This window comes from Jaculus jaculus, chromosome 3, assembly GCF_020740685.1.
Source record: "Jaculus jaculus isolate mJacJac1 chromosome 3, mJacJac1.mat.Y.cur, whole genome shotgun sequence".
NCBI lineage: Eukaryota > Metazoa > Chordata > Mammalia > Rodentia > Dipodidae > Jaculus > Jaculus jaculus.
Window position 1 is genome coordinate 21760559 of NC_059104.1, and position 144179 is coordinate 21904737.

The 144179-nt window shown below is 36.6% G+C and overlaps 1 pseudogene; it reads left to right on the plus strand.

The window, feature by feature from the left end:
- The first annotated feature begins 116138 nt into the window (after positions 1-116138).
- LOC123459980 lies at positions 116139-116247 on the plus strand (annotated as a pseudogene).
- Positions 116248-144179: the final 27932 nt, after the last annotated feature.

Here is a 144179-nt window from a genome sequence, read left to right on the forward strand (position 1 = left end):
ATGCTGGACACTCACAGAAAAGTGGACACGTGAGTGTGCAAACACACACACACAATCACAAGTGAATAATACAAGATAAAAAAGAAATATAAAGCTAAGCAATTGATAATTCTTATATTTTAACCTAACATCTGAAATATAATTGTCAAAATCTTTACAAGTAATGCAATGAGATTTTAAAATATTTATTTATTTATAAGCAAGTGAGAGGAAGAAACATACACAGAGAGAGAGAGAGAGAGACAGAGAGAGAGAGAGAGAGAGAGAGAGATTGGGAGAGAAAGAGAGAATGGACATGTCAGGGCCTCTAGCCACTGCAAAGGAACTACAGATGCCTCTGGCTTACATGGGCAGTGGGGAACAGAACCTGGGTCTTTAGGCTATGTAGGCAAGCACCTTAACTGCTAATCCACCTCTCTAGCTCGGGCATTTTAAAACTAGTCAAGGAAAGAAAAAGGAAAATAAAGTGGCCATTAAAAAAAAAAATAAATTATTCTTTGGCCACAGCTAATTGTTAGAGACTCAAGTGGGACAAGGCAGATGTAATGAAAAGAATGTTCATTTGACTGGGAAGAAATCTTGGTAAAGTGTTCACCCAGCAAGCATGAGGACTTGAGTTTGTGATCCAAAACAGATCTGAAAATCCTGGATGAGATCAAGAGTACTTGTAATCTCAGCACTGGGGATGCAGGGACAGCAGCCTTCCTGGGGCCCAGGGTACAGCTAGTTTACCCTAAGTAGGGAATTCCAGGCCAAGAAAGACCTTTTCACAGAAAAAAAAAATGGATGTCTTTCCTAAGGACTGACACTTTACAGTATTCTCTGGCTTCTGCATGTCAGTGCACACACATTTATGTGAATACACATCCACAACACGTTTGCACACATGAATGAAAACAGAAAATAATTAAAATAAAATCAATTAAAACTTGTAAGAACACTTAGGTTTTATGTTACAGCTAAATTATTTCTTTACTGTGTTATAGAAACTAAAGAGTATTAGCCATAAGACTCCTGTAAGCATTCATGTTTAAGACAAATGTTTCATTTATTAAATGGATAAGAAGAGATATATTTGACCTTAGCCAAAAAAAGAAGTGATAAATGTTTTATTTATTGATGAGAATAATTAAATATTTTAGCTGTGTGAAAATTGATAATATCTGGTATATAAATGAAAAAGTAAACATAAAGATATTTTGATTTAATTGTGCTTTCAAAAACATTATATAAAATAATTAAAAAAAAACATATCTAAGAGCTGGGTTCTTTGGCTCAGTGGTTAATGCACTTGCCTGCAAATTCAAAGGACCTAGGTTTGATTCCCCAGGACCCACATATGTCTCATGTACAAGGTGGTGCATGTGTTTAGAGTTCGTTTGCAGTAGCTGGGTGCCTGAGTGTATTTGCCCATTTTCTCTCCACCCCCACTTCTGCCTCTTTCTCTCAAATAAGTAAATAAAACTAAACTACTAAAAATGTGTTATAAAAGACAGGTGTGGTGACACATTCTTTTAATCCCAGTACTTGAGAGGCAGAAGTAAGAGGATCACTATGAGTTTTAAACCAGCCTGAGACTACACAGGGAATTCCAGGTCAGCCTTGGCTAGAGCAAGACACTATCTCAGAAACTCAAAAACAAAAAGTGACATAACATCATTAATTGTTACTTTTTTTTCTTCTTTCTATGACTAAATATCTAATGTTATTAACTCAGAAGAGTAAAGATATATTTGTCTTAGGATTCCTGTTGAGAGTCCACTCTGGTGAAAAGGGAATGAAGGGACAGGTCAGTTCACATCATGGGGTACAGGAAGCACAGAGAAGGGCTTACTGGTACTAATGTTGCTTTTTCTTTTAGCTTACATATTCAGTCTAGAACCTCAGATCACAGTGAGGTACTTGCCACATTTAGGATGTATCTCCATCTTTCATTTAATCATCTTAACAAGCACAATTTCCGAGGCCCTCTCAAGTATGCCCCATACACTTCTTACTTGATTCTAAATCTACTACATTTAGTAATGATTAAATATCACCACACCTTTATAATTAACTATTAGTGTATAATAAATTCTCATAACTAATAATAAAGAGCATGGAAAATAAATGAGCCCTTACTGGAAAATTTGATTTCTTGGAAAATCTGTGAGCACTATATTAGTGAAACTTCAAATCTTAAAAGATGAGAAAAATATTTTGAAAATGAATACTGACTTGTCTCTGTATTTTTTGAAGTCTATTCAAGAAGTATTCCTTTTAATTTTAACTTTTTATATTTATTTATTTATTTATTTGAGTGCAAGAAAGAAGCAAAGGAAGAGAGAAAGATAGAGAGTATGGGTGCATCATGTCTCCAGCTTTTGCAAACAAACTCCAGATACATGCACCACCTTGCACATCTAGCTTACATGGGTCTTGGGGAATTAAATATGGGTCCTTGGGCTTCTCAGGCTAGTGTCTTAATCACTCAGCCATCTCTCCAGCCCAAGAATTATTCTTTTGTGTGTGTGTGTGTGTGTGTGTTCATGTGAGTGGTTGGCATTCACACGTCAGTGCACTGTGTAGAGGTCAGAAGACTACATTGAGTGTCAATCCTCATCTTCCACCTTGTTGGAGGCAGGGTTTCTTGTTCATGACTGTGATTGTCAGGCAGTTTGGCAAATGAGCTTCCAGGATTCTCTTGTCTCTGCCTTCACTTTGCCATAGGAGGAATGGCATTACAGCTGCTTGCAACTGAGTCTGACTTTACATGACTTTTAGGGTTCCACACACAGGTCATCATGCTTGTTCAGTAATTCCTTTATGCACTGAACCATCTCCCCCAGATATTGAATGCAATTTTCTAAGGCACCAGTGTTGCATGCATCAAGGAATTACCCTCTAATTTATCATCAAGGTAAAACAATGGATTTGTGTAAGAGTGGATTTGTGGAGAGTGAAAGTGGGCATGCCAGGGCCTCTAGCCACTGCAAACAAACTCCATATGCATGCACCACCATATGCATCTGGCTTATGTGGAACATGGAAAATCAAACCTGGGTCCTTAAGCTTGGTAGACCTATGCCTTGCTAAGCCATCTCTCCAGCCCTCTGCAGCTATTTTTCATAATGTGTATGCATGATCTGTGAGTGGGCATGTTTGTGTGGGTATGGCTGGGTGTGTTTCACAATTGGTGTATGGGGGTCAGAAGATTGTAATGGTTCTCACCTTCAATCTTGTTTGAGGCTGAGTTTCTCATTGTATACTGATGCATTGGATAGCCTTGCTGGCCCAAGTCTTCTGCGAGAATCTGCTGCCTCAGCCTCCCATCCTGTTGCTGGGATTACACACTTGCTCTTATACACTTTTCGTAGATTAAGGGGGTCTTAATCCAACTACTCACAAGCATAGGCACTGCTTTATAGATTATTCCACCCTTTCAGCCCCCATAAACTTAAAAAAAAATCACTTATTTATGAGAGAGAGAGAGAGAGAGAGAGAGAGAGAGAGAGGGAGAGAAAATGGGTGCATCAGGGCCTCTGGCCACTGCAAAAGGGCTTCAGATGCATGTGCTACCTTGTGCATCTGGCTCATGTGGGTCCTGGGGAATCAAACCTGCATCCTTTAGGCTTTGTGGGCAAGTGGGTTAACCTCAAAGCCATCTCTTTGTTCAATTGTTGGCATGATTTCCTTATTGACTATAGGCTTATGCAGAAAATCATTGCCTATGCTGATTTCATGCAATGCTTCACTACCTTCCTCTAGCAGGATCACTTTTAGGTTTTTAAGGTCTTTGATTGATTTGGAGTTTTTTAAGATGTAGAAATCTATTCATTCTTCTACATATGGGCATCCAATTTTCCTACAACAATTTGTTGTATGGGCTGTCTTTTTGTCAGTGTATATTTTTGGTTTCTAAGTAAAAATTAGGTGGCAGTAGCTTCATGGGTATACATCTGGGTCTCTTATTTCATTCACATTTTTCTACTTGTATCCTTTCTCCTTTCTTTCCCTCCCTCCTTTCCTTCTCTCTCCTTTCTACTACTCTCCATTGCCTCCCTCCTTACTCTCCCTCCTTCCCTTCCCGCCCCCTTACCTCCATTTCCTTCCTTCCTTTCTTCCTTGTTCCATTAGCATAATTTTTGGTCCTCTATGGCTCTATAGTGTATCTTCATATCAGGTATGGGGGTAACTTCAGCATCGTGTTTTTGCTCACAGTGGCTTTTGATATCAAAGATCTTTTGTTATTCCATATGAATTTATATTTTTCACTTTCTATAAAGAATGTCATTGGAATTTTGATAAGTATTTTACAATGTTCATTTTAAAAAAACATTCTTGTCTTGTTTCTGATTTTAGAGGAATTGCTTTCAGTTTTTCCCCATTTAGTATGATATTTGCTATAGTTTTTTCATATATAGGTTTTGATTTTGCTTTGATATATTCATATTCCTTTTTTTGTGAATTTTTATTCTGAAGTGATGTTAGATGTTTACAAAAACCTGGTGAGCATATTTTGAGATACCTGTTATTTTTGTACTTTACTTCGTAAGAACATAGGCTTATCCTTAAGATTGTGTCTATTACTCTGTGTTCATAAGACATGTTTAACAACATATGGTTGTACATTTCCAAATTATTTCTATGGCTATAATTTAGATTTTGGTAAGTAAATTTTTGCATATTATAATCTAGATTTTTCCATATAACTTCACAATACATGGTCATAGGAGCTTCTCTGTATTATATTTGAAAAAAAAATCATGAATGAAGACAAAAGAATACAAGTACTTACAAGTTTACAGACATACAAGAATCTTCTATACTACTATTAGGAATTTAAGTTGATACAGTCATTATGTAAAATAATATACAATTTCCAAGAACAATTAAATAGAATTGTATTGTACAACAATTTTATTCCTGGATATATAAGAGAAAATAATGATTTCAAAATCTGTATGCAGTCCTCTGTTTAATGTAATAATAAACATATGAAAGTCACCTCAATGTTCATCAACAGATGAGGAAAAGGTAGAGTACATATCTGCTAGAATATCATTTAATCTTTAAAAACCTGGAGATATTAATAACTTTTAGAACACAGATGGACTTGTGTTCTTCTCTGACTTCAATCACAGAAGAGCAATCTGTGAATGATTCCTCTAATAGAATATATCTAAGATGATTAAACTAAAAAACAGAAAAGTAGGATAGTGATTTCCTAGAATTGGACAGTGAGAAAATAGAGAGTGATCATTCCTTGTGTACAAGGTTATGGTTAAGAACATGGTATGGTACATACATCAATGTGTTAAGAGGGTCGATTTCAGGTGAAGTGTTCTCCTCCCATTCACACATAGGCACAGGGATAAGGGACAAGTTCTGGAGATGATGGATATTTTACCAGATGTGGTAATGATGTCAGAAGTATATGCCTAGCCCAAATTCATCAAGGTATATATGTAAAGTATATGCAGATGTAATTATAACTATTTTTTATAAAGTCTTATATATGTAGATGGTATAATCTATGCCCAGTGGTCTAAAGCCAGCTATATGGGAGACTAAGACAAGATTGCAAGTTTGACATCAGTCTGTCCAATTTGGCAAAATCTTGTCTATAAATAATTCAAAGTGAAATAAAGTGATTATAGTGGGTTTAAATGAATGATGAAATGTTTAAAACTGCTTCAACTGATTTATTTTTGTTATCTTAAATTCTACCATTTGTTAATATAAAATTTATATTTGTTAATTAGTATGGTGGGTTGCAGATATATTTTCCAGCAACAACTGGTGTTTCCTTGACAGAGTTTTACATTTATTAACTTTTATTATTCCTAATTGTGTCAACATAACTAGTAAAGAAAAGACAGATAAAGAGATAGGTGAAAGAAACCCGAACTACAAATGATTGGAAGTATCAAAATATTATGTATAGATGAAAATTTAGTTATATAGACAGATGGATTTTGAATACTGCTTTCATTATTTTTGGTTAAAATAATAATTTGATTTGCAAAAGCGATTCAACCAAACTGTGTGGCCTACTTCAAAGATTTTTTGAAAAAGTTCTTTGTTTTATTCCTATAATATTTGCTTGTGTAAATCAATCCATTCCAATGATGCTGTTTACTTCCCAGGGATTACTGCTGTCAACTGTTTCTTTTTTTTTTGTTTGTTTTGATTTTTGAGACAAAGTTTGATATTTAAAACATAGTGGCATTGAATATTCAATTCCCCTGCCTCAGCCTCTCAAGCTCTGTGTTATAGCCATGCATCACCAAAACAAGCATTTTTTCTAAATTTGTATTAATTATTTTATTAATATATATAAACAGTTGAGGGCTGGAGAGATGTCTTAGCAGTTGAGGTGCTTGCCTGCAAAGCCAAAGGACCCAGGTTCAATTCCCCAGGACCCACATAAGCCAGATGCACAAGGGGGCACATGCATCTAGGGCTCGTTTGCAGTGGCTGGAAGACCTGGAGCACCCATTATCTCTCTCTTTCTCAAATAAATAAATAAAAATAAAATATTTTTTAAAAACATACATAATTGAGGCACACAGCTATTGAATAATCCCTAAACACTTGATCTCTGAAGATAGTTTTACAGGATAATAAAGTTAGGATGGTATTATAGTGTAAAGGGAGAGAAACTAGACAAATATAAGTATAACTTAAAAGGTAAGTGACAGTTTCTAAGAATATTTTTATCTTCTAAGAATAGTAGTTTCAGGGAATACCAATTATCACTTTGAAAATTTTAAGAAGTTAAAATTCATATTGAGAAAATGATAGTTTGCTAATCATATTTAAACTTAAATTCTCATAAATAAAATTTATACAGTTTCCTATATTAAAGCTCCATAGAAGTATTCTGCACACTTGTCTCCACATGAGCAATTTTATTTTATCCAACCTGGTAAATATTCTACGGAGATGGGTTCCTCATTCCCCCACGTTTTATCTTCTCTCTGTTATATTTCTCATTACAATACTAATGGTAACCTCAATATTAGTACATATAACAAATTTGCTGGAACTATTCATTATTCATGGAAAAGCATAACAATTTAAGGCAGATCATACTTTAAATATGGATAATGAAACATTTCTAATTGAAGATTATCATGGGGATTTTATAACATACAATAAAAATATGATATGCTTATTTGAGCGCTTTTCCTTAAACATTTGAAATTTTATGACTGAAATATAAGCCAGGAGTGTTGGCACATGCCTGTAACTCCAGAAGTTTGCAGATAAGCTAAGAAACATCAGGACTTTGAAGGCCTTCTAAGCCACAAAACAAGCTCCAGCCAAGCCTTGGCTCCATGGTATATTATTGTAAATACCCAACCCCATGAAATAAACTAGAGAAGAAAGATTCCTCATCTTTAGAAGTTTATCATGATGGAAAATTATGATGGAAAAAAATGCATGATAAGTTTAGATTTTCAATAAAATTTGTGTTTAGATGACAAAGTTACTATTTGAGTGACCCAGAATAATAACCACTGGTGTAGTAAGACACAAAAACTAAAATAAATGTATAGAAAGACAGAGATGAAATCTTGTGTAAGGGACAAAGAGGATTTGCCACAATTTCCAATAGAAAGTGAATTTGACCATACAAAACTTCATTTGTTGCCACCTTATCCTTGTCAAATCACAGTCACCAACAGTCATCACTCACATGGGGTTTTTCTCTATTTGATATTAAAACTGCTTCTATCAATCTATTCTTGGAAAGAATTCTCATTTAACCCCTCTTTGCTGGCTAACGGCTTCTTTCTTCCACAATTACTCTTTACTCAGAACATTTCCAAAGGAAAATGAACTGTTTCTAAAAATAAAATGTCATATTCTTGCCACATATCTCCAGTACATTTGGAGAGGATTACTCAAAAACAACATATGCAGAGATCCATTTTTCTTTATTGTTGATGACTTTTTTTTTCTATTGTAAATATTAGTGCTTACAAATTAGTGAGTACCTGAAATATTTTAGGGTATACTTACATACATCTTATTTTAAAATGGCTTTGTCTAATATCATCCTGGTAGAGCAATTGCACTGAAGACAGAGAGGGAATGGGCACACCAGGGCCTCCAGCCACTACAAACAAACTCCAGATGAATGGGCCATCTTGGGCATCTCACTTACCTGGGTACTGTGGGATCAATCCAGCACTGTAGCTTCTCTTTCAACCAATGACATAGGAAATTCTCGTCAGAGTCCATGATCTTGGACTCCATAGGATTCCAACTTGATTCACTGTGGGTTCCTTTTCCACTGAGGTGATCTCTTCTTGACCAATCATAGAGCTATTGGTTACCCACCTACGCTGGAAAGCACCGTTGCCCACGTGAGTACATCTGGCTGGTTGCTTTCATATAGTACAAAATGTTGTTGGCCATTTTCTCTCATCGGCTCATAAAACACTTCCCAGCACTATACCAGCAGACCATCTAGGCTCTGGCTTCCTTCCAGATTCCAGACAGATCTCTCATTGTTCGGTGTCAGCAGCATGAGTGATAAGGTCTTACCTTTTACATCAGGCAGGTAATCAAGTGTTCTCACAGAAGCCTGTATTGTTTTGGGACCCTCATAGTTCTTTCTGATCAATAGCTCAATGTGGTTTGTAACCAATTTTAGGTACTAGGAGCCAAATGAGCCAGAACTAAATGTTTAAGGGTTAGATTTCATCCCACCCTCTCCAGGAATTTATTTTATCAGATGATTCCCACATACTTCTATTGAGGATTATATCTTTTAGTCTGCTATCCCAGAGGAAGTTTCCTAAGGTAGAAATGCCTTTTGGCTTTAGATTTATGTGTGTGTGTGTGTGTGTGTGTGTGTGTGTGTATCTCCCCCATCATACCTTTTGCATCCCCATAAATACTTCCATCTCTACTATCTGTACCTCGAGTTCTCTGTTAGGTATGCTTAAAGTTATTCCAGTTTAGGAACCACAAATGTGGGAGAACATGTGGTCTTTGTCTTTCTGTGCTTGTGTGGGTTTGCTTAGTATGATCTGTTCTAATCTATACATTTTTTTACAGATTTCTTCATTGCATTTTTCCTTACTGCTGAGAAATCCATTGTTTATATGTACCACGTCTTCATTATCCAATAATCAAATGATGGATATTGCAGTCATGTTCACATTGCTGGTAGAAATCACCCAACCAACAGCAGCTTCTGGGAAAAAGAGCTTTATTTTGGCTCACAGGCTCAAAGGGAAGCTCCATTAATGGCAGGGAAAAATGATGGCATAAACAGAGGGTGGACATTACCCCCTGGCCAACATAAGCTGGACAATGGCAACAGGAAAGTGTGCCAAACACTGGCATGGGTAAAACTGGCTATAACACCCATAAGCCTGACCCCAAGAATACACTCCCTCCAGGCAGCATTAATTCCCACATTTCCATCGGTTGGAAACCTAGCATTCAGAACACCTAAGTTGATGGGGGACACCTGAATCAAACCACCACAATGGGTATCTGTGTTGAATCCAGTTCATGGCTATTGTGAATTGAGCAGCTATATACAGGGTAGAGCTAATATCTGCAGTGAAGAGTGTAGTCTTTATGGCAGATGCTCAGTAGAGGAATAGCTGGGTCAGCTGGGTTTTAATCTTTTGTGGGAATCTCCATAATGATATCCATAGTGGATTTTCAAGTGTGAACTCCCATCAGCACTGAATGAAGTTTCCTCCTTTCCTCACATCCCTGCCAAAACTGATGCATTTTATGGAAGCTTTTTTTTCTGCATCTGCTGAAATGATCAGTTGGTCATTGTGTTCAAGTTTATTCATGTGGTGCATTATGTTAATCAACTTCCATATGTTAAACCATCCCTGTATCCTTGGAATGAAGCCTGATTCATTGAAGTGGATAATTTTTTATGTGTGCTGAATTCTGTTTGCCAGAACTTTGTTCAGGATCTTTGCATTTAAGCTCATCAGGGATACAAGTCTGTAGGTTTCTTCTAACTCTGTTCGGTTTTAATATTAGGGTGATGCTGGCTCCCTAGAAGGAGTCAGCAAAGATTCCCTGTTCTCTGATTGTGTGAAATCGTTTGAGAAAACGTGGTTTCGGGTTCTTGAGTGAAGGTTTGGTGGAATTTGCTTGAGAATCTATCAGTATATGAACTTTTCCTTTGAGGAGGTTTTTATAGTTTTCTTGTCTGTTTTTATTTATTTATTTGAGTGAGACAGACAGAGAAAGAGAGAGAGAGAGAGAGAGAGAGAGAGAGAGAGAGAGAGAGAGAATGGTTGTGTCAGCGCCTCCAACCACTGCAAGCAAATTCCCGATGCATGCGCCGCCTTGTGCATCTGGCTTACATGGATCCTGGCGAATCAAGCCTCAAACTGGGGTCCTTAGGCTTCCCAGGCAAGCACTTAACTGCAAAGCCATCTCTCCAGCCTGATAAAAGCTTTCTTAAGGACATGTATCTGCTCTGAACTTAGTTTGGGTATGTTGAGAGGAGGCAACCATTGGGCCTTACATCCTATCTTGTGGTTCTTATAGTCTTTCTACCCCTCTTCCACAAAATTCTCTGGGCCTTTGTGGGTATGTTTAAAGTCTACTTCAGTAAAGATGAACTCTTAGGAGCCTCTGGATTTCTGTTTTTATAGGTGTTGTGTGTCCTCAGGGTCTGTCTCTTTCACCCTGACACTGATTGCCAGGCTCACCATGGAAGAAGCACTCTTGCTTATCTCCTCACTTCCTCTGTGGTTTCACCTGGGTCTGGACTGAGGTGTGAGGTGTGGCTTATTTCCTCAGGTCTAACTCCATTCTGATAAAGAAAAACAGATTCTCAAATAAAGAGTAAAGTCAGCATAGGTTAAACTGGATACGTGTTATTAATTTAGGGAGAATTTCATGCATGTAGCCACTCTTTAGCCAAAGACTAGTGTGAATTTGACTTTGGGGAAGATAATTTTTGTCTCCCTAGGATTCTCACCTGGTTTCCAGTTCCAGATATGTGTTCCTTTCCACTGACCAGATCTCTGAGCCAATCAGAAAGCCATGGGTTACCCACAAAGTCAGTATGCTACCATGGCACCTGTGTGTACACCTTAAATTTTTTTTTGTTTATTTTTATTTATTTATTCGAGAGCGACAGACAGAGAGAAAGAGGCAGATGGAGAAAGAGAGAGAGAGAGAATGGGTGCGTCAGGCCTCCAGCCACTGCAAATGAACGCCAGACACACGTGCCCCCTTGTGCATCTGGCTAACATGGGTCCTGGGAAATTGAGTCTTGAACCGGGGTCCTTAGGCTTCACAGGCAAGCGCTTAACCACTAAGCCATCTCTCCAGCCCTTGTGTGCACTTCTTGTTAGGCTGGCTGCTTCTGAGTAGCCTAGACCCCTGCTTGCTCACACCATCATTGCCCACGTTACCCTAGTAGCTTATGTAGTGCCTTCCAGCACTAGATGGGCTAATTGTCTGGGGGCTGTCTTTCTTCTGGATTCCAGCCAGGTCTCTCTGTGTTCTGTGTTGCAGCATATGGTGTCTTCAGCAATAGCGTCTTACCTTTGACCTCAGGTTTGTAATCCATCATTATTTATTTTATTTTATTTATTTGAAGAGATATAGAGAGAAATAGGCAGATAGAGTGAGAGAGTGGGCATGTAAGGGCCTCCAGCCACTGCAAACAACCTAAAGACACATGACTACCATGTGCATCTGGCTTACATGGGTACTGGGAAACTGAACCTAGGTCCTTAGGGTTTTCAGATCAATACCTTACTGACTAAGCCGTCCTCCATTCCCAGATTAAAAAAAAAAAGTGTTATTCTTCTATTTTTCTATTATAGTTATTGTTATTGTTGTTATTATTATTATTATTTTGGTTTTTCAAGTTAGGGTTTCACTCTAGCCCATGGAATTCACTATGTATTCTCAGGGTGGCTTTGAACTCATGGTGATTTTCCTACCTATGCCTCCCAAATGCTGGGATTAAAGGTATGTGCCACTGTACCTGGCCTCATCCTTTAAATAAACATGCTTCTAATATATTTCTAATATTTATTTTTAGAATATATAAGAAAATATTACTTCAAAGTTAATGTGATTACACATGTATATCCCTTTATTACCTCAATATCTGAATGTTGGGGTTTGTTATCCACAGACTCTATTCCTGCATTACTCATTCTACACATATATATTCCTCGAACTCCCATTATATGCCTAGAAACACAGTCCCAGCACTTTTTAAATTTATTTATTATCTATCTATCTATCTATCTATCTATCTATCTATCTATTATCTATCTATGTGTGTGTGAGTCTGTAGAATGTATGGTATATGTTTGTGTGTATAAATGTGTTGGATCAATGTGTGAGTAAAGATACATCCACCTCATGTGAGTTCAAATGGAGATAACAAAAGGACTTCAGGTATCATCTTCAATCAGTTTTCAGTGTATTCCCTGGACACAGAGTCTTCCACTCTACCTTGAGCTTGTTGCATGTCTGTTAGATTTGTTCACCAGTGAGCCCTGACAATTGACCTTCCCATCCTCCCTGTCAGTCACTGGGGTTATAGGCCTTTTGTGTGGGTGCTGTCGATCCAACTCAGGTTTGGGTAGCCATTGAGCATTTTAACCTTCCATCTGTTTATTTTATTCTTATTTTTATTTTTTAAGGTAGGGTCATTCTAGCCTAGGCTGACCTGAATTTCATTTTGTAGTATCAGGGTGGCCATGAAATCATGGTGAACCTCCTACATCTACCTCCCGATTTCTGGGTTTAAAGGCATGTACCACCATGCTTAGCCCTGTCTTTATTTTATAAATGATGGAACCTTAATTCATAGGCTTCTGGTTCAGAAATATTCTAGAATGTTTAGTGACTTCCTATGGAGACAGGGGCAAAATTTCCTAATGCATTTGTTCATTTTCTCTATCTTTTCTTTCTTCCTCTCTCATTCTCTAATGTTTATCAAGATTTCCAAAGCTATCTCTTAGTCAATTCTCACACTACATTCTCTGAAATTAATTTTACAACACCATTTCATTTTGCTTCTATATTTATTATAAATTCCAGTTTAGTATTTTGTTAACAATTGGATCCAGGTGTCATCTAACGGTTTAATTTCTAATTACAATAGTTCCACTTGCATGATATCTTCAGGATTTTTAGCCTTTCAGTAATCAACTATTACTGAAACTTAAGGGGTAAGTTATGCTTTTAATTTTGAATATTTTGGAGGTAACTTGAAAGCTTAAATTTATATCATTATACTTTAACTCTTAACTGATAGCAATCAGTGTATACTGTCTGAAACTGAACATCTGATTAATATGGGCAATCATATACATTATGATAATATTTAAAGTGAATTTACTATAATTACATATTTCACTGGGGATAAGAGCTCATTCATCTATGTATATTGATACCATACTATACAATGAAAATTCTCTTTCATATCAAGTTTCCATTATTTTTTGTGACAGGTGAAATGTAAGTCATAAACAAAAAAAAAAAGCTGATAAAGTCAAACATCTGTATGGTGTTCTCAGTTGAAAACAATTCAGTGTCACAAAATGCTGACAAACAAAAAGAGCTTTGAATAAAATGTAGAAGAATGATTAAAGAGTGAAAAAGTTGGCCTTAAAATGAAAGATTAAGAAAATGAAATATGCATACTTCAGTTGGATTGTGAAAAAGCAAAATGAGAAAAGTTATCTCTGTTGAAAAATCTGTACATTATAAATACCCAGAAGTTTCACCATTATTTTGTATACACAGATGTATTTCTGTAACAATGGCCTCATTTTTTTGGTAAGCTTTTCCCTAAATAAGCTTGGAAACATAAATTATTAAAAATCAATGTCTATGCAATTATTCAGATATTTAATTATAATTTAAAATATTGATTTAAGAACTCTAAAAAGTACCAACACATTGTTGTCAGTGTTTCTATAGTAAACTTCTATGATTCTACTTGCTATATACTGATGAAGGGCAAGTCTTTATCAAATGCCTAGTTCTTTAATTTTATATCACCCATTAATGAAAAAACAATTCTTTGCTCTCTCTTAGATTTATCTTCCTTATTCAACATGGTGAGGATCTTGCAGTGGAAATCTTTTCAAATCTTTTCTGGAATGATATTTATAATTTTATTAATGTAAAATATGCACTATTGATTGTGAGTAATATTGCTTTCTGAGGTGATGATTGAATGTAGTGTTTTCTCCCATTGTCCTACCAAAGTATTAATCAACCTTGTTATTTTCAGTAGCAGAATGTGAGGTTATTAAAATGAGTTTTCACAAATTTAAAATAACATTTTTCTAGCAAGTAACTTATATATGAAACATTAAAAACCTTGAATGAAAGTTGATTTCAGTGGAATAATCCCTCCACTAGTGAATTTCTAACACTTTCGATTGCTCTAGTTCTGACAGACTTGGTCACCCCCTCATTGTCAGGTGCATTTTCAATTTGTTCTTAATGTACTTCAATAGAACCTCAACGAGTGTGAAGTTCTAAAGGCTTAATCAGTAGCTAACAAGTCAAATACTTATAATGGAAGATAGAAGTTGCAAATTAAAATAATTTGGCTTTTATAAAGACACTTCTAAAAGCACAAAGATAGAACATTTGACTTCTATCAGCTAATGCATGAGAATTTATTCAATGACAGTGTCTTTTGAAAGTTAAGTTCTTTATCACTAGGCAACAGAATCCTTTGTGCAAAGAATGGAAAGATGAGCTCTTAATATTATAGATATTTAAGTTACAAAAGTTAAATATTTGAATATTTTATCTTTACTAATTTAAATTATGGATTTAAAACTTGTGGAGTTAACTGCACTAACGTACCTAGGCTATAACATAGAAAATATAAACAATATTTTTCTACTTTTAGCACATTTTAGTAAAAACACATTTTTTTATAGCATGCTGTGGTCATCTTCCCTGGTGAAGGCATTCACTTACACGTGGATACTTTGGGGTCTTTTTAAGTATAAATACACACAGAATGATAAACAATGCGACCCTTATACCTTAACAAGGAGGGGCCAACAGGGAGGGGTAGGTCACGAATGAGCCTGATAATGGTACCAAACTGCCTGCATTTGCTGAACAGAAAACTAAAAAAAAAAAAAAAAAAAAAAGTTCTTCAAGCACCAATAAAAAAAAGAAAGAAAAACAAATGCTGCATGTTCTCCCATATCTGTGGTTCCTAACCTGGAACTGCTTGAGTCTCAGGCATACCTGACAGGCAATTCAAGGGACAAATAAAAGGTATGAAAGGGTTTCGAGGGAGGGAAATGGGAGAATGGGAGAAGATACAAAACTAAATCCAAAATGAAATGGTACTAAAGAATCCTTACTCATGGATACCAGATTAAAATATGTAACCCTCACTAGCAATATGAGAAAATCATCTGGTAAGAAGGGTCCTGGAGAGGGTGGGATGAAGCCTAACCCTAAAATATTTGCCTGTGGTTTATAACTTCCAGTACCAGAAATTGATTACAACCCACATTAAGCTGTTGACCAGAGAGACCTATGAGGTCCCCAAAACAAAACAGACTTCTGTCAAAGCACTTGATTACGTGCCTGAGGTAAATGGTTAAACCCTATTGCTGAAGATACCATATGTTATTGATCTACCTGGAATCTGGACGGAATCCGGTTCCCAGATAGTTAGGCTGTATAGCGGTGGGAAGCGCTACATGAGCTGCTGGGAGAAAATGGCCCACAGCCTTGTGGTCTGTAAAAACAACCCTCCTGCCAAGGCGTACTCACCTGTGCAATGGTGGTACCCAGCCCTGATGGGTAACCAATGGCTTTCTGATTGGCTAAGTGTCAGGTCAGTGGAAAAAAACAAAACAAAACAAACAAGAACAACAACAACAACAAAAACATAGCTGCTACTGGTAACCAAGTCAGCATCTCATGGAAACAAAGACTGTGGACTCCAGTGATTCAATGAGAAGCTCCTACTAGCTTTTTGTATTTCTAAATTAAGAGTGCTTCATCCCCTTTTACCTACTGTTCTCACTTTCCATTGGAAAACCTGTTTTTTTGTTTTTTTTGTTTTTTTTTTCTTTGTCAGAAGGCAGTAAGAATCAAGGACAACCAAAAATTTATCAATGACACCAGAAAAGATATGTGACTCCCTGTCAAGAGATGAGCCAGCCCCCTCACACATCAGGGCACAGGTGAAACCACAGAAGATTGGTAGGATGAGCAAGAGTGCTGATCCCATGGCAAGTCTGTCAACCTGTCAGTGGTGATGGAGAAAGACATTGAGGATGTTCAAAATATACCAAAAGAAAAATCCAGAAATTGTTGAGGGCTCAACACTAAAGTAGACTTAAAACACACCCACCATTGCTCAAGGAATTTCGCTGAAGAGGAGGAAGAAGGATTGTAAGAGACATAGTGTGGGAGGGAATATCTAGAGATATTGCTCTCCTGCCCCCACCAATAAAAAGATTGACTGCTGTTCTCACAACTCACAAGCTGTGGACTTGGTGAATACAAACAATCCTAGAAAGGAGGACCCCCAGTGGAATGGTGGCGGGGAGAAGGGAAATGAAGGTACCAACTCATGATGCGTCCATACAAAGTTCCTAATAAAATAAAGTAAAAACCATCTCAACTTTTTACTAATAAAACAGGAATATAAAGCTAAGCAATATTCTGATTTTTTTTTTTAAATTAAAAGGCCAAAGATTATGTTTGACACCTGTGCACAAAGAGCAAAGTAGACTCAGCTACACCATGAAGTGTGACTCATATTGAGATAAAAATACATAAAATAGAATGATAAATTATATATGTGCATATATGTGTATATACACATATCTAAAATGATTGTTCCATTTATGGAATTATGAACACTGGGCTAGAGAGATGGCTTAGCGGCTAAGCACTTCCCTGTGAAGCCTGAGGACCCCGATTCGAGGCTCCATTTCCCAGGACCCACATTAGCCAGATGCATAAGGGGGCGCATGTGTCTGGAATTCGTTTGCAGTTGCTGGAGGCCCTGGTGCACCCATTCTCTCTCTGTGTGTACCTCTTTTGTCACTCTCAAACAAATGAATACAAATAAACAAAAAACTTGAATTATGAGCTTAAGATAAAAACAGAAAAAATGGATTTCCAGACTTCCTGTGGTCCTGTCCGTGGGAAATATTGTGGAAATATTGAAGACCATCTACTATGTATCTAGGAAAATCAGTCACTATATTTGTCTGTGCCAACCTCTGAAAGATTCAAACATCCCAAAGCTTTAAAAGACCATGTAAGAAGAAGTGGGATAAAGAAAAGGAAAAGGACAAAATGTCAGATCTTACCTGAAACTGAAATAGAGAATGTGGGAGATATGTGGGGAGAGATGAAAGAGGAAAGAAACAAAAACTGTATAAAAAAAAATAACATAATGAAACCAAATTATCAGTATGACTCTAAGTTCAAATATAAAATTTAAAGTGCCCAGACAGCCCACCATACCCTTGTTTTACATGGTGCCAATGTGTTAGGGAGAGGGGCAATGGGACACGGAATGAAGAGTTTCATGTCTGACATCCCTGCTCAGTCTGAGAGACAGTGAGAGGAACTGCAAGAAGGCAGTCACGGGGGCTGGAGAGATGGCTTAGCGGTTAAGCGCTTGCCTGTGAAGCCTAAGGACCCCGGTTCGAGGCTCGGTTCCCCAGGTCCCAGTTAGCCAGATGCACAAGGGGGCGCACGTCTGGAGCTCGTTTGCAGAGGCTGGAAGCCCTGGCGCGCCCATTCTCTCACCCTCTATCTGTCTTTCTCTCTGTGTCTGTCTCTCTTAAATAAATAAATAAATAAATAAATAAATAAATAAATAAATAAATAAATAAATAAATAAATAAAAGAATGCAGTCATGGGGCTAAATCCACCATACAAAAGCAGTGGTTCTCTTTAAATTTTTAAAATAGCTTCAAGATTGAAGTTTAGCACTGGCACTGTGGGACTCTTATTTTTCTCACTGATCTGAACAAATATAATATCAAAAACAATTTATGGAAGGAACGGTTTTATTTTAGCCTATGGATCCAGAGGGTAGAGTCAGTCCATCATGGCCAGCAAATCATGGCACACACAGGAAACTGACATCACATTGTCCCATTAGCAAAAAGGGAGTAGATAGCAAGAAACTGGGTTAGACTTTAAAACCGCAAGCCCTGCCCCTTGTGGACTCCTTTTTCCTAAAGGAGTCATGACCTTCTCTCTCTCTCTCTCTCTTTTTTTTTCTGTTTGTAAACACTTTTTGTGAACATCAATAGAAGTGTAGTAGTATCTTTTATTTATTTATTTTTTAATTTTTTTATTAGTTTTCTATTGTGCAAGTACCTTCTTAAACTAACTCTGGGCCATGTGTTCAAACACAGATGCCTATGAGGGAAATTTGGCAGTCACACATACAGAAAACTGAGAAAACTCAGGTGGGTAAGAGAATAGAGCACAGAGAAACGATCACTGCTAAGTGAGAAGTCAGTAAAAACATGAATAAGGATAGCCTATTAGAGAACTGATAACTAAGATGGAAATCTATGACTATATCATAGGAGCCTCTTCAGTTACAGAAGGGCCAAATACAATATTATTTTTCAAAGCTCTCAGAGAATTTGTTTAAAAGAAAGAAGGCAATGACTGCGAAGCGTGCCACCTGGGGGCAGGTTGAAGCAGAGCAGGTGCTCACTGGAGGCTGGTAGATGCTAGGGAAGAGCTCTCTGGGAGCAGGTAGGCACAGATGAACACGAGGTCCAGCCTCAGCCCCTCTGCGGATTGGCTCCAAGCCATGCCTTGGGCCACTTCCACACTGCTTGTTTCTGCCCCAGGCACCTCCTTCCTTATTCAGGAAGACTTTTTCCCAATCCAATATCATGGGGAATTCCCCTATTTTTTCCTATATAAGTCCTATAAGTGTTTCAAGTCTTATGTTGAGGTCTATAATCAATTTGGAGTTGATTTTTTGTGCAAAGTGAGGAGAGATTGTCTACTTTCAATTTTCAACATTTTGGAAGGGCCCTGGAGAGGTTGGGTGAAGTCTAACCTTGAAACTTTTGTCTTTGACTTGTAACTCCCATTACCAGAAATTGGTTATGACCTATACTGAGCTGTGGATTGCGGAGGACTACAAGGTTCTCAAAACAGCATCGGTTTCAAATTACTTGATTACCTGCATGAGATAAAAGGTAAGACCTTATTGCTAAAGACGCCACATGCTGTGGACACAGAACACTGAGTGATCCCACTGGAATCTGAAGGAAAGCAATTCCCACATGGTTAGCCTGTATGGTGCTGGGAAGCAGAACATGACCTGCTGGGGTATATGGCCAAAAATGTTGTAGACAAGCAGGAGGCCATGTGATATGAAGGCAAACAGCCTGAGAAGATGTACACACCTGGGCAATAGGGGCACTCAGGCTAGGTGGATAACTTACGGCTTTCTGAATGGCTAAGAAGTCTGCTCCTTGGAAAGGAACCCATAACTGGGACTGGGAACTGAGTCTTTTCAAGGGCCTATGAAGACCAAGATTATGGGCACCAGTAAGAAACTCCCAGTAGTTTTGGGCCAAAACACAGGCTAAATCCATCACATATCAAAATCTCTCAAAATTAACAATGCTTATCCCCTTCAACTTATGTTGATCTCATTTTACAATTGAAAAAAGGAAAAAAAAAAAAAAACAAAAACCTGTAAGTGTGCCATAGCTACATTATACACTTATCAGTCAGTGGGCATCTAGGATGATTCCAGTTCCTACCTATTGTGAGATGAGCAGAAATAAACATGGCTAAACCAGTGTATGTGCAATAGAATAAAATTTTTAGCAGATAAGCCCAGGAGAGATACATCCTGCTTCTCTCCAAACCTGCACCTAGCTGTATAAGTTCATTTACAAATCTTATCTCTGAAGAAAAACAGCATATCCTTTATTATTTTATCATTTGTTTCCACTGGTTTCATTGAGGAGGCTTTTAATCAGCCATTTTAACAGAAACACTCATCAGTTTTGCTAGCACAGCTGGTAGGCCCAGTAAGTCACCTTCTTTAAAGGGGGTATAATTAATGAACGTTTAGTATCCTTCCTTGGAAAAAAATCATGCACACATGTGTACACACTTGTAAGGTATTGGCAATATGAGAAATATCAGTAAGTGCTCTGAAGTTAGCCTGCAGACATCAACTATTCAATTCACTTCAAAACCATAGTTGGTATTAGTTTCCCCTGTACCATATCTGTCCCAGCTCTCAGTTTGCTCAGTGCATCTACTTTTCTGAGGAGAAAAAAAAAATCACTTATGATCTTATGTGAAATCTGTCACAATAGTTGCATGATATACCTTACTCTTGCCCTTAGATATTTTAATAAATGCTAGCTATTGCAAATTTTGTGAATTTGTAGAAATTAAGAAAGAAAAATCATACAGGAATAGAGAAAGCAAAATGATAATTATTTTCTAATTATCTGATTATATTACATGTAGGCATATGGTATTATGTACAGATTTGACTTTGTTGTTCCTAAAGAGAAGACCTATGAATCCAAGATAACTTATCCTACTTGCTATCATGAAAACTTCATTGGTTCTCTACAGAGTATAATTTATGTATTCTTATGCTTTTCTTTTCTCATCATCCATTAATTTTTCTAGTTCTATGAAAATAATTTTGTATTATTTAAATTTATTTTGTATTTATTATTTGTCAATTTGCATTTTAAATGAATAGAATTTTAAAGTATAAATCTTGTCATAAAATTTAATATAAGTACAAATTTCTCATCCAGACTCTGATCTCAGCTCAATTAATTAAAATTTAACATGTATGTGAATTTTTTTTGCCACTGAATATGATGTGACTTCATGTGCATATGTGTGTGGGTGTATTGTGTGTCTGCACACATGTCCGTTGTCCTCTTTAATCATGCTCTATCTTATTTAGGGATACAGAGTTGCTCACTGGACATAAATCTTGCCAACTTTGGCTAATGTAGTTATCCAGTCTGGGCAAGAATCCTTGTCTCTACATCCTGAGTGCTGGGATTGTAACCAGGCTGCCATGCCCACCTGCTATTTCATCTATACACACACACACACACACACACACACACACACACACACACACACACACACATTAGATATCAGGATTATGACAGCATTTGGATTTTTCTGCTTTGATTGTATGTATAATACTGTCTTCTTTGCTTGCAATGGTAAATAAATAATACAAATATTCCCCATGTAAATGTTTATTATATGTTGTCACTGCAGTGAATCAGTATATTCATTTTCATAGCATGAACATTATTACAAAGTACTTATTATATTCCTTTATATTCAAGTTTTACAGTTTAGTACAAATCCATTTTATTTTTTAAAGTCTCAATTGATGGGCAAACTGTCTTCTCCAGTTATTTTTAAATTTTAATTATGAATCTTGGTAAATGCTCAAACATAGTGTGAGAATGCAATATTATTCACCAAAAATCATAATATAAAGATATGATGGTATAATTAATTTCAAGTATTAAAAATAAAATATATCATAATTTATCGATAGAATTAAAATAAAATAAACATTAGATGCTAATTCGAGTAAAATATGCTATTTATTTCTGTCTTCATATTCTAATGAGGTCATTTTTGAAGTTGTCTTGCAAATATATTAACATACTGACTTGTTATAAAGGTCAAATTTAAATTATCTAGTAATTATAAGAGAGAGTTCATAAATATGCCTTCATAATTTCTGGAAGAACAGTCATTTTTAATTTGGAGGTATAATCATTATATTACAAAAATAACAAATCCTAGAATGAGGCAAATTATAAAATGTGATATATAGAATAAAGTCATAGAACTAAGTGTTATCTGTGAGTTGGTCAAAACAACAGAAAAATGCATTTACAGAAATATTAAAAGCATACATGACAGTTTCCTTTCATGTACCTCCACCCAACATACAAGTCAGTGAAGGGCCCCTCCCCTAAAATTGTTAAATGAAATGGAATTCATTTTAGATTGAAAGGGTAACGTAATTTACTTCTGTCTCTACCTTCTGAGCCACTGACAATCATTCTCCTGTTACTGGTCATTCCTTCAAATGACCTCCGCCATTGCAGTTTGCATTGGTTAAGTGCGACCAAAATTACTAGCTTGCTAAGCCTCAGGTCCATTCTTGCCTGTGCAGGGTGCTACCTGTGTCCTTAGTTTTGTGATGATCGCATTTTTGTAGTGCTTGTCCCCCGAGTTACAAGGACACAAGAACTAGCACAGCTAGCTGCTTTGGGCGAAGTCTGTTGGAGCAAGGACTTGAGTTCTGTTGCCATTACTTCTGGCCACGAGATGAGTTTGTGATTTTCACTGGCTGACTTCAATTCCATTTTGTTTTTGCAACCATGAAGCCAAAAGGGTGGACCAAATTGGTGCAGCTTCTGAACTCAAGTGCATCACAAAGAAAGTAGTTGGCAGGAAAAAAAAAAAAAAAAAAAGAGTAGGATTTGTATTCTTTCCAATCCATTTGTAGGTGTTAGGTATCTCTGTCCTTTGTAACTCTTTGTCTCCTATTTAACACCTTAGTCATAGGGCTCATATTATTAAAAAAAAAACACTAATTAATTAATAATCAATGTCTACTAATCCACTCTATAGTAATAGCCTTTAATAGTATTAGGAGCACTGGGAAGATAGCTCAGTGATTAAAGGCACTGTTTGCAAAAAAAAATGCCAGTGACCAAAGAAATCCAGGTACACAATGTGGTGCCTGCATCTGGAGTAACTCTACAGTGGCAAGTCCCTCTCTCTCTCTCCTTCTGTGTGTGTGTGTGTGTGTGTGTGTGTGTCTTCCTATAATAAATAAATATATAAAAATATTTTAAAAGAGAATTCTGACAGGGTGAGGTGCACATGCAGGTGAGCACAGGAGATGCCTACCACATTCCTTCTACCCTCCACACACTATGCTTCCCCATTCTATCTAACCCCCAGGCAGAGTCTACTCCTCTCTGAAATAGAATTTGTTTTAACATACATTAAAGCTCTACTGTGGTATCTGTAAGAAGTCACCCGAGGAAATGTTATCTTCCGCAACCACTTGGTGCAGCGACTAAGGGAAAGGCTACAGTATGGACTGAAGATAAGCACATTAGAAACTAAGACCCTTCAATAAGTGTGGTGATATTTAGTGTACCCTTTGATTTTAGTCACATTCTTCGGGAATGATAAATGATTCTTTGAAGAACACAGCCAACTATTCTCCCTACAGTTCTAGGAATTTAGTTTTCGTATAACTCAAACCTCATTTGCATCATAGCTTGGGTTGTTAAGATCAGGTAAGTTTAACTGGTTTAAGTGATATCCATTAATTAAAAAAAAAAAAAAGTTCTGTAGTCTCATAAAAGCTATTAGATTATTTTACAGTATAGAAATTATTTGTCAATTATTTTCACTGACGAGGATTGGATAATTTTTCAGGGGTCTGACCATATTCACTAATGACATTGAATCAGAATAAAATGCCATTTCATATAAATAAAACATAATTAGAAATAGTGTGAATTCATATAACTGGTAAACTTTCATTATTGTCATTCAAATTAAATTCTGGCTGTGAGTTCTGGTAATGTTTGAACAAACCTGATTTCATTGATTGATATTTTCTTTCAACAAAAAGTCCTTCACCCATCACCGATCCATATTTTCAAGATAACTCTCCTTTGTAAACAGTAAAGAACACAAGACCCACGTATTGGGAATTGTGAATATAGAATTCAGTGTTAGTCAACAAACTCTCATTCTTCATTCTTTCTCCCAGCGTGCAAAATAAGTCTGCCTGGCTGTTCATGTTTATTTTTGAATTCAAAGGTGCTACGACAAGTGCATTGTTAATTTTTTTCCTGGATCTTTAATGGGTAAAATTGAAGACTAAGGGAGAAGCAGCATCCATGTTACCAAGGTTCCAGAATGCTAGGAGAGTGGCCCATCATATTAGGTCTTAGGCTCCTGTGAGATGCTGGGTTCCAGAATGCTAGGAGTGAGGTCCATCATGTTAACCCTTAGGCTCCTGTGAGATGCTGGGTTCCAGAATGCTAGGAGTGAGGTCCACCATATTAAGTCTTAGGCTCTTGTGAGATGCTGGGTTCCAGAGTGCTAGGAGTGAGGTCCATCATGTTAACCCTTAGGCTCCTGTGAGATGCTGGGTTCCAGAATACTAGGAGTGAGGTCCACCATATTAAGTCTTAGGCTCCTGTGAGATGCTGGGTTCCAGAATGCTAGGAGTGAGGTCCACCATATTAAGTCTTAGGCTCCTGTGAGATGCTGGGTTCCAGAATGCTAGGAGTGAGGTCCACCATATTAAGTCTTAGGCTCTTGTGAGATGCTGTGTTCCAGAATGCTAGGAGTGAGGTCCACCATATTAAGTCTTAGGCTCTTGTGAGATGCTGTGTTCCAGAATGCTAGGAGTGAGGTCCACCATATTAAGTCTTAGGCTCTTGTGAGATGCTGGGTTCCAGAATGGTAGGAGTGAGGTCCACCATATTAAGTCTTAGGCTCTTGTGAGATGCTGGGTTCCAGAATGCTAGGAGTGAGGTCCATCATATTAAGCCTTAGGCTCCTGTGAGATGCTGGGTTCCAGAATACTAGGAGTGAGGTCCACCATATTAAGTCTTAGGCTCTTGTGAGATGCTGGGTTCCAGAATGCTAGGAGTGAGGTCCACCATATTAAGTCTTAGGCTCTTGTGAGATGCTGGGTTCCAGAATGCTAGGAGTGAGGTCCATCATGTTAAGCCTTAGGCTCCTGTGAGATGCTGGGTTCCAGAATACTAGGAGTGAGGTCCACCATATTAAGTCTTAGGCTCCTGTGAGATGCTGGGTTCCAGAGTGCTAGAAGTGTGTCCATCATATTAAGCCTTTGTGTGGCTGTGAAGGACTTGCCTGTGAGCTTTTTATAACTATGGCTTACGTCACCTCACTTGGATCAGTGATGTCTCACCTTGGGATGGTCAGGGCAACGGGTTTAAAATTCAGAATAAGATGTGAGATGGAATAGAATTTTAGAGATTTTGAGAGTTGATTGGTGAAATATCATTCCTTGTAGAAGCCTTTCTAAAAGGTGTTTATAAATATGAAAGCTGGTATCAGATACCATGCTTCCACTCTGATTATTACATATACCTGTAGGAAGAAAATAATTTGAACTCACCTCAGTCATTGAATTACAAGAGGATATTTTTTTTCTTACGAAACTCTCTCTTGGGTTGGAGAGTTGGCTTAGTGGTTAAGGTACTTGCCTGTGAAGCCCAGGGACTCAGATTCCATGCCCCAGAACCCATGTAAGCAAGATACATGGACTCAGATTCCATGCCCCAGGACCCATGTAAGCGAGATACATAAGGTGGCACATGCATCTGGAGTTCATTTGCCGTGGCTACAGGCCCTCATTTCTCTCATTTTCTCTCTTTCAGATGAATAAATAAAACATACTTTTAAAAAAAAGTTTTCTCTTTGTAAGTCTACTGAACATGCACATGTGTGAGAGATAAGAACATCTGTTTATTCACCCAATGGAGAATGGACTTTCAAAGGGGAAAATGGGGGGAGGGAGGGTCTTACCATGTTTATTTTTTTATAATCATGGAAAATGTTAATAAAAATTGAGAAAAGAAAAACATTCATGAGAGAATGAAGGAAAAATTTCAACAAACTCCAAATTGTTGAACCACTCTGTTTGTTGGGGTCATCTATCTACAGGAGTTCAGATTAACCAAAGGCAGCAGCAGACTGGGTGACAACTCACCAAAGGCGAGTGCCTGGGCCTCGCTGCCCTGGCAGGCTAGACAGCCTCTTCTCCCTAGCAATCATTTATTGTTTGTACAACCTTGAGGAAGGGACCAGTGAGTGTTAAGTTTTGAGAGTTTCTTGACAAAAAAGTTTTTTGTTTTTTTACTGCCTGAGCATTTTTAGCTTTAGTCTCTCTATCCCGCTCTGGTGTTCAATGCAGAGGAAATCAGGACAAAATGAGACACACACACACACACACACACACACACACACACACACACACTTGGAAACAAATAGTTCAAGCAAACAGCCAAATATTTACTGATACCCAAGTGAAGATGCTCCCTTGTAGTCCCAAAACTCAGAAGGCTGCAGTAGCAGGATCAGGAGATTGTGGTCAAGCTGGGCTACATAGTGAAAATGTTATCTCTAAGAAACAACAGCCCTAGCAATAATAGTCAGTATTAACTGAATTAATTCATTCAGGTCTTAATGAGTTCTTTTTCAAAGGTGAGATTTTTTTTTAATTCAAAGATGTTTCTTAAAGACGTATGCCTTGTTTTTTTTTATTTATTTGTTTTTTATTAATAGAAACTTTGTATGGGCACATCAAATGTTACCATCATTTCCCTCCTCCCTACCCCCATTCCACTGAGGGCCCCCCTCAGCCGACTTGCTGGTGTTCACCATGGGGTTATGAATTGTGAGAGCACAGCATTGTGTGTGCAGGGGTCAATGACTCGAGATATTACCTCGCTGGTAGTTTGATTCAGGTGTCTCCCATAAAGTTAGGTGTTCAGAAAGCTAGGTTCCCAGCTGGAAGAGATTTGGGAATTACCAACTCCAGGATCCAGTGTATTGTTTGGGACGGACTTGGGGGTGTTATAGCCAGCACCCCTTGCCAGTGTTTGGCACATTCTCCCATTGCTATTGTCCACCTTATGTTGGCCAGGGGGTGATGTCCACCCTCTGCTCATGCTATCTTTTCCCCTGCCATCATGGAGCAACCCAAGCCTGTAAACCAAAATAAACCATTGTTTGTTTGTTTGTTTTTTTCTCACAAGCTGCTCTTGATTGGGTGATTTCTACCAGCAACTCAAACCTGACTGCAACAGTAATATTGGTACTGAGAGTGGTGTTGCTGCTAATCACTTGACTGTGTGGCTTTGTACTTTTGGAGGGAGCTGATTTTCAAGAGGAACGTGGAAGGATTTGGAACCTTGGCCTAAGAGATAACTTTCAGTGCTGCAAATACAGCTTGATGGAGCCTTCTGGTCAGACTGGAAAGACTTGGAGGAATGCAGTAAGAACTATGGACTGTGAGGTTTGACTTATGAGGGCAAGAAACAGCTTTGCTTGGACTGTTGAGGCACTTTATATGAGAAGCTTACTGTTATGCACATGTCCTGAGAACTTGTGCAGTGTTGTTTTGCATAGAAATGAACTAGTGTGAGCAGAGGGATATGGCACAGAAAAAAAAAAAAAAAAGAAAGAAAGAAAAGAAAAAGAAAAAATAAAACTTTGGGTGAATTGCTGCCCATTCAGCTGCAATTGAGAAAGTGCAACCTTTGAGATTGGGCCAGCTGACCTGCACTGGGGCAACAGGAAGAATGTTGACTCTCTTGAAGGGGGCTGGGTGCTCAAGGAGTGTCCTGTTCTTCAAAGTCTGCTTTATTCCTCTCTGGATTAACAAATTGGCACCCTACCTCCTATTGTGGAGTATAAGAAATGGAGGAAAGAGAGGGTCATTGAGTTTGCAACATGGCCTTGTGTTTTATAAATGGCCATGGGCAGTGTGAATCAGGTTTGCTGGATGCCTGCATGGAGACTCCATGGGGTCATGAGGATGAACTGTGGAATGCAGTGGAGACTTGGTGAATACACCGGGACCATGAGATGGCTGCTATGGACAGCTGCTTGTCTCATAAGTTTTCCAGAACTATGAATAGCCTAGCTGGAGGGGCAGAATTGGAATACCAGAGATATGTTACTGGTTAAAATTATTAGTCTTGGAGATTTTGTCACTGACTACAGTAGATGGAACTGAAGCTACAGAGTTTAATGTTTTCCCTGGTTGTTTTAATTTTTTTTAAATTTATTTATTTGAGAGCGACAGACACAGAGAGAAAGACAGATAGAGGAAGAGAGAGAATGGGCGCACCAGGGCCTTCCAGCCTCTGCAAACAAACTCCAGACGTGTGCACCCCCTTGTGCATCTGGCTAATGTGGGACCTGGGGAACTGATCCTTGAACCGGGGTCCTTAGGCTTCACAGGCAAGCGCTTAACCGCTAAGCCATCTCTCCAGCCCTCCCTGGTTGTTTTAAATCTTTCATTGATTGAATATTTCTTTGCTATGCCCAATGCCATCTTTTGCAGCGTGAATGTTTGTTCCATACCATTATGGGTATTTGGGGCATTTTTGTTTTTTGGTATTATGGCTCAGTTAAAAGACCAGTGTTTGGCACACTCCTCTGTTGGTATTGTCCACCTTTTGGTGGCCAGGGGGTGATGTCCACCCTTTGCTTATGTGATCATGTTTTCCTACCATCATGGAGCCACCCTCTCGAGCCTTTAAGCTAAAATAAATCTCTTTTTTTTTTTTTTTTTTTTTTTACCCCAAGTTGCTCTTGGTCGGTGATTTCTACCAGCAATGTGAACCTGACCCTCCTACCTTATGGCTCTTTCAATAATTCTGTCACATCTTCTACAAAATTCTGTGAGCCTTGGTTGAATGTCTTAGTATTTAACTCTCAGCAACTTCTGCATTTTTGCTTTGGTATTATTTTGAGTATCTTCAGTGTCTATTACCATTATTGTGGTGAAGTTTGTCAGGTTTACATTAGAAGCAGCACTCTTACTCATTTCGCCAATTCCTCTGTGATTTTACCTGGACCCTAGCTAAAGTGTGATCTCCTCATACACTGATTAAGGTTTATATCTTTTAGTCTGCTATCCAGGAGGAAAATTTCTTTTTTTAATATTATATTTTGTTTGTTTAAAAGAGAGAGAGAAAGAAGCAGATAGATAAATGATGGATGGAGTGAGAGAGAGATGATAGATAGATAGATAGATAGATAGATAGATAGATAGATAGAAAGAAAGAAAGAAAGAAAGAAAGAAAGAAAGAAAGAAAGAAAGAAAGAAAGAAAGAAAGATTGGGCATGCCAGGGACTCTAGCCCTAAAAATGAAGTCCAAATGCATGTTCCACCCTGTATATCTGGCTTATGTGTTTTATGAGGAATCAAATCTGGATACTGTGGCTCTTTGCAGGCAAGAATTTTAACTGCTAATCCACGTCTCCAGCCGCAGCAGGAAGATTTCTATGGTATGGATTCATTTTGGCTACAGTGTTTTTGTAAATCTCGCCTGACCCTTCCATTCTTCTTCCCCCACCCCTCCAAAAAAAAAAAAAAAAAATCTTTCCATCTCTATCCTCTGTTCCTCCAGTTGCCTGTACTGAAGTAGTTCCAGGTTAGGAACCATATATGAGGAAGAACATGTGGTGTTGGTTTTTCTGTGGTTGTTTGAGCTCATTTAGTTTGAGTTCACTGTTTGAAGTCTATCCATTTGTGTGTATGTGTCACATCTTCATTATCCATTGATTTCAATCCTGTCTATTGTGAGTAGAGCAGCTATACACATGGTTGAGTAAATATTTCTGCAGGGAAGATTGAATTCTTTAGGGTAGATGCCTAGTATAGGAATAGCTGGATCAGTTGGTAGCTTCATCAGTTTTAAGATAAACTATCATTTGTAGTTTCACTTGACAGTTTACTTTCAGTGTACAATCAAAATAAAATATTCTGAGAAGGCTGAGAAGATGGCTAAGTGGTAAAAGATGCTCCAATTCCCAAGTCACCCATGTAAGCCAAATGCAAAAAAGTGCTCTGAGTGTGCTGTTTCTAGCAGCAGCAGTCTCTAGATTCCCACACATGAACATTTATGCACATCCACATACATATCCACACACAAATGCAGATAACTGAACTTTAAACATTTGAATATATGTGATATCAGTATCTTGAGTTGCATGGGGACTCATTGTCACAAAATAATATTACTCAGTCATCATAGATAGTGGTGGTCAGTTGTGTGAAAAGTTTCCTCATATGATTGATCAAAGTAGTTTATTCAAAACCAATAAATTCTAAATATATTAATTTATTCTTTCAAACTCTTAAATTTGTGAAGTAACTTTTCACATATTTTTCAGAATCCCAATCATACTGCATACTTCCTAAAAATACCAGAGTAAGGGAGGCTCTGCAGTCATTGTAGTGTCGACTATTTTAACTTATTTAAGGTCATTAAGTTTTATAAATATTGGAAATCAAACATATACCTATGCAGGCTTCATCAGTTCTTAACACAATCTGCTAATCTGCTATTTACTCCCAGAGAAGATAATCATGCCCCATTTTGAGTATGAAATCATGTTTTGCTTCTTTCCACGTACACAAACTGAAACAAATGAGTGTAAATCTCTACAATTACTTTTTAAATGAATGGCCGATTTAATATTCCTAGCTATTGATACTCACATTCTCAATAACTTAATTTTTCTTTTAATACCTTACAAAAAGGTCTATTTAATTTTAACCAAGTTGTCAGTTGTTATGTGAATTTTCTCACTTGCAAAGCAGGAATTACTCCCTCAAGAAGAGTGACCTTTTAAAATATTGAACATATTTAAGTAATCACCTATGAAATGTTTGAGTGATTACAAAGTGAAGGCAGAAACTTTTACTTATATTTTCTATCTATCTATCTATCTATCTATCTATCTATCTATCTATCTATCTATCTAATCTATCTATCTATCTATCTATCTATCTATCTATCTATCTATCTATCTATCTATCTATCTATCTATCTATCTATCTATGTGTATCTCATTCCTCTCTAAAGATTTCACATTTTAAACTTTTATCTACTTATTTCCAAGGAGAGAGCAGGGTGGTGGGTAGGATGGGTTACCTAGGACCTCTTGTCACTTCAAACTCCTAATTCATGTGCTACTTCATTTATCTGGCTTTATGTGGGTACTGGGGAAACAAACCCACGGTAGCAGACTCTGAGAGCAAGTGCCTTTAACTGTGGAGGCATGGCTTCAGTTCTTCTGAACGAAAAGGAAGATTAAATTCTGTATCATTACTCCATCCTTAAATACCTGTCTTTGTTATCTCTTGAAAACTTTCCAGCCCCTCAATTAAATTTGATTTTACTTAAGACTATTCTAAATGTGTTGGGCTGGAGAGATGGCTTAGTGGTTAGGCACTTGCCTGTGAAGCCTAAGGACCCCGGTTCGAGGTTCGATTCTCCAGGACCCATGTAAGCCAGGTGCACTAGATTTCACATCCACCTGGACTTCGTTTGCAGTGGCTAGAGGCCCTGGCATGCCAAGTCTCTATCTATCTGCCTCTTTTTCTCTCTGTCTGTCTGGCACTCTCAAATAAATAAATAAACAATAAAAAAAAGCATATTCTAAATGTTTTCATGAAAATCACTTCAAACACTGAAGAATATACTGGGAACTTGAGGGAATCAAGATACCAGTATTGCCCTTGTGAATTAGTGTGTAGGTGTGAATAATAATAATAATAATAAAACTGATCATAAGCAAATGAAGAGGAACCTGCTACATTCAAGGTGAAGTGTGAGAGAAACAGCAGAAGCAATTGATTAAAAATTGACTATGTCTCCAAGCATTGAGACACATATCACAAATGAGCCAATTCAATCTGTCATAGGTTATATTATTTTAACCAGTGATCTATTAAAATTATAAATTGAATAATATAACAATACTAATAAACTGTAAAATCTTTGCAATCATAAGTGAGGAGCATTGCATATATTATGAACGTCAGGATAGCTAGTAAATTTTCATATTGTCTAACACTAGAAATATAACAACTAAGCGCAACTAGTTCAACCTATGCTGGATATTTGTCTGTACATGCTATCATTGCAGTGATATTGTAGAATAACTAATATAGACTTTTTTCTTCTTATAGTACCTAATGTATACACTTTCTAAGTGCATATTCTTTTCAACATATGTTTGGGTGGAGTGATGGCTCAGCAGTTAAAGCACTTGTTTGGAAAACCTAAAACCTGGGCTTGATTCCCTCATATCTACCTAAAATCAGATGCACATGGTTGCACATGCATATGGAGTTTGTTTGCAGTGGCTAGAGATACTGACATACTCCCTCTCTCGCCCTCTCTCTCTCTCTCTCTCTCTCTCTCTGAAAATAAATAAATGCAAACGATTAAAATATTTTTTATTCATTTACTTGTGAAATGAACCAGTGTGCACTTTGTGGATACAACTTTCAATGGGTACTGGGGAATAGAACATGGACTGGCAAGCTTTGTAAGCAAGTGTGTCTAGGCACTGATCTGTCTGTTCAGCCACAAGAATATATTATTAATAAGTCATTGGACATACAAGAATAACTGTGAATAATTATAAAAAATGTCTATAAATATGTCAAAAGCAACATGTGAATAGTATACACATGGTTTTGTTGGGATTTACATTTTAATAATGCCATTTTTAAATATGGATTTTTAAATATAGGGATATTTGAACAGTGTAAAAATATTTTTGTAACCTAAAAGTAATTATATTGTTATGATGTTAAATTATACAAGCACTTTGGCTTAGTAAGCTTGGCTTAACTCATGATTATGTAATTAAATAATATAATATTGAACAACTGTGGAGACATAAACCAACTTAATAACTAAGTTACTGTGAGTTATCATAAAAAATCCCATATGAACATCATGTATCTTCATTATTTTTCAGTCCCTGAGTGACAAAATAATGTGAAGTGTCCTTTATCCAGACATTTTCTACATTAAACACATACACATTAAGGCTCATAATTTTGCCAATATGATGGTTGTAGGGTTGAATAATTTGTTTCACTATTGCTTTACAATCTCTAAAATTTCAAGTCCTTAGGGTTAAATCAACATAATCTTAAACTTACTGCCAACATCACTCTAAATTTTATATGCTGCAATACTTCAAGGATGCAGAAAACATTCCATTCCAATTTTATCTAATTTTGTAATAGAGTTTCAAGGTGACTATTTTTGTGAAAATTTCAGATGAGCCAATTGACTACCATGCATATTCATTTGTGTCCTTAACTTTGAATTATCATTGCTCCCATCACCAGGAACAGTGCACAACCATAAAACTATAATCATTCCTATGTTTTCCTATTTGTGTTTTTCTTTTGCTTTTGTCTTACTAATAAAAATGCACTGGGATCTATAAAATTTACATTTTTACAATATTACACAAAACACATGGGAACTCCATCATCACAGAATGTTAGAAACCTATTAGTATGAGAACAAATTCTCATTTAAAAGAAATGGAAGTCCATAGAGACTCAAAATCAGGTGGTGACAGTTGCTTGACAAAAATATTCTTTCATTATTTATGGGGATTGAGACATAGCTTAGCTATTAAGATACAGGCTAAAGAACCATGTTTAAGTCTCCAGATTCCACGTAAGCCAGATGTACAAGAAGATGCACATGAGCAAGGTTGTACTTATACCCAAGGTGATACACGTGTCTGGAGTTCAATTGGAGTGGCTATAGGATCAGGTCACCAATTCTCATGTTCACTCTCTCTCTCACTCTCTCTCTTTCTGTGTCTCTCTCTCTCTTGCTTTCTGTCATAAAAATACAAAAAAAAATCATTATTTAGACATTTTAAGGATCAAATAATTTGTAGAACATATTTAATGCCAATCACATTAACCCCTAATCCACCCTATTCTAGGATCCCTGATAGTGGTGTTGTGTTGGCATTTGTTCTGTGACCTTTCATGGGCAATTCCTCCTGTAATTTCTGCTTTCCAGTGCTGTGGCAGCTTCTGAGGACCATATTTTTAGATTCCTGGTTAGTGTCTTTGTGAAGCATTAGGAAATTAAATTTTAAGAAAGTAGAAGAAATTACTTTAGTTTTCTTATTTCTAGATCTGTCAACATTTTCCCCCATCCCTCAAGTTTCTTACTTTTTATTTTGTAAGCCTTGTAATTGAATCATTAATTCTGAAAGACTTCATTATTAGCTAGTATCCCTCCATGGTAGGCCTCTCCCATACAGCATGTGTCCATGAGGTCTTTTCAATATCTTCCAACATTTTTTTTGCTTTAGTGTTCTCTCTCTGGTCCCTCAATGTTATAGTCAACTCTTCATATTTATATATAAGAGATATGATGTGGATTGGCCAATAGAAATACAATACTTTATGGATTCTTGTGTGTGTTTGTGTGTGTGTCGGTGTCTGGTATAGCTGCATTGCGTATGCGTGTTCATATGTCTGGTCTCCTGTGTGTCTGGGGGGGAGGGTTCATGTGCACATGTATACACACATATACAGATGAAAACTATAGGGCCACACTAAGGTTCTTTCCCAATCGCTCTCCACTTCATTTATTGATACAGTGTCTTTCACTAAACCCAGGACTGGCTTGCTCTGAGCATCTTCCCATCTCTCTACATGCTGAGCATGGGGATTGGGGGAAAGCATCATGACTCTTGGCTTCTATGTGGGTTCCAGGGATCCGAGGTCCTCAGGTCCTCAAGCTTAAGCAGTAGCTCTTCACCTACTAGGCTATCCTCTGCAGACCTCAAGAGAGTTTTTAACATGCAACTTAATATCCTGTTTCTTCAAGAAGGTGCTTACAAATGATAGATATTTACATTTCATGGATCACGTTTCTCCAGTGCAAAGAAGCATTTAGATGTTTTCTTTATTTAAATATGTTAAAAAACCAAATTATAGTATTGTGTATCAGTACTTATAAACCTCACACCAAGCAGTGCATCGCAATAAGCTAGATATTTCTGCTAATATGTTTACCACTCTTCATACCCAGTAAGGAGCTGGGAGAGTACACTTCCTTCTTTGCCGCTGCTGTTCATGCAGTTGTCTCCCAGGGGCAAAGAATTTCCCCCTTAATCCTCTTGTTCTCTTTGACCCTTCTCAAGATCAAAAGAAGTTTGCCTCAGGCCTGAACATAAGACTTTACTTTTGATATTATATTTTTTTAGGCACAAAGTTTTTTCGTTAGTCTTTTCTGCAGAATGTCTGGTTTCTTTTAACTGTATATATTCTAGTGTTTATGATAATTATGATGGGTATACTACATAAATGAAGATAAAAGGACCCTTTTATTTATATATTCAACCACCACTGAAATTAAAATTTCATTTACTATTTTATTGATCCACTTGAGTATTTTAAATGTAAAACTAAAGAATTGCTGTTGAGAGGAACATGGCTTGTTTTATACTGCCAACAATAGTCACATCCAAATCAAAACTATATTTTCTACCAGAAGGAGAGTAAAGAGATAAACAAAAGAATAATAATAACTAAGGTTTTTAATGAAACCTTCAAACTTATTTACCCTCCTAAAATGCAATAAGAAGTTGAGTTTATTACAAGATACATAGCTAAATTAAAATCTTGCACATCTCTTTTTAAGATTAATTTTAGTAGAACACTGATATAATCAAAAGCAATATGTTATAAGACTGTAAGTCCTAAAAAAGTATCTTAAGAAAGCAGGGTGATTTTCATCACTAACACTGGTTTAAATCCCTTCTTTTTAAGACTCAGAATTTTAGCTGACACTACATTCCCTTTTAGACTATTGAACTTTGTAATTACAAAAATAACTTTTTGCTACACACCTCTAATCTATTCCATGATATTTAAAAATGTTTTACATTGTACAAAATTAGGAAAATCTTTATTTTGCCTCTCACACAAAGATGAAATGTCTTACAAGAATGTGAGCTACTATGATGTAGTTAGCTTGCTATTTGTTTTCTTTTGCTAGATATCCATACTTCTCCCCAGTTCTTGCCTTTGGAAAAAAGCTTATCAAGTGCCTGGAGACACATTTGTCTGCAGGACAGGTATTGGTTCTTACTTGTCAGGCACAACCTGGGAAGCAATAGTACAGTGGTAATTACAGAGATCCTGCCCTTAAAATTTGCTTGCACAGTTTGGGTAGGTAGATGCTAAACAAAAGGATAAGCAGTTACACATGTAGTTTTAATTGTTGTAAAGTGCAAGCAAGGCTAGAGTCCTGATGCTGGAGACTCGCTGATTTCCCCTGTGCCACATCTCGGGTATCAGGAACAGCGCTTACCACAGCAAAGACAGTCTATAAATATTTTAAAACAAATGATTTTAAGAAAGGCAAGGTGCTGTTTGGTTTCTAGATGAATACAAAAGTAAATCTCTTCCACTACAAAACACATCATCCTGCTATGAAAACTACACAAATACAGAAAATCAAAGAACATTCTTCGAGAAACCTTAACACCCAAACAACAGCAATATATGAACCTATGATTATTTTCCCAGGGTTGGTTTCCTGTGAATTAATCTGAAAGGAACTCCTCTGGGACTTAACAGGATGAAGAATTCTGTCCATGTTCAAAGGCTGGAGAACTTCTCAGTCCAAATTTTAAGGAACTTAAATTGGAAACAAATGAAAGAAAACACATCTGGGTGCAAAGTAAGTAAATGTGGAAGGGTGTTTTAATGTGTGAAGTACAAGATTAAGAGCAGCTAAGTGCTCTTCCTATGCAGGCAACAGTTCTGAGGGAGGGGGAGTCTAAGACCCCAGGGTTTGAATTTCCAGATCTACATGGTCATGAGAACCTGAAATTCTAGTCCTACAGGGGAGGGAGCAGAGAATCAAATCTTAACCATCTCTGCAAATGGCAAGGTGTCTCCAGCTCACAAGACCAGGCTGAAGACTGATGGGACAGGACATCTGACATTTGGCTTAAGCTACCTTAGGTGTATGTTAGTGATCATTCTCTCCCACACCATACATCCACACACATACACAATGCACACACACATACATGCGCACATACACAGGAAAATTTAAAAATAAAGAAAAGAAAATGTGTTTACAAAATAGATTTAAACAATAAACCGTAGAAGTAGCAAAAGGGTAATTTTCACTCCTCTGCTATCAGAAAGAGAATCCCTAATAAACTTGAAGTATCCGTGGAATAAGTAACTTGTGTACTTTTTAAAACATAGAAATTAGCATAGAAATAAAACAAATAGCATAGAAAGCTCGTCAGAAAAATATCATCCAGAGGAAAACTAAAGTAAATGTTGAAAGCAGTGAATGCAATTGATTTAAGAAGAATCACATTTCTTCATTTGTAAATATGAGAAAGTAACAAAGAGCAAAATACATGCACAGTCCTGTGAAAATAAAATTCACTGAAAAGTCTCAGGAGATGGCAATGAAGACCTAACAACAGCATATCAACTCTAATGTAGAACTAGGAGCACCAGAGAAGACAAAAGATTAAGCAGACTGGACAGGTAAGAACATAGTAGAAAAGTTTTTCAGTAATCATGACAGTTTATAACTACCTTTTCAAGATTACATATGGGCAGAGGTCACCTGACTTGTTCAATGATGTTCCAACTTCAAAATCCTGTCTCCCCTGAACACACAAATCACAACTCCATCTCAAAAGAAATATAGACTCTTTTTGCTTTTTCCCTTCCTATAAGTTTTTCAAATAACAACCAGTCCTATTGAGGAGACAGACTTGGGCATTCAGCTCCTGACCTTCTCGATGGTCAGGAAAACATTTTCTCATTGTAAAAGCCAAGTGCTATTGTAGTGTCTCATCACTAAGCTCAAGCCAGACAATGCAATACATATCTAAGGTAGATTTGTACTCATATACATGCTTGTTTCTAATGGTTTGATGCATTTCAGCTAGTAATCAGTAAATCTATTTAGAAAAAATAAAAAAGAGAAAATTTCCAGAGGATGAATAGCTTATAGAATAGTTATAAATTGTTTGGCAGTGTTACTTCTTGGCTATGTAAAATATTTGTATTTGAGTCTTTCTTAATTCCATATACTTTAACATAGAGATATATCATATTCTCAATGAAAAAATATATTTTCATAAATTTATGAAGAGTAAAGATGACATGTTAAAAAGAAATACATTTAAATAGGTGAGTCATGTAAATACTCTTAAATAATATTCTTAGCTATATATTAAATCCAGTAACACAATGGTTAAGTCTCTTAAGGGAAATTTACCTAGAACAGAAATGAACTCTAATTTGGTTTAGAGACACACATGCCTATCCTACAACTTTAACTGTTGAGTCTCAATATGATCAAAATAGGAATATTTAAAGTTAATATCTCATATCTGATCATTTCATTGAAGGATTATATTCAACAATGCATTTCAATTTGGCACATGATACATTGTGATATTTAAGGATGTTATTGGGAACAGAAAGCATTCACAAGGGTCAAAAGCCAACAGTGAATTACCAGAACAGTGTGAGAGGGGGAAAAGAATAAGGATCAGAGAGAGCACCTGAAGGCCAGGCCCAGCAATCCCGCCCTAACATAGGTGAGGGTTTCTTCCTTACTACATGAAGAGGTCCTATGGGTGTCGACCAGAGTAGTGCAACCATGCTGTACAGGAAGAAGTGATGGAGGAAGCTCACAACCAAGGTGCAGGAGAGCAAAGTAGACCGGTGGAACGGAATATGTATCAAGTTTATAGACCACTGATTGCACAGGAGTCCTTCACTAAAGGCAGCCCAGAGACCACGGCAATGAAGAGGACAAGGAAAATCAAGGAGTTGACACCCAAGGTCAGCAGCCACTTTGACACTGGTCTCCCCGCAACTTCAGTTACCAACACAGACACCCAGAGAACCCTCAACCACAATAAGGCAAAGAGGCAAAAGCACCAGATCCACCAGGTGAGAATTTGTCCACTCTGAGGCTAAGTAGGGCGGCGCTGAATAAGTGTCCGCCTACCATTTTTACCTTCATCTGGTTTGGTTACCCAACAGGAAGAAATGAATATGAAATTCCAGCAATAAGAAATGAACAAAAGAGGTCTGGCTAAGTGGTTAAGAAACTTGCTTGTGAAACCTAAGGACCCATGTTCCACACTCTAGATCAACATGTAAGTAAGCCAAATGCACAAAGGCGAGGCAAGTGCAAGGTTGCACATGCTCAGTAGGTGGCACAAGCTTCTGGAGTTTGATTTCAATGGCTGATTCTCTGGTGTGCCAATTCTCACTCTGTCCCTCTGACTCTCTAAAAAAAAAAGAAAAGAAAAGAAAAGGAAAGAAAAAAAAAAGGAAAGAAAAAGAGAGAGAGACAGAGAGAGAGAGAAATTAACAAAAGATTGGAACTGAAGACTTTAAGTGCTTTCTTTTCCTTTTTTTTCCCCCTTTGGCCAGATCATCTGAGCAGCATGGGCTTTTACTTTTTGGTAATGACAAATGTGTTTTTTAAAAAAGCCTGTTTTTTTTTTTTTTTTTCTTTCTCAATACACCTCTAAGGACACTTGAATTGTTTCTCAAGTTGAGATTTTCAAGAACTTCACTTTTAATTTTTAATTTAAAAAGTTTACAACTTAATTTTTCCAAAAAATATTCAGCACACTGCAAGTATATGATAGCTTGATTCAGGACCCCCCCCCCCCATAAACTTAGATGTGCTCAATGCTAGGATCCCAGTTGATGGAGAATTGGGAATTAACAACTTCAGGAGACAGTGTATTGTTGGGGGTGTGGTTATAGGTGTTATAGCCAGTTTCCCCTTGCTAGTGTTTGGCAAACTCTCTTGTAGCTATTGACCACTTGATGTAGGCCAGGTGGTGATGTCCAGAATCTGCTCATGCCATTGTTTTCTTTGTAAACATGGAGCTATCTCCTCGATCCTGTAAACCGAAATAAACCACTTTTTTTCCTCCCCAAGGGCTGTTCTTGGTGGGCTGATTTCTACTAGCAATCAAAACCTGACTGCAATAGTAATATTGGTAGCAAGAGTGTTGTTGCTAGTAGACGCCTCACTGTGTGTCTTTGGAATTTTGGAGCTGTTTTTCAAGAGGAATATGGAAGGATGTGAAACCTTGGCCTAAGAGATGCTTTGCAGTGCTCAAATTACAGCTTGATGGACTATTCTGGTCAGAGTTGAGAGACCTGAATGCAGTAAGAACTATGGATTGTGAGGTTTGGCTTATGAGGGTGAGAAACAGCTTTTCCTAGACTGGGGTTGTGCCCATGTCCTCTTAAATTGTGCAGGGTTGCATTGCATAGAAATGGACTGGTGTGAGTAGAGGGATGTGGCACAAAAAAAAAAGTGAAATTTTTGGGCTGAATTTCTGTATGAAAGATTACAACCTTTGAGATTGAGTCAGTTTACTGGCATTGAGACAACAGGAAACATGTAGACTTTTTTGAAGCAGCCTGAGTGCTCAAGGAGTGTCCTGTTCTTCGATGTCTGCTTTATTTCCCCCTGGATTAACAAATTGGCACACTACCTAGTATCAAGGAGTATAAGAAATGCAGGAAATAAAGAGTCATTCAGTTCGCAATGTGGTCTTGTGCTTTGGGAACGGCCATGGGCAGTGTGAAGCAGACATGGAGACTTGTCATTGACCAGAGTTGTTGGACTTGCAGCTATAGACTTTGATGTTCGTCCTGTTTAAATCTTGTATTGCTTAGATATTTCTTTGCTATGTCCAATGTCATCTTTGATAGTGTGAATGTTTATTCTGTGCCATTGTGGGTTTTGTGGGTTTTTTTCATATTATGGCTCAGTTAAAAGAACATGGACTATGAGGATGTATGAATATCACTGGGATTGATAAGAACTATGGGGACTTTTAAAGTTAGATGAATGCATTGCGTTTTACATCATGTATGGTTATCGGTTTATGGGGGCCAGAGATGGAATGTGGTGGTTGGATTCAGGTGTCCCCATAAAGTCAGGTATTGTGAATGCTACCTTCCTAGCTGATGGAGATTTGGGAATTAACACCTCCAGGAGGCAGTACATTGTGGGAGGCAGGCTTATGGGTGTTATAGTCAGCTCCCTCTTGTTAGTGTTTGGTACATTTTCCTGTTCCCGTTGTCCACTTGATGTTGGTCAGGGTGTGATGCCCCCCCCACACACCCTGCCTATGCAATCATTTTTTCTGCCATCATGGAGCCTCCCCCTTGAGCCTATAAGACAAAATAAACCTGTTTTTAATCTACCAACTGCTCTTGGTCAGGTAATTTCTACCAGCAGTGTGAACCTGACTGCAACAAAGCACCTGTTAATAAATGTATTATATAATGATAGAAACTACAACAAAAAACTAGTGTATAGAAGATAAAATCTACTCTACTGAGTTTTTAGTTTACTTGACTGCAAAATTAACACTGTTTGAAAAGTAGATCAGTGATTGTGACTTTTAGCATTCAAAGCAATTGCCTTGTTGAACCAATGTTTATTTTGACACATTCACTTACACAATTGTAGAACACTTCAATCAATAATTAATTAAAAGTGAATTTTAGGTTTCTTTCAAGACCTAAGGCAAAACCCACATGTTCTTATATAATAGGCAAGCATTCCCTCTCCTAATCCAGCACTAGTGATTCATGCTTTTTATTAAATGATATATTTAGAATATGTTAAAATATAATAATCTCAAATTTGAGTAAAAATGATATTATTATTTGAAGGGTCTCAGGGAGAAAAAATGTACCATTTCTTTGGAATGTTTAAATTTCCAAAACATCTTTTTAATATTTTATTTTTATTTATTCATTTGAGAGCGATAAAGACAGAGAGAGAAAGAGGGAGGGAGGGAGAGAGAGAATAAGCATACCGGGGCCTTCAGCAGCAGGTACATACTCCAGACACATCTGCCACCTTATGTATCTGCCTTATGCAAGACCTGGGGAATTGGAACCTGGTGCCTTTGGCTATTTAGGCATGTGCCTCAACTGATAAGCCATCTCTCTAGCCTTCTAAAACTTATTTTTAACACAAATTATGTAGTTACTGGTGTTGTCTAGGTGTTTCCAGGTTGTTGGATTCTTACTCAAAGAACTGAAGAAATGAGCACACAGGTTATTTATGAAGAAAAGCACTTTATTAAGATTGGAACGGTACAAGAGTATAGCAAAGTTTGAATACACTATCAAGCGGGCAGTGGGCCTACCAAGTAGACAGGACTTATCAGTACCAGAAAATGATCTAGGGCTTCTCTCGGTTTTTATTGTATCATTTTTAATTAGAATACAAAGAATAATGCATCATTATAGTATTTTCAAGACAGAAAAAAAATCTTTTTTTTTTCCTTTCCTTCAGTTTCTTCTTTCCCTCCCTGTTTTCCTCCTTCCCATATGTGTACATAATGCCAGTAAAGATTCCCATCCTTGTAAGAAAAGAGCTCTTTACACAACACATTTAACCTTGACAGTGATGTGAAGGGGTCTGAGATTTAAGAATATTCTGAGTAGTTGATCCCCAGAGGGGCAAACAGGAACTTGATGAGTTGGGTTATTTTGGTAAGCTGTGAGAAACAGGTCAATTATATTCTGAAAAGTATTTATCCTAATAGTCACAAGAATAGATCACATAGAGGTGATAATAAATAGCTATTTAGAGGACCAAAGTTAACTCAAGATAAGTTTTGGCTCCCAACTTCATATAGTTTAACTCTCCATAATCACAGAAGTTCCAATCAGTCAATAAGTCTTGCATAAAATCTAACCTGGGCAGGGATTTTTCAGGGGACATTAGTTTACAGTTCCACTAGTTGGCCAAGCATCCTATTGTATGCTCATAGAGTCCAAGTATTCTCTCACAGTGCTAGAAAGGCTCGTTCCCAGGAAATAATGAGACTCAGTAGGCAGGAGGCAATATTTATAAGAAAAATAATAATGTAACTTAGAAATATTTGGATCACATCAAACCTACTAGCTTTAATCATCTAGTTCTGATATATTTTCTGTTCTCAATATCTAAGACCACATTTATATACAACATATATAGAAGAGCTATAATTAATGTGAAAATCATCAATAACACATCATGCCTAAAGGATATGAGATACAGGAAAAAGATCTCTTGATCAACCAAAAGTTCTCTGCATGTGTCATCATGTTCCTTAACCAGATTAACACCAAGTTTATCCTGTGCCTACAGAATCTCTTTAAACATAAAGACTTGGTTCAAGTAAAGGGGCAACAGTCACTAATGTAAAGACTCAACATCATCCTCAGCTGAAGTTTTACTAAAACCCAGATTGGAACTGCTTTATCATTTTGAAATATACTGAAGACAATTTCAAATGTCTTGTACATTTTTAGAGCATCTAAATAGAAAAGGATATAAGAAATATAAAAAGTGACAGCCAGAACTGGTGTTGGAAGAACTTTGAGTTTAGTTAGTTGGGGTATCCAGTAGTTACTGCAGTTGAAGATAGGGGCCACTCATCCTTCTTGCAGCGTGGGGGGAATGGGTTCTTAGGAGAAGCTGCTGCCAGTCTGACATGAGAAGTATTAATCAAAGAGTTTACTTCCCCAAGTCTTTGAGCACAAGAGGTGCTTAGAAGGACCTGACAGAATCCAAATCCTTTCCCTCCATGCTGAATGGGGTTCCATGATGTTGTTTTTTTATTTATTTTTTTTTTCAAATTGATTACTTTACATCTCGAAAAAAGAATTTACTCTTGTAGATTTATTTACTCAATAGCTTGTTGTGCACATAACCAATTCTGAAGTTTAAGTTTTCATGCTTAAAAGTTCCTTATAATAGTGTATGAAGTTTTGTAGCAGTGATTACTCATATAGTTTTTATCATCCCCCCCCCACAAGGAGACAATGAAACCTTTTCAGAAGGGATTAATCTTAGATTTTGAGGAACTAACATATGAGTCTTTGACTCAGAAAGGAAAAAGCTTTAGTAAATTGTGATGATTGGTGTTATTTCTTATAAAATCATCCTTCTCGATTGAAGAACATAATAAACACAATGCAAGTTGGAATATAGGGCAAATTGAGTCAATAGATTGATATAATTATAATTTAACAGGATTGTTTTGACTAGAAACAATTACTTTTAACAGAATTCTTGGAACTATTGTGACATTGTTTATTTGTTAAGTGAAGGTTTTAGCCAATGAAATGCATATACAAACCAAGCATTTGGATACATTTATATTCTAGACAAATCTTTTAGCATTTTGCTCTCTTTAAGTAATGTAACGATTACTAAATTCCAGAAGTTTTGCTTTATTTTTCTCTTAAATTCAAGAAAAATAAAATCCATATCTGTATACTCAAATTCATTAAAGTTTTATTAATAATATTTGATTTTAAGAGCATAGCATCTTTCATATATGAGATCACCTTACCTAGGATTACATGCAGACACATGGATTCAAAGAGATGAAAATATGTACTCAATTTCTAATTCTGATTCATTTCTAGGATTTTTATGTACCAAAATTTTGCTGGTATATATATATGCTTAATGATTTGAATCATATATTATTCACATAGCCCTTCAGGAAAAACTACTCCATTAAAATAAAAGTGAAGTCCATAAAATCTAATTAGTTAATTATTACCAAAAAGGAGTGGAAATAAATGCTTGGACTTTATGCCTTCCATTTTGTACAGGATTAATATGCTGTTTCACAATACTATAGGTAGTGTGGCTGAAACAACATATTTTTTTTCTCATACTTTTAAAGTTTCTAAGTCATGGTGACAACCTGGTCAGATTGTTGAATGGAAACATCTTTCTCACTGAATCGGGAGCTCACCTCTTAGGCTAGATTATCAGGGCAGAAAATGCCAGGGATCCTCCTGTTTCTGCTTCTCCAGTGCACCGCTGCACTGAGCTTTACGCGACACCTGTGCTTCCAAACTCAGATACTCACGATTGTGTAGCAAGTACTTGGTTAACTGAGCCATTTTCCTACACCTGCATATATGGTTTTCATTCTGGGATGACAGCAAACAATGATGCCTGAAATCTTTCTGCCTGGTTATGTAGGTAGTTCCCAATTTATGATGTACCAGCTCAATGATTTTTTAATTAATTAAGATACAAAAGTAAAATACATTTATTAATTCAAAATTTGAATATTTATTTTTCTCTCCAAGGCAACCAATATATACAAGAGCAGGGTATGTTTTTGTTTTGTTTTGTGTAAGACAGGGCCATGTTACATAACTCAAGTTATCCTTAAAGTAACTATGAGCTCAGGCTGGCTTCAAACTCAGGACATTTCTCTTGCCTGAACCTACCCAGTCCTGGGATTATTGGCATATATACCCATCTCTATTTCCTTGTGTGTGTGTGTGTGTGTGTGTGTGTGTGTGTGTGTTGCCAAGGTATCTTGTTTCTGAAAATGAACCTCAGTATGGCTTTACATGAGTTGCTGGGGAATTGAACTGGAGCCAACAGGTTTTGCAAGCAAGTTGTAGTGTGTTTGGCTAGCATTCAATGTACTGTAGGATAAATCCATAATCCCATGCTCCTCTCAGCAAAAGATATTGTAAGCTGATTATACAACTAACTCTGAAGACTTACAAGTGTTTTGTTTATTCACTATTTATTGTTTGCGTTTTCATATCAGCATACTGAGAGCATGGAGTCATATCCTTTAGTGGTATATAACCACTGGAGGGTTGCACATTGTTACAGACAACTCTATGTTGCCGGGAGAAACATCCAATCAGATACAGTTAATGAGAGCAAGGGGTTTATTTCAGGTTTATTGATCCAGGGAAAGTTTTATCCATCATGGAAAAAGCTTGCTCAATTTCATAGGTCCAAGCAGAGAGTACCATTCACAGCCAACACCACAAATCTCAAACAGCTAGAGCTCCAACTTCTCTTCACATACCTTTGGGTTCAAATTTAGGATCTTCTCACCAAACACACCTTAGGGCTGGACTCAAAAGTCTTCTCTCCTCCTCTTCAATGTCATACCATCCTGTAGCAGGAATCTGTTTGCTGAGGACTCAAGTAGGAAGTTTAAACAAAATGCCTGAGTCTATGGAGCCATTCAAAGTACACAAGTATTTTCTGGTAAATTACCTCCTAACCATGATTATCCAAAACTTCCAAATTTTAATGTTCCACTCAGCCAACTATTTTAATAAAAACAGTATAATTTGAAGTCAATTTAATGATGATCATCCCACACAAAAGTCCAGTAATTCCTGCCAGAAAAAGTAGTTAAGCTTGAGTTTCCTCCAACAAATATGTATATTAAAATTTTCTGTGCCCTGACTTTTTGGTAATTTTATCTGACAGGTAGGCATAATTTTTCATATTCTTATTCAAATTGTTATTCTGTGTTCCTGTTCCTAGTAGTTTGAAAATCTCCATAATCATTAAAGTAACAAACTATTGTTTTAAACTTATCAATATCCTATTGTGAGCTGGTTAATTGTGAAAAAAAGGTCCATATTCTACTAAATGAATTTTTATAATAACTGCTTTTTACCTGGTGCTATTGATACATTTGTCTCATGTTTATATTTTTCTGAATCATTTTTACCATGCACAGAATTGTTTATGTAGAAAGTATTCCATATGGATGTATGATAGATAACCAGACTGATGGTCAACCCATGGACTTGTACATTCTAACCCCATGAATATTTTAGCATAACATAGAAAATAGGTAATTAAATTTGTAGATGGACTTCATAGCAAGACACACACAGCAAGATCCTCACAAGTTGCCTAAATAAAGGGAATGTTGAACTGTAAATTATCAAGCTGTTTCTGCAGTTCACTGCCCATTCTGTATATGGACACAGCCTGCTCACGCTGCTGTATTTTGTAAGTAGTCCTCATTTTCTGATTTCTAGTTTGAAATAGAATTTTGTATGTGTTTTTTACTGAAGTACATATTAATTTTGAATATTTTTAATTGTATTTTATTTTGTATTTTTATTCTAATACTTACATAGCCCTCTCTGCTTTACTTTCATATGTTTCTGAGAGTCATCTACCCTGTCCTCTGAACCCCTAACCAGATTATATTTTACCAACATATTAGATGTCATTGTTTGACCCCACTATTATACATTTAGTTAATCTGTTGTTAAGAATGTTTGGAAGAATTCTTGTATGTTTCCTGTTACTAACAATGATTCTATGAATATTCATGTACACATTGCCTATCACACTGATGTTAATTTTATTTAATGTCAGGCATGATCTGTTTTCATTTTATTTATTAAAATTTAACATATTTTAAGGTTATATCTTCAGAGAAACATATTTCCAGATTTAATTTGAGCATTTCAAGAACTTTAAACTTGGGACACATGATTTAGTCTCACATGGGTCATTTGTATTCATTTCGTCATTTGTTCAGTAATACATATTGGCTTCATATTATGTGATGCATTTATGTCTTTATAACCTCAGAAATTTTCATAATAGTTAATACTTAAGATCCTGTCATGATTAAGCATCAAACATTCACTTAAGTTTGACTTTTATCTTCAAACCAAGAAACTATACACAGGATTTTCTCTTCAAGAATAGAACTACTTGATGGACTAATTGCCTCCCACGTTCCCAAGTTTTGTCAATAGCTTATCTTTAGACAAACAGTGCTTCTTGAATATTATTTTATCCTTCCTAATATGTTTCCTGTGCTTTAAAAATGCTCGATTGAATTTGCTACTATATACATCCTATTTTAACATCAGCAGGGGGTGGAAGGTTATAGGACACATCGAGTACAATGTTGTCTGATTTTCTCATGACATCTGACTGCTTTGTGACTGATTTCACACATGAATGACTGTCCTCCCAAAATAAGTTTATCTTTTTTTAGTGTTCAGTCAACTTAGTCTTCAAATAATATAACAACATTATTTTACATGTGTTACAGTAAGTAATGCACTTGAAGTGAGTATACTTCTGAAAAAAACAATATATTTGAATTATAAAAAAAGGAAGTAAAATATTTCCATGACATTTATTTCAGGTATGAGTCACTATGATTTAAACTGAAGGGGGAGGTCAGGAGACACTTTCCTCTATGTGTATAGAAAATTATTTGCACTAATAGAAATGACTTTAATTATACATAGATAATTTTGAATTTAACCTTTTAGTCCTATGTGAACAACAAATATGCTTATAAATTGTATGATATTTCTGTTTTGATCTTCCATGATTAAACTAGACTGTTTTTAGATTTACTATATTCAGACATTATTTTACTTTTAAACTTCTAAAATTAATTTTCTAACATTTATCTTCACTAAATGATGTATTTCATGTTTTAGTAAGCTCAGTATTTACAGAGGATAAAACATTTATATTTCATACCATATTTCCTTATATAAATAATGTCATATTTTCTAGTAAATAATGTTATTATATTATTCAATAAAATTTATTATGTTTAAATTATTTTTTTAATGTAGGGTCTTGTTCTAGGCCTAGGAGACCTGAAATTCACTATCTTATATCAGGTTGGCCTTGTATTCACAGTGATCCTTCTAGCTTGGCCTCCCGAGTGCTGATTAAAGCATCAACCACCATGCTTGGCTCAAAATTCATTATTTGATATAATCGTGTATTCCTTGAAAATATGTCTCTCTCATTTTGATTTATGTTATGTTCTATTGCCTTCGCTGATAGTTCTTTGCAATGATTTTTACCATTCTCATGTTAAATATAAATTTCTTTTTCTTAGTACATTTATCAATGCAGGATGAATAGTGGAACTTGTTCTGAAAATATTAGTGCTCCTTTTTAATTCTTAAACCAAATTGAATAATTTCTGGATAGATTTTTTTTCTGAATATATGATGATTCCAGTTTATGAGACACAAACAAGTCAAAATAATAAATTTCTGTATTTTTGAAATCAACTTTCTATGTTGCAGTTTATAGCACATGTTTCTTAATTTCAGGAATGGGAAATATGGTGGAAAAAGGGACTCTTGTTCTAATTACACATGAAATAGTTTAACAATTATTTTTATTTTTATACTTTTTTATTGCCAGTCTTTATACATATATGATATATATTGAATATAACTCCATCTCTGTGCCTTGGTAGGGGTGATACAGATGTACTATTTGGTGTTGGGCATTTAATAGTCACTTCTTGGCACTTTCATGAGTTTTTAGTCCCACTCATTTGCTACCACTATATGTAAAAGGAAGAAACTTTAAAAAAAAATTTTTATTTATTTATCTGAAAGAGAGAGAGAGAGAGAGAGAGAGAGAGAGAGAGAGGGAGAGCAGGGGGTGAGCATCACATCAGGTGGCTTGCTGCTGAGTAGCTTATACCATGAGTTGCTTGGTGGTCATTTTCCCCCAGTTTCTCATGTAGCACCTTCTGGGACTAGACAAGTTAACTGTCTGGAGACTGACTCTCTTACAGATTCCAGTCAGGTTACACCATGTTCTGTACCAATAGCATATGATGATTTTGGCAGTAGGGTCTTTCTATTTACTTTTGGTAGGTTATCAAGTACTCTGGCAGAAATATGCCTTCTTTTGGGAAACCTTGTAGGTCTCTCTGATCAATAGCTCATTGTGCATGCTAACTGCATGCTGGGACTGGGAGTTAAAGGCCATCACCAAGGGACAAGAAGGAAGAAAAAGATAGGTAATATAAAAGAGAAAGAGAGAAGAGGGAGAAAGAGAAAAAAGAGAAGATTAAGGTTAGTCTTCATCATATTCTCTCTAGGGCCCTGTGATTCAGGTGTTCCCTCTAAGGACCTGATGAAGGTTCATCCTTTTAGCCTCTCTTTTAGCATATAGGATTTTATGGTACCATTTCCATTTGGGTCCAGTTTTGTGTCCCCCCCCCCTTTACAGTCTCTTCCCATCTCACCCTCCCTAATGTCTCTTCCTACAGATGCTTATTTTGTATGTCAACATCTCGAGAAGATTGAGGTTAGGAGCCACAGATGAGTGAGACAATGTGACAGTTATCTTTCTGTGATTGGGTGAGTTCACTGAGAATGATGTGTTCCAAGTTCAACCATTTTTCTTCAAATTTCATTGTATCACTTTTCCTTACTGCTGTGTAGTGTTCCATTGAATAGATATATATCTTGGTTATCCATTTGTCTAATGATGAACATCTTGGTTGATTCCAGCTCTTAGCTATTATGAATCGAACAGATATAAACATGGTTGAGTATATCTCTCTGAGCTGAGACATGGAGCTTTTAGGGTAAATGCCCAGTAAGGGAATAACTGTGTCTGTTGGTAACTCTATATTCAACCTTTACAAGTGTCTCCATATTGCTTTTGATAGAGGTTGTACTATTTTACACTCCCACCCACAGTGAATGAGGGTCACTCTTTCTCCACATCCTCTTCAGCACTTGTTTTCATTAGATGTTTTAAACGTTTGCTATCTTTACAGGGGTAAGGTAGAATTTCAGTTGTTTTAATTAGCATTTCCCTGACCGTTAGGGATGTTGAATACTTTCTTAAGAGTGTTTTCACCATTTGTGTTTCTTCCTCCGAGAACTCCCTGTTCAGTGTTCTGCCCCATTTTGTGAGTGGGTCATTTGACTTCTTATTGTTTAGGTTTTTGAGCTCTTTGTGGATTTTAGAAATTACGCCTTTGTCAGTTGTATAGCCAGCAAAACTTTCTCCCATTCTGTGGGTAATCTATCGGCTCTTCTTATTGTATGTTAAAAAGAAAAAAAAAAGCAGGGCTGGAGAGATGGCTTAGCAGTTAAGCACTTGCCTGTGAAGCCTAAGGACCCTGGTTTGAGGCTCAACTCCCCAGGACCCACGTTAGCCAGATGCATAAGGGGGCACACACATCTGGAGTTCGTCTGCAGTGGCTGGAGGCCCTGGCGCTCCCATTCTCTCTCTCTCTCTACCTGCCTCTTTCTCTGTCTGTCACTCTCAAATAAATGAATAAAAATATTAAAAAAAAAAAAAACTCTTCAGCTTCATGAGATCCCAATGGTTGAGTTATTGTGTAATTTTCCACACTACTGGGGTTTTGTACAGGAAGTCTTTTCCCACTCATATATCGTGGAAAGTTCCTCCTATTTTTTCTTCCCGTAATAGGAGAGTTTCTGGTCTTATGCTGTGGTCTTTGATCCATTTGGACTTGATTTATATGCATGGTGAGATATATAGGTCAAGTTTCATTTTCTTGCATATGGTTATCCAGTTTATTTAGCAACATTTATTAAAGATGCTGTCTTTTTTTTTTCCATCCTACAATGTTAGGACCTTTGTCAAATATCAAGTAGCTGTATTTACTTGTCTCAAAGTCTGTGTCCTCAATTCTGTTCCATTGGTCTATAATCCTGTTTTTATGCCAGTACCATACTGTTTTTATTACTATGGATTTCTGTTATAGCTTTAGGTCAGGTATGGTGATGCCTCCACTGGTGTTTCTTTTGCTGAGGATATGCTTGGATATCTGAAGCCTTCTGACATTCCATATGAATTTTGATATAATTTTTTCTATCTCTGTGAAGAAAAATGTTGGGATTTTTATTGGTTATTGCATTAAATCTGTATATTGCCTTTGGTAAGATTGTCATTTTCACAATGATAATTCTGCCTGTCCAGGCTGCTGCTGGCTTTTCTCCTTCTGCAAACTACATTGCACTTTCTACCCTTGGGGCAGCAGAGGGGAGACTTCCTCTTTCATTTCATCTTGATTCCTCAGTGTCCTGCAATCAACACATGTGGTAGCTTCTGCAATTGGGCTGTGCCATCTACTACTGGTGGTAGACACAATGAGTGACTGTGTGTGTGTATTAAAGATTTTTTAAGTATAACAATTCTCCTTTTTCAAAGTGCAAATAAGAGCCTAAGAGCCCGATTTGCCAACTGTTTTTCTTTGGTTTACACATAAATTATAAACTTAGTCCACAATTCACTTTGTTCTCTTTAAATAAATAATATTAATGCAGTGTTGCATGTTCTTCTTATAAATATTAAATTAGATAATAACTTAAAATTATTGAAAGTTTCTTTCGATGATCCATGGTGGTTTGATTCAGGTGTCCATCATGAGCTTAAGTGTTCTGAATGCTAGGTTCCCAGCTGATGGAAATTTGGGAATACCTCCTGGAGGCAGTAGATTATTGGGATGGGTTTATGGGTAGTATACTCTGTTTCCCCTTGCAAGTATTTGTCACATTCTCCTATTGCTCTTTTCCACCTGATGTTGGCAAGGAAGTGATGTCCACCCTATGCTCATGCCATCATTTTCTCTGCCATCATGGAGCTTTCCTTTGAGTCTAATCCAAAATAAATCCTTTTTATTTACCATAAGGTTCTTTTGGTCAGGTGATTTCTGCCAGCAATGCAAACCTGACTGCGACAAGATCTAAAAAAATAATTCTATTTCTCAATGCTAACTTTTTTACATTATCACTGAAATAATTTTTTTCAAGAACAATGGTAAATTAATTGCAAAGTGAAATAATTAGGCTAACAATTTGAAATGTGTCTTTGGATACTACTTCATAAGTGCATACAAGCTGGGCAATTATGACTTTAGAGACCCCCAACACAGGACTAGTGAGCATCCTGAAGAAAACCATATTGCTTTATAAATATTATTTTCTTTGCCAAGATCTGGAGGAAGGCTGCCTCTTTTGTTTACCAAGGAGGACACAAATAGGTCCCCAAAATGTCACCACCCAATCATGCCAAGCAATGTGAAATCAGTTAAGTGTGTTTCTGAGCAATTCCGTTTAAAATAAAGATATGTATTCCCCACAGCATGCACAGTTCACTCCAGGGAAATCTCAGTACTCTTTATCACAGAAGAAGACAGAGTTGGGAGGAAAATAATTATCTGAGCCAGTAAATAACCTGAAGCTATGACAGAACTGAAGCCAGCAAGCACAGGGGAGCACAAGAAGGAGGAAAACAAAAACACTGGTAAGAATATGCTATATATGAAAAGATGCCAGAGACCAGTGAGCCAAAGCAGATACAGGTCTCTGACCAAAGATGCTGTATTCTTACTGATGAAACTGCTCTGCCCTGATTTTCTTAAATAGCAATTGTCTTTATGAAACAACTACTTAGAATTGAAACAAAGAAGAATTGCATGATTTTTTCAGAGTGAACTTCACCAGTAGTACTGTGCAGTTTTACTTCCTAAAGCAAAGCACTAAGATTTCTCAACTTTAGATCTGTATTTCTATCAGAGAAAACATATATATATATATATATATACATATATATATATATATATATATGTATGTATATGTGTGTATATATATATATAATATAATATAATATAATATAATATAATATATAATATATAATTAATATATAATATATAATATATAATATATAATATATAATATATATATTTCTCTTTTAAATCACACAGTTACTAACACACATTTATTTTAATAAAATGCTTTCCAATGTAGAAAATATTGAGTTTTAATCATTTTTTCTGATAGATACTTAGTGAACATTGATCACTTCAGTAAACGTTATAAATATAGTGATGAATAAAACATATCCTTTCAGGGAAGAGAAAGGAAGGGAGGAGGGTACTTAAAAGGTTGATATTGTATATATGTAAGTACAATGATCATGATGGGGAGGTAATATGATGGAGAATGGAATTTCAAAGGGGAAAGTGTGGGGGGTGGGGAGGGAGGGAATTACCATGGGATTTTTTTAATAATCATGGAAAATGCTAATAAAAACTTTAAAAAAACAAAACAAAACAAAACAAAACAAAAACATATCCTTTCAGATGGTAACTTTCCACCAAGAAAGGAGAAAACAGTCAACATAAGTAATGTTCAATGTACAACATTAGATGATCATAAAAACAAAAGAGAAAGATACATCATGGAAAAGAGAGCAGGAAATATTAGAGAGGGATTGGAGTGGCTTAGAATTTGGCAACAGAGCCACTGAGTGATCGTTTCTCTATTTACTAATATAGGAAGATTGTAGCAAAAACAGTTATGAGAGGAAAAGCACACACTAAATTCTAGGAACATTACATTTTTGTTATTTTATTTTATTTTTTTTTACAGTTTACTAGGACTTAGGAAATATGGCTCTAAAGAGAGATGTAGGCTAGCAATGCAAAATGCTCAATAGGTGGGAGAGATGTGTATACAGAACTTCAGAAAAGGAAGAAAAAGATTTATGACATAAAAATGGAGAAAATAAAGATGGCATGTGCCTGTACCATACTCTAATATCAAGAAGTTAGAATATGTAGATAAGGAGAACCTCTAAGATTTACTGAAAATACTATCAGGAAACCATGAAACTATCCCAGTGCTGTTTCCACTTTTAGTGGGAAGTGTTTTAGAGAAAAGCCAGCTAATATTTGCATTATTCACAATGTATATATTTAACATAAGAGAAACATCAATAGATTATATTGGAAAATTTATTTGTGAGAAAATATATCCATCTCTCTTCCTTTACCAGAGTAGTTACATTACAAAGCTAATTGAACACAAATTCATCAAATATGTTAAATGTAGCTGCGTAAGTAAGACTATGTCATATTTTCATAGAGATCACTATGGCCTCTTTTTTACATAAAAATGCACAGGATTTATTGATTTATAATTTGCATACAATCCCATTATAGTTTTAACACTTAATACTAATCTTTTCAAATCATATACTATTTAGTGTCCGAATTCATTCTTTTCATGAGCATAGTGTTCATGGAAAGTGCTATTTGAACATATACACTCATATATTTTTACAAAATGTAACTATAACATATTGGGCAATAGAAACATTCAATATATTTGAGCAAGATGTAAATAAGAATATAAGATAATCAAATTAATACATTGAAGGTTTTAAAATATTTCCTTATTATTTATTTTAGAGAGAAAGAGGCAGATAATGAGAGAGAGATAGAGAGACAGAGATGGAGATAGAAAAAGAGAAAGAGAAAATGGGCGGTCCAGGTCCTCTAGCCGCTAACATACCCCAGATGCATGAACCACCTTGTGCATTTGTCTTTGTGTGGGTACTGGGGAAGTGAACCCAGGTCCTTCGGCTTTATAGCCCACCAACTTAACTTCTGAGCCATCCCTCTAGACCCAATGAATTGTATTTTTTTTTTGAGAAATTTAATATACAAATATTTTGCAGACTGTTTATGGTCCCATTCTATGCATTAGACTCTTATATTTCCCCTTCTCCATGCCAATTCTAATGAAAACCCTCTTAACAGTACATAAACACACACACACACACACACACACACATTGGCGTAAAAATCATTGGATTCAGGAAAATATTGTAAAATGTATTGTAATACATTTTAGGCTGGGTGAGATTATAAAGTGAAAAAAACTGAAGGGCATGGCTTCTAGAGAACATATGTCCAATAGTGTCTTATGCAGACAAAAGTACTAAAGCTTCAAATTAAAGGAGAATGGTGGTAATCTAAGGGTTACTTTAAAAAAATGAAGGACAGAACTGATAAAATAGTATATACCTGTAGGAACAATCAAAAAGAAGATAATAGTTGAAAATAGAAAAAATAAAATGGATAGATTTTTTCAGTGTAAGTAGCAATGTTAAAAAAGAATCCTTCACACAATAGTAGGAATGATTCATTCCAATTCCTTTTCCTTGTTCTTTAAGAAAGATGGCAATTAAAAAAAAATCTTCCTTTGTTCCTTGAATATATATGAATAATTTTACAAGCTAAAGGAACCTAAGAATCATTGTTTCTGATATAGAATTTGAGGGACAGCGAACCTCTTTCTCTAATTTCCTGGTGCATAGCAGCCTAACTTCTGAAGGTACCCCATTCTAACTTGCAAAATACATCCTATCCCAGATATAGAAGCTTACTTCTGCTTTGGAGAAAGCTAATTAGCTAACCCAGATGGTCAACATAATTACTAGATGGGCTTAGGATAAACTATGTGCAACAAATAGTATTAAGTCCTCTGATTTAGGAGATTTGTTTTTTTCTTATAACATGCATAGTATATGTTATATCAGCTTGGATTATATAGGATTGTGAAATGTCTGTCTTTTCTATCCATTTAGTGGACTGCTGCAAAGCACCATTATATATTGGTTTAATGCTTATTCAATAATTAAACCACATTCTTTCTCTTTATCTGTGGAGAAATTTTCTGGTTTGGCCAGAATTTTGGATTTAATTATAATTACTAACGAATATCCAGTGCTTATATAGAGGGGTTGGCTGTAGCTAGGGACACAGGTGTTCCATCTTTGTACCAAGACAGAAGGTACAAGGTATATATATCCATAAAGGTATGTGCATGGGGAGCTGTCTGTTTTTGACTATTTCTCTTTTCTACTTCAAAACATACAAGAAGCAATGTCAGCAATGACAGAGAGGATTTGGTTGCAGTTTGAAGCACAAGAAGCATCAAAGAGTACAAAGAAGGAGAATACAAATTTGTAGGAATTTCTGTAAAATACACCAATGTTCAAACAAATGTGGTGTTGATTATTTCAACTAAGACTCATCATCACAGAGGCATTTTTCTTCAACTATCTTCAGCACACCAAGTTTCCCAAAAACTTGGTGGAATGTTATGAATTGCATAAAGTGACAACCATGGCGAACTCCTTATATGCCGTGATATTTGTCTTATATCTAACAAGCATTTTATGTCCTTGAGAATTTTAAGCAAGTGACTAGCTGAAGTGATCATAGGATTTAAGAAAATATGATATTAGTTAGTCAAAACTTTATTAATCTATTTCAGAAATAGTCACACAAAGTAGAACGACCCTTATATGCTCTGACTGTGTTTATGTCATACTTTTGGTGAGTATTAAGAGCTACTACTATAAATGCTGAATATAAGAATAAATATGATATAAAATATGAAAGGCAGGAGTTCTGAGTAGTTTAGCACTAACAACAGAGGATGTGCTTGAGTTTGGATCTGAAGTCTAAGGAGGCTATTATTGAAACATCTGAGTGAATCACATTCCACTTTCCTTCCCAAAAACATACTTAAGGAGTTGGTTAATCTATAGCACAGTCAATGAGGACTAGGTGATACAAAACATGATATTGGAAAGGTAGATAATGGCCATAATAGGCAGGGAGAATGTTATGACTTTGTTCTTACTTAAGTAGGATTGTTTAATTGAGAAGTTTAAACAGAAAGGAAATAAGCAAAAAGATTTTCTTTTTCCATAATGTACTCCCAAAATATATCACCATGTCTCTCATGAAAGGAATGGGTGAGGAAAGTTGTAGAGTTTTGAGTTTAGCCAAAAAGTGATAGCTCAGTGTAGCAGCTGTCCTGAAGGAAATGTGGGACTACACTAAGGGAAATATTACTAGTAACTATTAAACTGATACCCAAAGAACTTCCAACCCTATAACACCAAAACAACATATGGTATCCACAGGACAAAAGGTTTGGATAATGCTGAAAATTAAATATATTGTCTCTGAAAAATGCTTAATTCATAATTAATTTTATCTAATTGAAATACGTAAAGCATTTCTTATCCCTAGAGTTCATAAATTAAAGTTCATATGTATCAGTATCACAGCAATGCTGGAAACGTTAGACATAGGGTTGAAATGGAAGTGCGAAAAGTGATACAGAGATATAAAATGTATAGACTTGGAGTAGAAGACAAACACTGATGGGTTTTTTTCATCTGTGTTGTAATAGCTAGGGATGGAATGAAAAAATGACAATTATGTTTGTAGGTCATGGGTGGAGAGCTGAAAGAAAGTGTGAAATGACACAAAGGATATTCCTGGGTATTTTATCTTGTCCTTTGCAAATTTTGATTATTAATTTTGATTTGAACACAGTTATTGAGATATTTGGGTGACTAACTTTTCTAAAAGCCTATCTGGAGGCAAGCCTTCAAGTAACTTACTTCAGAAACACTGACAAGGGAAAAATCAGTAAGCCAGAGAGCCAGGGAGCCAGAGAAGGCCACATGGGGGCCATATTCAAGCCAGTTGCACAAAGATACCTGGGGTGAATTATTGATGGTGAACTCTGAGAGCACATATGTTACAAACCAATCAGTGTGATCTTACCCACAAGGCAAGGGAGATGGATATTGATCCTGAGCTTCTCAACAGCCATTGATTGGTTTCACCCTGGGTAAACTTCCTTTTAGCATATATAATTGACTATATGTGTACTGAACATGGGTCTCCCAATGGTGACAGAAAGTTCTCAGGCAAATGTACTAAAGGGTATGCAGCATTTGGAACCACAGTACACGTGCTGAAAAGTGTTAAATGTGAGCAATTAAGCAGAGTACAGGTCATGTTTTTATCACAGAACCCACCAAACCTTACTTTCTGATTGTTCAGTCTACTTATATGCCTACCTTCTTGGCTTTACTGGCTTGTGAATTGATGATGTTTGACATAATGAACTCCTTGAGAGATACGATTGCAAATTTCTCACTAATCTTTTTAGTACTAAAATTAATAGTTGAGTTTTTGAAGATAAATTAAGTTCAGCTGAGCTTGTGTTTGATTTGTATTTTGTAATAACAGGTGTGTGCTACCATAATGTGTTAGATAGAATCTTTCATGCAAAATTCTCTAAAAGATGAAAAAAATTGATAACCTAGAGATAATTTTATATACAATCTGATAGTTATTATGTCATTTATTTAGTTAAAACATGGTCTTACTATTTTGTTTTCCAGATTAAAGCATTTAAACTGTTTATGCAATTAACTTAAGTTTTTGGCCACTGAAATATAAGAATATTGAGGACATTTAAATTTGGAGAATTCATAAAGCAAAACCAAATGCACTAGCTCTTGTTTCATTGGTTACTTGATTTGCAACTTTATAGAGTTATAGGTAGGAGCACAGTTTTCAAGATCTAACTCATTTTGTGCCATTTAATGCACATTATACTTACAAGGGTTAAAAAATGGACTAAATTGTTATTTATTAAAATCTTAAAAAAAATCAAATATACTATGAGTCAATGTGGTATTTTCAATGAAATGACCCTCATAGGCTCATGTGTATGGCATACTTGGTCCACAGTTGGTGGCAAATTTTGAAAGCTGTGGGATCTTTAAGATGTGGAGCATTAATGAAGGAGGTGTGTTGCTGAGGCCAGGACTGAAGATTGCATAATTCAGTGTCATTTGCTAGCTCACACTTACTGTTTCCACTCAACTGATGATACAATATATGACACCCAGGTGTCTGCTCTTGGATATTTTCCTTACTAAGATGAAACTTCCCATAGAAACTGCAAGTCAAAATTAACCCTTTCCTTCTACAAGCTGAGATAATATATGCTTTTTTCCCCATCCATAAGAAGGTAAGTGCTACAGTAAGTGATAGATATATTGACTATTTGTTAATTATTTTGATGAGTTTCGTGTCTTCTACACCTGTATTCAAAACACACACATGTCTACAACATTGCAGATATTTGGAGTGTTGCTGGCATTTTTCATAATAATACTAACTGATGAATGTGGTCCTTTCTTTGGCCCACACATCTAAGTTAAAATATATTAATATAAAAATCTCTGTAATGTAATGAATGATTTTAATTTTTTTAAATACTAAACCAAGTTATTTATTAAATTTTGCTAGTGTGTTTAGGTCATTTGAAATTGAGGAATTCAAGAATGAATTAAAATAAACTAGCTTTTGTTTCATTGGTTACTAGATTTGGAATGAATAATGTAGAAATGATAAATTATGGAGTTTTATGTCAAATCATTTGATTACCTGCCTGAGGTAAAACTTAAGACCATATTGCTGAAGACACCACATGCTTCTGACACACAAAAAAATGGAGAGATGTGGTTGCAATCTGAAAGGAAACCATTTCCCAGGTAGTCTGCCTGTATAATGTTAGAAAGTGCTACATGATCTACTGGGGGAAAATACTCAATATCATTGCAAGTAAGCATGGGATGCTGCTATATGAAAGCAATTGGCATGAACTGTATGTACCCACCTATTCAGTAGCTGCACCCAGCCTTGGTGGGTAACCAAAGGCTCTCTGGCTCAGAGTCCCATGCAGTGGAAAGGAACACATAGGTAGTTCTGGGAACCAAGTGAGAATCCTATGGAGACCACAACTCTATGGGCTCCAGAATACTATGGACTCCCATGAGAAACTCTTACTAGTCTTTGTTCAAAAGAAAGTCTATACCCATCAAAATCTTTTTTAACTACCTATGCTTATCCCTTTAACCTGTGCCAATCTCATTTTGTTTGGAGAATTTTTTTCTTTTTTTTTAACAGAAGATAGCAAAAACCTAGGTCAACCAAAATATATAAACAAGATAAGAAAAAAAAAAAAAAAAAAACTGACTCCCTGGCAGGAGATGAACCACCCCTCACTCCTTAGCTAAGGCCCAGGTGAAACCTCAGAGGAACTGTCAAAACAAGCAAGAATTCTGCTTCCATGGTGAGCCTGACAACCTGGGCCAGGTTGATGAAGACAGACAATGAGGACACTCAGAATGTCTCAGACCAGAAATCTAGGTGCTGTTGACTGCTCAACACTAATGTAGTCTTAAAACATACTCACCGTGGCTCAGGGAATTTTGCTGAAGAAGGGTATGTGGTGGTTTGATTCAGTTGTTGCCCATAAACTTAGGTGATTTGAATGTTAGGTTCCCCAGCTGATGCAATTGGAAATGAAAGCCTCCTGCAGGCAGTGTGTTGTGGGGAGCGGCCTTAGGGGTCTTACAGCCAGTTTCCCCATGCCAGTGTTTAGCACACTGTGCTACGGCTATTGCTACCTTATGTTGGCCAGGGGGTGTTATCTACCGTCTACTCATGCCATCATTTTCCCTGCTATCATGGAGCGTCCCACTCGAGCCTGTAAGCCTAAATAAGCCTTTTCTCTCCACAAGCTGCTCTGGGTTGGGGGATTTCTACTAGAAATGTGAACCTGACTGCAACAGAGTGCAAAGAGTGTAAGAGTAACAGGGGGCAATGGAATATCCAGAGAGGCATCAACCCACCACTCGGTGACTGTCTGCTGCTGTCACAACTCATAACCCACAACCCACAACCCACAACCCGACAGTGAATACCAGAATTTCTGAGGAGGGCCCTTAGTGGAATGGAGGCAGGGAGAAGGGAAATGATTATACAAATATAATACAAAATTCATATCTATATACGCATACATAGTTTTTTTTTCTTCATCCTGACTACTCTTTTAAAAACTTAAGATAATTTTAAATTAAAAAGTTTAGATGCAATGTCTGATCTTATGTTTAAGACTAAAGAAAGGAGTACACTTCTTAAAGTACGGTATTTTATCATTGACTAAAATAAGTACAGAGCAAAGAAAAGATCATTAGAAATTATGCATGGGGTCTGTATAGATGGGTCAATGGTTAAAAGTGATTGCTGTGAAAGTGTAAAAATATGAGTTTGGGACCCCAAAGCCCATGTAAACTTGGACATATCAGTGCAGGCATCTATAATCCCAGAAAGTGTATGGGCAATATGAGAGCCACAGCCTAGAAAATCTTGAAAGCCTGTGAGTCAGCTCATCTGGGATATGCAGTGGTGAACAACAATAGAGACCCTCTCTCAAATATAAGGTTGAAGCCAAGAACCAGCACCTCAAATTGTTCTCTGACATCCACAATTGCCATATATATATATATAAAATGTATGTGTGTGTGTATGTGTATATATATATATATATATATATATGTATATATATATATATATATGTATATGTATATATGTATATATGACATATATATATCATATATTATACATATGCATATCTGTGTAATATATAAGTGTGTGTGTAAATGTGTATTCTCAAAAACAAATTACTTCACAATTTTATAGAATTTTAAACAGATTTTATAAATAATTTTGTGAAAATCATTCCTTTCTCAAGTGAGAAAAATGTCACGACTTCATTGATAAACCCAATCTGCAATAATGATGGGACTGATATTAAGAAGATATATTTCCCAAAAGTTTATGTGTATGCATTATTTCTCCATTAAGAATGGTATGGGATTTTCTCACCTGCAACACCCTTAATTATGTTTTATAACTCTGACAGAGTCATTATTTCTGCATTCCCCAAGCCAGGCAGCACTAAGGATCCAGTATTGATAGGCAGCCCTGATTATAGTCCGTTTGTAAATGGAGCAGAGTATAGTAAATGTTTATTGGGAGCACAGGAGAGATTTAAGCTGTTTGTGGATATGTGTACTCCAGTTTATAAATGACTCCCCAAACAGCTCAACATAGCAACACAACACTCAGCTTTCCCGGGGATTTTAAATGAAAAGCCCCGGGTGTTTTTTACTGGACCACTTACTCATTCCATTTGGTAGCATTTTCCCTGATATAATGAAAGAAGGAGAGGCCTGGCTGTACAGTTCACTAAAATGTTGTAATTGAAAAGCTGAGAAAGCAGGACAGTGTTGTGTGAAATAAAAGCAGATTTCAGCTGAATTATCCTTCTCTCTAGAAGTCAAGAATCTCCGCATAATACCACATTGGTCCAGATATTTTCCAAACTTGTTCTCTGAGTTTATTTTATTTTATTTTATTTTTTTTATTTTATTTTTTTTTTAACGTGTCACAATTTATTTTCATTTGAAGGAAAAAATAAACATAGTTTCATGTACTACCCATAAAGTATTATAAATGTACTATAATAAAAAGTACAGAGAAGTATCTAACAACCTCATGAGTCATAATGATATATTATATATTTATTTTATTTTTTTATTTATTGGAGAGAGAGAGACAGAGAGTAATCATCATGTAGAGAGAAAGAGAGAAGGAGATAGAGAATGAGTGCACCAGGGCCTCCAGCCTCCGCAAATGAACTCCAGAGCTATGAGCCCCCTTGTGCGTCTGGCTTACATGGGACCTGGGGCATTGAATCTCCGACTTTTGGCTTTGCAGACAAGTGCCTGAACCAATAAGCCATCTCTCCAACTCTCTCTGAGTTTACTATGCTTTAAACATGTAAAATAAGTTTAGAGTTAAGTTTATTAAATTGTTTTTTTTCAAATTTATTCTATTTTTCACCATTAAATTTTGTACTAAAAGCACTTGCATACTTTATTACTAAATTATTGAATTCTATATGCCTATCATACATGAGATCATGATTACAAATTCATCAACGTTGGCCTCCTACTCACTTTAGATACAGTATATATTGAGAATAGAACTGAAAGTAAATGCATTTAGGAAATATGTTCAACTCTGTGGACAAAATATCTGACTTGAATTTAAAAGTACATTCTTAATCATTTTCATCAAGCATTGAGTTATCTGCTATCAAAAAGAGTGAAATATGTTGGTTTGTTTTTAGAGGATTTTTTTTTCAGTAACTTTATGATACACCCTTTATGTGAAGATGTTACACCAACAGGGAATATCTGAATATTTTATAAGCATTTGTTAATCATGCCAAGTGCTCCACCTAATAAATGAAGTTAAATTTTTTGTTTATTTCTTAGTAATAAAATAAAATATGATAAAATATGTGAGTTAAATTTGAAAAGCAAAGCTATTTGATAGTTATTACTTCTACAGCTAGCTGTAAAAAATGTGGATACATAAAACACTCTAATTATAGAATGTCCTAATGAAATCTTCATTGAGAAAGATGCTATCATCCAAGCAGAATTTGCTTTGTATTGTTTGACCATCTAGTTTCAACTGCAATTACTCTTGCTAGTACCACATATTTATATACAGACATGTATATACCTAAACATATATTATATGTAAATATGATGCACTTATCGCTTCCAAATGAACTTTTTATCTATCTCATTCATGTTTTAGGAGGTTATAACAAAAATCAATATAGAATACTAGTATTGCTCATTGAACATATTCTTGATTTGGTTTGGCTTTAGTAACAGATGTTATAAAATTAAAATTAAAACTCTATTAAATCAGGACTGAAGAAATGGCTTAGCAGTAAACATGCTTGCCTGTGAAGCCTAAGGAACCATATTCCACTCTCCAGGCCCCAGGTAAGCCATAAAAGGTGAACCAAGCATTCAAGGTCACACATGTGCACAAGGTGGCAGTGCTTGTGGAGTTCAATTACAGTCGCTAATAACCTGACACACCATTTGTTTTTCTCTTTCTCTCCTTCCTCTGCCTCCTGTTTTCTCTCTCTCATAAAAGTGTATGCAACAACACTCAAAAAAAATATATTAAATCAGTCTCATCTGGAATTTGAATGTTTTTTAAAGATCCTTAAGTATAAATTTTAATTTTATTAGTTAAATTATCTCTCCTATATCAAGATGGAATGACAAGAGCCATTTACAACATAACTAACCTCCCAAATAGTAAAATATGTGCTGGAATTAGAAAACATCTTTGATTTAGAATTTGCCAGTTATTGAATAAATGATTTAGAATCTTAGTGCCATTTTGTCTTCTTCAGATAATACATGTGAAAATTCTAATAAAAATTATCAAATTACAAACATATTATCCATTTTCTAATAACATTTTAAATCTTTCCAAGTTCACATATAAAATAATCAAAGCTCTATTGATACTGGAATTATATGTTCTTATAGAGAACAATGATAATTCAATGTATGTATGCTAGGTTTAATGAGTATAGGAGTGCAATTAGCCATTCAATTTCCTTAAATATATGTCATTTCCTTGTGATGGGACAAGATACTAACCATCTCACTCCTAGGTGATGTGCTGTGATGTGTTGTTTTGTCTTGCTTTTGCGCATGCTCTTTTACATGTAGGTAATGATAGGCAGGGTTTCTAATTGGCTCTGTTTTTTCATATGCTAATTTGACCTCATTCTCTCTGCTACTCTCCTGCTACACTCCGAAATCCAATTTCTCTACAATATGGAAATAAAGAAAATACAAACCTAATAGGGCTGTCATGAGGATTAAATGAGATGAAGCATGCTGAGCTCTTAGTGGAGTGCTTCCTATATGCCCACAAGTGTGTCTTCTATATGCCTGTGTTAGTATCTGTATTCTAATGTATATATATACATATACATACATATATACATATACATATGTATACACACACACACACACACACACACATATATATATATATATATATATATAATCATTGTATATAGTCATGCTTTGCTTAATGATGGGGAAAGTCAACAGAATAAAGTGTACTTATACAAACAGAATAAAGTGTACTTATATAAACCTAAAAAAAATAAAATAAAATAAAATAAAAGACATTCTCTAACCTACAATGCAACAATAGAAGTTAGTCCTCTCATGTAACTGCATTTTGGTACCAATTGAATAAGTCCTGGCCCTTTTGTCTCCACATTATTGTTGGGCTATTTGAGGTAAGTGCCTTAACCACTGACCCATCCATGCAGGCCCTGCTTAGTCTATTTGAATCATGATTCTCTTGTCTACTATGAGATCAATGTTTAGCAGTATTTTTATTTCTCTCTCTCTCTCATTTCACCATGTCTCCCAGATCAGTCAATTTTGCTACAAATGGCAATATTTTATTTCTCATAGTATTTTATTGTATATGTATCAGTTTTAATCCACTTATCAAAATATGGTCAAGTCTGATGATTTGTATCCTGTTTTCTATGAATAGTACTCCATTAATGTGAAGTGATCATGCCTCTTTTTGGTATGCTGATTTAATTTCCACTGGATATATCCCAAGCATTTTGATAGATGGATCACATGATTGTTCCATTCTCACTTCATTAAATGGTTATACATTATTTTGTCCACAAGAACACACACGCATATGAGTATTTTATTATTTATCGATTTTTTTATTAAAAAGTTTGCACTCTTAGATCCTCTTACCCCTGACTCAATTCTGTACAGAGAATTTGTATTCTACAGAGTTATTTGTATTCATGTGGAGACCAAGAGGTCTCAGTCAATCTCTGCAGTATTTTCCAACATCAGTAAGACCAAACAGATGATCCAACCAAATGTGAGAGCAGAATGAGATAAAGGAGTTACACCTCTTTATTGGAGAGACTTACGGATATGTTAGTCACATTCTCAAAGATCAGTAGAAATTCTCTCTGGAGCTTGTTGCTCACAGACTGGATGTAAGACCCCCTTGGGGGGGGGGGATTCATATGTGGCTTATTAAACCAAGCCAGATTCCTAAGGATAGGAAAGCAGCAGGTCTAGTTTGACTGCTTATATCTCAACTTGTATCCCATTTATTTTTTTTCCTCTTGTCTTATTGCTTGAGCTAAGACTTCAGGTACTGTGTTGAAAAGCAGTGGGAGAGAAGGGGCGCCCCCACCTATTTCCAGACCTTAATGGAAATACTTTGTGGTTTTCCCCACTTAGTATGATATAGAACTTAGATTTATTGTATATTGCCTTTATTATGTTAATATATATTCTCTCCATCCCTATCTTTTCCAGTGTTCTATTCATGAAGATATGTTGAATTTTGTCAAAGGCCTTGTCTATATCTATAGAGATGATCATGTAGTTCCTGACTTTGAGGATCTTTATGTGACGTATTATGTTCATCAATTTCCATATCTTGAACCAACCCCTGCATCGCTGGGATGACACCTGCTTGATTGAAGTGACTGAGGTTTTGATGTTGTCTTAAATTCAGTTTGCAAGAACTTTATTGAGAATTTTTTGCATCTAAGTTCATCAGGGATACCAGACTGTAGTTCTTTTATTCTTTTCCTGTCTTGCCTTTAATATTAGTGTGCTGCTGGTTGCATAGAAAGAATCAGGGATTGTTCTCTGATTTTTCATTGGGTGCTTATCTTGAGAAAAAATTGCACTGTCAGAACCAGAATCTGCCTACCTAGGACATGCACAGCTGAAAACAGTGTCTACCTACCCATTGTCACAGGACCAGAACCACGTCTATCTGCCCCACACATGCAGCATGGGAACTGGCATCTATTCACCACATGCAAGCATGACCTGGCTCACAAAATCTCTTTTAATTTACTTTTATTCAAACAATATATTAGAGTACCCCATTATTGGACTTCTTGTCAGCAATATTGTTTTCTTATATTTTTCTTTTCAAATTTTTATTAACAACTTCCATGATTATAAAAAAACATCCTATGGTAATACCCTTCCTCCCCCGCACACTTTCCACTTTGAAACTCCATTCTATATCATATCCCCTCCCCATATCAATCAGTCTCTCTTTTATTTTGATATTGTGATCTTTTCCTCTTATTATGATGGTCTTGTGTAGGTAGTGTCAGGCACTGCGAGGTCATGGATATCCAGACCATTTTGTGTCTGGAAGGAGCACGTTGTAAGGAGCCCTAACCTTCCTTTGGCTCTTACAAATGAACTCCATATGTATGTGTCATCTTGTACATCTGGCTCTATGTGGGCACTGGGGAATCATATCATACTTGGGTCCTTTGGCTTTTCAAGCAAGCTCCTTAACCACTTAGCCATCTTTCCAACCTTTGTCTTCTTTTTTTTTTTTTTTTTTTTTTTTTTGGTGTTTTGAGGTAGGGTCTCACTCTGGCTCAGGCTGACCTGGAATTCACTATGTAGTCTCAGGGTGGCCTCGAACTCACGGCGATCCTCCTACCTCTGCCTCCCGAGTGCTGGGATTAAAGGCGTGTGCCACCACGCCCGGCTAACCATTGTCTTCTTTAAAAACAAAAATTTCCTTTTAATTGGAATGGAATATCTCATAATGGATTTTATTTGTATTCTCCTGATGATTAGGCCATGATATGTTGTTGGCTTTTTATGCATTCATTTTCAGAAATGTCTACGAAGATGATTTGACATTTTCTCTTTGAATTTTGTTATGTTTTGTGTTGCAGTGATTACACACACACACACACACACACACACACACTATGCATTCATTTTCAGAAATGTCTACGAAGATGATTTGACATTTTCTCTTTGAATTTTGTTATGTTTTGTGTTGCAGTGATTACACACACACACACACACACACACACACACTATGCATTCATTTTCAGAAATGTCTACGAAGATGATTTGACATTTTCTCTTTGAATTTTGTTATGTTTTGTGTTGCAGTGATTACACACACACACACACACACACACATACACACACACACACACATGATTTGTGAGTGTGTATGCATATTCTGAAAAGAAATCCTCTCTTGTCTCATCAGTATGATGATTGTTTCTTTTGTTGTAATTAAATCATATCATAATCAATTTGTTAATTTCTTTGTTTCTTCATTTTATCTGATTCCTATGCTTCTGTGATCATTTCTAAGCAACATCTACCTATATTTATGTTTCAAATGGTTATCATAGGTTTCCTTCTACTTGTTTATTGTTACAAATCTTATAATTATATCTTTGTTCTACTTCTGATTACTTTTTTATTTTTATTTTTCAAGGTAGCGTCTTGCTGTAGCCCAGGCTGACCTAGAATTCACTATGTAGTCTCAGGGTGGCCTCAAACACATATAATCCTCCTACCTCTACCTCCCTAGTGCTATGATTAAATGTGTGTGCCCCCCACACCCTCCTTCTTCCAATTAATTTTTAACACTGTAAGGCATAAGCATCTAGTTTCATTTTCTTTGCCTATGGACACACATATTTCCAAGGACCCTCTATGGAAGAATTTGTCATCTCACCAGTGTATCTTTTTCACATTTGTAAACAAAATAGTATTCTATAGATATATAGGTTTATTCCTGGGTTCTCTATTATATCTGATTTACTATATGACAGTTCAGGTGCCTATATCATATGTCTTTATCAATATAGCTAATATATCAAATCTTCCACCTTGGTCCTTTTGTCTAAATTTTTCCTTGACTACCCCATTATATTTTATGTTTTTTTTGTGGTTTTAAATGAATTTTACTATTCATTTTCCACTTATTAGAAGAATGACATTGATTTTGATAGAGATTGCACTAAGTCTGGAAGAAACTGTAGAATCCATGTTCTAAAGTTTTCTAACAATTCTATTTATTTTTTTAGTTTTTATTTATTTATTTATTTATTTGACAGAGAAAGAGGGAGAGAATGAATGGCCTTACCAGGGCCTCCAGCCACTGCAAATGAACTCCAGATACGTGTGCCCCCTTGTGCATCTGGCTAATGTGGGTCCTGAGGAAACTAACCTGGGTCCTTTGGCCTTGCAGGCAAATGACTTAACTGCTAAGCCATCCCTCTAGCCCAACAATTTTATTTCATTATTGTTGTCATTATTATTGTTTTGTTTTGAGGCAGGGCCTCACTCTATCCCAGGGTGACTTGGAACTCACTCTGTAGTTTCAAGCTATCCTCAAACTCACAGTAATCCTTCTTCCTCTGCCTATTGAATGCTGGGATTAAGGGCATGCACCACCATGACTAGATACAATTCTAATTTTAAAAAGTAATCATGTTAGTTGTTTACAGGACAGTTTCATAAGCTGGCATTATAGAATTTCATGTAAACAATGAAAAAATCCATTAATAAACTCTAGAGAATAGATTGACTAAGATTCTAGGGAATTCCTTTAAACAATATGCAAAGTATACCAATTCTAGTAGTTTTGCAGTATGCATAAACCACATGCTGTATTGATATACATACTTGTTTGAAATTAAAATTAATATTTAGGAAGTCCCCTATATGGAAAAATCATTTTATTTTTTATTATAAACTTTTGGGGATTGTTATAGTCTAGAAGGAATGATTATATCTATCCAAATATTTGTGTTAGATATTGAATTTTTACAGAAAGAAATTCAAATTCCTTCATAACATGAACTTAATCAAGTAATAGAAGAAATGACTGCAATGATTATAAATTAGAAAATGGTATTTGATTAACTTGTGTAGAATTTTCAACTCTCTCATATTTTTGTCTATATAATTCTAAGTTTCCAGAATGTTATTTCTAATATGATGTCATCTCAGCCATCCTTGGAATTCCTTCTTTTTTTAAAATATTTTTATTTATTTATTTATTTGAGAGCGACAGACACAGAGAGAAAGACAGATAGAGGGAGAGAGAGAGAATGGGCGTGCCAGGGCTTCCAGCCTCTGCAAACGAACTCCAGACGCGTGCGCCCCCTTGTGCATCTGGCTAACGTGGAACCTGGGGAACCAAGCCTCGAACCAGGGTCCTTAGGCTTCACAGGCAAGCGCTTAACCACTAAGCCATCTCTCCAGCCCTGGAATTCCTTCTTTATGCACTTGTGCTTGTAGCCAGGAAGGGATGCCTGTCTATAGAGCACTATTAGCTATGAAGTTTCTTTAAGTTATAATAGTGAAGTTTTGCTGTGAATGCCTTTCTCACTACAACTGGCATCACTCACATAAGTACACAGAGCAACTTGATTAAGCAACTACTAAAATATAAAAATGTTTTTTCACTGTATCTTCATATTTCTGTTCTGTTATTCTTTTTCTTAGTTGTGGGTATTATTCCTGGAGAGATATGTAATAAAATAAGCGACCAATAATCAAAATGGACCTTTGTCAAGTAAGCAGTGTGAAAAACTTAAGAGGCAAGGTTTTTAACATTATTTGTTTTCTTATTTATGGGAGAAAGAGAGGCAGATGCATAGTGAATGGACATGCCAAGGCTTCCTAGCCACTGCAGATAAACTCTGTGCACATTCACCAACTTGTTCGACCACCATAGGGCTATACGTGGGTATTGGAAAGTGAACCTGGGTTTTTTGACTATACAAGCAAGCACCTTAAGCACTAAGCCATCTCTCAAACCTCGGAAAGCTTTTCTATAGTTATTTGAAATATATATATATATAAAATTCATCCACTAACTTGTCAATATGCTAACAAAATACAGACAACAGAGTTTTTAGTTCAGGAGGCTGAGATGTAAGGTTGTGAATAAGTTTTCTTCACTAAGCATCAGTTCCCTCTCATGATGTCATGAAGTAAATGATGACATTAATTTATATGTTTAAAATTAGGACTTAATATAAAAGTATATTTGAAATATTTAGTCGCTATTTATATGATACACATATTTTCCAGTGATTATTGCATGACTATTCATATTAACACATAAATGAAGAAGAAAATTTCATGTTTGGCTAGAAATTTAGATAACATTTATATGTACATATAGGTAAAACCAAAAGTATTGTCCAAAGTATTGTATAATAGATAGAAAAAAAATTAACCAAATACACTTATTTTTCCAGTTTTACTCCAGAAAGAGAATAAGTAAAAGGGGGAATTCAGATTTTTTTCAGAAAATATTAAAATAAAAAAGTATAAAATAAACTGATTAACTGAGTATTATGCCAAAATGTTTATGCATAGAAAATAGTAAGGCACACTTTCAAATACCAACAAAATTTGCAAGGTTTGTATTTTCAATGAGATTGCATTGATTTTTCTTAGAAAAATTAATAAACAGAAAATGCAGTACTTCTGCCAACTGATCTTTGCAAACCTACTCTGCAGAGGTGAATTACATTTCATAGAACGTGGAATATTGGGACTTTCATTATATAAACAAAATGAAGTTGTGAGGACCACACAAAAGCAATATGCATATGAGATTATGTCAATAAAAGCATTGTGTTCAAATCTACTTTTAGGATGGCATTAAAATGGCACTTTTTAGGGAGCTGACAAGGATCAGCAGTTAAAGGCATTTGCTTGTTAAGCTCAGAATCCAAGTTTTGATTTTCCAGTATCCATGTAAAGCCAGGTGCACATCTGTCTAGAATATATTTGTAACCACAATAAGCCCTATTGTGATCCTCATGCCAACAACCTCCACACACTTGCAAATAAAATTTATAAAATGGTACTTTTAGAAGCATTTGAATTTTTATGTGGGGTCTTTCTCATGCAAGAATTCATAGTATGATATGACTATGATTCCAGCTCTGAATAGGTTATGGCATTTTTCCATCTGAGGAGTCGCATACTTAAGCCATTATTATATAGCTATCAATTTACTTTACAAAGGGCTGCCAGATGGAATTTGCATAATGTTTTCAATCCTTGTCAATTAACTCTGGCAAGAAAACCAATCAGGTAACAAGGATGGACAGCTGATATAGAGAAGAATAAGAAAATTATTTTACCTGTTCTCATGGCTGAAAAATCTCATCTTGATGAGCATTAGTATCTAGAAACCATATGAGAAAAATTTCAATGTAATAATTCTTCAGTTTTAACACTTACATTATTTAGAGAGTGGGCTTTACTATTTCCTAAAGTAAATGAAGAAACTTGTGACTTTAAAACATATTTAAGATACCATTTAATCATTATTCATTTGAATTTTAAAATAATTTTCATTCCTGGATAAACTCATGAAACTGAAAAACAAAATCTGTGAGGAAATAAAAGTAGAATTTAAGCTTAAATAAAACGTTTTGCTTTTCTTCATTGTTTCATTTAAAATGATATGCAATTTTATAGATATTAATAAAAAGTTATTCAATAAAATATAGAAAATGTAGCAGTCTACATATTAGTATATTTTTGATGAAAAATGAAAATCATATTAAGCAACACAAATTTACACAATGAATAAGTGTGCATACTATAAAAAAAACAAATGCATAAATTCATACAACGATATATTTTGATATATCCACCTCTTGAAGTTTTCTAACTTCAGGCAACTCAAACTGTTTAAGATACTAATTTTGACTGACTTTTGAAGCCCAAGAAAAGCAATGTGTTGTTGTTGGTCTTGTATTTCTTTTCAGTTTCATTTTTGAAATAGAAATGTACCCTATGACATTGAAAAATCCTTGAACTATGTCATTGGGTTCTTCTGAGTAGTCAAAGTAAGACTGACATAGGAATGCTGAGAAATGGGGACATTTGTCTTTCATTGCACACATTATAAAAAGTTCTAATCTTGTGGACTAAATTTTTGTCATTAAAATACAGTTTCAACAATAATCTGGTGGCTCACAGTTGTAATAGCAGCAAAGGAGGCAAAGGAAAAGTGAATGTGAGTTAGAGACCAACAGGCAACATGCTAACTCCATGTCAGAGAACTTGCTAGCATGGTGAAATACACCTGGAAACCAGAAACTCTCAAGGCTGAGGATGGAGAATCATAAATTTGAAGCCAGCCTGAATAAACCAAAAATTACAGACTGACTACCCAGGGACACATGAAAAGACCCTGATTCAAACAACCAAATCAAAGAAGCACACAAATCAAAGAAACACGCATACGCACATATGATTGACTTCAGCCCTAATTATAGAGAAATGCTTCTTTTTTATGGATATACTCAAGTTGTAAACAGAACATGTTAGTACCATCTTTACCCTCATCGCTTCCCCTCCCCAAGGAGCCCTCCTCATTAGGGATGCAAGTTATACCATGGGTTTTCTGGGTCATGCATTTTGAGGTAGCCATCTGTTATGGGGAAGAGGCAATGTCTCTGGTCATAATGTCCCAATTTGTGGTTCTAACAATCTAACAATCAAATTCCTCTGAGCCACACTGGGTTCATTTTAGGTTTACTTCAGTGATGTGCTCTCAGTAGCCTCTGTGTCTTTGGATCTCTGGCTTGGTAGGAGGTGAGTGTCCTCAGTGTCTACCTCCTTCACCCTGTGCTGACATCAGGTTCACCAAGAAAGTAATTCCTGTGTGATTTCAGCTGGGGCCCTGGTGAATTGTGAAGGGCTGTTTCTCTCTTCAGGTCCTACTTCCATCTGAATAAGAAAAGCAGAATCTCCAATGGAGAGTGAAATGGTTAAATGGTATAATCATTATTACTTAGAATTTAATGGGTGTACATCCTCTTATAGCCCAAGATTAGTGGGAGCTTGATATTGGAAAGCACAAGCATTATGTGAACATGATTCTGACTTGTTTCCTAGTTCCAGATATGGTTTCCTTTCCACTGTGTGGATCTGTTAACCAATCCTAGAGCAGTTGGTTACCCACCATGGCTATGTGCCACTGTTGCACTTGTGTGAGCATCACATCAGGTTGTTTGCTTCTGAGTCGCTTAGATACTGAGTTTCTCCAATAGATGTTGGCTACATTCCCCCAGTAGCTCATGAAGTGCCCCCAGCAATAGATGGGCTAATAGTCTGGGGACTGGCTCTCTCTGTATTCCAACCAGGTCTCTCCATCCTCAGTGTTGCTAGCATGTGGTGTCTTAAGCAGTAAGGTCTTACCATTAGCCTCTGGTGGGTAATCAAGTGCTCTGACAGAAGTCTGTCCTGTTTTTGTGAGACCTCATAGTTCTCTTTTATCTACAGCTCATTGTGGATGTTAACCACAACTTGGTGGAGGAAATTACAGGCCAGCATCAAGGGAAAAGAAAGAAGAAAAAAAACGGAAAAAAAAAAAAAAAAGAAATAAACAGAAATTTAAGTTTAGGCTTTATGTCACACTCTCCAGGGCCCTTCCACACAAAATTCCTAAACAACATGTGGCTCCTTTTGTTCATCCCACCTAATCTATCGCAAGGTTCCATGAGCCTTAGAGGGTGGGGCAGAAATCTTTACTGTTGAGCTCCTGTGCAGCCTATTATTTTCAGATTTTATTTGTTTTGAGTCTACTCAGGGTCGGCTGTCATCTTACTGGAAAACTACTCTGAATAGCAGTGAGAACAGCAGTGATAATTTTTTTGCCATCAAGGTCCCTGAGTCTTGATGGATGTTACACAGATGACTCCTCTCATAGAGATGATTGTCCAATGCTCAGCACGGGTTTCTTTTTGTAATTTTTATGAGTCCCAGGTCTCCCCATTATTTGGCACCATCTGTAAAAAGAATGGTTTTAAGACAAAAGTGAGGTCAACATTTACCAAAGGGCATAAACATATATATTTGGTGGGTTTTACGATAGGAATGACACCTCTCTGACAAATAAAATGAAAAGTTAGCTCCGGATTCTGAAAACTTGGCTCTGGGTTCTGTGACCTTCCAAAACATGGGATTTTTAGACTCAGTGTTAAATATCTGGTGTGTCGCTTCTGGTCAAGATGGTGTCTGCCTAACCACGCTGCACCTCCCAGGGGGGAAAAAATGGCATGAAATTAAAGGTTCATTGAGTCCTCTGGTGGGGAGCAGACTCTGATAGAACCTCTAATGATAGTAATGGGAGAGAGTGCAGGGGCAAAAAAAGTGGGTATTGACTGATTTCCATGTTCTCGGGTAGCCCACCTGTCCCCCAACCCCCAGCCAGCTTAGCCATAGTCCCAGCTGTGGGACCCCTGCACTACCCACAGGCAAGGGGCCCACATGCGAGGGAGCACCGTCCCCTTTGCCGCTGCGTGCACAATGCCACACTCGCCTCTGCGTGTGCCAACACTGCCCCACTTATGGCAGCCCCTTTCCCTCCTGTCCAGACCCAGACCAGCATGCCAGCATAGCTCCACCCATGCTTCCAGGCTCCGGAACACCATCCCACTTGTTGCTGCGCCCCACCCCTGTGTGTGACCGAGGGAGGCCAGCGTAACTGCACCCATGCCTCCAGGCTTGTGTGGGACTCCAGGCCACTTGTGGCCCCCTTGAGGACCCAGGCAGGCCAGTGTAGCTCTGGAATACCAGCCCACTCACCACACCCCTCCACCCCCCTGTCCAATTCTGGCCACCTGACCACGCAGTCCCACACCCAGAATCACGGAACAAGAAGCCCCTACATCAGATCCTCAGGCCCCACCAGAGCCTCACAGGCTCCTACCCTCTGAGCAGGCAGGCCCAATTGCCACCAGAAGCCTAGTGGAAGCAAAAATAAAAGGTAATAGCTACTGAAGACACTTCAAGGGTAGAGTATAGCTTCCATCAAAATTAAGTAAGACACCAATATCTGGTGTGAATTCCCTCCTACTGAGCCTGGCCTCATATCCAGTCAGAGAACAGTTGAGTATCCCCATAACTCATATGACACTATCGCACCCATGGATACATGTTATCTGGCTGTTTTTGTTGTTTTCTTTTTCTTTTTTTGTAGTTTGCAGGACCCACTTTTTGTTTATACTCTTGGTGACATTTATTCCAAAGCAGCTCACATAGCATTTTCCGGAACAAAGACAAATGTCCAACAGCAAGATGGTTTAATTCTCAGGTCCAGCTTGATTTCTTAATGTCCTGCTATTTCATCTTGTAGGTGAGCAACCACGTGTTATGGTCATGATCTGCATTGTTTCAGGAGCTTCCCTGGCTTTCCTGACCAAACAATTCACAGTGATGTGTGGTGATAACCTCTTTCTAGCATCCATATTTACTTGCAATAACCTATTGTTTCAGCATAATGCTTTAGGGTACTTCTGACCAAACTCATGCTTCCTCTCTTCCTTTAAAAAAAAAAAAAAAATGCATGTATTAATTAGCTAAAGGAGTTGGCTTTACAGCACTTACTCATAATATCTTTATGTCTCCTCACCCTCAATCCCTTCCTTTCCCCTGCCCTCCTTAAGACATTTCCACTCCCTTTATTCAATCCTCTCACTTGCCTGTGTAATGTCCCTCGCTAGAACCCCTTCTGGCTGCTTGAATATACACGTCGCATTAGAGCTTCCTCACTACTCCTACTGATGTTACCACAGCTTATAGGCAAATCTAACTAATCGTGTTACATTTGTGTGAATTTCACTGCAAGGTATTCATTTCTACCTTTTCAAATACATATATACAAACAAACAGCAAACATATAGGATTTAAAGTCATAGTCACAAAAGAAACCATTATTTGAAGCCATTAGTTCTGTTTTTAATTTTTTTAATTTAATCTTACATGTGTTTTAACAGGAAATATTTTTTTTATCCCCTCACCCCTACTCTTGATATCCTGGTGGCACTCCTCAGTGGGAGTTATGGTATTCACTGTGGGCTCATGGAAGGCATCAATCACTCTCAGTGGCATAGGTGGGGGGGGGAAATCCATACATCAGGGTATTCCTACCCACTCTGTGTCTTTTATAATTGAAACCACTAATTCTTTTTTTTATGTACTTCATATTTTAATTCTGGCTAACTTGAAAGGCAAATTTTGTGAAAAAAAAATTCAAATGTAACTATAAAGTATCACATCACTGCAATTTTGTAGCTAAGAAATGTTATGGTCAGGTTTGTGTTGCTGGGATGAAACTCCAAATCAGACAAACTTTATGGGAGAAACAAGTTTACTGAAGCTTACAGGTCCAGTGGAAGTTCCATAATAGAAAAACAAAAGAGAAAACTCATTACCAAAAAGAAGAAAGAGCAAAAGCTAGTGACCAAACTGCAAGGAATCCAGGCAGAACTCCAGCACGCTGAATATCTTAGGCTGGAATTTAGATATGCACCCAGTAACACCTTAGCCCTGGATCTCAGGATCCTTCCACCCCACAGCAATGTCTCCTCTAGCCAGGCAGCTGGAGACCTAAGTTATAAGTTTTAATAAACTACTGAATCTACTGGGGGACATCCATTCAAACTCTCCCATGGGGGTGAAATGTGGTAGCTTGAGTTTAAGTCCCCCAGTAGACTTCAGTGTTTTATTAAATCTCGTAACTTGGATTTCTAGGCATGCCTGGCTGAGAGAGGTGTCACTGTGGGCTATCAGGTTTCCAGCACAGAAGTATGCAGAGCGCTTGAGCTCTGCCTGTGTTCCCTGCTGTTGATTTGCTGCTTGTTTTTGGTGGTGCTCTTCTCTCTTTGTGGATTTGGTAAACGAGACTGGCTCCTTCTACCATTATGGAACTTCCCCTGGATCTTTAAGCCCGAAATAAATGTCATTCCGTTCATAAACTGTGTCCGGTTTGGAAGTTCATCCCAGAAGCAAGGAACTGACTAGACAAGAGAATATCAAGCAGGCTCAGGCAAACTTACTTTCAAAGTTTGATGTAGTACTTAGTGAACAGGTATTTTTAATGCAATTTAATTTTTCAATAAACAATTTTTGAATATTTTTCATTGCTGACAAATACAGAAAATGTTAAATCTTTTCTGTTAATATTTTGAGAAAGTAAAGTTAAATTGGAGCTATCTCACATTATGATTTCAGGAATATTTTATACATTATTGTCAGTAAATATATAGAAGTAGCAGGACAAAAGGCATATGGGCTTAAGCAAAATCATGCAGACTTAAGGAAGAACTCCATTCATATTTAGTCAACTGATCTGTGATAAGTTTCCAAGAATGCATGAGGAAATGATAATACCAATTATGAATAGTACTTGGAGAATTGGAATTCCACTTGGAACAGATCGAATTGGAGCCTTGGCTTACATCACATATGAAAATCAACTCATAAAAGACTTTGATATAAATCTTGAAACTAAAAAAACATTTGGAATATAGCATGAGCATCCACCTTATCATACTAAGGTAAAAAATGATTCCCTTGTAATATATGAAACCAAAACCACAGTTAAAAAATGAAGGCTAGAGAGATGACTTACTTGTTAAGCACTTGCTTATGAAACCCAAAGAAAAGGTTCGAGGCTCAATTCCCCATTACCCCCATAAGCCAGATGCACAAGGTAGCACATGCATCTGGAGTTTGTTTGCAGTGGCTGGAGGCCCCAGTGCACTCATTTTCTTCCTCTCTCTGCCTCTTTTTCTCTCTCTGTCACTCTCAAATTAATAAATATTCTTTTAATAATTAAAAATATAAAATAAATGGTGGATGGAGAGATAGCTTAGCAGTTAAGGCACATACCTGTGAAGCCCAGGGACCTATGCTTACAGAAGACAAATACTGAATAATTCAACTTATATGAGCTGTATAAAATGATCAGACCTACAGAAATATAAAAGTGATATTGGACATACTACAGTAGGGTTAATGAGAAACACGGTCTCAATTGTTAAAAAATTTCATTCTGATGAGATGAATATGGAATGATATATAATCTTAGTGCTCATGGTTAACCAATACAGTATATGACAGTTCAAACTGAGGTAGGGAGTAATATCTTTTTTTTTTTTAATTTAATTTATTAGTTTTGTTTTCAGCAAATACAGGCAGTTTGGTACCATTGTTTAGGCTCATCTATGATCTACCCCCTCCCATTGGACCCTCCTTGTTGATATAAATGGGTCATGCATTGTGGAGTTAGCCCCCAGTTATTGGTATGATAAATGTCTCTGCAAATCATGACCCAACATGTGACTCTGACATTCTTTCCGCCCCCTCTGCAACAAAATTTCCCTGAGCCTTGTTGGGTTCATTTTTGGTCTGCTTCAGTGCTGAGGTGTTGGGGGCCTCTGAGGCTTTGGCTCTCTGATTTGGTAGGAGTTGATTTTTCTCTGTGTTGGTCTCCTTCCCCTTTGTGCTGGTATCCGGTTCACAGGAAAACGTCACCCTTGCTTGATTCGCCAATTGTCCTTAGTTTCAGCTGGGCCCCTTTTGAGGTATGTTGGGGCAGCTCTCTCCTTAGGATCTGCATCTATCTGGAAAAGAGAAGCAGATTCTCCAACGGAGAGTAAGTTAGCACCCGGAAAATTGAGATAACACTTACTTTTTTGATAGAGAGTTTGATAGGTGTAGGCCCTCTTGTACACCATGATTGATGGTAGCTTGATATTGGAGAGTGGGCTTGTGTTTGGGTATGGTTCTGACTTGTTTCCCAGCTCCAGCTATGGGTCTAGTACCACTGAGTGGATTAGTTAGCCAAATGAAGAGCAGTTGGTTCCTCACCATGGCTGTGTGCCACTATTGCACTTGTGTGGGCATCACATCAGGTTATTTGTTGCTAAGTAGGTTAGACCATGAGTTGCTTGGACAGATCTTGGTCATTTCCCCCAGTCGCCCATGTAGCACCTTCTGGCACTAGACACGCTGACTGTCTGGGACTGACTCCTGGCTTCTAGCCATGTCATTCCATTTTACCTGTCAGCTGCGTGTGGAGTCTTCAGCAATAGGGTCTTACCACTGGCCTTTGCGGGGGCATCAAGTACTCTGACAGAAGTCTGTCATTGTTTTGGGAAACCTGGTAGGTTTCTCTGATCAAAAGCTCATTGTGGATGGTAGGCCCCAAGCTGGAAGTGGGGGTTATAGGTCAGTGCCCACTAAGAAATTGAAGAAAAACATAACTAATATACAACAGTTAGAGAGGAGAGAGATAGAGAGGAGAAGGGGAGAGGGAGGGAGGGAAGATGTAGAAGATTTAGGTTAGTCTTGATCCTACCCTCCCCAGTTTCTTGTGGTTCAGGTGTTTCCTGTAAGTGTCTAGTGAAGGTTCAGCCATTTGGTCTGTCTTTTAGGAAGTAGAATTTTATGGTACCATTGCCGTTTGGGTCCAGATTACTGTTTTCCACCCTTCGATGCCCTCCCCGCCCTCCCCATCCATCCTATTGTCTAGTCCATGAGGTGCTTGCTGGGTATGTAAGGTATCTTGGGTAGATTCAGGTTAGGTGTTGTAGATGAGTGAGACTATGTGTCGATTTTTTTTCTGTGTTTGGGTAAGTTCACTGAGAATGATCTGTTCCAGGTTCAACCATTTTTCCTCAAATTTCTTTGTGTCATTTTTTCTTACTGCTGTATCTTAACCTTTTTTTTTTTTTTTTTTTGAGGTAGGGTCTCTAGCCCAGGATAACCTGGTACTTGTTCTGTAGTCACAAGATGGCCTCAAACTCACAATGATTCTCCTACCTCTTCCTTCTAAGTGCTATAATTAAATGCATGTGCTAATAAATATTTTTATCTCATAAAATTAAATAAAGTTACCCAAGGAAATTTGAGACGTATTATAAATATTCCCTGCTTTCATGGTAGTCCTGATTTTACACATGCTGGTCTATTTTCAAACTCATCAATTTGTATACATTTGCTAACTGCTGTGTTTGCATATAAATTATGTCAATAAAGTTATAAAAATATAAAAATACTATGGATAAAAAGGAGACACTCTTCTAAGCAGTTACTTTAGACAAATGTGTTTTCAAGGTTGAATGCCGAAGGAGAGGACATGGATCAGTTTAAGAGCTCAGAGAAAGCAAGAGATTAAACAAGGAAAATGACCAGAGTGCAGTGAAGGAGAGAGGTTACGTGGGACAATGCACATGATAATATACTTGCAACTGAAAACAGCACACAGTTGACAAGAAAAACACAAAGCAATAGAAATGAATGTGATAGCTCATGTATATCCCATGCAGCCAAGAGTAGCAAAAACATGAACACACTTCTCATTTACACAGACATGGCTTCTAGTCTAATGGCAATTCAATTATTCAGATCAAGTATATCTGTTTAAAGCATTCCCACTCTGTCCACTCAACTGAAGAGTAGCAAAAGTAATATTCTTTGGGGCCCTTAAAACATGATAATGGCTACTTTTAATATTTTGAATAGATAGATTCAAAAGTAATTCCAGTGCTTTGTGGTACCTGATGCTTAAGCGATTTAAGAAGCCCTCTTCAGAAACCAATGCAAATTATACCAACCAACTCAAGTAAGAATAAGAACTTAGAATGGAAAACAAATAACACATTGAAATGTCACGAAATTCAAAATTCATCAAGTGCATAAAATAATGAAAATAAATTTACTAATGAATAATTCAAATTAAGGTATACTTAACATATCAACAGCATATTTTATGACCAGTTTTCTATGGAATTATAGAAAGTTTACTTTTCTCTTTCCTTTAGCATGCTTGAGTAAAATTTGTGGCTTGCATCATTATTACTATTAGAAACATTCAAATTTTGAAGATGATCAAGAGGCTCTTAGCTTGATACTGTAATCACATGCAAATGTTTGAGATCATTGTTCAACTTTGGGAACTTTGCATTTTTCACTATAAAAGTCACTACATTTTTGTTTTGAGTGACTACTGATGTACTGGATGAATTGCTTACTAAGTAGTTAGTTGGTGCTCCTATAGTTATTACTGCTGTGAATGTTGCTATTTTTAATAGTAGTTTGTTTGGTCAACTGATCAAAAAACATATATTTTTACCCATGACCTCACCTAAAACAACAGTAAGTTTCAATGTAGAAAGTAGGAGATACCTTGACTGCCCATAAGTGCTATCAGTCTTGGCCCGTCTTTAAATATTGTATTTATTTACAAGCAGGAAGGGAGGAAGAGAGGGAAGGAGAGGGAGAGAGATAGGGTACACCAAGGTTTTCTACCACTGTAGGGAAACTCCAGATGCATGTACCACTTTGTGCATCTGTTTTTACATGGGTACTGGGGAGTTGAACCTGGGCCATCAGGCTTTACAAGCAAGTACTTTTAACCACTGAACAATATTTTCAGCCATGTTTTGTTTCTAGTTTATTATTTTTTTGTGTTGCTGATTATGAAACCAAGGGCATGTTCTCCATCAGAGACTTACTTAATCCTTTCCCTCAATAATTACCTTAGTGTCATAGATACAGAATTTGAGTTAATTTTATTACATATAGCTATAATGCCCCCAAACTGTTTTGCTTTTAATACTATATAGGATGGATTATTTTCAACTAATAGTACAAAAAGGATATTATTTTGATTTTGATTGTACATCAGTAAGGACTAATATTCTGTGTAAAATGATGCTTGCCTTGTGGTTTCCACAGACCACTGACTTCAAATATTTGTAATCTCTGTCTTTTCCAGTGCCTGTTCTCATATTTAATATCAGGTGGTGTTATGCTGACAATTTTGAAATTGCATAATATAATGTCAAAATGCCAAATGACTAGGTATAGTAGACAGCTAAATTACTCTGGAAATTATTTTTATTCTAAGACAGCAAGAAAAAATATATAGTTGCTATTAAAGTACCTGTCATACACAAATGTTTGTCTTCATCTTCCAAACGATACCAATCTCAACTTCGTCAGTCAACTCCTAAACATGCCAGCAGTCACCTAGACCCTGCGCAGTATAATACAAGGTGTGATAGAGGCCAACTAGACGAGGAGAGGAGCTGATTTTTTCAAGCAAAAGTATAAAATATATTTTCAGAAACAATATGGTAGTCTGTGATGCTATAACAGAAATACTACAAAATTGGTGGTCTAAAACACAAAACTATAAAACACCAAAAATCTACTTTTCCTACTAGAGCACTGGAGTCCATGGTAAAGGTCATAATAAATTTCATTCCTAGTGATAGGGTTTCTTCTTGGATTACAAATACTCACTGTCCCACTAGGTCAACATATGTCCTTTTTTCACAATATGCATATGGAGAGAGGGATTTCTCTTTTGCCTCCTCTTCCAAGGACACTAATTTTGTCATATTGGGAAATGAAACTTATGACCTTATTACATAGTTACTTATATGATCTATCTGCTAATATGTCATAATTCTGGGTAAGGACTTTGGCACCTGCATCTGGAGGGTAGGGTCATCTTTGAAGCTTTAGTACCATGCTTAATGTCTTCCTTGAACTCCTGTAAGGGATTGTATGAAAATAAGCCGATACATTTATATTTCCTTAGTGCCACAGTTTTGGAGTCTACTCTACCATGAACCTATCTTTTATAATACTTATTTTAATATTCCTTCAGGATTGGTATTAAACATATGGTTTTCTTTTTATCTTTGTAAGTTTATTAAATAGAAAATCTATGAAATGAATAATATTTAAAATTGAATATATATATGTATATAATTTATACAACATATTGTCTTTTACACACATTTAATTGCAGGCATATTTCCATTTTTAAAATTGTTGAGATAAGAAAGCATTTTAAATAATGTATACGGAAACTGACCCAGCAGAGTGTTTATATTGGCTAAACTTTCATTTATAAAGATGCTGTACCAATCTAATTTTTAACGATCCAAGTTATTCTTAAATGAGTTAATAAATATATATAAAAATAAGTACTCTGTAGTGAAAAAAAACATCTTGATATTCCAATTAATGTGTATTTGAAATAGCATTTACTTTACACCAGGACTAATTTTCAATATTAAGACTCATTATTATACATACTTTTGATATATAATGTCATCAAGTCACTTAAAAAATTATCCAGCTGTTATAATACAACTGAGTAAGTTAAAAAATAACAAGATCAATAGAAATAAATACTTCAAACTTCAAAAAGAAGCAAAATCAAACTTAAAAGAAATATAATAACTTTAGATATCTGCACTGAAATCTTAATGAGAATTAGAATGGCAAAGTAATTTGGCACCACACTTTCAATCAAGGTAAATAAAAGGATATATTAAACACCATGTTTCTCCACATATGTTTTTAATTTAGATTTAACATTATAGAGAAAAATTAAAACATGCTTACAAAATTCAAGAACTGACAGTTCACATTTTATTCAGTTATAATTAATAAGTATTAAAACAAATGCTCTTTCACCTGTAAATTCCATAGCTGAAAGTTATTGGAATGCTCATTTAAAATAATAATATAATACAATTCTAAAATATTTGACCCTATTACATATAAAATTTAAACAGTGCATGCATTAAATATATTACTAGATTTTCCAGGATACTTGTTTGTACAAATTTATATGAATGCATACATACATACATATGGAAATATTTTAAAAGAATTTCAAATTATTTTGTAGTTTTGATGTATCTCTGCCTCCCATGCTACAGGATTGGAAGCAGTCATTCCAAGTTCCTGAAGTTTTGTGAGTGCTGACAATCCAATTTTCAGTACTCAAGCTTGTACGACAAATGCCTTTATCAACTCAGTAACTTCCCTAATCTTAACAAACACTTTCTACCTCATTTTATAAGATTAGTGTTACCTTGTTGTTATAGCTGGCCAAAAACCTCAGAAAAAAGAGAAAATATACACTAGAGTCCCATATCAATGAAGTTGCAAAAATCTTAAAACAAAACAAAACTCTATGATCCAAATACTAGCAGTATATATGAAGCACTATACTATTGATGAAGTGAGATTTGTACCTGAAAATCTAGTGTTAAGGTCAAAATATGAAAATTGCCCAAGGTTGTACACCATATTAGTAAAATAGGGGGAAGGTACTCAATACAAAATAATGATAAAATAAATATCCACTGTAACAACTATCCATCAAGTTAGAAATATTTTCTTCATCCTCAATAAGGGTACCTTCCAAATCCTCACAGCTAACATCTTATGTAACAACAAGGGAAAGCTTCTTTACCATCAGATAAGGAATGATACAAAGCTGTCCACTCATAAAAATTCTATTCTAGATTTTTTTGGGAGGATGGCCTATCCAGAGAAATTTAAAAAGAAAGAATACATAAAATGTTCTTATTGTAATGAAAAGTAAAATGATCTCTCTTCATAGACCAAGTGATTTTATTTATAGACAATCATAAGTAATCCACAAAAGTCCATTATAACATATAAAGAAATTCCACAAAGTTGCAGATATAATATTCCTACAAAATCAAGTCATGTTCCAAAAATTCAAAATAAAAATTAAAAAAGTATTTGTATAGGCATATTCCAATTTCATAATATGTGGGAAATCATCATTTCCTTATGATTTATTTTACCCTCTCTAATAACTTAGTTACCACTACAATTCTCAATTTTATCTATGACTATAGCTTTAATTGTTTAAAACAGCACAAACAGGATTGCCTTCCATCTCTGGAGTTTTTTTGTTGATTCTACCAATTTAGGGATAGTGCATACCTTCCTGGACTTGTGAAAAATATATCTGAAATCTATGATTCATGGATTGCATAAAGATCCATGTGCCCAACTAATATGTCTTCACTTCCTTCATTAATGTAACTATGATGCTTTAGGGTTTACCTTGATAGTGTTGCACAATCACCTCTTTGTAAAATCCTTAATCCAATCACATCTGATATTTTTTAAATGAAATTTAAAAATTCTGAAAAAAATATGATGTGGATCTATTTATGGCTCGCAATTTAGCTTAAAATAGTACTTTTACTTCTTGTAATTTTGGATTAATTATTTTACACAATTATTTATCTACTGTTAAGTCTTTTAGAATATGCCATCTACACAATTATACAACTGCAACTAAAGCCAAGTTTTATATCTATCAACATTCATATTCTTCCCTCATTTCATGGATTAGGAATTCTACTATCATACTAAAGAATTTATCTACATCTACAAGGTTGGCGGGGGTTAGATAGCAGTGAAATCAACCTCCATGTACTTAGCAAGGCCATGTAAAAACATCCTGACATCTAGTGATTTAAAGTACTGCTTATGTTGATCATGCACATGTTCCTCAATTTGGTCAAGCTTCAGAGTGACTTACTGTTGTTCCACATGGAGTCATTTGAAGTGGCACACATTGTAGGTCAAGAAACATTTAGTGAACTTGCAACTGTGATAATTATTGATGGTCACTTGGGCCTGATATAGACTGGCATAGTCTATTTATTTCCTCCAAATGGAAAGTTACAAAGTTCAGGAAGCTTAAACAATGTCAGATTCACAGTGCCCCCGTCCAACTGCTGGGATAGACATACTCTTGGGTGGAATGGCCTACAGGTTAGGCAGGAAGTTTTGGGATGTAGCTATTGTGAGTCATCAACCCGTGCTTCTACAAACAATTTACTGGTTCAACAAGAGAGGGATGGTTTATGTTGTCTCTTGTATGGACCCTATCTGGAGTGTACAGGCAATTTTATCTCCACAACAAAACATATAACAGCAGGAATTTGAATAATGAGAAACTACATAAGAAAATTTGCTCATGACCTCTCAATAGACTATCCCAACACAGCATTTCCACAAGTGAGAGTCAGCAAAAACTGCATGGCTTCACATGGTTTACTTCCTACCTTCAATCAAATCCTGCTGTGTGAAGCACTCACAGTGCTGCAGACACACTGTAATCAGCTTGGAAGGACGCTGCTCTTCCTGGCAAGGCCTGACACATTTTAGAAGAAAATAAACATTACCATAGGCATTTATAGAAAATAGAATATACTGTAGTGGTCCAATAATTTATTTTATAGTTGTATTCTATTTGTGCCATTATTTAATTTAAAACTGAGGCTGAGTGGATGGAGGTGGACAGTTGATATTCTCCTCTGGCTGCCATAAGGCACCATGGGCAAGGACATAGCATGCTGCATTGCACAAATATGTGCATATGCTAAACATCTCTCTCTTTCTCTCTCTCTCTCTCTCTCTCTCTCTCTCACGCACGCACGCACGCACGCACACACACACACACACACACACACACACACAGATTGTTTCTGGTCTAATAAGATAAGAACTTCATTTCATAAATGACACAATTATTAATTACAAGAAAGGTAGAGATTAATTAAACATGTAGGATGACATGTATAGGCAAATATTATACAATTATATGCACCTACTGAAAGAAAATTCTTGTGAACAGAATGAAGGAAAAATTGCTGAAAGTGAATCTATAGAGGCAAAGAAAGTATTCTTATTAGCAGTTAAATTTGATGATGCGTTAATACATTCTCATCATTTCCTAGTACAGAAAATTTCCAGATTGATAAAATAAAACAAAATTGTTTTATTTAAAATTAATAGCATAAAGAACACCAGAGCTAAGGTATTCCAAAAATGCAGATTAACTATGAAAAAGGCAGCAACCAAAATGCTACAAGATAAGAAAAATGAGTGATACAGAGATAAAGGGAGAGATAATAGATTTTTGTAAAATTTTTGTTCATTGTAATCTATAACACCACATATTTTTAGAAGATATTTGTCTAGAAAAATCATTATAACTAAAAAGATGCTAATTCATTTATATAGAAATGTCAAAAATATATTGAAGGAATGATTTCAATGACCTTTATATACATTTTACTAAGACTAAAACTTGTATTTTTTACTTTATTATGTTTCTTTGCATATAATTAATAATTGAACTTTTAAAACATATTTTTCATGTAAGGATAAACTCAAGCTATAACAAGATCATGTCATAGTGGTAAATAAAAGGCTTCTAGGTAGAACAACATGGTGTCATGGGCATTGATAGTGTTGTATGAAAGCAGATCATAGTCCAGATTGGCTACTTCTATAATCGTTTGAGCACATCAGGAGATTGAACATATGTATTTCGGTAAATTAGATGACTTGGCTCTTAAACCTGAAAGCTAATATTGTGATAACAAGTAACAGACCTTGAGAATCTAAGCTCCCACAGAGATTTCAATTACTTCATCTCCATTGCTGAATAGGGGCATTGTATTAAAATTATCTTATTTACTATGCAGTGAGTTGTGAATTCAAGAACATGGTGGTTGTGTGCAGGGTTGTAGATACACAATTTGAACAGCAACAGTTTCAAGGTTTGGTCTGTAACTATATTTTTTAAAAAAAATTTGTCCATTTTTTTTTTATTTATTTGAGAGCGGCAGACACACAGAGAAAGACAGATACAAGGAGAGAGAGAGAATGGGCGCACCAGGGCTTCCAGCCTCTGCAAACGAACTCCAGACGTGTGTGCCCCTTGTGCATCTGGCTAATGTGTGACCTGGGGAATTAAGCCTTGAACCAGGGTCTTTAGGCTTCACAGGCAAGCACTTAACCGTTAAGCCATCTCTCCAGCCCTGGTCTGTACCTATTCATTTCCATTAGAGCATTGTCTAGAGAGTCATGCCAGTCACTCTAGGAACATGTTCCAGAAACCACTGATGAATTTAGCACGTAGTAATTAGATTGTGTCATTAGAGGAGTGCTAACGTTCAGTCACTGAAATGTAGCACACTTTTCAAACCTCTCACTGAGGGTACTTCATTTCATTCCCATGGAAACAAGTTGTTTGCTTGACGAATAACCTGCAAGTGGCTTTTGAAAAGTGAGTGTGATAAGATTTTAAGCTTTAGTTTCAAAAACATTAATATATTTCAGGATGGTATGTTTGCTATTGTTAAAATTTGTTGTATTACGGCTGGAAAATTCTAGACTTTATATGAAAGACAATTCTAATTAAACTAAAATAAATAAATAAATACTTCTCATTCTACATCCTGAAATAGCACAATATAAGTAGAAGATTGTAGCACAAGCAGGATTTTTTTTTATCAATGCTGTGGCAATTAATCAAATGTACAAATATACTTTTCAATAATTACCCAACAATATAGACAAAATATAAAAATATACATGGATTCGACTGATGAAAATCTGATCATGGAAAAATAGAAAAAAGAACGAATAAAAATGAACCAAATAGGAACATTAAAATGATAACTAAAAAACTGCTATTTAATCTATAAATAGTCATATCAGGCAAAATATGTCAATAATACTGATGGTAATTTATATCTTCTTATATTAAATAGAAATATAAATATCTAATTTTCAAGGGGGGCAAGTAATTAAGAAGACAGCACAATCTGAAATATTTATGCACTTAATAATAGAGATGCAAATATATGAGGCTAACTGATGAAAATTTAATGAGAACCCATAATAGCAAACATATTGTGATATCCTACTCTCTTCATCAGAATAAACAAAAAAAAGTCTCTATATATAGAAAAGTTGAATTAACATGACCAAATTGATATTCATAGGAGAAACTATTCATACTTGTCTTAACACATTTAAATAGTTTCAAGTCTTTTCTTATAATGGGATTTTTAGTTGGAAACTAACATTAAGAAGAAATCTGGAAATCTTAATCTGTGATTAAAATGTCCCTAAGTAAATCAAAGAAAAAAATTAAAAATAAAATAAGAGGTACTGGAGAGATTGTTCAGTGGTTAAAGGTACTTGATCAAAAAGCCTACTGGTCCATATTCAATTTTCAGATGCACAAAGTGGCAGAGTGCATCTGGAATTCATTTGCAGTGGCTAGTAACCCTGGCAGATCTTCTCTCTCTTTCTTTCCCTCTCCCTCTCTTTCTCCCTCCCTCCCTCTCTCTCTCTCTCTCTCTCTCTCTCTCTCTCTCTCTCTCTCTCTTCTTGCAAATAAACAAATTTAAAAGCAGTGAGGTAATATCTCTTTTTGAACTGCAGAAATAAAATATGTTCATATATGTTCAATATATCTAATAGTTATTAGAGGGTTATTCTTAATTTCTCATTTTTATAATATAAAAATATGGGGTTTGAGAAATGACTTCCAGGTTAAATATGCTTGCTTGCAAAACCTGATGGCCCACATTAAGCCAGAAACACAAAGGGGCACAAGAAATTGGAGCTATTTATATTGTCAAGAGGCCCTGATGCACCCACCCCCACCTCTTTTTCTCTCTGCAAATAAATAAATAAATAAATATTTAAAAGGAAAATTTGAAAACTACTCAATAAACTCAGTTTCTACTTAAAAAAATATTAAAACCTAACTATGCATAAGAAGATGGTCAGGATCAGAAAAGGAATAAATGGAATACAAAACAGAAAATAAGCCAATAAAATCAATAAAAATCAAGCTGGATATGGTGGTATACACCTGTAATTCCAGGACTCAGGAGGCAGAGGTAGGAGGATTGCTGTAAGTTAGAGGCCACCCTGAGACTACATAGTGAGTTCCAGGTCAGCTCTGGGCTAGAGCAAGAGCCTAACATTGAAAAAAAAAAAAAAAAAAAAACTTTCTTGAGAAAATCATAAATTATACATTCTCTAGCTGGTAATGTACAAAAAGAAATGGTAATTATTAATTTCTTTACTGTTAAATAAATAGACAAAAATAATGGAGTTATATAAGAAAAATAATATGCCAAAATATTTACTGTACCTGAAATTAAAAATAATTGAGATGACACCTACTAAAATAGATAAAATGAATTACATCAAAATATTTAACCTATGTCTGAAAGATTTTTAATGCATATGTATGATGAGAATGTATCACTAGAAATAACAAATAATGCTTTGGTCTCAACTAACAGGAAAAAATCAGGAGAAAAAAACAGACAAATAATTTGGGTGGATATTTCTCCCCAAAATGATATTGAAATGGCCAATTAATTATGAGAGAAATTCCATTAATCATGAGAGAAATGAAACCAAAACTACAATGAACCAGTATCACTTAACTATAAGGACTGATCCTATTATAAAAATCCAAACAAACAAAACCAGAAAGTAAAAGTAGATAGATAAATGAATAAACACATAAGTAAATAAATCATGTTAGTCCAGAATGTGTGCTCTGTTGGGTTGAGTGTAAGTACTGTGACATCTGTGGAAAACAATATGGTGCTTCCTAAATAATTACAAGTAAAATGTGAACTAGTAATTTACTAGTGGGTATGTAACAAAAAATATTTAAAGCAAATACTTAAAGACATGATTATACTATAAACTCAAAGCAGAAATATTGCTAATAGCTAAATGCACAAATGGGTATTTATATTTGTAATAGGATGAATGGAGAATCATTCAAGGTTGAAAGGTATATTTAGTCTCTCAGGTAGAATACATAAACTTTGAGAATGTTATGCTAAATGAAATAAGTCAGTAATGAACGGATAAAGCTGTATGATCTCTCAAGAGATATCTAATCAAATTCACTGATAAAGAAATTCAAAAGGGTACGGCTAGAGTTCGAAAAATAGTGAAATGGTTGGGGGAAGACACCTTTTGAAGATGGCTTCCTTCCAACCATGCTGCAGCTCTCAGAGTAATATGTGGCAAGATCTGTGGGCCTCCAGTTTGAGCAGGTCTTAGCAGACCTCCAGTGGTCAGGCACGGAGGGGCACAGCTGGGTATCTGCTGATTCCCACACTCTCAGACAGCCAACTAGATCCTCATGTCCCCCCAGTCACTCACCTGGCTCTCACGCCCCTGACTTCCTGACCACGTTCTCTATTGCGCAATCTGGAGGCTCCACCACTTGTAGTCTGTGTGCCCTCCCTGTCTCCCAGAGCCCACCACCAGAGGGTCTGTCCATTGTATGCAAGCACTGCATCTGCAGGTGACTCATGCACCTTCACTGTCTCCAGATCCCATCCCCACTGCGTCTGTCTGTGGCCCAAAAACCTTTCCTGTATTCCAAAGTCCCCTGCCCACTGCCTCTGTTAGTGGTGAGCACAGAGAGTCTGCCAATGGCCAGGGTGCTTTCCCTGTCTGTTGGACTCTCCCCTACACACACACACACACACACTCTCACAAAACACATACACTGCATCTGTTGGGGACCTGCATGCACTGTGTCAGGAAGTCCATGCTCAAGACCCTTCTCCTGGAGACCCCCACCCCAGTGCACCTGTCAGTGAACCATGCACACTGCATCTGTTTGTAGTCCACTCACCTTTCCGCTCTCAGGGAAGCTGCACACCAAGGCATTTGGCCCACACCTGGCTCTTGTACAGTGCTCCAACTGGGGCCACAGCATGTCCTGCCAGGCTCCCCTGTCTAGCATCCTTCGTGGACTGTTATGAAGATGGCTTGAATTCCCCTTCATTACAGACTCTCAACATCCTGTGCTGCCCACAGGTACCTTTGTGTGCACCCCTTGGCCAGTGCCCCTGTCTCCCTCAGACCAGCCAACTCCCTGATCCTCCCTGGGATGTGGAGCCCAGAGGCCTCTAATGCCCTACCCCAATCTTAGTGACTATTTGGGACATCACATTTGCCCCAGAAGGGGGATGCAGGAAAATCCGGCAGTCACCTGATAGGGGGAACCAGTGAGTCCTCTATAACCTGCCCATCGGGGTTCAGTAGGAGAGTGAGGGCAAGTGCTATAGTCCTAGAGCCACAGGCAGGACACAGCTGACACCAGGTCAAAGGGATGCCAGGCCTCTCACCCCAATCTTGGTATAGAGCACCAACTCAGAGTGGCTGGTGCACTATGCTCTTCACAATCTGCACGACACAACATATAAAGCCATCATTGGCCTGTTCTCTTCAAACATAAAATGGAACACTCACTGAACACACTAAAAGGGAAAACTTGCTTCCTCCTTAATTAAATGAGGCCCCCGCACTGTGATGGGAAGACCACAACACAAAAGAAACAGCATGAAACATCAAATTTAGGGAGTGCCAAGGTTGTCTAGTCTCACAATGGAAGTCTCCAATGGAAACATATAGGACCCCAATATCAAGACACAAGATATACTTCAGGAATTCCACCAGCTCCTGGAGACTGAACAATGAATGGGTTCTGGAAGGAATTGTAAGATTTCTAGCGTTGAATGACAGTGAGAACACCACCTACCAAAATTTATGGAATGCAATGAACACAGTCCTATGGCAAACATTCATAGCATTAAATGCCTTCATAACAAAGACAAAGAGAAATCAAATTAATCACCTAACTGTCCACCTAAAAGTATTGGAAAAAATAAGAATCCAGCCCAAAAAGCTCCAGATGGAAGGAAATAAATAAGATCAGAGCAGAAATCAATGAATTGAAAACTAAGAAAACAATTAAGAAAATTGATGAAACAAAGAAGTGGTTCTTTGAAAAAATAAACCAGATTGATAAGCCCTTGGCCAATATGATCAAATCAAACAAAGAAAAAACTCAAATTAACAAATAAAAACTGAAATTGGAAAGGTCACAAAATACATCAATGAAATTGGAAAATAAATCATTAGGACTTGCTTCCATCACCTCTACTCCACAAAATTGGATCATCTGTAAGAAATGGATGAATACCTAGACATACAGCACCGACTAAGTCTAAACTCAAAAAAAATGAATCTGCTAAACAAATCTACCTCATTCATTAAGATGGAAAATGCAATCAAAAACCTCCCCAGGGTTTACAGAGATGGATTTGTGGTAAAGGCACTTATCTGTGAAGCCTAAAATCTCATGGTTGAATCTTCAGGTCCCACATAGCCAGACACACAGTGACACAAGTGTGCAATGCCAAATATTCACACAAGAAGGGACATGCTTCTGGAGTTAGTTTGCAAAGGCTGAAAGCCCAGGTGTACCCATTCTCTCTCCATCTTTCTCCCCCCCTCACTCCTCCCTCTCTCTCTCTCTCTCTCTCTCTCTCTCTCAAATAAATGATAATACTAATAACAAATATTACAAACAAAAAAAACCTCACCAAAAAGAAATGTCCATGATACTCGTTTTCAAGCCAAGTTCTATCCAATTTTCATTGAAGAACTAAAACCAATTCTTCTCATGCTGTTTCACATAATTACATCATTGGAGAATGGGGGATGTTCCCAGCTCCTTTTATGAAGCTAGCATCACCTTAATAGCAAAGCCAGGCAGAGATACAACAGCAACAACAAAATGAAAACCATAGGCATACATCCCTGATGAAATTACATGCAAAGGTCCTGAATAAAATCTTTGCAACCTGAACTCAACAACACATCAAAAGCATTATCCATCTTGATCTAGTAGGCTTCATCCCAGGGACACAGGGATGTCTCAACATACAGAAATCAGTCAATGTAATGCAGCACATAATAAACTTAATCATAAGAACTTCAAGATCATTGTAATAGCTGCAGAGAAGGACTTTGACAAAATACAACATCACTTCATGATCAAAACACTGGAAAGAATGGACATGAATGGTTTATATATCAACACAACAAAGGCAATATATAAAACACCTAAAGCCCAAAGAATACTTAATCAGGAAATACTCAAGGAGTTCCCATTGAGATCAGGAACAATACAGCGGTGCCCAATCTCAGCACTGCTCTTCAGTGTAGTACTAGAAGTCCTATTCTAAGAAATAGGACAAGAGAAAGAAATAAAAGGGTTACAGATTTGAAGGCATGAAGTCTAGTGAGCCCTATTTGCAGATGACATGATCCTAAACATAAGTGACCTGAAAGTCTCCATCTCAAAACTTCTGAAGATTTTTAATTCCTGTAGCAATGCAGAAGGATATAAAATAAAGAAACTGAAATCAATAGCCTTTCTACATGCAAAGAAAAAAAATATATGACAAAGAAATCATTGAGATTGTCCTATTTTCAGTAGAAACAACAAAAAAAATGGATGTCTTACAGTAACACTAACCAAGGATGTGAAAAATTTATATAATGAAAACATCAAAACATTGAAGAAGGAAATTGAGGAGGACTTGAAATGATGGAAAAAGCTTCCATGTTACTGGATAGATAGAATTAATAATGGGAAAATGGCACTTCTATGAAAATCAATATATAGTTTTAATCTGATACCAGTAAAAATTTCAGCATTATTCTTCACAGATATAGAAAAAGAAAATATAAACTAAGCCATAGTAATAAAAACAGCATGGTACTGGCATAAAAACAAAAACATAAACCAGTGGATCCGAACTGAAGAGCCAGACCTTAGTTCCAGTAAGTACAGCTACTTGGTCTTTGACAAAGATGCCAACAAAGTGGATTGGAGAAAAGACAGAATCTTCAATGGATGGTTGTACAAATTGGATAACCATATGTAGAAAAATGAAATCATATCCATTCATTTCTCCATACACAAAAATCAAGTCCAAGTGAATTAAAAAAAAAATCAGTATAATTCTCCTAAAGGCATACACATAAGAGGAACTCTCTATGACACTCCTGTTGAACATTCAATATTTTACTCTATCTTCAAGGATAAAGGTTTCTATGGTATCAGAACATTTTGGGTTTAGGGTTGTGTTTGTTCTCCCTATCCTCTCCTTCTCCTACCTCCAAACACTCCCATACCTATTGTATTGGTTTTGAGTTGCCTATCAGATATTCACGTATGTCAGAAACTTTAGGTGATTCAGGTTAGGAATCACAGATAAGTCCATGAAGCGTGTGTTTTTCTGTGATTTGTGAATTCAGTGAGTATGATCTGTGCCAAGTCCATACATATTCTGCAAATTTCATTGTGTAGTTTTTAAAATTATTTTTATGGACAGACTCAATTTGTAAAGAGCACATGTTGGTACCATCCTTTCTTTCACCCTCCCCCCCCCCCCATCAAATGGGATTCTCCTTGTTGAGGATGCCATATATCCACATGGGGATTGTGGGTCATGCATTGGGAGGGCAGCCATGAGTTATGGGGAAGAGGAAATGATTCTGTGCATAATGTCCCAACTTGTGGCTCTAATAACTGTTCTGCCCCCTCACTCCTGAAATTCCTGAAGCTATGTTGGGTTCATTTTAAATCTATTTCAGTAATTGGCTCTCAGGAGCCTCTGGATCTCTGGTTTGATAGGTGTTGAGTGTCCTCAGTGTCTATCTCCTTCACCCTTGTGCTGATATCTAGCTCATCAAGAAAGCACCACTCTTGCTCACTTCCCATTTCCTCTGTGGTTTCAGCTGGGGCCCTGGTGAAGTGTGATGGGTCATTTCTCTCTTCAGGTTATGCTTCCATCAGAAAAAGAGAAGCAGATTCTCCAACATTTAGTGAAGTCATCACAGGTTAAATGGGATAACCATTATTACTTTAGAGAGAATTAAATGGGTTTACACCCTCTTGTAGCTCAAGATTAGTGGGAGCTTGATATTGGAGAGCAAATTAATTATCTGGATATAATTCTGACTTGTTTCCCAGTTCCAGATATGTGTTTTTTTTTTCCACTAAGAAGACCTGTTAGTTGATCCAAGTACAGTTGGTTACCCACCATAGCTCTGCATGACTATCACATTTTTGTGAGCATCACATTAGGTTTTTTGCTTCTGAGTAGCTTAAACCTCGAGTTGCTCAGACATATGTTGGCCACTTTCCCCCAGTAGCTCATGTAGTACCTTCTAGCACTAGATAGGTTAACTGTCTGGGGACTGGCTCTCTTCCAGATTCCAGCCAGGTATCTCCATGTTCTGTACAAATAGCATATGGTGTCTTCAGCAGTAGAGTCTTACCATTAACCCCTGGTAGGTAATCAAGTGCTCTGACAGAAGTCTGTCTTGTTTTGGAAAAATTTGTAGGTCTCTCTGATGAACAGCTCATTGTGGGTGTTAACTATATATCGGTATTAGGTTGGTATTAGGTTTATTACAGGCCAGTGCAAAGGAAAAGAAAGAAGAAAATAGAAAAAAAGAAAGAAAGCAAACAGAAAAGAAAAAATAAAAAAAGGAATAGGAGAAATTAAAGGTTAGGTTTCATCTCACCCTTTCCAGGGTCCATTGATTCAGGTGCTAATTCTAAGGTCTTGCTGAGGGTTCAACCTTTTAGTCTGTCTTCAAGGATATAGGATTTTATGGTACCAGATCCATTTCAGTTCCGTTTTGCATCCCCTCACCTGCCCTTAGCATCGCTTTAAGCCCTACCCTCCCTATTGTCCAGGCTTTGAGATGCCTATTAGAATGTCAGAATCTCACAGTGATCTAAATTAGGAGTAGCAAATGAATGATACCATGAAATGATTGTCTTTCTGTGATTGTGTGAGTTTGCTGAACATGATCTCTTCCAAGTTTGACCATTTTTCTACAGATATCATTGCTTCACTTTTTCTAACTGCAGAATAGAATTCCATTGTGTAGATATACCAAATCTTGGTCATCCATTATTCCAACAATAGGCACCTGGGTTGATTCCAGTTCTTAGCTATTATGAATTGAGCAGCTATAAACATAGTTGAGCAAGTATTTCTGAATTGGTATGTGGATCTTTTACAGTAAATGCCCAGTAAGGGAATAATTGGATCTGTTGGTAACTTTATACTCAACCTTTGGTTAAGTGATTATACCAGCTTACATTCCCAATAACAGTGAATGAGTGCTCTGTTTATCCTCATACTCACCAACATTTGTTTCCATTTGATTTTTTTAAAAATAATTTATTTATTTGAGAGAGAGAGAGAAAGGAAGAGAAAGAAGAAGAGGCAGAAAGAAAGCAAGAATGGGTGCACCAGGGCCTCCAGCCACTGCAAATGAACTCCAGACACATGTACCCCCTTATTTATCTGGATTTCCCCAGCCTTTGTTTGACTTTTTAATGCTTGCTATCCTTATTGCTTTAAGGTGGAGTCTCATAATCATTTTAATTTGTATTTTCCTGGTGGTTAGGGGTGCTGAAGATTTTGTTAAGTCTATGTTTGTCATTTGCCTTTCTTCCTCTGAGAACTTCCTGTTCAGTGCTCTGCCCCACTTTGTGAAGGGGTTGTTTGAATTTCTATTGTGTATGTTTTTCAGTTCTTTGTAGATCCTAGAAATTAGGCCTTTGCCATTTGTATAGCCAGCAAAAATGTTCTCCATTCTGGGGGCAATCTATTGGCTCTGCTTATTGTATGTTTGTCTACGCAAAAATAAATAAATAAATAAATAATCGGCTTCTTGAGATCCCAGTGGTTGTGCTCACATTCCGGAGCTACTTGGGTTTTGCTAAGGAAGTCTTTCCCCACTACTTTATTGTGGAAAGTCCCTCTTATTTTTTTTTCCCCTCCAGTAGCAAAAGAGTTTAATGTCTTATATGGAGGTCTTTGCTCCATTTGGACTTGATTTTTGTGCATGGCAAGGTGTGTAGCACTAGTTTCATTTTTTTTGCATATGGTTATCCAGTTTGTCCAGCATCATTTGTTGGAAGATTCTGTCTTTTCTCCAGTCTACATTATCAGGGACTTTGTTGAAGATCAAGTAGCTATAGTTACTTGACCTAAAGTCCTGCTCATCAGTTCTGTTCCATTGGTATATATTCCTGTTTTTATGCCAGTACTGTGCTGTTTTGTTACTATGACTTTGTAATACAGCTTTAGATCAGGTATGTTGATGCATCCAGAGGTGTTTCTTTTGCCAAGGATATGCTTATATATCCAAGACCTGCTGCCATTCCATATGAATTTAGAGTTCATTATTTCTATCTCAGTGAAGAATGATGCTGGGATCTTTATTGGTATTGCATTAAATCTATATGTTGTTTTAATAGGATTGTCATTTTCATAATGTTTATTCTGCTTATCCAGGAGCATGGGAGGTCTTTCTATCTTCCCAATTCCTCCTCCATTTCTTTCTTGAGTGCTTTTATGTTTTCATTATATGTCTTTCACATCTTTGATTAGTATTATGCCAAGTTTTTATTTTCTTGTTGTTGCTATTGAAAATGGGACAGTATCACTAATTTCTTTCTCTGTATCTTTGTCCTTTGCATATAGAAAGGCTACTAATTTTTGTGCATTGATTTTGTATCCTGCTAATTTGCTGAAGGAATTAATCACCTTTAAGAGTTTTGGGATGGAAACTCTCAGGTCACTTACATATAAGATCATGCCATTTTCAAATAGGGCTTACTTGACTTCCTCCTTTCCAATTTGTACCCCTTTTAGGGCCTTTAGTATTACATTGAATACCAGAGGAGAGAGTGGGCACCCCTGTCTTGCTCCTGATCTTAATGGGAATTCCTTGAGTCTTTCCCCATTAAGTATTATTTGGCTTTAGGTGCTTTATATATACCCTTTATTATGTTGAGTTATAAGCCATCGATGCCTATTCTCTCCAAAGTTTTGATCATGAAATGTATTTGTAATGGCCTTCAAATTATCAAAATTAGAGGGCCATTTCTGTATCTATTGAAATGATCATGTGGATTTTGTGTTTAAGGTTATTTATGTGGTGTATTACATTGAAAGATTTTTTTTGTGTTGAACCAACACTGTATTCTTGGGATAAAGCCTAATTGATCAAGGTGGATAAGGCTTTTGTTGTGCTGTTGAATTTGGTTTGCGAGGTTTTATTTCAGGATGTTTCCATCTCAGTTTCTCAGGGATATAAGGCTTTTGTTTTTTTGTTTTTTTTTTTCTTGTTGTATCTCTGCTAGTTTTGGTATTAGGGTCATACTAGCTGGGGCTCTTTGTCTGCTCTCCAATTATGTGGAACAGTTTGAGAAAAAATGGTTTCAGTTCTTCCATGAAGGTTTGACAGAATTCGGCTGAGAAGATGTTACAGTCAGGTTCACATTGCTGGTAGAAAACAAACAGCCAAGAGCAGCTTGAGGGAAAAAAAAAAAAAAAAAGTTTATTTTGGCTTATAGGCTCAAGGGGAAGTTCCATGATGGCGGAGGAAATTATGGCATTACCAGAGGCTGTACATCACCGCCTGGTCCACATTAGGTGAACAGCAGGAGATGTGCCAAACACTGGCAAGAGAACACTGGCTATATACTCATAAGCATGCCTCAAGCAATACACTGCCTCCTGGAGGTATTAATTCCCAAGTCGCCAACAGCTGGTACCTTCACATTCAGATCATGTAAGTTTATGGAGGATACTTCAATCAAGCCACCACAGAAGCCATCTGGTCCTGGATTATTCTTTTTGGAGGGGATTTTGGTTGCCTTTTCAATCTCAATGGTATGATAGGTTTGTTTAGGAGATTAATATACTCTGAATTTAGTTTTTTTTCCCTTGTTATTTATACTTTTTAATTAATTAATTTTTCATCAATTAGTTTTGTACTCAGTGAACACAGTCAAGTTGGTACCAATGTTAGGCTCATCCATGTCCTACCCCCTCCCCTTGGCCCCTCCTTGTTGAGTTATACGGGTCATGCATTTTGGAGTTAGCCCACCGTTATGGGCGGGAGAAATGTCTCTGCATATCATGACCCAACGTATGGCTCTGGCATTCTTTCTGCCCCCTGTTCTGCAAAATTTCCCTTTTTGTAGGTTGGATGTGTCCAGGAATTAGTCCATTTCTTCCCGATTATCCAGTTTTGTAGAGTAGAGATTTTGGAAGTAAGTCCTGATGACTCTTCCTATTTCAGTTATGTCTGTTGTGATCTCTCCTTTTTCATTTCTAATTTTGATAATTTGAAGGTCATTTAGTCTGTGCAGCCACTTGACAGCCTACTGTGTACCACTTACCTTATCCTGAAGATTTTACTTAGGTTCACAAAACTGATCAGAAACTTCAGTAACAGGTAAGAAATGCACAAAGACGAACAGAGACTTGTTGATGCTACTATCATCTGAAATAGCAAATATATTGACACACATGGAACACTGACTGGAATGTATAATCTACAGGGTTGTACAGTCTACAGTCTACAGTGTTGCTGTATTCTGTATCCTAACTCAACTCATTAGTTTTCCTACTGCTTCCTCATATCTCTAGAATACTTATTAGTTAATATCACATTCTCAATAAAAATTCATTGAATAAATAAGCATGGAATGTAAAAAACAAATAAGTAAAAATAAATCAGCAAGGGAACATGAGTAGAATGACTCCACTATGGCATTTGTTTCATAAGTGGTAGGCCAAAGCTGCTGAAAAAAACAAGTTATTTTTAAAGTATATTTATTTATTTATTTATTTGTGAGAGAGAAAGAGAGAGAGAGAAAAGTAGAGATAGAAAGTGAGAATGGGCAAGCCAAGCCCTCCAGCCACTGCAAATGAACTCCAGATGCATGTGCCTCCTTGTGCATGGAGCCATGAAGATGAACTTTGGATTACAGTACAGACCCAGGGGAGATGCCAAGGACAGCTGCAGGCCCCAGATAAAATTTTCTAGGATTTTGAGTAGCCTAAATGGAGGGGCAGAATTGGAATACCACATACTTGTTGCTGGTTATATTTATCAGACTTAGAGATTTGTCGTTGACCAGAGTTGTTGGACATGGAGCTATAGAGTTTGATGTTTGCCCTGTTTAAATCTTTTTTAAAAAACATTTATTTATTGATTTGAGACAGGGAGAGAGACTCAAATAGAAAGAGAGAGAGAAGTAGAGAGAGAGAGAATGGCACACCAGGGCCTCCAGACACTGCTAATGAACTCCAGATGCATGTGCTACCTTGTGCATCTGGCTAATGTGGGTACTGGGGAATCTAACCTGGGTCCTTTGGCTTTGCAGGCACATGCCTTAACCACTAATCAATCTCTCCAGCCCCCTGTTTAAATCTTGTATTGGCCGAATATTTCTTTGCTATGCCCAATGCCATCTTATGTAGTGTGAATGTTTATTCTGTGCCATTATGGGTTTTTGAGATTTTTTAGTATTATGGATCAGTTAAAAGATCTTGGACTATGAGGATGTTTGAACATCTTTGGGATTGATATAAAAACTATGGGGAATTTTAAAGTTGGACTAATGTATTGTATTTTACATCATGTATGGTTATTAGTTTATGTGGGTCAGGTGTGGAATGTGGTGGTTTGATTCAGGTGTTCCCCATATACTTAGGTACTCTGAATGCTAATCTCCCTAGTTGATAACAATTGGAAATTAAAGCGTAGTGGAGATGGTGTATTGTTGGGGTCAGGCTTATGGATGTTATAGCCAGTTTCCATATACCAGTATTTGGCACACTGTCCTGTTGTTATTGTCCACCTTATGTTGTCCAGGGGGTGATGTCCATCCTCTGCTCATGCCATAATTTTCCCTGCCATCATGGAGCTTCCCCCTCAAACCCGTAAGCCAAAATAAAGCTTTTATTCCCCCAAAACTGCTCTTGATTGGGTGATTTCTACCAGAAATTTCAACCTGACTGCAACAACCATCAAGAGATATAAGCTAGATCAGAAAATTAGACCCCCTCAATGTGCTGCCTTCAAGAAACTGCCACACCACTAAAGACAGGCACCTCCTTAGGGTGAAAGCATGAAGATGATATTCCAAGAAAATAGAGATAAGAAACAAGTAAGCATCACCATAATAATATCAGATAAATAGACTTTAAACCAAAAATAATCAAAAATGACAATGAAAGCCACTTCTTACTTATCAATGGGGATGATATGATAAGAAGGTATAACAGTCATCAATCTTTATGCACCGAACTCAGGTGCACCCCAACTCATAAAACAAAACCTCCTTAAAAACAAAATAGAAATAACCATCAACACCATCAAAGAGTTCAATACTCCAATATCAGGAAGAGATAGTTCATCCAAACAGAAAATTAACAGGCAAGTAAGATAGCTCAACATCACCATAGATCAATTAGACCTAATGGACATCTACAAAACATTCTACCCAAAAACCACAGATTACACATGCCTCTCAACAGCCAATGGAACCTTCTCTAAAATAGATATTTACTGAGCCATGAAGCCTGTCTCCATATATTTAGGAAGATCAACATAATTTCCTGCATGATATCAGATCCCAATGTTGTATTGCTAGAAATTAACAACAAAAGATCCACCAGAAATCCCACCAGCTCCTAAAAACTGAACAACAGACTTTTAAATAGTAAATGAGTAGTGGATGAAATTAAAAAAAAAAAAAAAACACAAAGAATTGAATGACAATGAGAACACAAAACTTATGGGACACAATGAAGGCAGTCCTTAGGAGTAAACCCATAGCACAAAATGCCTTCATAACAAAGACAGAGAGATTCCCAAACACAGCATCACTTCGTAATCAAAAAATTGGAGAGAATAGGCAGTGATGGTTTATATCTCAACATAATAAAGGCTTTATATAAAGCTCCTAAAGCCCAAATACTTAGTGGGGAGAGACTGAAGGAATTCCCATTGAGATCAGGAGCAACAGAGGGGTGTCCCCTCTCACCTCTGCTCTTCAACATAATACCAGAAGTCCTAGCTCAAGCAATGTGTCAGGAGAAAGAAATAAAAGGGATACAAATTGGAAAGGAAGAAATTAAGTTATCCCTATTCGCAGATGACATGATTGTATACATAAGTGCCCCAAGAACCTCCATCTCAAAATGCCTAAAGGTGATTAATTCCTACAGGAAAGTACCAGGTCACAAATTAAATTAACAAAAATCAGTAGTCTTTCCATATCAAAAGACAATGATACAGAGAAGGAAATTAGAAACACAGTCCCATTTTCAATAGCGACAACAAGAATAAATAAAATACCTTGAATAACAATGATGGATGTGAACAACATATATAATAAAAACATAAAAAAAAAGAAAGAAATTGAGGAGGCCTTGAGAAAATGGAAAGAAATCCCATGCTCCTGGATATGCAGAATTAACATTGTGAAAAAGGAAAGCCTACCAAAAGCAATATACAGATTTAATGCAATGCCAATAAAAATCGCAACATTTTTCATCAGAGATAGAAAAGAAACTATCTCAATATTCACATGGAATAGCAGAAGCCCTCAGATATCCAAGCATATTCTCTGGAGGCATCACCATCCCTGATCTAAAGCTATATTACAAAGCCATAGTAACACAAACAGCAAGGTCCTGGCATAAAAACAGGACTATAGATCAATCTAACAGAATCGTGTACCTGGACTTTGGGTGAAGTAATTGTAGCTACTTGATATTCGACAAAGGCCCTAACAATATACACTGGAAAAAGCACAGCTTCTTCAACAAATGGTACTGGACAAACTGGATGACCATATGCAGGAAAATAAAATTAGATGCGCACATCTCACCATACACAAAAATCAAGTCTAATTAGATCAAAGACCTTAATATGTTACCAGAAACTCTGCTGCTACTGGAAGAAAAAATATCAGGAACACAATGTAGGTGTATGAAATGACTTCCTGAACGAAACCCCAGAAGCTCAGGAAATGAAATAATCACTAAACCATTGGTATCTCATGAAGCTGAGAAGTTCTCTCACTGACAAATATACAATAAGCAGAGCCAATAAATTACCCACAGAATGGGAGAAATTTTTTGCAACCTGTATAAGTGACAGAGGCTTAATTTCTAGAATTTACAAAGAAGTCAAAAACATAAAAAAAAAGTAAAATATCCCACTCACAAAATGGAGCAGATAACTGAATAAGAAGTTCTCAGAGGAAGAAATGCAAATGTCAAATACACACTAAAGAAAATGTTCAACATCCCTAACCATCAGGGAAGCACAAATTAAAACAACTATGAGATTCCACCTTACCTCTGTAAGGATAGCAATATTTAAAAAAATCAAATGAAAACAAATGCTGGTGAGGATGTGGAGAAATAGGAATCCTCATTCAGTGTTGATGGGAATGTAAGATGGCACAACCATTATGAAAATCAATATGGAGACCCATAAAAGGTTGAATTATAGAGTTACCAACAGACTCAGTTATTCCCTTACTGGGGATTTACCCTAAAAGCTCCATGCTTCAGTTCAGAGATATTTGTTCAACCATGTTTATAGCTGCTCAATTCAGAATAGCTAAGAACTGGAATCAATTCAGATGTCCATAATTAGATGAATGGATAACCAAGATATGGTATATCTAAATGATGGAATTCTACATAGTAGTAAGGAAAAATGACACATTTTGAAGAAAAATGGTTGATCTTGGAACAGATCATTCTCTGTGAACTCACCCAATCACATAAAGACAACTGTCACATGGTCTCACTCATCAGTGGCTCCTAACCTGACTCTACCCGAGATGCTGACATATGTAATAGGCATCATGAGGACCAGACAATAGAGAGGGTGGGGCCAAAGGGGAGGGTAAGGAGGGGGCACAAAACTGGACCCAAATGTCAATGGTGCCATAAAATCCTATATCCTGAAAGACAGACTAAAAGGTTGAACCTTCATCTTGGCCTTAGAGGAAACACATGAATCAAAGGGCACTGGAGAGAGTATGATGAAGCCTAACCTTAATCTTCTCCTGTTTCTTCTTCTCTCTCTCTTCTCTTCCCTTTTCCTCTTGTATATTTCCTATGTATTTCTTCCTTCTTTTCCATTGCTTCTGGCCTATAACTCCCAGCACCAGGATGCAGTTTACATACACAATGAGCTGTTGATTAGAGACACCTACAAGGTTTCCCAAAAGAAGATACTTTTCTGTCAGAGCACTTAATTATGAGAAGACCCTACTGTTAAAAAACACTATATGCTATTGGTACGGAACATGGAGTGGCCTGGCTGGCATCTGGAAGAGAGTCAGTCCCCAGGCAGTTACTTGTCTACTTCCAGAAGGTGCTGCATAAGCAACTGGAAAATGGCCAGCATCTGTTCAAGCAAGTCGTGGTCTAAGCTTCAGCAGCAAACAACCTGACGTAATGCTCACTCAAGTGCAATAGTGGCACACAGCTATGGTGGGTAAACAACTGCTATTGAATTGGCTAATGGATTCACTCGGTAGATTGGAACCCATAGCTGGAAGTAGAAAATAAGTCAGAACCACATCCAAAAAATGAGTTCGCTTTCTAATATCAAGCTCACACCAATCTAGGGCTACAGGAGTGCCTAAACCTATTAAATTCTCTCTAAAATAATAATGGATATCCCATTTATCTGGTGCTGACTTCACTGTCTGTTAGAGAATCTGCTTCCTTTGTCATATGGAAGCAAATCCTGCGGAGAGAATCAGCCCTCACCAGGGCCTCAGCTGAACCCATAGAGTAATTGGTAAAATGAGCAAGAGAGCTGTTTCTTGATGAACCTGGTACCAGCACAAGGGTGAAGGAGATAGATACAGAGAACACTCAACTCCTACCAAACCAGATGTCCAGAGACACAGAGTCTCCCAAGACCTCATCACTAAGTAGACCTAAAATAATCCCAACATGGTTCAGGGAAATTCAAGGTCAAGGGGGTGGAAAGATAGCTAGAGCCACAAGTTGGGACATTATGCACAGAGACATTGCCTCTTCCCTATAGCTGATGGCCACCCCCACAATGCATGACCACAATCCCCAAGGAGGAGGGTAACTTCAGAGGAGGGAAGACAGGGAGGAGGCTAACGATAATACCAGCATGGCTGTTTACACAATGGGTACATACATAACTAATAAAAAAAAAATGTTTTGTTGGGCTGGAGAGATGGCTTAGCGGTTAAGCGCTTGCCTGTGAAGCCTAAGGACCCCGGTTCGAGGCTCGGTTCCCCAGGTCCCACGTTAGCCAGATGCACAAGGGGGCGCACGCGTCTGGAGTTCGTTTGCAGAGGCTGGAAGCCCTGGCGCGCCCATTCTCTCTCTCCCCCTCTATCTGTCTTTCTCTCTGTGTCTGTTGCTCTCAAACAAAATAAATAAATTAAAAAAAAATGTTTTGTTGATAACTTTGGGAGATATTTGTGTATCTTCAGTTTCTTTGTTAATAGCTTTCACTGCATCTACCTTGGTTATTGGACATATGAAACAACAGGGCAGTAAGAGAGAATTGAAACTTCTAATACCCATAATAATAAACTGGGTGTGGTGGTGCACACATTTAATTCCAGTACTTGGGAGGCAGAGGTAGGTGGATCACCATGAGTTTGAGGCCACCCTGAGACTACATAGTGAATTGCAGGTCAGCCTGATGTAGAGGGAAAGCCTACTTCGATAAACCAAAAAAGTACCATATATATATAAAACAAATACCCATATTAAGAAATGTAAAGTGGTATTTCTAGACTCTCTATCTCCATGTCCATCAGCTGTGTTCTCTATTGGATCACTTCTCACAAGAGTACTCATTTTGCGTACTCTCTTTCTTGATCCTTACCTTATGCACATCAGTGCAGAACATGTTTTTTTTTTTTCTGTCCAGGGTCTAGGTTGATGACAAAAAAGTAAGATGAAGTAGAATGAAAACAATGCAACTTCCTTTTATTCCAGTATGTGATTTTATGCTTAAAAAGCTACTTCCTTATATGTCCTAGAACTAAGAGAAGTAGGCCAGCTCTCATTTTCCATTTCTCTTAGGAAGACTCTGAAGGGGACTGCACAGCAAAGTTTGAACACTTCATCTTTTCTGTGTTGTTCTAATCCACTGCTTGACATCAGAGCTTGTTTTGAATTCTGAGTTGATCCAATTTATAAAGGCTTTATCAGAGAGAAAATGCCAACACTGGGGTATTACACAAACATAAAAAATGAAATTGTAATATAAAAATGATATCATTTTAATGTCACCAATTATTAAATAAAATGTTAACCCCACATAGTTCATGACAGAGTGGATGGAAGCCACTTTACTTTTGGTGGAGACCCAGAAGTATTAGCATGAATACAAACCTGAAATAGGAAAGAAATTTAGTTTCAGTTCAAATACTCATCTAATTTCTATTTACTGATCCTAAGAATATTTCTCTGTTTTCTGTTTACCAATCATATATTTTTTATATCCAATAAGGTCATCAACATTTCAGAACTTTTAGCTTCCAAGCCATCTTTCCAGCCAATCACTATTACCCATAATTAAAAATAAAATTTGTGTAAGCTCATAATGATCATTAAGTAGGCATATGGAAATTTATTTGGCATATTTAAAAGATTAAGCATCCCAGCTCTCAATGTATCTTAATGGTTGCAAAGTTAGCAATTCCCTTCACAATGCTCTGCTACAAAATCATTATTCTTATCATGTAATACAGGTGAAGAAACTTACAGGTCTAATGCCTCAGCTAATGATATACAGAAAGACAGTTACGGCAGGGGTCAACAATCAGAATTTATTTGGAGATGTCACTTTCAAACTGCTGTTTCACATTGACCTCTGAAAGAAAATCAATTACATAGAGCTAACTGGCTTAGAGAATGTCAATGCAATGCAGTTTAATTTATCATTAAACCTGGACTGTCTCTTTTACCAGCCTGTTGTTTACTGTGAATAGTAATGCAGAATAAAAACTACATTTGGAATGCTAGGAAAGGTTTATTTACTGGGATGTCTACTAGACATTAGAAATATGCTTACTGAAGATCTTTCCCATTATTCTAAATTCATCTTTTAAAGATGTAAATTTATTGAATGATGCTGAAGCAGAAGCTAGAAGAGATAATCGTGCTATTGTGCTATTGTATAAAATGTAGAGTGGTATTGTAGTAACTTTTGGAATTGCATTAAAAACTCAGGGAAATGAACTATCTCTATAAAGAATAATGTATTCAAAGGACAAGTATATGACCAAAAAACAAGTAAATAAGTTTTCCAATACAGGCAATTCAACTAATGGAAACAAGTGTGTGTGTGTGTGTGTGTGTGTGTGTGGTGTGTGGTAGGAAGTGCTCTCTTCTGTGAATGCATGTAGAATCCTGAATTCAGTGAATTTTATATACTTAAAATATAACAGTAAACACAACGTAATCACATAAAACTATTGGCTATAGAAAAGTTGTTTTAAATGAATACCTCGAATTGAAATTGAACTTGTAGTAAAATGCAATAGTCCTTGTTACTTTATAGTTATTAATATTATGTGGAATTGAACCATCACCAGAATTATTATGACTTTCTGCTAAATAAATATTTTTAAGAGAGAATAATTAATCATATATTGTGTGGGATCTGTATTGAAATAATTTGATATTTCAAAGTGATAATAGACCAATTTAGTTTTAAAAATACTTTTATTTATTTGAGAGAATGACAGATAGAAAGAGGGAGAGAGAGAGAGAATGGGAGAGCTAGGGCCTCCAGCCACTGCAAATAATACTCCAGATTCATGTGCCAACCTGTGCATCTGGATTTATATGTGGCCTGGGGAATCAAACCTGGGTCCTTAGCCTTTGTAGACAAGCACATTAACCACTAAGCCATCTCTCTATTTCACTGATTGTGCAAATTTTATATATGTTTAAGTGAAATATTTTCTGTAGTAATAACCCATAAGGGGCAGTCATGGTGCATACACCTTTAATCCCAACTCTAGGAGGCAGAGTTAGGAGGATCACTATTAATTCAAGGTTGGCCTGAGACTACACAGTGTGTTCCAAGTCAGCCTGGGACAGAGTGAGACCCTACCTTGAAGAAAGAAGAAAGAAAGAAAGAAAGAAAGAAAGAAAGAAAGAAAGAAAGAAAGAAAGAAAGAAAGAAAGAAAGAAAGAAAGAAAGAAGGAGAGAGAGAAATAAATAAAGAAAAGAAGAATAGGAGGAAGAGAAAGTGGAAGCAGAGGAGGAAGAAGATGAAGAAGAAAAGGAAGGAATGAGGAAAGAAAGATAAAAAGAGAAAAGAAAAGGAGTAACACAGGATGGAGAAAAGAACAGAGGAACCCTTTAGTAAGTTCTGGCTGGTGAATTGCTTTCTCTGAGGCCGCATTTCAATCTGCAACAACATGAGTTTATATATATATATATTTATACACATACACATACAAATACATACACATATGTATATATACAAAATAAATATTGCATACATGTATAATGTATATTAAGTATATATATATATTTCTTCCACCTTTTCTCCAGACCTCTGTGCATCTGGATACTGGGTAATTGAACCTGGGCTATCATGATTTATAAACAAGTGCCTTTAACCAATGAGCCATATAGTCAGCTCCGGACATCAAAATTTTGTTTTTTTTTTAGAATTTCACCTGTCTTCCTTGTTAAGGCTCAAATTTATGATTACTGGTACCTTCCCTTAAAGATGCTAGATGATTTGTTTTGCACTTTTAGATAATGAAGCCTTCCTGAGTTGGTTGATCATACTTGTTTGCTTTCTTCTCTTCAAGTTTCCTAAGTTTGTGTTTCTTTTGGAGCAATGACTACAGCTCTAGACTGTTTGGAAGGGTGCCTTAAATCCTTTCATCGTTAATGGCCAAAGTTTTTCATTTCCGTTTCTCCTGTCTCAATTCTTACTGTGCCCACTGTTCATCACCTTAGTGACTCCACAGACTAGAGAACAAATTCAATGAAATGTTTTTAAAACATCAACTTCAAGACACAAGGAAATTATTTTTAATACGTTTTTGTTTATTTATTTGAAAGCGATGGACACACACACACACAGAGAGAGAGAGAGAGAGAGATAGGCAGATAGAGAGACAGAGAAAATGGGCGTGCCAGGTCCTCCAGCCACTGCAAACGAACTCCAGACGCGTGCGCCCCCTTGAGCATCTGGCTAACGTGGGTCCTGGGGAACCGAGCCTCGAACCGGGGTCCTTAGGCTTCACAGGCAAGCGCTTAACCACTAAGCCATCTCTCCAGCTCAGGAAATTATTTTTTTTTAATATATATTTTGAGATCCATAGCAATGTTGTCCCTAGGAGCAGACAAGTTCCCATTGATTGTATTTATTTGGTATTATTTTTGTTTTAGTTCCTGATCTCATATGATCCTACATTCACTAGCCCTTCTTCTCCAATGCAGACATTTTACAGCCCTGTAGCACTAATGATTTTGCCATAGGTCTCACAAACGTGCAATGTGTTCAGACTCTTGAAATCCAAAGACTTCCCTTCCTTTAAATTACCGTACATATTTTTCACAAATTGGGATTTCACATTAAATTGGCAATATGTTATAAAATAAGAATATTTACATGTGCTAAGGTGCTAACATAAACATTTTATTTTTTAATAAGTAAATGTATGTCTTTTGTGCATACCAGAGTATGTTGACAGCACACCTATCTTTCTTTCTTTCAGGTAGGTTCCTGCTTTAGCCCAAATTTACCTGCAAATCACTATCTAGTCTCAAAGTGGCCTCGAAGTCATGATGATCCTTCTACCTCTGCTTCCCGAGGGCTGGGAGGTCATCTCCTTAAGATAATATGCATGTCCTCCATTCTGGATCACACATTCCTGATCTTCCTGCTCATCCTGATCTTCATGGTATAGTCTCCTGGTAGTGTGTTTACAAATGCACATATATTCATCCTGAATATTTTTGATGAAAGTTAAAGTCATGAATGTCCACTTCTGTTGCTTACCAACACAGATATTCAGCCCTAGAAGAGTTGATACCTTTCTTCAGTGTCATCCACCATGAGTCAGATGATGTAATCTTATTAAAATAGCTTGTGATGCTGAAAAAAATGAAAGTAAAAGAAAAAAAGAAACAATTAATTTTGCAGATAATTTGCTAAAAAGCCATTTTATTCAAAAAGTTTTGGAAACCTCTAATAAAGTGGGACTAAAATTATCCTGTGTTCTCCAAACTAATCTTTATTAAAATGAACTAAAGATAGTAATAGGCAGTCTTCTAAAAGTTCTGTCCTTAACATATGTCACAGATGCATTATAATGAAATACATGCTTTGAGCATGCTTCAGGCAGTATCATCTATGGATTCATCTTAGAATTGTATGCACAGTTGCTTACTCAATACATACATTCTATGAAAAAGTTTGTTTAGAAAAACTAATCCAAACATTGTAAAACCATCAAAGACTTCTGAAAGAAAATCTCTTAATCATATTCATTTTCTGTATATTAAATCTGTCATTTAGCATTTGATAAGAAATAATTGGTTAACTATCATTCAAATATGTGAAAATATATTAAAATGCTTTAAACAAGAAATAGTATGTAAGTTTAGTTATATAACTTACAGTTTTCTTTTAATAATAAAAAGTAGACAATATTGTCATTTTACAAGCTTGCAAGCAGTACCTTCACTTGCTTCTGTGAAGTTTACCCATATATCATGATTCCTCACTACTTTAAACATCTAAGAAGATTGAATATAAATGCTATTTCACTATATTCATAAGCTTGGACACAAGAAAGGAGGATATGCAGTTGGCAAGCATAAAAAGAACTCCAAGCATAGTGGTAGGCTGGGATCAAAGTTGCATTGGCCCGTGGGAATATTTTTGACTGCTTATAGGCTTAAAGGCTTGAATTTTATAAATGGTATGAAGATTAGTGTCAAGGCCTGAGGACTCATGCTTGGCTACAGCAGAAGCTGATAAACTTCATAAAGTAGGAAGCTGAGCAAAGACTGTCGTCTATCTAGGCACTGAGAACAGCATAGCCTTGGTGAAAGATTTTAATAGCTGCCATCGCACATGATTGGAAATTTATTGCCAACTGTCAATTAAAAAAAAAATCAAATCCATAGTAATATGCAGAGGGATTTTGTTTGAAAAGCTGTTTTAATAGAGAAAACATGCTGACTGTATACTTTCTAAATGCCTCAAAATTTAACAGAAAAAAATAATTTTCATATGGAAAGGAAAATGGACTAAGCTGAATAACTCTTGTGGGGAAATAAGGAACCACATAAATGGGTATGTCAACACAGGACTAGTGGAGCAAGTGAACAGAGAAAGTTCTCTCTCTTGGGGTGACCCAGAAAATGAGTTCCTATGTGGCTGTGGTGTTCTGCACAATGGTGTTCGCTTAAACAAGGATTGAATTAAATTTCAGAATCCTGAAGAAAAAGGAGGGGCCAAATCACTAAGTAGTTTATAATATGTTGCAGGCTCCTGGTGAGTAGTGCTGGCACTTTCAACATTGAAGGGGAACAAGAAGGAATGGTGGTGAGGTTGAGGGTGTTCTGTGTAGTTTTCAACAGTAGACTCTCCTTCACAGACCAGAAAGGCAGGCTATAGTATCTCTGATCCAAAGTAGTAGACTGTGGGATGCTGTGAGAAATTAGTTGTCACTCAAAAATCAAAAAGCGTATCAGATATGTAATAGAAATAGTAACTAGTAAACATTAAATAGTGGAATAATACCAAGTTAAAATTCAACTTTTCAATTTCAATGCAAAAACTTCAGTTTAAGACTGAAGTATCTTTGCATGTCAAGGGCAGTTGATGAAGATATTATAACAGATTCCCCACTTTGATTTCAGAATGAAGTCATTGGTGGTATGCACATCAGAGAGGCTGTACCAAAAACTGCATACAGCAACTATTGTGAAGACTGTGCAGATGTCTCCCAGGGAAAGCAGGGTTATGTTCATTGCCAGACAACGTCAAGGGGCCACTCAGTTTTTGCTCTTATTCTGTCATGGTGCAACTGGATTCACAAAGAATGCTATAGGCTTAGGCATTCCCTTAAACAAACTGTGGAAATAGAGAGTAAATGAATATTTTTGAATTTCACAAAGGCATAGCACCCAGAACAGCTATGGCCCACGTTGGATCAAAAACAGTAGTCAGGTGTGTGTGATGTACATCAGTTTAATGAACTTCAACTATAGCCACCAATTAGAACATTGGACAGCCACAGGTTAGTTCTCTGCGATACTAAGTTAGGCAACAATATGATAACAGAAAAAGCAATTAGCCTGAAGGGTTGTATCGGATATTAAAGAAAGCTACATTTCAGACATTTAGTAATATTTGACAGTATTGGGTGGAGCAACAAGATACAGCCTGCTTTAGATTTCCATGATAAGCTCGACTTTTGCAGTCAAAGAGGACTTACAAACCAAAAGGACTTCTGTGTAGATAGGTCAGTGTTTAAAGGCATTTGCTTATGAGACCTGAAACCTGGCTTTGATTCACCAATATCCACAGACACACTACAAGAGACACTGGTATGCTGCTATTTCTCTACAATAAATAAATAAATAAGTAAATAATTTTTAATAAGCAAAAGGGATATATCATAATGTGTAAAGAAAAACCATTTTAAATAAATTTATAATTTTTTCCCTATTATTTAGTTCTTGTTCCAGTAGCAATTACTTAAAAGAAACAGCTTAAAATAAAGGACTCTATTTTGGTCCATGGTTTCAGAGGTTTTAATCCTTGTCCCCTTCTGACATATTGCGCAGTGGAGCACTATGGTACAGCTAAGTAGCTTCAGTCATGGAGGTCAGGAAGCAGAGAGACTGGGGAGGCAGTTCTGCTGTCACGTTATGAATCCACCCATGGATTAATGCATTGATTAATTCCAAGCTGTCTGATTCCATCACCTCCTAATGGTAGGGTCCCTAATTTGGATACCAACTACTTAACACATCAGCTTTTTGGGAGACGTTTTGTATCCACACCATAACATCCCCTTTTCAGTTAAACATGATTTCAAAAACCTATTACATTTCATTACAAAAAGACCCATTCCTTATAGTTAGTATTTTCATTTATGTCCACCCTACAATAGATGCCATGTACCATTTAGGCTTGGGTGACTGGGCTAGCAGTTTATGTAAAGTTCCTCAACTATGCTTTGTGAAATCCTCTTGATGCTAAGAATCTAAACAAAACACATGTTAAGATTGTATTTGGACCATGCATAGATATGGGTGGATTGCTGTGTTCTCCAAATATCTTGACTCTTACAATCTGACAGGAAGTAACTCTTTTTTTTTTCTTAATTATTTATTTATTTATTTGAGAGTGACAGACACAGAGAGAAAGACAGATAGAGGGAGAGGGAGAGAATGGGCGCGCCAGGGCTTCCAGCCTCTGCAAACGAACTCCAGACGCGTGCGCCCCCTTGTGCATCTGGCTAACGTGGGACCTGGGGAACCGAGCCTCGAACCGGGGTCCTTAGGCTTCACAGGCAAGCGCTTAACCGCTAAGCCATCTCTCCAGCCCAGGAAGTAACTCTTATCTGAAAGGCTGGAAACCACCCCCCCTCGCCCCCGGGGTGAAGCAGTTTCACACTTTAGAAAGGCTGGGAACTTAATAAGACAGGAACAGTCATTTTTGTCTTATAACTAGGGTGGACCTCAGCAAAAGGATGAGTTCATTGTATACACGATGGCATGATGCTCTGGAGCTCGGGATTGAGTCCTATGCAGATGATGCATTTCCATTGAATCACAGTGTCAAAGATTTGAGTCCTTGGTCAGATATGCTTGTCATTTTCCAGTAGTGGTAAGACTGGACATGGCCATGGGGGCCTGACCACATCATGATCTTGGGGAACAAAGGAAAGGAAGGGACTTGAGTCCCCTTTTTCCCTGGGACAAATGGGGCCCTTGCTTCCTTTCATTCAGCCCTACCTCTTGAAGATTTACCGCCTCCCAATAGTCTAGCAGGCTGGTTATGAAGCATCTACCATATGGGTCTAAACCATAGAATGAATGTAGTTTTTAATGAAGTTTTGTTATTACACTTAATTTTTGAAAATAGATGAATGGGATATTTACAGATAAAAGCTTTCATATTTAATATGTAGGAGTCTCAAGGCATAATACATAATGAATACATCAAGCATTTGATTCAAACATGTTGAGATATATTAGGATTGTTAGGTAACAAAGTTTAGTTACTCAAAACCCAATCTATCACATCTGCATATAAATGAAGCTCCTTAAGTAAGTCATATAAATCCCCAACTTAAGACCTGTAGCCTAGGATTGTGGGTGTGGCTCTGTGGCTGTTGCAATTGTCTTTTTCATTGCTGGGCCAAAGCATCCTACCACTGGCAGCTGATGGGAGGAATGCTGTTTATTTTGGTTTGCAGTCTCCAGGGGAAAGATGAAGGAGCAGAGGCTGGGCATCACCTCCTGACCACAGATGGTGACATTCAGCAGCAGGAGACTGAGCTGAACTAACAGTGCTAGGGGCTAATAAACCCTCAAGGCCTACCCACTGCAGCACACATTCTCAACAAGGCTCTACCTCCCAAATTGCCATCAGCTGGGGATCAAACATTCAGAACAGTTGAGTTTATAGGGGACATTAGATTCACAGCACCACAGTGGTAGAGCCCTTATTTTCAGGAATGAAGCTCTGAGTTCAACCTCCAGCATTGTAAAAAAAAAATAATAATAATGATTAATAAATAAATAAATAAAAAACAAGTGGCCTAGATTAAACAGATTCAAGTTAAGGAGATTGCATAGTGAACAAATTAATCTTTGAAATTGTAACAGGCATTATGACTGATAAAACTATATTTTATTACCTAGTAATTATCAGAAAAACAGCACAGGATGAACAAAAATAAGTCATGGCAGGAAAGACTGATAAACTTAAAAAAAAATAAAATTTTAATACATCTAAATTAAAATTTTATTCAAATTTAATATAAGAAAGCTAAATGTTACTTTGGTTTGTAAAACTGTCAGTGAAATTTACTACATTGTTAAATATGCCTAATTCTTATATCTCTTTTTGTACAAGTGGAGCTAGTAGCAACTCAATGAAAAACTCTCAATAGTTTCATGTGTAACATTTATCTTTGTTTTAAGGCTTGCTTTTTTTTTTTTTTTTTTGAAAAATATGACGGTAGAAGTCATCAGAAGATTTGGACATTTGGGTAAATGGGATGCTAGGTCACTGAAGATAACTACGCCACGAATTTAAGCAAAGTTGGGATTAAAAAGTGATGTTCGCGCTGCCTTTGAGCCCCCGCGGCGCCTGCACGTGGAGCACAGTTCGCGCGCGCATAACTGGGGCGCTTGGCCCACCGCAGGTGACCCCTTTAACCGCGAGCCTGGAGGGGGCCTGGAGGGGGCAGGCGGTGTTCACTCAAGGCTAAAGTGCCCAGGGCGAGCGCATCCGCACGCTTTTCCCTTCCACAACAGGTCTGCTGCCCTGGGTGATTTCCAACCCAACTGGGATGTGCGATCAGGTTGGAAGTTGGATTGGACGGGAGTTGCATAGTTACTTGAAAGAGAAAGGCGCATGGAGAATGGAGGCGCCAGAGCCTTTGGTCTACAAACTCACTCCAGATGCATTCGCTGCCCTGGGTTACTGGGGAATCGAACCTAGGCTCCTTGACTTTTGCAAGCCCCTTAACCGTTAAGCCACCTCAGCCCAAACATAACTTGAAACCAAGTATATGGGCGATGACTCGGGTCTGTAATTAACCACCCTTGACAGGCAGTTTGTGGGAACCCTGATGGAAAAGAAGGGGAAAGGCTGACCATGTGCTCAGTGGTCGAGTGATGCCCTGATGGGTTTCCATCTCCAGTACATCTGCGAAATCCATTTGGATAAGCTACCTACATTAATGTTTGATTAACTGCAGATTGTTAAATATCACATTAGACTTAAAAATTCAGGTTTTTAGTTAAAAAAAAAAAAAGTGATGTTAAAAAATAAGTACCAGAAATCACATCTCTTGAAAATCATTCACCTTTCCATGAACCTGTTCCTCCACATTAATGATGAAAGCATCAGAAAAAACAAAAACAACAACAACAACAAAAAACCTCTGAGGGCTTAACTCAAAGACAATTGTCTAAACGTCATTAGGAGTAGTGACAGTCTACAATGCCTGAATAAAGGCCCATGCCTGTCCTCACCTTCCCAGGTGTGTAAAATGAAACCCGCATTTTCAGGATGCATCTGGGAAAGCAAAGGTCCCTCTCCCTGAATATCTTAATAAGAGGATGAAAAATACACCAGTTTCCTTATCCTGCTCACAGGTACTTATTGATCAAGCTAAATTTCTCGTGAATGTAGCCTCGTAAATGAGATTTCTGAGTTCCTGTGTACGTATCTTTACTCACACTCAGTGGGTAGAAGAGCTATCATGTGCAATGAAAGGCACCATTCCCCCTTGCCCCAGGGAAACACTGTACAGCTCACAATTTTGCCCAGGGGAAGTGAAACTTGCCCCTCAAGAAACTAACTGTTTTTGGAACAGACTTTGGAGATGTTCAAACCCAAGGACTCTTGAAATAGCAAAACCTGTGGTAGGAGGCCAGAGGAAAGGACTGGCCAATTTATGCATGATGTAGATAACGCTATACCCTGGTTACTTTGGCAGAGATAAGTACGGAAGAGACAGCTGTGAAAACACTCGTGGTGTAAGAGCGAATGCAATGCAGTGACAAGTATCCTTTCAAAGTGTTCCAATTTTTATTAGATGGGTTTGTGAGGCAAGTTATGTCCTAAGGCATTGTCAAAAACATTAGGGCAATCAACCTGCAATTAGTGGCACTTAAGAGCTGGGGATGGTCAGGGAAAGTGACAGGCTAATAAACAAAGCAGACAGGAGCTTTGTGGTCAAGAGGTGTGAGTGGATGGTATGAGCAGGCAGCACCGTCAGGCCACTTAGCAGTCAGTGTACTTCTCTGAGACACCACGGTGACTTTCGAAGCTTGAAGCCCAAATTCAAGGCCCTGTGACGAAAAAAATAAAATAGGTAATGCTTTAGTCAAATCAAGTCATTAGGTCAGTTATGAGGAATCCTGGACCTACAGTTTTGACATCTAGAAGTCGCTGCATTGGCCGGGTGCGGTGGCACACGCTTTTAATCCCAGCACTTGGGCGGCAGAGGTAGAAGGATCGCCATGAGTTCAAGGCCACGAGGAGACTACATAGTGAATTTCAGGTCAGTCTGAGCTAGAGTGAAACCCTACCTCGAAAAAAAAAAAAAAAAGAGTTGCTGCATCCACATTGATGTTCCGTTGTCATCCCAGCAAAGAAAAACAGCGAAAAGTAGTGATGCAAGTGACAAGAATCTAGCACATACCAAAGTATAGTAATTTGCATTTTGAACAATGACAGGTAGGTATGGCTAAAAAGTTCAACATGATTTCCATAAAGCAAAACAGTCACTATAATAAGAGAACAATTTAAAACAGTTAAAAATACCTAAAGAAGACAATAAATGGCTTTTATATAAATGGCAATAGTAAATGGGGAGACTATAATTTAAGCATAAACATCGGGAAAAAAAGTTTACTAACAGACACATATAATGTCTTATAAAGAGACAACAGAAAACAGTATGAGAAAAAAAGGGGTCAAATCAAAGAGGCAAAATTTAAATAGCCAATAACAGAAGAAAATTATGATATAAGAATAAAGCAAAAATGGTATTTTTCATTTTTCATTGGCAAAACCCTTCACTACTATTCGAAAAATTAAAGACAATTATTTATAATCATTAAACTAAATAATCATACGCCTTGTATAATCAATGATGGAAGGATGATAACTGGCATTGAGGAAAAGGTTGTTAGGTATGAAAATTATAAGTGTGTACTTTTGCCTTGTCAACTAAATACTAAAGCTGTAAAAGGACTTTCGTTGTTCTTAAAAAGAGCAAGTTATATGAATTTTTACCCACACAAAAAAGTATAAGGGTCTGAGGAGATGGTTTATGGGGGGGGCACTTACAAAGACTGCACAATGTAATGTGCACAGGTAGAACATGCCTCTGGGATTTGTTTACTGTAGTTAAGAGGTTCAGGCATGCCCCTTCTCTATTGTGGGTTTGAACTTTTTTTTTTTTTCAAATCAGGAATTGAAGTGATATATCTAAATGAGCAAAAGTTATACTAATCAGTTTATTAATTAGCCACTACATCTATAAATATGAATGTAGTAGACAATTTTTTATCTTTTGTGACCCTTAAATGCAATCATTCATTTACACATATTTGGGTCTACTCATAAAGACTGAAGAGGCCACTCAAAATGTGAGATGACTGTAAGCCATTCAAAACAGCTATTTTCCGTATAAGGTTAGAATCAGTTTTGCTACACAAATGTCAAATTATAAGATTCACTGTAATATGAAATATAAGTGAATGATATTTTCAAACATTACAACATAGTTATCTGTATGGCTGATTATTCAGATGTGAGTCATTAAAAAAAAAAAAAAAGAAAAAGAAAAGAAGGGACTGAAGAGATGGCTCATTGTTTGAGCCACTTGCTTGCAAAGCCCAATGATCTGTTCTCAGTTCCCCGGTACTTACATAAAGCCATATACAGACAGTGGTGCATGCATCTGGAGTTTGTAGTGGTTGGAGGTCCTGGTATGCCTATATTCTCATTCTCTCTCTCTCTCTCTCTCTCTCTCTCTTTCTCTCTCTCTCTGTCTGTCTCTCTGTTTTCAAATAAATAAATACAAATATTTTTTTAAAAGTTAAAAACAGAAAAATAGCCAGACTTGGGGGCATACACCTGTAATCTAAGCACTTGAATGACACAGATAGAAGGATTATTGTGATTTAGAGGACAACTAGGGGTTACACAGTGAGCTCTAAGTCAGTAGAGGGAGACTTTGATGGTTTTTTGGTGGTTTGAATAGATGGCCCCCAATATATTCAGTTGTTTATAGTTTGCATCTGCAGCCACCTGGTGGTGGTGGGTTTCAGATTTCAATCTAAAGATATACAAAGTATGCCTAGCTGGAGTTCCTGAAGTGTGTAGCTTTTGGCTTTTGGCTTGTGCTTCTCTCTCTGTTTGGACCTGTGAAGGCAGGACAGCTTCCCCTGGATCTGTAGGCTTCAATAAATATCCCTTCCTCCATAACTGTGCCTGGTCTGGAAGTTCATCTCAGTGAACCTGAAGCTGTGTGCTACAGAGACTCTATCTCAAGGCTCCTATCCTAAAATTTCATAAAGTTTAAAGCAATGCTTTTCGTTGGAACAGGTAGAACAGATAAAGGGATCTCAAAATATTGGCCAACTTTATACAAGACAACCTAAACTATCAAAATTTGATGTTTCTTCTTCAGGTAGATACATCTATGATATCAGGAGGAGCAAGATTGAACCATGCCTGTTGGTAAGTCCATGGAGAAACATAAAGTGGAAGAGTCCATCCACTAGGTTGAAATGATTGGGGACAAGAGACCTGAGGCAGTTTCCCAGAAAAAAATATTTTAGAGTTAAAAAGATTCCATCAAATAAAATGTTCAAATATTGATACTTGTTATACAGTATTTATGTGCTCTAGATAATCTAAGCAATGTTCCTATATGTCAGGGAGATCCTGGGCTAACACAGTAAACCATGTTGCCAGCATACTGAAGTATCCAGAACAATGGGCATATCTGAGTAGACCCTGAATGGATCTCCTTTTCTAGAATTAGAATGGAAATGTCAGCTGCCTGTAACTGAGAACCCCAAAAGAAGCTAGATGTATTCAGTGGTGACCTGACATAGATAAACAACTCAAACTCACAATATTCAAACTCTTCCCTTGTACCATATGTCCAATATGGCATATTTCCAACAGTATTCAGTAGACATTACCAATTCAGTTTGGTGATGTTTAGCTTTTTAAACTTGAACTGAGAAGAAATAGTAATACACTTTTTCAGAGAATATTTCAGGGATACTAAAAGTGATAAGGTTTTTCAAATAACAACAGTGTAAGTGAAGTAAAGAAGGTAAAGTTGGATGGAAGGTAGATGAGAGACACTAGAAAATATAGATAAATAGATGAGAGGGCGATTGAGAAAGATAATAGATAACATAGAGAGAAATGACAGAGGGATATACATATGTATGTGTATATAATTTGATTAATAAATTCATAAATGATAAATTGAAGGATAGATGATAGGAGATAAGGAGAATATAAAACCAAGGTCACTTTCTAAATTTGGTATATTTTCTTCTCATAGCACACCACTGTCAGTCCACTAAATTTGCTTTCATTGCTTCATAAGGTAAATTGACTCTCATGCAGAGTTTGCTTATTCTTCTTAACTAATTCAGAGTTAATGATCCCAAATAATTGTTCAAACTTGTAAAGGAACCATCTGCCAAATTCAGAGAGACATTTCTTCCTGGCAATGAAAATGTATCTGCCTATGTTGTGTTTGCAGCTCAAGAAGAAATGTTGCATAAAGGCTGGGAACCACAAACTTTGATAACATTTTATAATTATTAGGTCTGCATTCACTAGTCATAATTATTGCTACTCCATGTAATGCATGGTTTGTTAAAATCTGAACACTGATTTTATGAGACAGTATTACAAGTTTACTCATCTAGATAAACAAACTTACTTAGCCAAAATTTTATCACTTGCCTCAGACAACCTAACTATTTCAGAGTGCTCCCTTTGCCCTTACACCACACCGCTTAACATATTCTAACTGAATAATGTCATTCCATATAGTCTTAAATATACAGAAATATATACAAATTGCAAATGTTATTTATATTTTCTATATGATTTGAACACACTTTATAATTTCAACTTCTTTGTTGAGAATAATCTTAAAAAAATAACAATAGGACTGGATAGATGGCTCAGCGGTTAAGGCACTTGCCTGTGAAGCCAGAGGACCTCGGTTCAATTCCCCAGGTCCAGCATAAGCCAGATGCACAAGGTGGTGCATGCATCTGGAGTTCATTTGCAGTGGCTGGAAGCCCTGGCGTGCCCATTCTCTCTCCTTCTCCCTCTCCCTCTCCCTCTCCCTCCCCCCCCTCTTTCTCTCTCACTCTGCCTCATAGAAATAAATAAAAATAAAATATTAAAAAAAGAAAATAACAATAGAGGAAATCAACTAAAATGGTTACAATAGTAAGAAATGAGACAATTACACATACTCACTGGTGGTGGCTTTTACCATTCAAGGAGTTCAGATTCTTGTGTGTGTTTTTCAATAGACTTTATGAATGGTGTGTGAATAGTGGGCATGAGCATTATTGTAACCAAAGAGCAGATTTGTTGGCAAGATTAGTGATGGCTGAGAACTCCATTTCATCTTCTAATAATAAAAATGTTTGGGCATATTCTAGATAACAAATTTCAAAACCTGGGCCACTAATCAAGAATTTATCTAAAAATAGAAGAAAAACAGAATATGCTATAGAATTTAGAATTGGTTTAATATATGGTTTATTCTGACATTGGACCATGCAGGATTAGGGTACAATGATCACAGAAAGCATTACTGAATTTGGGGAAACTGTCTCTAAAAGCAGGCCAGCAGACACGAAAGGATGGAATTTATATCAACTGATCATTAGGAAAATTTTCAAATCTGAAGAATCACTGCTAAAGTAAAGTGTTCTCAATCGGATGAAACCATCCTGCGACTCTACATGAGCACATATCTACCTGTGCCTTGCACCTGGCCATGACTGGCAGCCACACCCACTGAGGCATCAGCACATTCTAAAGATTCCTCTCACTGATAACTCTGCTTTCGCCCCAAGGCAGGAAGGGTTCCCCCCCACCCCTGGCTTGGATTCACAGATGTTCCTCACCAGTGTGACCTTAGAAGGACTATTTGTAATACTATGCTAGAAAAGGAATGTGGTTTCATTTCCTGATCAAATAGGTAGGAATCAGCCAGATATAGGAATCTATTTCTTTTAGATGAATCATCAGAATTATACATTTGTTAATTTTTTTATGTGAGACAGTGAGTGTGTGTGTATGAGGGGGGCGGGGACGGGGGAGAGAGAGAGAAAAAAAGAGAGAATATTGGTGCACCAGGGCATCCAGCCACTGCAATTGAACTCCAGATGCATGTGCCCACTGGTGCAGATGTGCAACCTTGTGCACTTTTGTCACTGTGCAACTGGCTTAAGTAGACCTGTAGAGTTGAAAGTAACTTGAGCTTTCACAGGCAAATGCCTTAACTGTTAAGCCATCTCACCAGTACACATTTGTTAAAATTTAATTGACAACTTAAATTTATGGACAATCAATAATTTGATAATATTCCCCTCTCATTCACCTATTTTGTCCCCGTCCTCCACTTCTATTCCACTTCACTTAACACCTCTCTTTTGACATCTTACTTGTTTGCCCTCTATTTGTGCCCTATGTCAGTGTTAACTGGCACTTTTTGTGTGTGTGTGTGTGTGGTGGTAATTGGCTGGTCAATACATTTGTAAATTTTATCTGTTAAAGAGGAATGACATGACAGTATTAATTGTGTCTCTTAATATAAAGAAATATCCCAATGTGGCTCAGAGTTGTGAAGCACAGAAGTATAAAGTTAAGGTTTGATCTGTGCCATGACTGCATTCTTCCTGTTCCCATGGCAGATTCTGCAGGGACTGCCCATTCACTCTTGGCCTCACAGCAGTATTATTCACTCACAAGGAGCTCTTCTGATCTGTTCCTACTTTTGCATAATGTTTCTTCCATTTGAAAGGTCACCAATCATTTTGGATTAGGGTCACCACAGTGAATAACTGTATCATTTTTTTTTTCCAAAAATCTACTTCTCAATAAGGTCATATTCAAAGTAATGTCAGCACTCCAAAATATGTGGAGAGGGGTAAAACTAAAGACATTACAGTCACTTTTAGAGTACTGGTACAATCCAAAGCCAAAATATTGCAAAAAAAGTTTGGGGGGGGCTAAGGGATGAACTCAGGTAAAGAACAAGAATAGTGCATATTATTATACGGCACAGAGGATTAAATAGAGAAACTAGTCATGGCTTTTGCTCATGTGTTAATGGCTTAGTTCCTATAGGAACCCCATTGGGGGTAAAGCACAGTGTTGAGAAAGTGAAATCACAGGGAAGACTTCTCATCACAGGTGCATGTCTGTGATGGTAAGAGTGAGACAGTCACCTCTTCTTCTCCATGTCTTTCACTTCCATACCACTAGGAAACAGCTTTGTCAGCTCACACGCTCCTCGCGTGATGAGCTGCTGCAACCACTGTCAGGCTGCATTACTTTACTGAAAAAAAAAGCTTTATTGTGCTTCAATTTTGCAATATTTCAAATAATGGGTACAGAAATACATCATCAGATATGATTGAATATACTTTGTATTTGAGCTTATTGATCCATCAGTCAAGACTGAGTCTTCATTTAATTTTTATGTAAACTACATTTATTGGGATAGGTTCTTTTAACTACTCACATTGTGCATGCCATAAGGTATTGACATCACCTGGATACATCACACACACACATGCACAACCACGTACCAACAAATAAAATAAAAACGGAAAAACAAAAAATGAAAGAAGCATTGCTCATGTTCTGATTGAGTTCCATTACATATATACTTATTATGTTATTTATTTATTATTTATTACTATGTGTTTATTACATATATATTTAAATGTAATATGATAGTGTATGTAGTGTATATGTATGATACTATATGTATTTAATCGATACTAGAATACTTAAATAATATTTTATAGAACAGGTGTTTTGAATGCAACTGAGGTGGTGGGGAGATGGTTCAGTGGTCAAAGACGTATGCAGAGTCTGATGGCTCAAGCTTTATTTCCCAGCCTTCACATAACAGCAGAAGAGCAGAGTAGCACACATGTCTAGAGTTCATTTGCAACAGTAGGAGGGCCTGCCAGTCCTCACTCTTGCTGTACTTGTCTCTTTCTGTCTCTATCTATGTCGCAAAGAAACAAATGAAACATTTTTTTTTTTTTAAAGATGAGGGGTGGAGAGATGGCTTAGTGGTTAAGGTATTTGCCTTTGAAGCCGAAGACCTCAGGATTGATTCCTAAGGACCCACGTAATCCAGATGAACAAGGGGCACATGTGTCTGGAGTTCGTTTTCAGTGGATACAGGCCCTACCATACTCATTCTCTCTCTGCCTGTCTCTCTTCTCTCTCTCTCTCATAGCAATTAAATAAATAATTTTAAAAAAGAATGAGACTGAAATATCCAACTGCAATCTTCTGGAAGTTGTTCTTTTTTCAAACATGAGTTATATTTTCCTTTTAATGGAGTATCAGGAAATAATGTCAAATATCTTTTACTTGTGTGTGTATACATGTTTGTATGTGTTTGTATACATATTTGTATAGGTGAACCTGTTTGTGCATGTGAATATGCACATGTGTGCATGTGTGGAGACCAAATGTTAATATGAGTGTGTTCCTCAATCTATCTGCACTTTATTATTTAACATGTGACCCCTCATTAAGCTCACCAAGTTAGCCCTGCTCAAGATCTCAGTATTCATGACCCCTGGGCTGGAATTACAGGCATGTTTCACCATGCACAGCATCATAGGTGCTCAGGGTCGAAACTCGTGTCCTTATGTTTCATTCTATCTGCAGCATTTCAAAAAAATACAAAAAAAATACATTTCAAAATGTATTTCAAAACCACCTTAATGCATTCAGAAAAAAGATACTTTAATAAATATTAAAATTTGTTCTTTGCATGCTAATAAGAAAATAAAATTAAAAATCAGGAAATAATAATGATAAGTAGATAGCCAAGTAAACTGTCTTCCTTTAAATAGAGTCAATTTTGTTGAATAAGGCAATTAGTTTAGTAGTTACTCATAATTTCTTACAGATATACTCTTTTATAATGGGTAGATAGCTATCTCATTTTAAACTTATCTTTTTTTTGATATTTGAATGTTCCACTTAGAATAAACATGGAACAGGGGAAAATTGATTTGTCTGTATTTATTTAGTCACTGTTCTCCAGTGATTAAGTCTAAGAGTACATCTATGAATATAAATCTATATATAAGTAAATGATATATGGTGATAGACAGATGAATATATAGTATATATAGAGAAATATAAATTATAATGATTCTACTTGTGTGATTGAAGATGTGCAAAGACTCTTAATATCTATAGTTCACAAACAGGAAAACCAGGTGAGAAGAGCATGTATTTTCAATTGAAATTTTGGTTTCTAAATAAATGTTCGGTTGATTGCATGAAATTCCCTTAAACCAAGCAGGACAGTTCTTGCAGTCTGCCTATTCATCATTAATATTTCAATCTCATAAGAAAGTATCCTCACAGTTAAATAGACTAATGATTGAGGCAGTAATTTTGTAATCAATGACACAGCCTAATTGAAAATTATAATCTGTATTAAAAATGTGCATATGTGACCTGAGTTTATGCCAAATAGTAAACAAAATAAATTATTTATCTATTCTAGTTTGAATTCTTTAGACCAGCAAATAACTTTTGCTTATTATGCTCTAAAATTATAAATAGTTTAAATTCAATATGTTAATAAAATTTTAGAATATATGAATATCAATATTTTATCTATATTTTATATATGTTAGATATATTATGTTATAAATGTAAAAGGCAATATATATATATATATATATACTCAGCCTAGTATTCATTTTACTATAAGCTGGCCTTGAACTTGTGCTATTCCTGCCTTGATTTCCAAGTCTTTTGATAAATAGCATGTACCACCCACTTCTTGTTCTATATATATATCTTTGTATATCACAAACTAATATGAATGTAAATATAATGCAATTACCCTGCTCTTTTCTCATTTTTTTGAAATTAAACAGTTTTGACAGTGGTTTTCTCTCTCTCTCTACACATACTCATAGGCTACAATACAATTTCTTCCAAAATTTTTCTAAGGATTTTTCTGCCATATTTGAACACTCTTTCACTAATTGAATTCATTATGAGTCCAGGAGTTTCAGCAAGAATCTACATTAATCCCCATCAAGTCTGAGTTGGACTTGTAGCAGAAACCCTGAAGGACTCTCCGCTCTTAATTACTGCTCCTGTCTTTCCAGATATAGAACTCCCCTGGTGATGAGCAACTGAAGAAAAATCCATCAGTAAGGCACTCTTAAAGTTTATAATCATTAACAATAACCTTTCCATGAACCCAAGTTTAAGAACATGTTAAAGGAAAGACTGACTGTGTAAGTATAACACTTAAGAATCCAACTTAATTAAAAGAGTAAACATTAAAACAATCAACTTGTTAGCATTATAGGCAATTCTTACTAGAAAAAAAAAGCATAGTATACCAAGTGATACAAATTTTTTCAATGATAATTATTACTAACAAATATTTTATTTATTGTTTTTATTATTTTGCTTGGTGATGCTTGGAATTAATCTCAGGGAGAGATAATGCACCCTGAGCTATAGCCCCAATCACAGTGATGTTAAATATGAGCCATCTTCAATGATATGATGTGTGAAAATATAAAAATTAAGTCCATTATTTCATATGGAAACTAAAAATTAAGAACATAAAAACATTAAATGCTACAACCAGAAATCCTATCAATACAGAAAAAGCATAATCTTCCTTTACAAGTTAGTATTTATATCTTTCAGGGCTCAATATAAAATTACCTAATATACAAAAAAAAAAAAAAAGAACTTCTTCATTCCTGAAATAAACAGAAACCAATGACAAGACATCTGAGCTTTTAAGAAAGGCAGTCACAGCACTGGATAGATTGCTCAGTGGTTTAAGGGGCTTGCTTTGGGGAGGGATGATGGGTATTATAGCCAGTTTCCGCTTGTCAGTGTTTGGCATACTCATATAAAGCTGGATGCCCTTTCTCTCCTTTTTGCCTTCTGTCCTCCTCTTTTCCCCTATGTCCCTCTCTGTTTTCTAATAAATGAATTTTATATATATATACATATATATGTATGTATATAATATATATGCAAATAAATATTTTATATATTATATATAAACTAATTAAATATTATTAATATTATTAATAAATTAATATATAAATTTATATACATATATTATATATACACATACATATACATTAAATCAGTCATGGGTCCTGGATATTAAGTAGCTAATTTTACTACTCTAAAAGAAGGTGAACACTGTATGTTCCAATTTTTTTAAAGATAGGAATTTGTAAGAGAAATGTAGATATTATACACTTGCGTGTACATTAGATATTATAAGAAAGAAGAAAGAGACATAAAGTTTATGATATCTAAAAAAAGTAAACTAGTATGTAGCAGAGGGGATGCTGGGAAGAAGGTTAATCAAAATTAAAGCAATTATAAAGGAGCCATATGGAAGCCTAATGTTTTAGTTAATTAAAAAAATATAAACTAAAATGAATTTGAGCAGAAGTACCCTTTGGGGGTGTAAATGCTGCATTTAGAAATAATAAGTTGGTGCAGAAAAATTTCACTGTTAGGACTGGTATACTTCCCAGTGAGTTGTTGTTCAGGGAGACCCCAGAATTCCTCTAAACAATGCATGCTATTTCCAGTGTTCTTGGTTGGCCACCAGATGTAGATGGTAAGAATCTATTGTGAAGACACCATATGCTTGGGTTGCAGGACACTGATAAATAAATCTGGAACTGAACTAGAATCCCATTCCCTGTTGATTAGCTGTCAGGATGCTGGATAGAGTTATGCAGCCTGTGGGATAAAAAAATGTCATTGGCAGTCTCAACCAGCTGTGGGCACTGCAAGCTACACAACTGGCTGCATAGGCAAGTTGCACCCTCCAGGGCAATAGTGACATGTCTGTCATGGAGATAACCAACTACTATCTAATTGGATTTTAAAACTGTTTCATGGGAAGGAATGCATGCTTCATACTGTAAATTTATTTAAAAGCCAATGGCTAGAAAGGTTACAAGCCTTAGATAGGAAGTCACTCCTGTTGTCTGGCTAAATGGTATATGAATATTGAGCCATTGGCCTTAAAAATACTTATTTTTGTACCTGCATGTTAGTGTTGATCTTATTTTTGGTTAGAGAAGTTTAGCTTTTCAAATGGTGTTGACTTCTGGGGAGACTCAGAACCCATCAAAGTATTGAGAAGACATGGCAGTTTTGTTCAGCACTTAATGAGATGACTCAATCACACCCTACAGTGGCTGAGGGACAATAGCCGAAGAGGTGGCAGATAGATTATAAGCACAAAAAGGATAGAGAAGAGTGCTTTGGCATACTGCTTTCCAGACACAACATGGTCATTGTGTTGATGTTCTCACCATGGCTGTCAAGCCTTCCCCAGACACACATAATATTGGGTCCATCATCAGGTTGTCATTGATGAAGGAGGAAAACAGGAAAATGCCATTGGTGAAGAGGGAATAGAAGGAAGAGAGGATTCAGTGGAGGGGCATGGAAGAAGGTAGACAAAGAAGAATTATGGGAGGAGATTATGTAAATATAGTAAAGTTTCTTTTTTGTCAAAACAAACAAAAAATATCTTATATTTCTATATTTACTAGAGAAAAACTAAGAGATAGGGGGACTAAGTATGCCAGGGCCTCTAGCCACTGCAAAGGAACTCCAGATGCATGTGTCACCATTTGCATCTTGTTTACATGGTGTTGTAGTCAAGTTTGCATTGCTGGTAGAAATTACCCAATCAAGAGCAGCTTGTGGGGAAAAGATGATTATTTTGGCTTACAGGCTCGAGGGGAAGCTCATGATGGCAGGGGAAATGATGGCATAAGCAGAGGATGGACATCACCCCCTGGCCAACATAAGGTGGACAATAGCAACAGGAGAGTGTGCCAAACACTGACAAGCGGAAACTGGCTATAATACCCATCAGCCCTCCCCAAACAATACATTGCCTCCAGGAGGCTTTAATTTCCAATTGTCATCAGCTGGGGAACCTAGCATCCAGAACACCTAAGTTTATGGAGGACACCTGACTCAAACCACCACCTTCCACCTCTGGTCCCCATAAACTGATATTCATACATGATATAAAATACAATGAATTCAGTCCAACTTTAAAAGTGCCCATAGTTTTTATCAGTTACAATGATGTTTATACATCCCCATGATCCAAGATCTTTTAAATGAGCCATCATACCAAAAAATAACCTCAAAAATTCCATAATGGGGCTGGAGAGATGGCTTAGCGGTTAAGCGCTTGCCTGTGAAGCCTAAGGACCCCGGTTCGAGGCTCGGTTCCCCAGGTCCCACGTTAGCCAGATGCACAAGGGGGCGCACGCATCTGGAGTTCGTTTGCAGAGGCTGGAAGCCCTGGCGCGCCCATTCTCTCTCTCTCTCCCTCTATCTGTCTTTCTCTCTGTGTCTGTCGCTCTCAAATAAATAAATAAATAATTAAAAAAAATTCCATAATGGCACAGAGTAAATATTCACATTGCAAAAGATGATATGGACATAGCAAGGAAACATTCAACCAATAAAAGATATAAAATCAGGGCAAACATCAAACTCTGTATCTCTAAGTCCGACAACTCTAGCCAGTGACAAATCTCCAAGTCCGATAATTCTAACTAGCCACAAGTCTCTGGAGTTCCAATTTTGCCCCTCCAGCTAGGCTACTCACAGCCCTGGAAAACTTTATTGGGGTGGCAACTCTCCTTGGCAGCCATCTCGTGGTCCCGGCCATCTCCACTGGGTCTCCACTACAATCCATGGTTCATCCTCATGGCTCCATTGGGTCTCCATGCAGGCAACCAGCAAACCTGCTTCATACTGCCCATGACTATTTAGCACTACAAGATGTCTCTTAGGCCAAGGTTTCAAATCCTTCCATATTTCTTTTGAAAATCATCTCCAAAAGGCCAAAGGCACACACTCAGATGTCTAGCAGCAATCCCACTCCTCGATATCACTTTACTGTTGCAGTCAGGTTCACATTGCTGGTAGAAATCACCCGACCAAGAGTAGCTTGTGAGAAAAAGATGATTATTTTGGCTTATAGGTTCTAGGGGAAGGTCCACATGGCAGGAAAAATGATGGCATAAGCAGAGGGTTTACATCACCCCTGGCCAACATAAGGTGAACAATAGCAGCAGGAGAGTGTGCCCATAAAAGTTTCCTTAATTAAAAGACTAACCATCCATTCCAATTATTAACTGATAAGCTTGTAAATAAGCTATAGAGTGGAACAAGACAATAAAGATTCCTTTTAGGTGTTGCAATATAAAATTTGTCTTAGAGTAAAAAAGAAAAACACAGCAGTATAAGTGACTGAACATTGCTATAGAACTAAAGTAGGTATGCAGACTCTACTGCTTATACACCTAACATTTCAGAAAGAGAGAAAAACAAAGTTGGAGAAAGCAAATATTTGTATATTTATACATAGGTATAATAAATACACCAATCTAAAACACTGAACATACAGACTGAAGACTTTCTTCCCCTAGACAAATTTCAGACCACAGACTTTGATTTTTTTTTTCTTTTTTGGCTTTCTAGGTTTGTGTAGCAGTAGAACTCAAATGCAAGCCTGCAAGCATTTATACTACTGCTCTACAACTGAGCTGTAATGATCACTAACCAAGCTGATAAGATTTTGACTTTCCATTCCATGTTTTGGATTTCAAAATATCCTTTCTCTCTCTCTCTCTCTCTCTCTCTCTCTCTCTCTCTCTCTCTCGCTCTTTCTTACCTACATGCTATATATGCATGTGTGTCATATAAGTACACATCATATCTAGTGTCCATGCACACATATACGAGGCTTACCACTACTACCCACATAAAATACACATTGAAATAGGAATGCAAGCATAAAAATGTGGGAATGATGCATAGCTCATGCCGAGTGACATTACTTATTACCATTGCTACCTACTAGCAGAGGTTTAGACATCCACTACCACTAAGTCCTGTCATAATTATACATCCCACAACAGGTGATGTTCTTTATTCAGATGCATATGCAGCCACCTGTTCTCTAGGTGAGGATGTCTAGTATTTACTTGTGATTTAATGTACAGTATTATAATACTTTTGAAAATTTTTGAATGAGATACCATGGTCCCTTATTAATTATGTGTGTTATTTTTTATTTCATATATTCTCTCTGACTACTTGATTGAGGTCCTAAGTGTGGTAACTGTTCCTTATAAAAGTTCATGCTTCCTTTTGATTATTATTATTCTCTTTTGATTATTAATCAGTGAATTTACACGAAAACTTTGTGTGACTATTTACTATTCTAATTTGTGTCAACTTTTACATTGAATTTGCAACGTTGGATCCTTCTTGCTATAATTCTTTTACTCTATGTTTAACAGTTTCTTTCTATAAGGAAGTAGTTTTTATGAAGATATATTTTGAACATATAAGAGATCTTGAGAAATTATCAGGAATCATGTGGAAAGAAAAAGGGAGAGAGAGATCAAATGAGAGAGCATCAATCTGAATAAACTAGAAAAAAAAAAAACTTTCTTATAAGTAGCCTTGATGAATGGAACTTCGTAGGACTTTGTAATGCTTCAGTCACAGAATCGATACTACATATTGTCACAAAGCCTTTCAGCCTTGGTACATCTGGATTGAGAAGATTATCATAGAACGTCTTCATACTTTATTAGGGGGGATTTTAAATGTGTGCACTTTTTCTAACCTCTAAAGAATAAATGGTGTGTTCAGTAATACCCTTACTTGGGAAATGAACAGAGTGAGCATGCTAAAGAAAAGAACATGTAAGGCAAGAATAAAGATGTTAAACAGTCATTTCTGGTTTGGTAGGTTATTTCTCTATGTGAAAGACTAATTGAAAATTTGGCAGTTGTAGAATATAAAGTGCATGATCTAAATGAAAAAAAAAAGAATCTTACAAGAGTAATAACAGTGGTACATTATGCTAAAAATAATATGATTACTGTGCAAACTGTGTTTCTATCATTTGTCGAAGAAATAGAAAGCTGGAAAGAAGATCACAACATAGGGAAGATCACCTAAATTACAAAATTTTCCTGCAAGCACCAATGTTCTAAGCTTAGAACAATGTACTTGCTTGGAACTAAAGACAGTTAAAAGTGAGAAAATATGGGTATCAAAGTCTGGTGGAAAATTTAGTTTGGGGGCAACAACTACTACCCTGAACATGAAGAAGAAACCTTGTTATAATGCCTAATGTATTGCTCTAAAGTGATCATGAAGCTGTTTGAGAAGTCTGGCCATTGGACAGTTTGTTTGCCCTATGTGGTATCTTCACAATGAAATTCTGTAATATGCACAGTCAAGTGAGCTTGAAGACCTGGATAACATCTGATAAAAGTCTCCTCCATGGCATTGACTCAGAGGAAGGCAGCTTAAGACACAAGACACAATGCAAACAGCCTTGACAACATTATCTCTCCAGAAAATAGAAGCTAGAACTGGAAACTTGATTAAAAAAAAAAAACAAAAATCTTATGGTAAAGTGTTCAGTTTAAATATCTAGATGAAAAGAAGAAGTATGTGTGTTCATATACACAGGGGACAGCTCCTTGAATAATATGTACTTACATATACAATGGACAACACCCTGAGTGATGTGGGCTCATACACACAATGGACAATGCCCTGAAGAATGCATGCTTAGATACACAATGGACAACACCCTAAATGTATGCCCATATACTAAATGGAATACATCCTGCATGTGTGCCCATATACACACTGGACTACACCTTGTATGTGTGCCCATATAATACTGGACTACATCCTCACAATGGGCAGCCACCATGTTCTCATGTTCCTGGCTTCCTTCAGTTCTCAGAATGTTTTATTTTCCTTGCTCTCAGAAACAAAGTTTGCTCATTGGTCATACATTCCCTACAACAGGTGAGCTGTCATCAGGTAAATGCAAAAAGCAATCTATGACTAGGGATAAAGGCAGTATCTAAGAAAACAATGCATAAAACTACCAAAGAAAGGAGAATCTTGTTTAGCGCACACTTCCACAAATCTTCCAAAAACCCAGATGTGGTGATGAATGTCTGAAATCTCAACACTTGGAGGGTGTAGGCAATAGAATAAGGAGTTAAAGACTGACCTTGGCTGCTTAACAAGGTTGAATTAAGCCCAGGGCACATGAGAGCCCTGTCTCAACACATAAACCAAACCAAATCAAAACACACAACAAAAACAATAACAGTAACAACAAAGCTAAGTCCTGGACTTAGTCATATGAATTCTAGTGAACTTTGAGATTAATACCACAACCATATTAACTATAAAAGTCTTAAATTTAAAGTACATGACTGTTACTGACTGAAAAAATGTCATTGTTTTCAATAACATGGCAGTGGGGGAATGGCTCAAGTGGTTGTACAGTCCTTAGCAATAACCTTGCTGCAGAAACAGGTGTGGTGGCAATTGCCTTTGATCTCAGGACTCAGAAAACTGACATAAGAGGATCACAGTGAGTTTAAGGCCAGCCTGGGCTGCAAAGTGAGTTTTAGTTTAACGCTATGCTAGAGTGAGAACTTTCCTCAAAACAAAGAGATAAACATACAATAAGCAAGTAAACAACCTAGCATCAAAAGATGTGTGGTCATTTGAACTAACATAAATTGACTCAGCTTCAAGTGTTGAACATAATATCAAGCATTCAAAAATATATAGTATGAACAAAGACAAAGGGAAAATTTTATAAAGGGTAAAAAATAACACTGGACCCAAATGGCAATGGTATCCTAAAATTCAACATCCTAAACGGCAGACTAAATGGTTGAACCTTCACCAGGCCCTTAGAAGGAATACTGGATTCACAGGGCCCTATAGAGGGTATGATGAAGACTGACCTTAATCTTCTTCTGTTTCTGTTTCTTTCTCTCTCTCTCTCTCTCTCCCTCTTCCCTCTATCTTTTTTTATATTACTTACCTTTTTCTTCCTTCTCTTCTTGGGTGCTGATCTGTAACTGCCAGTACCAGCATATGGCTATTATCCACAATGAGCTTTTGATCATAGAGACCTACAAAGTTTCACAAAAGAAAACAGATTTCTGTCAGAGCACTTGATGGCACACAAAAGGTTAGTGGTAAGACCCTACTGTTGAAGACACCATATGCTGTTGATATGGAACATGGAGTGACATGGCTGGAAACTGGAAGGGACTCATTCCCCAGACAGTTAGCTGGTCTAGTGCCAGAAGGTGCTACACGAGTGACTGGGGGAAAATGACCAATATCTGTCAAAGCAACTTGTGATCTAAAGTACTCAGCAGCAAATAACCTGACCTGACACTCACACAAGTGCAATAGTGGTGCACAGCCATAGTGGTAAACCAACTACTCTTGATTTGGCTACCTGAATCCCTCAGTGGGACAATTCCCAAAGCTGGAGCTGGGAATCAAGTCCATACCATATCCAAAATGAGCCCGCTCTCCATTACCAAGCTCCCACCAATTGTGGGCTACAAGAGGGCCTACACCTAACAAAGGCTATCCCATTTATCTGGCACTAACTCTGTTGGAGAATTTGCTGTATACCCTGTACACACTATATACACTGAGTACAAAACTAAAAAGACAAAAAAAAAAAAAACCAGACGAGAAATAGAGATGAAGTATGTGTAGACATCGCTAGTAAGGACTGGAAATGATAATCTGTATGGATGTCAGAAGATCTAGAAGAAATGTTGAATTAAAATAAGAGGATGATATCATGTTAGAAATGACATAAATAATAGTTTTAAGAAGTAAAATGGCTCAGGCAAAGTCATGGAAGAGGGAGAGGAAAGATTGTTAGAGCCACATGTTGGTACATTATGCACAGAGACATCGCCTCTAACTCATAACTGATGGCTATCACGTCAATGAATGACCAATACTCCCCAAGTGCAGAGGGGGGAAGACAGGGAGGAAGCTAATGATGTTACAAACATGGCTGTATACACATTGCATACATAACTAATAATAAGAAAAAGTAAAATGGAAGTGCTAGAAATAGAAAATGCCTTATAAAATGAAAAGTGATTTCAGTAAGCTCATAAGCAGACCTGATGTTTCCAATAAAATTTACCAAACTAAACCAAAACAAGTAGTGGACTTTGAATGTCAAAAATAAAAACTTCAAATGCTATGCAAAGTTTCAGATGGTATGACATATTGTCATTAAGGGCAATAGTGAAAAATAATAATTTACTTGAGAATATAGTTACTGTTTATTTTCCCTAAATTAGTGAACTATCAGATCCCAAATCCTGAAAACACAAAAACACAGATAAATCCAAGGACATACATTGCAATGGGAGAAAAAGATAAAAAAGTGATGAAAAGGTATCTTGATATAATACAGCCTAATTGATGGATGATAAAGATAAGTGACAGTTAACAGGAACATTAAATGGGTGGGTAGAAAAAATAATACCAAGAAAATAATAGAAATTAAGAAGAATTCCTGCTAGAATATATACAAAAGAAATGACATTGAGGTGTGACACTTAGTAAGAACAACTTACAAACATAGTGGTCATATAATGTATTTTTTTAAATTTCTAGCAGATCATCCCTGTATAGAATATTTAAAGTTAGTTTATATTGCAGAAGTATAATTTCGATGAGAAACATGACTCATTTCAAATACATTAACTATTAAAATGGTTAACGGAAGGTAAATGTAAAAGTTTTATTTCATATCTAACTTTTTAAATAGTAGGCACCCTTACACCAAAAATAACAGTGTATTTTCTAGTACACACTACATGAAAGAATAAAGTAAGAAAAAGAAAAGAATATAAAATGGAAAATATTGGTCTCAGGATATTATTATTCTTACTATAAATCAGTATATTATTTGAAAGCATATTTTGGGTAAATGCACTTATAAAAATAAATAAAATGAAGCAATGTTACAAATAAATGAGTATAAATAAGTATTTAAAGTAATATGAAGCTCTGATTCTCGATAAAAAGCTAACAATGAGAGGTTCCAAAAAGCACAATGATAATTTGTTCAATAATATCAGTATTTACAACAAATAAAAATAATCAAAAATAAAATTTTTGAATAAGGTTGGCATTAAATAAAATTGCAAGTCTAATTTCTATACAATAAGCTTACTTTAACTACAGTTTTAAATTAGTAAGAAAAAAATGTATGTCAGTTGGAAATAGCATACAATCTGTCATTACTAAATGAAATTATACTGTCAACAGAAAAGGAAGTGAAAATTACTTCAGCAATGTATAAAAGTAGATATGTGTATAAAGTTTTATTAGCATTGTAATATATAGTTCTCACCCACCCTCACCCCAAGCATGATCTAGCTCTAGCTGAGGCTGACCTGGAAATCACTATGCAGTCACATGCTATACCCAAACTCACAATGATCCTCCAATCTCAGCCTGCTAAGTGCTGAGATTAAAGTGTGTGCCACTACACCTGGCTATAGTTGTGTTTTAATTAAAAAAATATAGACAATAGTTGAATAAACAAGTGAATCATTTTCATGCATGTTTAGGAGTATTACCCTTATTAAATGGATAAATTTCATGACTTTTGGACAAATGCAGGAACAACTTGAAAGCTTTGTCTAAGAATGGTGGTGAAGATTAAAAATGGATGGATGGATTGCAGTGGAATTTATAGTATAGAAATCAATAGAAAATAATTGATGGGGGTTGGGGATTTAGCTCAGTGGATGAGCGCTTGCCTAGCAAGCGCAAGGCCCTGGGTTCGGTCCTCAGCACCAAAAAAAAAAAAAAAAAAAAGAAAATAATTGATGCTCCCTTGTAACTCTAACATAAAATGGTTGTATGTAAGTATATAAAGTGATGTCACCTGTTCCTAATCTGTCATTGTTTGGAGATATGTTTGAGCAGCATCTTATGCAGAGTTCATTATGTGATGTGAATTTGAAATGAGTGAGTACCTTACAGTACACTAAAGAAAGAAGAGTAGACACTGTTGTAGTTTTAAAATTTATTTATTTACAGAGAAGAGAGAGAGAAAATAGGTGTGCCAGGGCCCCTAGCCACTGAGAACCAATACCAGATACATGTACTACCTTGTGCATCTGGCTTGCTTGGTCCTGGAGAATCAAACCTGAGTGCTTAGGCTTTGCAGGCAAGTGCTATAACTACTAAGCCATCTCCCCTAGTCACTTTTATTAATGAATTTAGCTTAATATAAGAAAGAATAGCCTGAAAAATATTCCTAACATGAAATGGGATACGATGGGAGACTATATGGTCTTCTTCCCAAAACCATTAGATTTTAGCTTTCCAGAGGGTGGGAACTGAGGGAAAGAGAGAGGAAAGACAGAAAGAGAGAACGAGAGAGAGAGAATGAATATGAACTACTCATCAACTCAATTCCCATTTAATGGACAAGAGAGCTTTAGTTTGAAATGAGATTTGAGAGTATTAAATATTAAACCAATGCCCAATTCATGGAGCAGGAATTGAAGGATTTCTTCCCCTAGTTTTATGTTCAAAACACAATCACAGGGAACAGATCATAGTAGAAAATGCATCATATGTAGTAACAGGTGATATGCCTACAGACAAAATGTAAAGCATCTATTCCCTCATCCTACAAATGTTACCATTCTCCTTAGTACCAAAATAAATATTTCAGTACACTTTACTCTAAAAATGTCAGGGTTTAGATGCCTCTAATCTGAATCATTTGATGAGCAATTAATTTTTTACTCTAAAAATCACACACTTTGTGGCTAAATCAAGCTGAAAATTGATATTTGGTATAGAAACACATTGCTGTTTTAATAATTTTTGAAAGAGTTATTAGATTCTTGATTGAAACTATTACCTACTGTGAAAATTAGAAAGATTTTTAATTAGCGTCATTAAAACTTTAGATATTGAAAATGATCTTTTTACCTTTACTTGTTTTTGTTAGGATTTATTTAAGTGAACTGATTATATAAGTAATTCAAATCAATTGTGTAATCTTCCAAATATATTTTACTGAAATATCTTTTGTTAGAAAATCTTTGCTTTCCAAATTAGAAAAATCCCCTCAAATCAAAATGGCAATGAAATAAAATAGGTCAGGCTGACCTTCTGCCTTAAAGAAGAGGAAGTCAGTTGGGGTCAAAATATAATGGAAAATAAGTGATATAAAGAAAGGCAGAAGCATGAGACAATATGCTCAGTAGACTTTCATTACATATTATATAGTTTAAAGTGAATGTCTTGATGCCAGTGCCCAGATATTTAGACTGCTGGTTATTTGTTCACACAATAGACATATTTTAGGTGCAACCATGTGCAAATAGAACCAAGCATTTCCTGTTCTATTTTCTTTTTTCCTTTGTTTTCCTTTTAGAATGGCATAATTAACTTGCGTTTTTATAGACTTTCTTTTCTGGACTCAATAGTCTATGTTACAATGGTCATAGCATATAGCCCAGGGTTCCAAACTCTTACTAGAAAGGATAAACTATTCTTCCAAAATGAAAAAGGATCCTCAGAAGTGGTATTTTAGAATATGATGATAATGGTTTTCAAGGAAAATTTTTATCCTGCCAACTATCACCTATCTCCCCAAATCCACTCTCTCAAACAGTCTTCTCTTTCTGGTTCGTTTATAGCAAATGAGTTTTTCATCTATGCCTGGTGTTGAGTCACCCAGATAAGAGGTATAATTTTAGGTGTGTTTTCTGACTCTGATCAAGCTGCTTGGATCACATTTGATTGAGCTACTCGCCCAGGTTAATAAGTAGCGTTTGACATTTTCCATAGTTCTGACCCTTGCAACCTTCTCTGCCACACTAGAGAACTGACTTGGCAGCCCCATGGTGAACCCACCACCTCTAGTATGTGTCAGAATTTCAGAGATGACCCAAACTTATGTAGCACTATCCAGGGTTTGGAACACTTTCTTCTCTCTTTCTTTCTTTCTTTCTTTCTTTCTTTCTTTCTTTCTTTCTTTCTTTCTTTTTTTTTTTTTTACTTTATCTATTTGGCTGTGTCAATTTCAGGCTCCTAAGCCAATATGATATTACAAGAGTGTTTTTAAATGCATGGCCTACCTGGCAATTTATGTCAAATGCTACATCCTTTCTACATTCCTTTCTGAGCCATAAAATTGAGATTTTTTGAAATATTGCTTTACTTGTGTCCCTAGCATACTGATCTCTTTAATACATCTTCTTTAGCTCACAATCAAAAAAGTTATATATATTGGGCTGAATAGATTGCTTAGTGGTTAAGCACTTGCCTGTGAAGCCTAAGGACCCTGGTTCGAGGCTCAATTCCCCAGGACCCAAGTTAGTCAGATGCACAAAGGCCACACACATCTGGAGTCTGTTTGCAGTGGCTGGAAGCCCTGGCACAACCATTCTCTCTCTCTCTCTGACTCCTTCTCTCTGTTGCTCTCAAATAAATAAAAGTAAACAAAAACATTAAAAAAATACAAATATATAAATATATATATGTACATATAAATATATATGTATGCATATAATTCAATATCTATATATCTACCTATATTATATATAATATTAATGTAATATCAATATTTTATTATCTGGGTAGTTAAGCTTTCCATGTTAACATAAGACATTGGCAACTTTGCTTTTCAACTCTCTTAAAAATAAGAAATTTTTAAGTTTCATCCAGAGACACTTATAACCTTCTCATAAGGAGTTTTGGCCTCCCCTTTGACTGAACTTGAAGTCTGTTACTGAAGCCAGTGGCCTAGGTTGTGATAATTTATGCTGTGAGGTATGATATTTCAACTTAGGATATTCAGTATAATAAGGCAAGTGATATGGAAAAACATACTACTATAAAGCTGATGAGAATCACACAGCAAACAATTCTGTTGAAAATACTAATTGTGGCCAGAGAGAGAAGTCTTGCATTATGTGTAATTAACACATATGACATCTACCATAATCTCCATTGAGATGACTAGGTCAAGATCCTTGCAATCCATTCAGAACTATATGTCTATAAGTGTTATCCATTAGTATAAATAAGAATGGAATTTTGTTTAAATACTGATTGATTCTATGTATTTCACACATATATGACATTTTCAGGGCTGGTGAGATTGCCCAGCAGTAGTGTGCTTCTTGCCTATGAGGTGTTCTGAAACCACTGGAGTTTGAATCTAAAGATCTTATCTAAATAGGCATTGCTACATGTGCCTATAAATAATTCCAGTCCCACCGTTGGATGCAGAGACCAGAGATTAAGACCCTTTCAAATGGATCACAAGAAAAAACAAAAATCAGAAGCTCCAGTATTAGTGAAGAGTCTGTCTCAAATCAGAACAAGCAGAAGAGCAATAGCACATAGGCCACACTCTGCTCAGCTCTGGCCATCACAAGTGATGTGGTCTTCTCTACAGGCAAGTGTATTGGGCATGGCAAGGATATATATGAATGCACACCCTACCCCCCATCACATTGCATACACACGCAAGCAAATAAAACCACATTTCAATATAAATTGTCCATATTTCAGCTTATTTTAGTTGAACATAATCAAAACAGAGCTTAGAAAAGATATTATAACCACACATACAAAAGGATTATATATGTATATATATCAGATGCAAGTAATCATTAGATAATGTCTACTTCATTCTATTGCTTTCCAAATTCTAGAGCTACAAAGAATAATTGCTCAGGTTTATATTGCTTAAAATATAATACTAAGTACAGAAAAATGAATCTCACATTAAAAAATTTTGAGGTCACATCTAGATTCCATTTGAAGTGTGAATGCACCCAGCTTTTCAATACTTTTTTTAAGGTAGGGTAACAATCTAGCCCAGGTAGACCTGGAATTCACTATGCAGTCTCAGGGCGGCTTTGAACTCTTAGCGGTCCTCTTACCTCTGCCTCCCAGGTGATGTGATTAAAGGTGTGCACCACTCTGCCTGGCCTAGCTCTCAATTTTTCACAGCAGCTCTGAGAAATAGAAATCATCTATTAATAGTCCTACCCTCCTCCTGATACCTGAGCATTACCAACACATTAGCCACAGGTGATGACTTCCATCTCTTCTAGGAAATTTTATCCCCTCACACCCTCCTCAGTAGCTGAAAGGCAATGGTGCAAAAAGTAGAATCAGGTTTTTCTTCTTCCATTGGGGCCAATTCAGACCTAGGATGTATCTGATGTCAAGTCTTTTTATGCCAGTTTTCCAGTCCCTGCTCTATTCATTAACTTCGGTACAGGACGGTTTTCATGATGCACATTTCATGTGCCTAGATCACTCTGTCCGTCTATGACTTAAGGAATAATAAGAAAAATTCAGTATTCTCCACTTCCCTGTACAATCCAATAAGTGGTGTATGTCTCCATGGAAAAAGTTGACTGGGTTCTAAGTATAAAAAAGAAATAGAAGACCTTTATTCCTCACAGTCTGCACAAAATAATGAACCTACCTGGGTAGGAATTTGGAAAGTAAGGTAGGAGTGGATATCCAATGCTAGATAGGGCATGGAAAAGGAAGTTTCCCCTTCTTACTCTATGCCTGCAATTCGGGTGTTGGTTACTTCCCTGTGGATGGATTGCATTGTCACTCATTTCTTTGTTTTTTAAATTTTATTTTATTTTATTTATTTGAGAGAGAGAGAAAGAGAGAGAAAAATAATGGGTATGTCAGGGCCTTCAGCCACCACAAACGAACTCCAGATGCATGTGCCACCTTGCGGGCCTGCCTTACATGGGTCCTGGGGAATTGAACCTGGTTTCTTTGGCTTTGCAGGCAAGCTCTTTAACTGCTAAGCCATTCCTCATTTCTTATCAGAGCTTTTCATTGGTATAAAAACTGAGATGAAATAGGGATGGCAAGGAGTGACTTGTCTCATACAATTTCTCTGTCATAGGAAGAGACAAAAGGACAAACATAGATTATTAATATCATAAGCATGATATATCTATACCTGCATAGTAATGATAAATGCATAATCTAATTTAATCAAACAGTGACCTTCCCTATTTGAAATGTAGATACCTAAAACCAACATAAAAGCCACAAATAAGAATATATGTTATTAGATATCCAGTCTTCCTTCATAATTTGGCTATATCTCCTCTCTCTAGGCCAATAATTGATATCGAACTTCTTCATGGTTTTATTGAGCAAGTTATGTTTGACTCAGTGGGCAAGTTCTTAGGGAAAGAGGATAATTCACCAACAGAGCTAATATATCTGGTGCTAATGGAGAGAACAGGGCTAGGTCTTCCTCCTGAAGGCACTGTGTTAAACACATACAGTGTAAAGCTGAATAAGGGAGCACAGTTACTATGGTATCAACCATCTGTGACACAGAGTAAATACTGTGTCTGAAAATATAGAATATTCTCCATACTATGCTTGAGGAATGGCCCCTAAAAGTTTGACATAAATCTGTTTTCATTTAAGAAATAAAGGCGATTGATGTCTGACAACTCTCATGAAAGATGCAATCAAAAGTACGGATGAAGAAATGGATTAGTGGTTAAGGCACTTGCCTCCCAAGCCAAATAACCCACGTTTGATTCTTCAAGACCCAAGTAAGCCAGATACACAAGGTGGTGCATGTGTCTGGAGATTGTTTGCAGTGGCTACGGGCCCTGGTACACCCATTCTCTCTCTCTCTCCCCACCTCTTCAGAGGAATAAATAAGTTTAAAAGTCTAAGGTAACTTTACATGCTGACTTGTCAATCACTGAACACAGGAAAATATTTCAACATCCACTGAGTGGATGTAAATGTCTTCCACATGAGGAAATTCAATATATAGAGAGTTTAAAGAATATCAAAGTTTCTTGAAATATGCTTTACTTATGCACATACACACACTGCAATGGATGAGATACCCTGAAAGTTTGTCACATGCATCACTTGACAGGTGTGTGCTGATGGGATGAGATGGTATTATGAATTGGTAGGTGAGAGGTGATGGTAACAGATGGTATTCTGAATTGGTAGGTGTGTGCTGATGATATGAGATGATATTATGAATAGCAGGTGTGTGCTGATGGTATTCTGAATTGGTAGATGTGTACTAATATTAGGAGATGGTGTTACGAATTGATAGGTGTGTGCTGATGGTAGTAGATGATATTATGAATTAGAAGGTGTGTGCTGATGGTATGATATGGTATTATGAATTGACAGAGGTGTGCATACGGTATGAGATGGTATTATGAATTGGTACAGGTGTGCTGATGGTACAAGATGGTATTATGAATTGATAGGTGTGTGTTGATGGTACAAGATGGTATTATTAATTGAGCTTTTTGGTAACACCTGATTGACAGTATAAAGACAACTTAAAATCTATGCAGCAATATCAAAAATA